Raw genomic sequence first — 133,174 nt, 5'->3', positions numbered from 1 at the left:
ATCTGTGCTGTGGAATGGAGCCACTGAGGCTGGAGCCTCTCACTGTGGTGTGTCCCCAGATGTCCCCACAGGGATGCCACCACGCTGGGGTGGCCCCGTGTCCCTTGGCACAGGAGGGGATGGGATTTGTCCAGGCAGTGGCACCTCGACTCCCAGAGCTCATGGGCTGGGGAAGTTTCGGCCAGGGCTCTGCTGGAAATGCCTGGGCTGAGCCATCCTGGAGGCTCCCCTTGGCACTGCCTGGCCCTGAGGCAGGCCTGCTGCTGTATCCCTGGAATACGGAATCACGGGCTGGGAAGGGGCCTTAAAGCCCACCCAGTCACAGGCCCTGCCACGGTCTGGGACGCCCCTGCAGCCCTCACCGCGCTGTTCCCCCAGTGCTGAGGTGTCCCCCTGTCCCCTGTGCCACCTGCAGGTACAGCAATGACGTGACATCCCTGCCCTTCCTGCTGGAGATCCTGACGGTGCTGCCCGAGGAGGTGCACAGCCGCTCGCTGCGCATCGGCGCCAACCGCCGCACCGAGATCATCGAGGACCTGGCCTACTACTCCAGCACCGTGGTGTCCCTGCTGGTGAGCACGGCCCCGCGGGGCCGGGGAAGTGTTTGGGAAAGGCCTCGGGGCCCGTGTGTCCACGTGCCATCCCCCAGCACTGCCAGGGCCACCACTGACCCTGTCCCCAAGTGCCACCTCCACACGGCTCTGAAATCCCTGCAGGGAAGGGGACTCCACCCCTGTGCCGGGGATGGACAGCCCTTAACGGGAAAGAGTTTTCCCAGTATCCGACCTGAGCCTCCCCTGGCACAACTCGAGGCTGCTTCTCCTTTACCAGGAGATGGAGCTGAGCTGAAAGTGTGAATTTGGCATTTGAATCCCACACAAAAAGTAAAATCTGGGCTACATCCTCTGCTCAGCAGCTCAGGTGTTGCAGGACAAGCCACTTCCCCCATTCCATATTTATTCTAGCAGAGTTCCTGCCAGCACCGCTGCAGCTGTCAGGGCAGCCCTGCTCCACCTGTTCCCGGGTTGTCGGGGCAAGTCCGTGCTCTCTCTGAAATTCCTTTGCCTTCCTCGAATCCCTGTCCAGTGCCACCGTGCCCAGCCAGCCCCAGCTTTTCCAGGGACACCTGGGAGATCCCAGCTGGCACATCAGGGAGTGCCCACACTGTGCTCTCCTCTGCAGCCACGTCCAGCCCCAGCTTTTCCTAGGGTCCCTGGGAGGTCCTGGCTGGCACGCTGGGGACACAGGCAGTGTCACCTCACTCTGGTGCTCGCGGCCACTCAGAGCTGGCACTGGTTCACCAAGGGCTGGCCCTGTCCCTGCACATTCCTGCTCCCTCTGCACCTGCCTGGAGCTTTCCTGGGCTTTCCCTGTTGGTGCCAGCATGGGCATTTCCACCACCTACCTGGAGAGCCAGACTTGTATTTTTTGTGTGGGGTTTAAATGGCAAATTCCCATTTTCAGTTACAAAATGGGGGGTTAAAGCAGCATTCCAGGGACTGTGACGAGGTCCAACACTCTGCCTGTAGGACTGAAGTGCCGAGTGAGGAGAGAGGATCTCTGGAAGCTCTCGTGCCGGGATTCCTGGGCCATCCATGGGGTCTGGGATCTTTCTCCATGTCCTGGCTGTCCAGCTCTTCCCCCTTTCCCTGTGCCTGTCGAGGCTGGGGCTTTGGGCAGGGCTCTGCTGGCTGCTGGGCTGCAGCTGGAGTGTTTTCCGGCATGGCTGGCCATGAGCTGCTGCTGTCCCACATCTCGGCACATCCTGGCTTGGACACTGGGATGGCGTGTTTGGAATGTCCCTGGGGACAGGCCTGGCTCTCAGCACCAGCTCCTCCCTGCCGGGGTGGTTTGTGGGGAGAAGAATTAAGCTGGGATTTGTCAGGTGTGAGCATCCCTGATGGCTGTGCTCTGCTGGATCCTGCAGGAGTGGGAAGGGGGGGGACACTCCAGCTGCTCTCCTGCTCCTGTGCCAGCAGCTGGAGCTGGCACCGAGGGTCTGGGCTCTGCCCCTCCCTCTCACTGAGCCCCGGGCTGTTGGTGACAGGGATGTGGGGGCAGCCTGCTGCTGGCCTGTTCTTGTGCGGGCTCCAGGGGTTGTTGTTGGTTATTTCCCGTGGATCCCCTGCTGGAGCCAGCTCCTGCCCGTCTCCCCCATGTCCCCGCAGGTGACGTGTGTGGAGAAGGCGGGCAATGAGGAGAAGATGCTCATCAAAATCTTCCGGTGCCTGGGCAGCTGGTTCAACCTGGGCGTCCTGGACAGCACCTTCATGGCCAACAGCAAGCTGCTGTCCCTCCTCTTCGAGGTGCTGGTGAGTGTTTCCCAGGAAGAGGGGGAGTCCCAGCGGGAATCCCGGCAGGACTGAGGCGTGGGGTGGGGGGTTCATCCCTCCTGTGTCAGGCAGGGGCTCCCTGCTTCCCTCTGGGCCAGGATCAGTTCCGCAGAGCAGGCAGTCCCTCGCTGCTGGGAGGTGCAGGCAGGGAAGTGCCCTGCCCAGGGGCAGCCAGGTGAGGTTTGTCACACCTGGGGCTGCCAGGTGAGGTTTGTCATGCCCAGGGGCTGCCAGGTGAGGTTTGTCACGCCCAGGGGCAGCCAGGTGAGGTTTGTCACACCTGGGGCTGCCAGGTGACGTTTGTCATGCCCAGGAGGTGCCAGGTTTGTCATCCTCATTGCTGGGCATCAGAAGCCTCAGTTGGGGTTTGATGGTCAAATCAGGGGGGTTGAGGTTGTTTTGGTTTCTTCCCAGATTGTCAGTAAAGCAGTATCCCTGCTCTGACACTTTCTCCTTGGAAAATCACCTCCTGGAGGTGTTGGACAAACAGCAGCGGAGTGTGGGAGAGCCCTGTGCCACTGGGCCAGGGCAGGCAGGGAGTGGAGCCGGCGGGAGGAGCTCCTGGGGGATGGAGGTTTCTGCCGCAGGGATTGTCTGTCCCTCCTCCCTCGGTCCCTCACCTCGTTTGTGTGATTCAGTCGATGCCAAATGCAGATGAGGGCTCCCGAGGAAGGATATCCATGCGGGATCCTGCGTATCCACGTGGAATCCTGCTTCAAGTGGAGCTGCTCCCAGGACAGGCTGCGGGGCTCACCAGCCTGTTTGTTGATGGCACTTCAAATGGGACATTCTTCCTTCCTCCCTTTCTCCCTCCAGTGGCACCAGGAATTGTTTCCCGGGTCCATTGGGATCTCTGTCAGTGGGACTCACAGAGTCTCTGCTCCTTTGTTTCCTCCCTGCTGGCTCTCTCCTGGTTCTCTGTATGTCCTGTGTCCTTCCCTGCCAATCCCCCTCACTCAGTCACCACCCCTGGAATTCACTGACCCCCCACAGCCATCCCTGCTCAATGTTCTGCTCGCGCTTGTGAGAAACCTCCTCTCCATCCCCACCGAGGGCTCCCCAATTCCCACCTCTCCTCCCAGTGGGAGAGATGGCTCTGTCCAGCCGGGTGATGAGCAGCGTGGTGCTTTCCTTCCTTCCTTCCAAGCTGCCCTGGATTCCAGCTGGTGTTTGTCCTCCCGTGTTTGCCAGGGAGGTTGCCAGGGTCCCTTGGGGAGGGGTCAGTTTGTCCTGGAGTGTCCAGGGAAGCAGGTTACAAGGCCGGTGGGGTGTAGCGGGGGCTGTGGCTGTGCAGGACTTCTACAAAGTGTTTCCAGAGAATTCTTTGGGTTGGAATAGATCTCCAAGACCAAATCCAACCATTGTGGGAACAGGAACAAAGCACTGGTGGTTTCATCACTGTCTGGTTGCATGATATAGTTGGGGCAGCTCCCATTTCTGCTCTGGTGACCAGTTACTGACCCAGGGAATGGCCAGAGCTGTGCCAGGGAGGGATGGGATGGAGAGCAGGAAAGGTTCTTCCCCAGAGGGTGCTGGCACTGCCCAGGCTCCCAGGGAATGGGCACGGCCCTTGGGCTGCCAGAGCTCTGCTCCCAGGGATGGACAGGCTGGGATTGCTGGGGTCTGTGCAGGGCCAGCAGCGGCATCCGTGATCCCTGTGGGGCCCTACAGCTCAGGGGATTCCGTGATTCTTTGATAATTGCTGGGCTTTTGTGCCTTGCAGCAACAGGACAAGACCTCGTCCAACCTGCACGAGGCTGCGTCGGACTGCGTGTGCTCGGCCCTCTACGCCATCGAGAACGTGGAGACCAACCTGCCCCTGGCCCTGCAGCTCTTCCAGGGCGTGCTCACCCTCGAGAGTGCCTATCACATGGCCGTGGCACGGGAGGACCTGGACAAGTGAGGGACAGGGACCTGTGCCGTGCCGGGGGGACGGGCAGGACAGCGCTGACGCAGCCGTGTCGGCCTCCAGATGGAGATAGCAGTGCCGGGAGTGTCAGCAGTGCTGGGGCCGCTGGGGCTGGGCAGTGCCCGTCCCTGTGCTGGGCACTCGTGGGGCCTCACCCAAATCCTGGGGGCAGGTCTGGGCCCCTCGCTGCGAGGGAGACGTGGAGGGGCCGGGGGCTGGGCTGAAGCTGTGCCCTCACACCTGCCTCTGGGCTTTTGGAGAAGTTTGAGATCAGTATTTCAGCAGATTTGCTTATCTGAGCCCCGTGTTCGCACCCACTTCCCCTGCCGAAGCGTCTGCCAGCTGCTGGCAAAGCAGAAGTTGGGGTTTCTCGCTCTGGCCGAGGCTCTGGGCACGTTTTGGCCCAGCCCTGCCCTGGGGTGAATCCCCTGGGGCTGATCTGAGCCTTGTCCCTCCCTCTGCAGGGTGCTCAACTACTGCCGCGTGTTCACCGAGCTGTGCGAGACCTTCCTGGACAAGATCGTGTGCACACCGGGCCAGGGCCTGGGCGACCTGCGCACGCTGGAGCTGCTGCTCATCTGCGCCGGGCACCCCCAGTACGAGGTGAGGGGACAGCTGCGTCCCCATCCTGCCCCCCCGAGCCCGGCGACAGGGCAGGAGCTCTCCCTGCTCCTGCCACGCCTTGGTCCCCGTGAGCTGCTGGCTCTGGAATTCCCGCTCTGTGCTCGTGGCTTCGCGTTTCCTTCCCGGCGTCCTGGGAGCCTGGGGTTGGCAGCACAGCCCCAAGACCCCTGTTGGCGTTTTCCCACATGTTAAAGTCGAGCTCAGTGGGGATTTGTGCTTCCCAGGAATTTTGCCCTGTGAGCGGCTGAAATGCTGGTTCACATCAAAGCTCCCGCCCACCTGGCTTAGGAGTAAAACTTGTCATTGTTTTGGTCTCCTTTTATCCTTTCTTTCATTCTTTATCCTTTGATTCTTCCCAAACCATTAATTAAGCGCCAGTAGCTGCTCCCTGCCTGTGTTCAGTGGATGGAAGCTGCTGCCTGGCTGGTTTGCCATGGGAGGTGCAGAGCTGATGTGCTCCAGCAGGCCCCACGTGCTCCCTGGGGTCCCTGAGACCCTTTTCCTCACTTCCCAAGTCTGTTAAGCTCAGTTTTCCTTGGCCATGACCTCCTCCTGTGCCATCTCCACGCCGACATGGAGCTCTGCAGCTGCTCCTGACCAAATCTGCACGCGTGGTTTTTGCACAGTAACCACACGATAAATACGAGAACCCACAGAGGGGCTGCATCCACTTACAGCCCGAGCTGCTCCCAGAGCGCCAGGCCCTGCTCTGGGGTGGTTCTGGGCCGGAGAGGCTTTGGCTGCCAAAGGCTGGGGCAGGTCCTCAGGGTCACTGGGGGGTCCCAAGCCCTTGATTAAGTGACAGGCAGAGAAATTGGTGGATCTGGGGGAAGCAGTCCCCGTGTCGCCACTGTGTGATGTAGCAGCTCCTACACAGATCTGTGGTGCCACCTCTGCTGGCCCCCAGGGAAGGTTTCTGATAGGACCACTGACAGGGCAGGGAAAAAATGTTCTGCTGGTAACAAAATGCTGGATTTTCCCCTCCAAACAGGTGGTAGAAATTTCCTTTAACTTCTGGTACAGACTGGGGGAGCACCTGTACAAGACGGACGATGCTGTGATCCACAGCATCTTCAAAGCCTACATCCAGCGCCTGCTCCACGCGCTGGCCCGGCACTGCCAGCTCGACTCCGACCACGTAAGGTCCTTGTGGAGTAGCCAGGGCAGTGGGGTGTGTGTGTCCCTGTGGGGCAGTGGGGGGTGTGTGTCCCTATGGAACTCCCAGGGCAGTGGGATGTGTGTGTCCCTATGGAACTCCCAGGGCAGTGGCGTGTGTGTGTTCCTATGGAACAGTGGGGGGTGTGTGTCCCTGTGGAACTCCCAGGGCAGTGGGGTGTGTGTGTCCCTATGGAACAGTGGGATGTGTGTGTCCCTGTGGGGCAGTGGGATGTGTGTGTCCCTGTGGGGCAGTGGGGTGTGTGTGTCCCTGTGGGGCAGTGGGGTGTGTGTGTTCCTATGGAACAGTGAGATGTGTGTGTCCCTGTGGAACTCCCAGGGCAGTGGGATGTGTGTGTCCCTATGGAACAGTGGGATGTGTGTGTCCCTGTGGAACTCCCAGGGCAGTGGGATGTGTGTGTCCCTATGGAACAGTGGGATGTGTGTGTCCCTGTGGAACTCCCAGGGCAGTGGGATGCGTGTGTCTCCATGGAGAGCTGTGTTGTCCCTGCTTGAGGCAGTTTTGTTGCTTCTTCCATGCAGTCTGGGATGGTTTATTCTCTCCTCCTCTCCTCATCCCCTTGCTTCCCATCCCTTTCTCTACTTGTTGGAGCAGGAATACCCAGTGTGTGCTCAGGCTGGTCCTGTCTTCCTTGGGCACAGCTCTGCAGTCCCTCCAGCAGCCTGGTCTGGGGCAGGCGGGCAGGAATGCTGGATCTCCCTAACACAGAATCACTGGTGTTCCCCTGGCTGTGGCTGAGTGGGAACCAGAATCCCCCTGAGCTGCCCTTGTGCTCTCCCTCCTCTCCCTCAGGAGGGTGTCCCGGAGGAGACCGATGACTTTGGGGAGTTCCGGATGCGTGTCTCGGACCTGGTGAAAGACCTGATCTTCCTGGTGGGCTCAGTGGAGTGCTTTGCTCAGGTGGGTTTGCGGGAGCGCAGGCAAATTCCGGGGGGGCACCGAGCCCTGGTGGCCTTTGGCACTGTAGGAGGTCACACACCAGGAAGCGTGTGGTGGGAAGTGCTGTGGGAGCAGCGGGAGGTTTCTGACCTTTTGGGGAAAGCCGCTGTGGTCCCGCAATGTCAGGGTGGCCTGTGGAATGTGTGGTTTCTGCAGGCCCACGGCTGGGGCGGGGGTTTGGGGGTGGCAGGGTCAGGAACAGAGCCCTGGGGGCAGGGGTGGGTGCTGCGGGGTGGCGGCCCCTCGGTGACCGTCCCCTCCTGCAGCTCTACGCGACGCTCAAAGATGGGAACCCGCCCTGGGAGGTGACAGAAGCCGTGCTCTTCATCATGGCCTCCATCGCCAAGAGCGTCGACCAGTGAGTCCTGCCCGTGTCCAGGGGGGCCAGGGCTGCCTCCATGTGACGCAGACACCACACATATCCCAAGGACATCCCCATCCCTGGCAGTGCCCAAGGCCAGGTTGGACTGGGCTTAGAGCAGCCTGGGACAGTGGAAGGTGTCCCTGCCCATGGCACGGGTGGCACTGGAGGGGCTTTAAGGTCTGTTCACACCCAAACCATTCGCTGGGGATCCTTCCACATCCAGGTGGAGTTTTCCTAGGTATCTTTGGGGGAGGTTAAGCCACTGAAAGCGTGTTTCCTCCTGTGTTAGTGACAGTGGAAGCACGGAGAGCTGACACCCTGGGTGATGAGCCCATAGCGAGTCCTGTGCACTGCCAGCAGTGGCACAACGCAGCTGACCTTCCCTGGGCTTGGAATGCTGTCCCTCCCACCCCTGGGTCACTGTGGTCCCCATCCCTCTCTTCCCTGGGAGGCTGATTGCCATCACTCCTTTTCCCAAGGAGGCTGGTAACACCATCGCTCCCTTCCTTGTAAGGCTGGGAATCCTGTCCTGCTGCTCCCTGGCACCTGGAGGAGTCACCTCACATCGCCAGCTCCTGTTATCTGTGTTGAGGCCGCTGCTGCTTGTTTTCCCAATGTCTTGTTCCCAGGCCTGGGATCACCCTGGGATCACACCCTCCCACAGTGGGGCAAGCAGTTCCCGGCCAGCGAACCCCCCTGGTTCCTGTGTGCCCCTGGTGACGGTGGGACTCTCCCTGTGGCGTTCCCTATCTGTTCCCTGCTATCTGTGAGGCTGAGCCCCCTCCTCGCAGGGTTTGTCCCGGCGTGCTGCGAGTCCCATTCCATGTTCAGAGTGTGGTGTGTGGTGTGTGGGGCTGGATCCCAGCTCCGGCAGCCCCTGCCAGCCCCGCAGTGAGGTGCTGCGGGCGCTGAGCCCGGCCTGTCCCCGTCCCCAGGGAGAACAACCCGACGCTGGTGGAGGTGCTGGAGGGCGTGGTGCGGCTGCCCGAGTCGGTGCACACGGCCGTGCGCTACACCAGCATCGAGCTGGTGGGCGAGATGAGCGAGGTGGTGGACAGGAACCCGCAATTCCTGGGTGAGTCCTGCTCCCCCCCCGGGCCCCGCCGCGGCCCCGCCGCGCCGCCTGAGCCCCCTGTCTCCGCAGATCCCGTGCTGGGCTACCTGATGAAGGGGCTGTGTGACCGGCGCCTGGCGTCGGCCGCGGCCAAGGCCATCCACAACATCTGCTCCGTGTGCCGGGACCACATGGCCCAGCACTTCTCGGGGCTGCTGGAGATCGCCCGCGCCCTCGACTCCTTCGCCCTGTCCCCCGAGGCCGCCGTGGGGCTGCTCAAGGGTGGGTGTCCCTGGGGTCTGCTGGGGTATCCCTGGGATCTGTGGGAGGGTGTCTCTGGGATCTGTGGGAGGGTGTCTCTGGGATCTGTGAGAGATTATCCCTGGGATCTGTGGGAGGGTGTCTCTGGGATCTGTGGGAGGGTGTCTCTGGGATCTGTGAGAGATTATCCCTGGGATCTGTGGGAGGATGTCTCTGGGATCTGTGGGAGGGTGTCTCTGGGATCTGTGAGAGATTATCCCTGGGATCTGTGGGAGGATGTCTCTGGGATCTGTGGGAGGGTGTCCCTGGGATCTGTGAGAGATTATCCCTGGGATCTGTGGGAGGGTGTCCATGGGATCTGCAGGGGTATCTGTGGGGATCTATGGGGAGATATCTCTGGGATCTGCAGGGGTATCCATGGGACCTTGGGGTTATCTGTGGGATGGTATCCATGGGATCTGGGGAGTTATCTATGGGGTCTGCAGGGGTATCCGTGGGATCTGCCAGGGTACCTGTGGAAACTCCTGGGGTATCTTCGGGAGCTGCTGAGGGATCCATGGGAGTTGCTCCCCAGGGTGCTGAGCCCCATCCTCACGGGGCTTGTCCTGATACGCTGCAAGTCCCATTCCACATGCACAGTGTCCTCAGGGGTTCCCTTGGGGCTGGAGGCAGAAATAAATCCTGGATTGGTAACTGTCCCCATCCCTGAGACAGAGCTCAGGGTCTGTCCTGGGCTGGAAATGTGGGCAGAACACGTGGGAAATGCTGAGAGGCAAGCTGGCAGTGGGTCACCTCTCCATCCAAATTACCTACTGGACACAGAAGGTGGAAATTTGGGAGTATTGGTCGTTTTAGAGAGTTTGGGCTCAAGAATGGAGATTTTTAACTCTGGTTTTTACACTGGGAGTGTTGGTGTCTCACTGGACTGTTGGGCACCATGAGCCTTTTCGGCCAAGGCTGGTTTTGGGGATGTGCCTAAAGGTTTCCAGTGAATTCCAGTGCTGCAGGAGCCTTTACCCCCAGACCCAGGGAGCCTTCCCTGCAGTCGTGTGCTGCCATGGGAGACAAAACTCCCCTTGTTCCACTGGATGCCCCAGCACCGGCTGAGCTGCTCCTCTCCCTGCCGAAGGGTTTTCTCCCCCTCCCTTAGAACAAGCCAGGAGTTCTGAGCCAGGGAGGTTTTTCCTTGGGGTGGTTGGCAGCACTGCCAGGGCCAGGGTTGTGCCAGAGCTGTGCCAGAGCTGTGCCGTGCCACTGCTGCCTGTGGGAGCGGGAGCAGCTCAAAGCTCCTCGTGTTCCATGGCTGGGAGCCCTGGAGCACCTGCGCTGGAGCTTCCCGGAGTCTCACGGTGCTGCTGGACTGGGACAGGGACACTGGGGACACACGGGGGGCCCAGATACACTTGTGGCATCTGTTGGCCTGTCCCTGTCCCTGATGCCAGCATCGCTCCCTGCTGGGACTGAAGCGTTTCGGTGCCTGGTTCAGCTGCAGGGAGGCTCCCCCAGGTGCCGCCCTTGTCCTGCAGCCGTTCCATCTGGGACTGCCATGGCCCCCGTGCCCTCCCGTGCTGCCTGCCTGCCCCTGAGCCGTGTGTGTCCTTGCAGGGACGGCGCTGGTGCTGGCCCGGCTGCCCCTGGAGAAGATCTCGGAGTGCCTGAGCGAGCTCTGCGCCGTGCAGGTGCTGGCGCTCAAGAAGGTGTGTCCGCATGGGGGGGACAGCAGCTGGGAGGGGACACTGGGGACAGTGGCCAGGCCCCGGCCCTGCTGCAGCAACTGTGTCCTCAGAGGTGTATCCTAGGGCATGGAGTAGTTTGGGTTGGAGAAGCCCCTGGAGCCCCTTGAGTCCAACTGTTCCCCAGCACTGCCAAGGCCACCGCTGCCCGTGTGCCCAGGTGCCACATCCACACGGCTTTGAAATCCCATCAGGGATGGGGACTGCACCCCTGCCCTGCCCAGCCATGCCAGGGCAGGAAGAATTTCCGCCATATCCAACCTGACCCTCCCCTGGCACAGCTTGAGGCCGTTCCCTCTCATCCTGGCGCTTGTTCCATGGGGGCAGAGTGCAGCACCCACACAGGACTGAGCCCTTCCCTCAGTCCCACCTGAGGAGGGGCAGAGGTGCTGCTGGTGGGGTCAGCGTCCAGGCAGTGTCCTCCCTGGGCTACCTGTGCTCCTGAAATCCTGTCCTTTTCCCTCATTTTCCAGCTGCTCTCCCAGGAGCCAAGCAATGGCCTCTCCTCAGACCCTACAGTGCCCCTGGATCGACTCGCCGTCATCTTCAGGTGAGGAAGGAGCTGGGGCACTGCTCTCCCCCAGAGCCTGGATCTGCATCCCCTCCTTCTCCCCAGCCCTTGGGGAGTGGGCTGGAAGTCTCTGCTTCCCCAAGTTCTACTTCCTGAAGTGTCCCCCAAGGCAGTCCCTGGTCCTCTTCCCACAGCTCCAACCATTTTCCTTGGCTTTAATCCCAAACCCCCTTTAACCCTTGGCTGTTCCCACAGACACACCAACCCCATTGTGGAGAACGGCCAGGTCCACCCGTGCCAAAAAGTCATTCAGGAGGTGTGTGGGAGAGGGATCTGGGGAGAGGGTTCTGCTGGGGGGTTGGGAGGTGGGGGTTTCAGGTTTGGGGGTACCTGGGGTGCTGTACAGACTCCCAGTCCCTGGCTGCCAGCAGATCCATGTATCTGCACGGGAGGGGAGCTGTGGACCACCCTCCTGTCCCCCCTGGAAGCTGGGATTGGGGTGTGCAGGGGGAAATTTGAGGGTTCAGCCCTCTGGAAGGGGCCCTGGCTCTGGGAATGTCCCGCGTGTTTGATTGCCCTGCCCGCGTCCCATTTGCCATGCTGCGCTGGAGGGGATGAACTACCCCAGGCTCCTCCAGAGAGCTTTCCTCGCTCATCTGCCATCCCACACTGGGCTCTGGGTGTCCTGGGGGCCGGGAGGGGGCCTGGGGTGTCCCCGGGTCAGGTGTGACCCTTCCCTTTCCCTGTCTGTGCCCAGATCTGGCCGGTGCTGTCGGAGACCCTGAACAAGCACAGTGCCGACAACCGGATCGTGGAGCGGTGCTGCCGCTGCCTGCGCTTCGCCGTGCGCTGCGTGGGCAAGGGCTCGGCCGCGCTGCTGCAGCCCCTCGTCACACAGGTGGGCTGGCCAGGGGACACTGCTGGCCCGGGGGGACACGCTCAGGTCACTCTGGCTGCCTCGGGTGTCGCAGGGGCGGCGGTGGGCACTGGGAAGGGCCACAGTGAATCCTGGCAGTCTCGGGAATTCTGGCATAAACCCTTGGGGAGGAGAGAGGCTTTGGGAGAGGTGGAGGATGCCGGGAGCCCCGTGTGTGTGTGGTTTGGGAGGGCTGTGTGAAGCCCTGCATGGTGCAGCTCCTTGGGGAGGATCTGTGAATCCCAGAGCTGGGTGTTCCCTGCTCCGCTCGGCTCCTGCCAGGCTTCCATGGAGAAGTGGTGCTGGCTCAGGGAGCCTCAGCACAGCGTACTCCCAGGACCTAGGCGAGTCCGTTGGGATGTCCCTGCCCACGTGGGCCAGGCTGGGCTCAGAGGGATGTGGGGTCTGGGCAGGTCCAGCAGTGCCGTGCAGCGTTCCTGTCTCCCCAGATGGTGAATGTGTACCGGGAACACCAGCACTCCTGTTTCCTCTACCTGGGCAGCATCCTGGTGGATGAGTACGGCATGGAGGAGGGCTGCCGGCAGGGCCTGCTCGACATGCTGCAGGTGGGGCCCACCTGCGCAAGCCACGGCGCCGCTCGGGCTGGGAAATCCCTCAGACCACACCGAGTCCAGCCGTCCCCAGCGCTGCCCCTGTCCCCAAGTGCCACATCCACACAGCTTTTGAATCCCTCCAGGGGTGGGGACTCCAGCCCCGTCCTGGGCGGCTGTGCCAGGGCCGGACAGCCCTTTCCAGGAGGGATTTCCCCTTATATCCCGTCTATACAGAATCTCAAACGGGTTTGGGTGACAAGGGACCCTGAAGGCCATCCACTATCCCAGGCTGTCCCAAGCCCCCTCCAGCCTGTCCTTGGACACTTCCAGGGATGGGGCGGCCCCAGCCTGTTCCATGCAGGGAAGGGCAGTTTGAGGAGTGATCCCAGGTAGCTGCTGATGGATCCCTGTTCTCCCCAGGCTCTCTGCATCCCCACCTTCCAGCTCCTTGAGCAGCCCAACGGCCTCCAGAACCACCCGGACACCGTGGATGACCTCTTCCGCCTGGCAGCCAGGTGCCACCGCGCTCCTGCCGCAGGACAGCCAGCCCCTCTCCCCTGCGGAGGGTCCCCTGGGAGCGGGGAGGAGGCAGGAGCTGCCCCTGACGTCCGTCTGTCTCCCCGGGCAGGTTTATCCAGCGCAGCCCCGTCACCCTCCTGCGCAGCCAGGTGATGATCCCCATCCTGCAGTGGGCCATCGCTGCCACCACCCTGGACCACCGGGACGCCAACTGCAGCGTCATGAAATTCCTGCGGGATCTGATCCACACCGGTGTGGCCAACGATGTGAGTGATACACGGGACTTTCCTCGGGAGACTCTTTCCCCCTGGGGATGTCACCGCGGAATCATGGAATGGTTTGGGTGGGAAGGGACCTCAAAACCCATCCAGTTCCACCCCCTGCCATGGGAAGGGGCACCTCCCACTGTCCCCTGGTGCTCCAAACCCCATCAGCCCCGTGATCCTCGTCAGCCCTGTCCTGTTGTCCCCACGAGATGCCCTGGTTTCTCCACCTCAGCCTGCAGAGCGAAGAGCTTATCCCTGTCCCCAGGACCAGTGCGTCCCTGTCCCCAGGCCCTGCACACCCCCTTCTCCTTTCTCCCGCAGCACGAGGAGGACTTTGAGGTGCGGAAGGAGCTCATCAACCAGGTGATGACCCAGCTGGGGCAGCAGCTCGTGAACCAGCTCCTGCAGACGTGCTGCTTCTGCCTCCCGCCCTACACCCTGCCCGACGTCGCCGAGGTGCTCTGGGAGATCATGCAGATCGACCGCCCGGTGAGGGACCCCCAGAGGGACGGGAGGGACCCCCAGAGCGTGGGAGGCCCCAAAGCTCTGCCGAGGCAGGGCCTGGGAGCCAAGCTGGGCTGCACATTCCGAGTTCCTCCCTTTCCCTGGCACAGACGTTCTGCCGCTGGCTGGAGAACTCGCTGAAGGGGTTGCCAAAGGAAACCACGGGCGGAGCCATCCAGGTGACACACAAACAGCTCACCGACTTCCACAAGCAGGTCACCAGGTGAGCGGCCCCGGGGCCTCCAGCAGCCCCCAGCCCCGCCTGTGCTGCTGATCCTGCCGGGCTGTGCCACCCGCCTGCGCGGGCACACGGAGCCCTGGGGCCCCGCGGCGCCTTTGCCGTCACCCGACGGGTTTTTCTGCCTGGCCCGATCCCGGCAGAGCCGCCGGCCCTTCCCGAGCCTCCTCCTCATCCCCGTGAGTCACGGGTGCCAGCTGCCAGCCCTGCCCGGGCCTGTCCCTTCCCAGGGCCACCGGCTGCTCTGGGAACATCCACTCCCTCTGCCCAGCTCCATCTCATCCCTGGACAAATCCCAGTGGCCGAGTGCCTGGGGCAGCTGCTTCCTTCCCCCCGGCCCCCACCGTGGTGGCTCACGGGTCTCCTCCAGGGACAGTGGACCTCCTTCTGCCCTGATGATTGTCCCTTCATCTCTCCCAGCACCTTGGGGCCGAGCTGCCACGCTCCCAGCCCCCATCCCTCGGCAGGACACCTTCCCTGGGTTCTGCACATCCCCTTGGGGTCCCCCGCTGATGTCTCCCCTTGTCTTGCAGTGCTGAGGAATGTAAACAAGTCTGCTGGGCTCTGAGGGACTTCACCCGCCTGTTCCGATAGCTCCGGCTCCACGTGGCACCTGTCTCCCAGGTAAGGGCCAGCCTCAGGGCTCCCCCGCCCCACAGGACCTCGGGGACAAAGGGCTGACGCTCCCTCCCTCCCTCCTCCCAGGAATGTCTTTAAGGAGAAGACAGGAAACAGCAACCCAAGAATGTGTCCCACAATCAGCCGAGGGCTCTCGCCCACTCCAGCGCGTCCCGGAGCCCGGAGCCGCGGGAGGACGGCCCGGGGACCCCGCCTGCCCGGCGGCCCCACGGCCGGAGCTCGGCCCCCGCCCCGAGCAACAGCCCAGCGGGAACAGCCTCCCACCCAACTGCAAACTGCAAACCCACCAGGCGCCGCGGCCGCGCGGGGCCACTCGGATTCGCCCGGCAGAAAAAGAAGTAGAAAAAAAAACTTTCTGTGAAACGGAGACAAAAAAAAAAAAAAAAGAAGGAAAAGAAACAAACAAAAAACAAATGATACAAATTGTTTAGGAAGATGGGGGGTCAGTCTGGGGGTCCTGGGGCGCTGCCCCCCTGAGCCCACCGTGGCCTGCCTGGTGCTGACTCCCAGAGACGACACAGGCGGGACGGACTCTGCAAATAGAGATTTATATTTTATTTTGTTTTGCTTTTTTTAGTTTGTTTTCTTGTTTGGTTTTTTTCTTCTTCTTCTTTTTTTTTTTTTTTTTTCCTTTTTTGGGGTTTTCTTTGGTTTGATTTTGGGGTAGGAGGCGGTGGCTCGAGTGCGGGCAGGGCGGGCGGGCGCATGCGGTTCCCTCCGGGGGTGTGTAGCCATCTCGAGACAATAAAAAACATCAAAAAACTGAAAAAATAAATTAAAACTTCCCAAGGTCCCTCTGGTTCCTCTCTCAGGGCTGGGGCTGCTTTGTGCCGCCCCCGCAGCGCTGGGGGCTCCAGGTCCACGGTGACCCCAGCCCCTGTTTTCTTGCTGTTTTCCCCCAAAATCCAGGGGGATTATCCTTGGGGAATGCAGGGAGGGGCGTCCGGCTGCTCCACCCCAGGGTGGGCGGTCACAGTCCCTTCCCCTGCAGAGCACCCCTGGGTGCTCTGGGGACACGGGCTTGGGGACAGCGGTAGGACAGGGACGAGGACGGTGCTGGCTGTCCCCGGCCCCGCCAGCCCCGATGGCCACGGAGTGACTGGCCCCGGCTGGCGGCGCCGCCACGGCCGTGCCCGTGTCCCTGTCAGTGGGGCAGGGGGCCGGGCGGCAGCGCCCAGGGCCCTGCGGAGGGCCCGGGCAGGGGCTGCGCCGGCGGCAGGCGCTGGTGGCTCTGCCAGAGCTGGTGCAGCTCCTTGAACTGCTCCACCATCCTGTCCTTGAGGTCGGGGTGCGAGATCTGCAGCGGGATGCTGTCGGCCGACCAGGAGAGCTCCCCGGAGAACATCTCCAGCAGCAGCCGCGCCGCCACCGGCACCACCTGCAGGAGCCCCCGGGTGTCACGGCGGGCAGGGACGGCCGCCCGTGTCCCCCGGGACAGCCGCGGCTGCCAGCCCCTCACCTGCACCGTGATCAGCTTCTTCTCCTTGGGCTTCTGGTCCGGCCACTCCTCGCCGAAGCACAGGAAGATCTCAAAGGGGGGCGGGGTGGGGGTCTGCCCCTTCTGGAACTGGATGAGGCCTGTGGGGCCCGACGCCCAGGTGAGGAACGGGACGGGGCCTGGGCCACCACCAGCCCAGCCACGACCGCTGAGGGCAACCCCAGAGGCAGCTGGTGCCCCCCATCCCAGCTCCATCCATCCCCCCATTCCCCCACGTCCCCACGTGCCACCTGGTGTCTCCCCATCCTACCAGGTGTCCCTGTGTCTGGGGTCTCCCCGCCCCAGCTGACCTCTCCATCCCAATCCGTTGGCCTCAAGGGACACAGGGCCACCCCCCCTTGCCCTCTGACCGTTGAGGAAGCCCTCGAGGCTGAAGAGCTTGGTCCTTCTCTCCCTCTGGATGGGGTTGGGGCCGGGCCGGGGAGCGGCGCAGGGCCCTGTCCAGAAGACCTTGCACTGGCAGAGCCGGAGGGCGAAGAGATCCTGGCCCTGCAGCTCCAGGATGAGCCCCCGGTCCAGCACGTCCAGCAGCTGGTGGGTGTAGAAGCGCTGCTTCTCGTTGGGAATGGCGTCGGGAGCAGGGAAGGGCACCTGCTCCAGCGTCAGGGGCCCAAAGAGCTCCTCCTGCTCCCGCGTGGGCTCCAGGCTGCTGTGGAACAGCCGGCAGCCGTGTGGGTTGCTGATGGTCAGGGCACAGACCTGGCGGCCCCGGTAGTGGAACTTCAGCTCCAGGTCAGTCACTGCCGGAGGGCCACGGGGTCAGCGGGGCCAGGGAGCACCCCAGGGCCGCTCCAGCTGGCCACCCCACACACCCCCTGGCCACCCTCATCCATCCCGCAGCCGCTCTGCACCCACGGCCACCCCACACACCCCCTGGCCACCCTCATCCATCCCGCAGCCGCTCTGCACCCACGGCCACCCCACACACCCCCTGGCCACCCTCATCCATCCCGCAGCCGCTCTGCACCCACGGCCACCCCAATCCAGCCGCCCCATTGCCATCCCATGGCCACCCTCACCCAGCGACCCTGCGGCCACTCCCATCCATCCCACGGCCACCCCACACCCGCGGCCACCTCTGTGCCACCACCCCATGGCCGCCCCAATCCTTGCAGCCACCACATGGCCTCCCACACCCACGACCGCCCCATCCACGCCCCCGTGCCCCCCCAGCCCCTGCTCACGTGGCAGCATGTGGGGGCTGACCAGCAGGTCAGGGATCAGGTGCTCTGTCGGTGCCACCGGGCAGGTGGACGAGGGCCCCGGGGGGTCCAGGGCGGGCCCCGTCTCAGCGAGGGCTCCAGGGAGCAGCTCAGGGGCCCCGTGGGCGCCCCCCGCCTCCCCCTGGAGCAGTGCCGGGGGGGGAGGCGCAAAGGGCCCCCCCGGGGGGCAGCAGCTGGCGAAGGCGGGGGGCTCCTCCTTGGGCCAGTGGTAGGGGGGCAGCAGGTCCCCCCCGTGCTGCGTGTCTGGAGCAGAGAGGGGGCATCAGGGTGGAACCCAGCCCCCCGGACACCCCGACCCCGCCGACGCCCCCCACTCACCGTCGATGCTCAGGGATGTCATCTTGTGGAGCTGCAGGGCAGAGTGGGCGTTACAGGGACCCCCCTGAGGTGTCCCCGGTTTGGGGATACCCCCACCCTGAGCCCCCCCAGATACCTGGCTGACGTCTTCCTCCCCGCTGCAGCCATAGTCATCCTCGTCCCCCCCGTCTGCAAGGGAGGGAGGGGGTGAGAAATTCAACTGGGGGTGCCGGGGCAGATACCGAGGGGTACTGGGGACTCGTGGGGCACTGAGGCTTCACAGGGGGTCAGGTCCCTTGTGGGGTGTGGGGGGCTGCTGGGGGGCCGGACCTCGTGGGGTGCTGGGGCTTTGTGGGTGTGGGGGGACCTGTGGGACGTCAGGTCCTTGTGGGGTGCTGGAACTTCGGGGCTGCTCGAAGCCCTCCCCGAGCCCCCCGTACCTGCGCCCCCGGGGGGCTCCTCGCAGAGCTCGTACACGCGGAAGGGCTGGGCCGGGGACCCGCGGGGCCCGTCCAGCAGCAGCCGGAACTCGCGGCTCTTGTTGAGGGCGCAGCGCAGGGTGGCCTTCCAGCGCGGCGGGTCCGGCGGGTCCCCGGCCCGGAACCGGCCCGTCTCCTGCGCCCACGCCTGCGGGGGGCGTCAGCGCCCGCCACCCCCAGCCTGTGTGTCCCGCCATCCCATCATCCCAGGCCCCCCCTGCCACCCCAGCCCACCCCACCGACACCACCCACCCATCCCATGTCCCCTCATCATCCCCATCCTGTGTCCCTCGTCACGCATCACCCTGTCACTCCTGTCCCTTGTCCCCCATATCCCCACTGACACCCATCCCATGTCACCATTGTCACCCCATCACCCTGTCGCCCCCACTCCATTTCCCCCACATCCCTGCTGTCCCCATGCCGTGTCCCCCTTGTCACCCCATCACACGTCACCCCCATCCCACGTCCCCCACGTCCGCACCGTCCCCATCCCACGTCCCCATTGTCGCTCCCACCCCGCGTCCCCCGGTGTCACCTTGAAGATGGTGTCGTGGTCCTGCGGCCCCGGGGGGTTCCTGGTGGCGTGTCCCCAGGGGATGACGAAGCGGCGGCGCTCGGGGTCGAGCCAGCGCAGCCCCGGGAAGCGCCGGCTGCTCACCTGGGCCACCAGCCAGGGCTTGAGGCGCACCCGCCGCGGGGGGTCCATGGCCTGGGGACACCGGCGGCCACCTCGTCACCCCGCGTGCCGCCCTCGGCCCGGAAAGAGGAACGGGCCCCCCCACCCCCGCCCCGAGGGGCCGTGCGGGCCCCGGTTCCGCTTTCAGGGCCAGGAGGGTGGGTGAGGCCGCCCCGAGCGCTGTCTCCCCCGTGGGTGTTGGGGGGCGTCACCCGCACCCCGAAAGCAGAAGCTGCGGTGGCTTCAGGGAAAGAAAAGTGGAGCTGAGAAGGGGAGGGGACAGGAGGGACAGAGGGACAGGAGGGATAGGGGGGGAGAGTGGGGCACAGGGAATGTGGGACGTGAGGGGGACAGGGGGGACGTGGGACCAGGGACATGAGGGACAAGGGGAGGAACACAGGATGGGAGACACGGGGACACGGAATGGACACAGGAGACAGGGGACACTCGAGAGCTGGGGACACATGTGGTGACATGGGGGGACACGGCGAGGACACGAGGACGTGGAGGGACATGGGAAACATACGGGAGACAGGGGACATGGAGAGGGGAGGAGGTACACGGGTGACACGAGGAGACACGGGACATGGGATGGGGAGGACACAGTCATAGGATGGGGGGGCCGGGGGACACGGAGACAGGGCAGAACACAGGGTGTGACACACAGGGGATGGGGGAACACGGAGGACACACGGGGGACATGGGGACACGTGAAGACCCGACCGTGGTCCCTGTGCAGTCACAGAAGCCGCACGAGGGGAGATCAGCCCCGCGCCCCTCGAGCCGGGTGTCCCCGCCTGTCCCCCCACGGACGGGCCCGTCCTCGGCCGCGGCCACCGCGCCCGGGCACGGCGTGTCCGGGCGTCCCGCGGGTGCCCCGGGCTGCCGCCCCCACTCACGGACGGGGCACTGTCCCCGCGTGTCCCGAGGATTTCCCGGCCACTTCAGCATCACCCCGCACTCCTGCGGCCCCCTCCCCACGGGGTCCCACCCGCGGACTCCCGGCGCCCACCGGGGAGCGGCCCCGGGTCTCACCTGCGCTGGGGCCGCGCCCGGGGCCGCGCCCGGAGCTTCCGCAGCGGGGCCGGGCGTGGGCGTGGGGCGAGACCGGCCAGGACCGCCCCGGGACTGCCGCGCCTCCGGCGTGGACCGGGGCCCCCGTGTCCCCACAGGACCCCCCACCTCGTGTCACCCCTCCCGTGTCCCTCCGTGCCCTCCCTCCCCCTGTGGCCCCCCCGGGTTTTCCCCAAACCTCACCCCTTGTTCCCCTACGTCCTCCCCGTCTCCCCACCCGCGTGTTCCCGTCCTCGGCTGTCACCCCGCACTGCTGGCAAACACTCATTAACATACGCTTTGCATATATTTGCATACACTGTGCCCATTTCCCTCTCCACGTGACGCGCGGGGATCTCCGCGGTGGGCGGGAACACCGGAGCACGCCCGCGGATCTTGATTGGCCGCACTCGCTGTCATTCATCTGTGGGCGCCCGCCCCGGGGCCCCGCCCCGCCCCGCCGCCGCTGTCCGTCAACGAAGGGGCGTGGTCTGGTGGGCGTGGCCGAGTGATGCGTCGATGGCTGAAAGGGGCGGGGGCTGTGGCGGGGCGGGGCCTGTGGCGGGGCGGGGCTTCTCCCATGGCGCCGGGCGCCCCCCGCCGCACGCCGGGACCCCCCGGTGCCCCCCGCGCCCCCCCGGTGCCCCCGGTGCCCCCGCCCCGCCCCGGGAGGAAGAACCGAAAGAGGTATCGGGACTCCCCCTGCCCTGGGACCCGCCGGTGAAGGGGACCCTGAAATGGTGCCACGCGGGGGCGGGGGTGCGGTTCTGTCCCCGGCGTGGCCGGTGTCGCGATGTCCCCGGGGGGACGGAGTGTACTCGCGGGTCCCGACGGGTTTGGGCCAGTCTCGCCCCGTTTAACTTTCAGATTCCAGGGGTTTCATGTCATTTTTCGCCCCGATGCCGGTGCGACCGCTGGGAATGGGAGCGGCGCTTTCTCGAGGGGAGCGCAGATCCCGGGGGATTGTTCGAGAGAGGAGCTCTGTATATATATCTGCATTCAGATCCTGTATCCAGATCCCGGATCCCTCTGTATTCAGGTGGTGCGGGAGTGGAGCCCAGCGGATTCCTGGGGAAGAGCAGATCAGATCCCGGTGGATTTCCAGGGAAAGAGGCTCAGATCCCTATGAATAGGGGGGTAGGAGCAGAGCCCAGTGGATCCCCGGGGGAGAGGTGCAGGTGGATTCCCAGCTGGATCGCTGACTGCTCTGCAGCTTATCCCACCACTGTGCCTGTTCTTGCCCTGTCCATGCTTTTCCCGGGATCCCAGTTGATCCCAAGGGACAGCTGCAGCCTGTGTGAGTCTGGCCGCAGGCCAGGGCCCGATCCCAGATGGGGAAAGGCACCAAAGCCACCAGTTCACCCCCAGCTGCTGAAGGGATATTTACCCAAGGTTCCCACCCTGGTGCCTGCTCAGGCCTCACCGGGGTTTCTGCAGAGTGGGATCCTGGATCGAGCATCTCGGCTGGGATTCTGGGAAAGGGGAGATTTGGTCACGGGGACAAAACGGGTGAAAACCTCAGGGTTTGGGTCATCCTGCGGTCTCTCCTTCCCCCCCGAGCCGGTGCTGCTGCCGTTGCATTCCCGGGCACGCTGGTGCTCCTGTGGGTTGGTTGGGGTTTCCTCCCAGCCTGGCACCATCCACCGTCTTCACTTTGTATTTTTCTGGGAAGAGAAGCCGGAACGAATCTCCCGGATCACGTCGTGGCGGTGGCCATGAGAGGGAGCCTCAGCACTGCCCACACCGGGGCTGCTCCCGGGTGGTGTGGGACGGGATTCCCCGGGGCTGGGCTGGTGCTTGCCGGGTCCCGGCCAGCCGCCGCTCTGGGTGCCGCCTCCATGGATTTGGGGGCTGATTCAGGCGGGTTTGGGCCGTACAGGGAAAGCCTGTGGAAACACGGCTCCAGCGCGTTCTCATCCCTGATTTGGTGCCTGTGGAGATGGGATGTGCTGCCAAGGAACTGCCTGGGATGCCGGATCCGCTCCGGGATGGAGACCCATCCCCTCGGCAGGTGGGGCCGGCTCTCTGGCTCTGACATTCCCTTTTCTCCATGGCAGCTCCGAGTGGACGATCCAGCGGAGGCTGCGGCAGCTCTTTGCCGTCCCACGGTGCCTGGTCAGCGTGTTCAGCCTCTTCCTCGTGGAGCTGATCCGCTTCCTGGGCGAGGCCGTGGTCCAGGTGAGCCGCCCTGCTCCCGCAGAGCCACGGCCGGAGCAGCTGCTGAGGGTGTCAAAGTCCTTCAGCACCGGGCGAAGGAACTTCCATTTCCCACTGTTGCACATTTCCTCCCCCATGGTAGAATTTTGGGTCTCAGCCCATTTTTGGTGACTCCTGCTGGCATGTACCCCTCAAACACAGGATTTCGTCCCAAATCCAGGCGCTGGTGGTCGGTGTCCTGACAGCCATCGGTGACCACGTCCTGAAGCCCTTCCTGGCGGCAGCGTTTCACAGCCTGCTGCAGCCGCTGCTGCTCTTCCTGCTGAAGGTGCTGGGCGGTGTGCGGGACCTGACGGAGCCCGTGCTGGACGTGGTGGCCCGGGTGTGCTCCCAGCTGGCCGTGCTGCTCCGCGCCGTCCGCCTGGTGGAGATCCGCCTGCGCCCCGACCTGCGGGCTGGCCCTGGCGACGGATGAGGACAGATAAGATAAGGGAGGTGAATTCCTGGGAATTGCGGAAGAGTGGGGCTGGCTGCAGCCCAGGAGGCTCCGGAGGGATTGTTGTCTCCACGTGTGTCCGGGGAGGCAGGGGGCAGCACGTGGTGTGCTGGGAGAGGGGTTTAGATCTTCTAGTTTTGCTAATTTCTCCTTAATTTAATTAAATTCCAATTTTATCCCTTGGACCATTGCTCCTTTGAGGTATTTTCCCTCCTCCTGCCTGGAAAACTTGGCTTCTCACTGAGAAGGACTTCCCTATGCAGTCTCTTGCAGCCAGCTGGGCTCCACTGCTGAGGTGGTGCCCAGGGCCTGTGCCTCCAGCACTGCCAGGAGGGGACAGCTTCTGCCAGCTCCCCGGCACTCTGGAATGGTCTCCAGAGCCAGTGGTGTGGGATAGACTGGGATTTGGGGGCAATTGAAAAATAGGACCACAATATAGCGGAATAACCTCTTCAGTGTTCCTACCAACTAGTTCTGGTGCGTGGCTTGGGTCACGAATTCCCATCGGGACGAGGTGGCCGAGGAGCCAAATGGCGGCAGCAAAGCCCCGGGTGTGTTTTACAGACCCTTGGAGGGGTCAGGGCCAGGACTGAGCTGTGTTTTGGGGCTCCCTCCGCCCCCCGCCTCAGCTCCCTCTGCCCTTTCGCCTTCCCAACAACGCTGCCTCCCGGGAGCGTCTCCCCCGGCTGGCGCAATCCCTGTGTTCCCGATGATTCCATGCCCAAAGCCCTTTGCTTTTTATGGGCAGGAGCAGCATGTTTGGAGCTTCCCAGGCTGTAAGATCATCCGCAGGCCAGCGCTGGGGCTGGAGAGCTCCTGCTGGGGGCCAGGCTGGCCAGGCTATTTGGGGGGTGCTGAGTTCACGGGGCCGTGACGGGATGTTCCCTCGGGCGCTGCGAGGGGCTGGGAGCTGGGAGCCAGCACAGAGGAGTTCTCCGGGCTCGGGTGACCAAGGGCAGCGTGGGAATGAGCACTGGGAGCTGCCGGGGAGCAGCCTGGCTCTCTGGGACAGGCAGGGCCACACGTGGACACAAACAGGACCCGGGCACAGGGATCGAATCCAGGATGTCCTGCAGCAAAGGCAGCGTGCCAGGACAGCCACACACACACAGCTTCACACGACTGACTGTTCCTGGGTACTTCCAGCCTTGCTGGGGTGCAGGCCCGGCCTGACCACTGCTCCCTTGACCTCTCCCTGAGGAAACAAACCCGAGGAGGGAGGGGCAGAATCGATGGGAGGTTTCTCATTGAGTTGATTTAACTGGTGAATCACTTTAATGGTTGAAGTGGTTTTAATTAAATTCGGCTGCTCCGGAACCAGGAATTCCCTGGTACAGTTTCTCCTTTTTGGCTCAAGCTCTCCCAGTCAAAGGTCCAGTAGATGGAGAGAGCTGGGAAACGCCCGGGGCTGGGAGCTGCCGCCTCCCGCGCAGCCCCATCCCGCCGCGGGATCCCGGGAGTTCCAAACGCCGCTTGGAGTTCGGGTTGTAGATCCAACGGGAGTGTGTGACCCAGAGAAACCCACGGGATTTTGGGGTGCAAAGGGCGGGGCGGGAGGTCCGGGCCGCCGGCTCAGCAGGAACAAAAACCTCTTTCCTTCCTCAAAACACACCCGAGCGTGCCCGGAGCCGCTCCGCCCGCAGCCGCCGCCCAGCTACCGCCGCGCCCGGGGCCGGTGTGCGCCGGGGGACAGCGGCGGTGTCCCGGGGCTGGCAGGACAATGGCGGGTGACCCGTGCGCTGGCAGCGCCAGGGACAGCGCCGTGCCGGGACAAGGACATTTCTGGGCTGGTGCTGCCGGGCTGGCAGCGCCCCCGCATTGCTGCTCCCTGAGATCACTCCCGGCTCTCAGCGCTCAGCCCGGCTCAGCCCGGCTCAGCCCGGCTCCGCACACGCGGGCCCGCCCGGGCAGCCGCGCTTCGCCTCCCGGGGCTCGGCTGCCGCTGCAGCGGGGCCGGGAGCGCTGCGCCCGCGGCGAGGGGGCACCGCGGTGCCCAGCCCGCCCCCGGGGCTGCTCAGCCCAGGGCTGGCCCCCAGTGGAGGGAGGAGGGGACGTGGGGCCGGGATTCAGCCAGCTGGACCGGGAGGGGAGCCAGGAGCGGAGCGCGGTCTGCTTGGTTCTTCCCTAAATAGCCGGCGGCGGGCAGGAGGATTAGCCGGGGCATTCCTCGGCCCATCCATCCTCCCACAGCTCCTGAGCTCCCCCGGCCTTGGGATTCCTCCTCCTCCTCCTCGTCCTCCCTCACGCCGCCCTTCCAAACCACCGCGGGGGCACCCGCAGCCACCCGAGCCCGCCCGGGTCTGTTCCGCCCGCGTTTGGCAGCGGCGTTTGGGCTTTTCCCGGTGGCAGCGCGGCCCCGCTGGCGGAGCTGAGGCCGTCCGGAGCCACTGCCCTTCCCGAGGGGTCAGCCCAGGGACAGGGCACAGCCAGCACCGCGTGGGACCAGGCCTGGCCCTGGTTCTGTGGGATTGGGCCGAGCCCAGCCGTGGGGCTCTGCTCTGGAGTATGGGACTGAGGCTGGGAGGGAATCCCGTGCCCACAGAGTGTCGCACCAAGGCACGGGAGCACTGGGAATGAGCCATTGGAAGAAGCTGGGAACAGCTCAGTGGTTTGGTTTCCTGACACCAGCTTCCTTCCCATGGGCTGAGGGAAACTGAAGCAGAGCACGAGTCAGCCTTTCCCTTCGGGTTACATCTCCCAAGCGGCCTCCTGATGGAGGTCTGCATCCCAGGTTCTCCATCCCTCATTCTCTGTCTCTTCCATCCAAATTCTCCCGACGCAGGTCCATGTGCTGGACCCAGCGTATCCACACCCTCCTCCTGCACCCAGACGTGCCCAGAGAGCTCTGCCTTGCTCCCACAGTGCTGAAACATTTCCACATATCCTCTTTTCCCCACATTTCAAGCACAGGTTTCCTGTCCTCTCCTCATGTAGGACAGTCCAGGACCTCTGGGGGCTGTTCTCATATCCCTTGTGTTTTGTCTCTTCCCAGCCCATCCCAGCTCTTCCTGCAGGGGTTTCTCAGGGAATTCACAGAGGTCAAGCCAGGTGGAATCTGTGTCCAGGGCCCCGTGGTGGCTGTGGTGGGTGGGAGGGGGTTGATAACACCCCGTGACCAATAAAAATCCCTCTCCTTTGCCCAGATCCGAGGCCATCCTCCCTGGAGCTTTGCTGGCTGGGCACAGCTTTGCTGCGTGACAAAGAGGCAAACATGGCTGCAGCCAAAGAGCTGGTTAATAAATAACATGCTTTCCTAAATTCTGGGATTTGGGATTGTCTGAAGGTCCCATTAATAAACATCCAGCTGGGAAGGGTGTGAAAATCAGAATTTTTACCCAGTTTGGGAGCTGCTCTCACTGACAGTTGGGAGTGGGACAAGATCACTGGGGAAGGGAAGTGTTGTCTGTCAGAGCTGTCTGAGCAGAGAAACCGCTAAATGTCCGCAGTTTGGGCAAAACCAGCAGGGTGGAGAGGCTGGGGAGGTCAAGAGAGGAAAACAGGGATTGGAAGTGGGTTTTGCCTTATGCTAAATACTGAAAGAGAAGAAGATCCAGCTGCAACAGGTCAATGGCTTTAAAAGACTGAGAAACTGGCAGAACTGAAAAAAGAAACAATGGGAATGGTCTGAGGTGTGAAAAAACCGGGGGTTTGTGAGGGAGTTGGAGCTCCGAGGTCCTTCAGCTGCTCCGAAAGGGGAGGAAAAGGGATTTCCATGAGCACTTCCGTAAGGAAATGCAATAAATCACTCCCAGAGCAGCGGAGAGCGTCCGGGCTCAGTTAACATGAGAAAAGGCAGCCGTGGAGTGAAAAGGTGGATGGATCAAATGGGATTTGATTCCCTAGGAATGGTCTGAGCAGGCTGTGGGGGAAGAGGTGAATCATCCCCTGCCTTGGGGAAAGCTGATGGAGAGCGCAGGAAGGGCCTCAAATTCCCCCCAGATCTCCTGGTTTTGTGGTCGTTGTTGGACCATGGCCAAGACTCCGGGCCGGGAGCTGCTCCGTGTCCCTGGGATTGGGTGGGAATGTCCACCCCAGAGCATCCTGATGCCCACCTCCAAACTGTATTTTATTAATAAAAACCCCCTCACATTTCGACCTCCTAAGGCATTTTTGTTTTAAAGAAACCAAAATGACCCTCAAACCATTTTCTAAATTTTAAAAACCCATCCAACCCCCCTTAACTTACATTTTAATAACAAATTAAACATTTAAACCTTCCTGAGCCACCTTTTGTTCAAAAAGCCATCTCAACTCCCGAGACGTATTTTATTAATAAGATAAATATCTCATGCTTTCAGTGCCTGTTCCCCATATCTGGGATCATTCTTCCCTCAAGACCGTGCGATTCCAGCACCAAGGGAGATTTAACGAGGGGAAAAAACACGGTGGGAGGTTTTCCAAGGAATTTTGGGCCGAGCTTTTTCAGCCTGTGACTTCACTGCGGGGCCGTGTCCGAGTGTCAGCGCTGGCAGCGCTCCCGGCCAGGCCGGGGGTGGGAATTATCTCATTGACTGTAAATATCTGCCGGGAGCCTCTGCCCCGGCACAGCTCCCTCGGAGCGGGGAGAGCCGCAGCCCCAGGGATGCTCCTGCTGCCCTAATTTAGGCATTTCTGCAGGAGGGGATGAATCACGGCGCTGGAAGCGCCGGTTTCCCCGCGGTGACTCCGCGGGGAGCGGGGCGGACCCGCCGTGTCCCCGCAGGGCTCATCCAGCGGGACGGGCGCTGACCTCAGCCCGCGGCGCCGGCCGCTGTGTCAGAGGCAGCGCGGGGTAAATAGAACCTGACGCCGCTGCTGCGAGCCCGTAAACCGGGATTTGGGTCCTGGGAGACATTCCCTGCCCATGGGGTCACACCTTGTGCAAGGGAGCCTTGCACACCAGGGCGAGGTGTATTTATAGCCGGGCCGTCACTCGGGACGCGGAGCCCTGGGGCTATTTTGGGATTGGTGTGGTCATGGCTCGGGGCACGTCTGGAGTGTGGCTGGGACCGGCATGGAGAGAGGGGCTGGGGCGTGTCCAGGGAAGGGAATGGGGCTGGGAAGGGTCTGGAGCCCCAGGAGGGGCTGAGGGAGCTGGGCAAGGGGCTGAGCCTGGAGAAAAGGAGGCTCAGGGGGGACCTGGTGGCTCTGCACAAGTCCCTGCCAGGAGGGGACAGCCGGGGGGTCGGGCTGTGCCGCCAGGGGACAGGGACAGGAGCAGAGGGAACGGCCTCAGGCTGGGCCAGGGGAGGCTCAGGGTGGCCAGCAGCAGGAATTTCCCCATGGAAAGGGGGCTCAGGCCTTGGCCACTTCAACTTTCTTGAAGTTTGAGATATTTCAATTCTGTCTCTCTCCAGATCTTTCTGGACAAACTGCCCAGCTCAGTTGGATAAACACCCCAGGACAATGGGAACGGCTGGAGCTGTGCCAGGGGAGGGTTAGGCTGTAGAGCAGGGAAAGGTTCTCCCCCAGAGGGTGCTGGCTCTGCCCCGGCTCCCCAGGCTGAGCCCTGAGGCTGCCAGAGCTCCAGGAGCATTTGGACAGCGCTGCCAGGGATGCCCAGGGTGGGATTGTTGATGATAGGAAAGATGCATGCTGATGTCTTCACAAACGATTCTAAGGGTGAGGGGATGGGTGTTAACGTCTTTGAAACGGGTCCTAATGTCTGTACCAACTTCAGGCAGCAGGTTTGTTACTGAGCCCACTCAGCTCTGAGTCCTGAAACAGACACGGGTCTGCACAAGCCAGAACTCCGAACTTCGGGGTAAAATGCCAGGTTCAAGGGCGAATATGTGGTAGGGTGACTGGGGAGGGCTCCACCTTCCCGGTACCTCAGCCAGTGGGGAAAGGAGGGAGTTGGGGATAAAAGGGGCTGTGCCCTCCGAAACACCGAGAGAGAAAAGCCTGTGGGCTGTGCTCCAGTGGCTGCTGCTCCTTTGTTTGAGTAAAGGTGCAGAACTCCCCTGCCTCCTTTGTGACAGTGCTTTTCACAGCGGGATTTTCCGTGCATCGGCGGGCCTGTGTAGGGCCAGCAGCTGGACCTGCGATCCCTGCGGGTCCAGTGCGGGGGAGTCTGGCAGTGGGCACGTGTAACTGATTCTGCAGCTCCATGGCAGCCCGGCCCCTCGGCTGGGCCACACCAACTGGCTGGGAGTGACCGGGGGTGACCGGGGGTAACCGGGGGTGACCAGGGGTGACCGGGAGTGACCGGGGGTGACCAGGGGTGACCGGGAGTGACCGGGGGTGACCAGGAGTGACCAGGGGTGACCGGGGGTAACCGGAGGTGGACCCACTGCTCCAGCCCGGCCTCGGCTTTCCCGCCTTTTCCACGCACGTGACTCTGCCCGTCCCGCAAGCGCATGCGCAGTGCGGCGCGGGGCGTCCCGGTGGGAGGGGCCGGCGGCCGGCGCGCGCCTGAGGACGTGGCGCTTTCCCGCCAATCAGCGCCCTCGTCCCCGGCGGGGTGGGCGGGGCCGGAGGGAGCGGGGCCGGGGGAGGGCGCGGGGGGCGGGGCGCGAGGCGGAGGCGGGCAGAGGGGCGGAGTGGCGGCACAAGGCACCAATCGAAGCGCGGAGTGGCGCGGAGGTGGAGGCGCGGCCGGCCCGTGATTGGCGGGCGGGGAGGGCGCGCGGGGGGCCGTGCGGCGTGGCGCGGCGCCGACTTCCGGTGCACGGAGCGGCGGCGGCGGCGGCGGTGGGGACGGTGAGGGACGGGAAGGGACCGGGATGGGCACCGGGGTCGGGGCCGGGGCTTGCGGCCCGGCGAGGCGGTGGGAGCGGCTCCGCGGGGCCGCTGAAGTGCGGCGGCAACGCGGCGGCGGCAGCGCCGGGCCCGGTCTCCATGGGAACGGGCGGGAGCGGCGGCGCCGCCGCGTCCGCGAGCCCCGCGGCCCGTCCCGCTGCGGGGCTGAGTCCCGGCGCCGCCCGTGCGCCGGGCCCAGGGCGGGTGGGCTGGGCCGGTGGGGACCGGCCCGCGGGAATCCGTCGGCTCCCCCGGGGCGTCCGCCGGGATAACGGGCTGTGGGAGCCCCGGGATAAGGGGATGTGGGACTCCCGGGATAAGGGGGTGTGAGACCCCCGGGACACCAGGATAACAGGCTGTGAGACCCCCCGGATAACGGGCTGTGGGAGCCGTGGGACCGCCGGGATAACAGGCTGTGAGACCCCCCCGGATAACGGGCCGTGGGAGCCCCGGACACCGGGATAACGGGCCGTGGGACCGCCGGGATAAGGGGATGTGAGACCCCCGGGATAACGGGCCGTGGGAGCCCCGGACACCGGGATAACGGGCCGTGGGACCGCCGGGATAAGGGGATGTGAGACCCCCGGGATAACGGGCCGTGGGAGCCCCGGTGCTGCCCCGCGCGGGGACTCCGGGCCGAGGAGGTGTCACCCCAAGCCCGTGCTCCTGTCCCGCTGCTGTCAGGGAGCCCAGAACTCTGGGGCTGGCCTGGGGCAGGACCAGCCCGTTTCTCCCCCGGGACTGGTTTCGGCTCCCGGTGTCTCCCCCGCATCCATAAATCTTTCTCAGGGCCGGGATTCCCCGGACCCGCAGCCCTCACCCTCGCTGTGCCCCTGCGGTGGCACCAGGGGGTCCCAGTTAATTGTTCCCTGGCAGCTCCGATGGGATCAATCCCATAAAACGCCGAAACAGGCTGATTCCCAAACCTGAACAAATTGTGTTGCCTGTGGGGGGGTTTATGGGATCCTGTTGGCCTCCCACATGGGAAATGTGTGTCCAGAGGGGCTCCTTCCCGTCCCTTCCCCCTAAATGTCACCGCAGTTCCAAGCCCAGTGCAGGATTCCGAGTTCCTCTGTCAGTATCTTAGCAAACCCAATGGGAATTCTGGGTTACTCCATTAATATTACAACAAAGCCACCAGGGATCCCAAGTTCCTCCATCAACAGCCCATCAAACCCACCCGTCAATCCCAGGTTTCTCCATCAGTGTCCTTGGAATCTCAGGTCCTCCATCAGTATTCCACCTAGCCCTGCTGGAATCCTGAGTCCCTCCCCAGCTGAGGGTCTGGACCCCCATTCTGACCTCCACATCTCCCCACCGCTGGTTCCTGTTCCCGACTTCCCTGCAGTTCACCCACGAGACCCCTTTATTTGGGGGATCCGCTCCCTGTGCTGGGAGCAGAGGAGCTCTGCTGCTCCCTCAGACTGGGATCTCCACAGAACATCCAGGGTCTGCAGGAGCTGCTGCTGCTGCTGCCAGGTTTTTGTGGATAAAGGTTTGTGGACGACTGTGGGTTTTGGTCTCTCTGAGCACCTTTCCCACAGCAGCTCCTGGCACCCGGCACTGCCCCGGTCCGGCTGGAGGTTGGGTTGTCCCTCTTTAATCGCTCCAAGCGCCTCCCGGGCGCTGTGTGGACACCGGCAGATAAAATCGGGGTGTTTGACCCGTTCCAGGTCACCCTGTGCTCCAGGCTGGGCTGATCCTGGGATCAGCATGAGGCTGGGCAGGCCCTGGCCACGGGGATGTGCCCAGAGGGAGCAGGAGTCAGCTCCTCAGGGCAGGGATATCCAGAGCTCCGCTTACACCTGGAACTGGCTTTCCCTCCTGGAATGGTTTTCCTCCCCAGAAACACTAAAAAAAAGTGACTTTCACTCTGTATAACCCAAAAATCCCCTCACCACGCCCCCTCCTCCCCCACTTCCAAGGAGTTGGAGTTTGAGGATTTTCTGAATGGCCCGATAAATCCTCATCCACAGAAAAAGGAAGGAAAGGGCTTTTCCACTTCCTTTCCCCCATGTGCTGCCACCGCTGCGTTGGTTTGACGTGGGGCAGCCCCAGGTCACTCGTGGTCATTCCTGGGTCACTCCCAGGGCAGAATTCCTTGGTGTAAGTTCAGGTTAAAGGGGAGCACCTGGATTTTAAACCACAGATTTAAAGAGCTAAGGAGCTGGAATACCTGGGCTTACATTTATGTTCAAGAGCTCTGGAGGGGGAAGACCTGGATGTAAATTTAAAGGGGCAAGGATGGGGAATATCTTGGGTTTAAATTTAGATTAGAGCAATAAGGGTGGGGAATATATTGAACTAAATTTGCATTGAAGAACTCTGGCCAGGGAATATCTGGATTAAATTTAGAGTGAAAGAGTTAAAAATCCTGATTAAAATTTGAGGCCAAATACATCAGGATGACGAGAACCTGGAATGAAATTTAAAGAGATCAGGATGAGGAACAGCTGGATCTGTGATGGGATCTAAGTTGGGATCTCAGTGACAAGCATGGGGAGCCCCTGAGTTTCTGTTGGGATTTAAAGGGATCAGCCTCTGGAATCCACCCAGAGCTGCCGTGGATCCCAGGCACGTTTGGGGGCTTTGGTCAGGCGGGTTCCAGTCCGGGGGGGATCGGGTCTGTGGGGCAGGATTCCGAGGGCTTGGGGAGGGAATGTGGGGAGGAGGGAGAGCGGAGGGGGCGTGTGCTGCACGTCCCTCACATTCCTCCCATCTGGATCCACTTCCTTCCTTCCCGCCAGGACCCCTCTCCCCACCCCCGGCTCCCTGCCCAGCCCCAGCTGCCGCTCCGGGGGCTCTGGGATGGTCAGGAGCAGCTCTGGGCAAACGGGACCTGTCCCATGAATACCGGGGCCAGGAATTCCCCGTGCCCCCATATCTGTGTTAATTAATCCCTTGATAATCCGTGTTAATTAATCCCTGTGCCTTGATAATCTGTGTTAACCAGTCACTGTGCCCTGATAATCCGTGTTAATTAATCCCTGTGCCTTGATAATCCACGTCAGTGAGTCACTTCTGCCCAGATAACCCGTATCAGTCCATTGCAGTGCCCTGATAATTGGGATCAATTAATCATTTTGCCCTGGGAATGTGCAGGGATTCATAATTTTCACAGATTATTTGCATTTATTAGGAATTTGTACCCATATAATCTGCCCTGCATCTCCATTTTCCCAGATAATGTGCAGTAATTCCCCATTTTTCCCAGGCAATCTGCATTAGTTCATCATCTTTGCCCAAACAGTCTGTATTTATAATTTTATCCAGATTATCTGGATTAATTAATCATTTTTGGTCCCATAATATGTGTTATTTATCTATTTTTTCCCAATAACATGCCCTAATCCCCATTTTTCCCAGATAATTTGCCCTAATCCCCATTTTTCCTAGGTAACTGGCCCATGACCCTTATTCTTCCCAAACAACCTGCGCCAATCCCCCATTTTTCCAGGACAACCTGCCCTAATCCACGTTTTTCCCAGATATGTGGCCCTAATCCCCATTTTACCTTGGCAACATTCCCTGGTCTTGTCCCTTCCTGTTCCAGCTCTGGCGCTGCCCAGTGCCCATCCTGGTGTCCCTGTGCCATCACGTTGTCCCTGTCCCATGGCGGTGTCCCTGTCCCAGTGTCCCTGTCCCACAGCAGTGTCCCCATCCCAGTGTCCCTGTCCCACAGCAGTGTCCCTGTGCAGTGTCCCTCTCCCATGGCAGTGTCCCCGTCCCCTTGTCCCTGTCCCACGGCAGTGTCCCCGTCCCCGTCCTCGTGTCCCACAGCTGTGTCCCTGTCCCTGTGTCCCTGTCCCACAGCAGTGTCTCAGTGTCCCTGTCCCTGTGTCCGTGTCCCATGGCGGTGTCCCTGTCCCCGTGTCCGTGTCCCACGGCAGTGTCCCTGTCCCCGTGTCCCTGTCCCTGTGTCCCTGTCCCACGGCAGTGTCCCCGTCCCTGTGTCCCTGTCCCTGTGTCCCTGTCCTACAGCAGTGTCCCCGTCCCTGTGTCCCTGTCCCACAGCAGTGTCCCTGTCGCACAGCAGTGTCCCTGTCCCCGTGTCCTCGTTTCCCTGTCCCCGTGTCCCTGTCCCACGGCAGTGTCCCCGTCCCCCGTGTCCCTGTCCCACGGCAGTGTCCCTGTCCCCGTGTCCCTGTCCCTGTGTCCCTGTCCTACAACAGTGTCCCTCTCCCTGTGTCCCTGTCCCACGGCAGTGTCCCTGTCCCACAGCAGTGTCCCTGTCCCCGTGTCCTCGTTTCCCTGTCCCCGTGTCCCTGTCCCACGGCAGTGTCCCCGTCCCCCGTGTCCCTGTCCCACGGCAGTGTCCCTGTCCCCGTGTCCCTGTCCCTGTGTCCCTGTCCCACGGCAGTGTCCCCGTCCCTGTGTCCCTGTCCCTGTGTCCCTGTCCTACAGCAGTGTCCCCGTCCCTGTGTCCCTGTCCCACAGCAGTGTCCCTGTCGCACAGCAGTGTCCCCGTCCCTGTGTCCCTGTCCCACGGCAGTGTCCCTGTCCCCGTGTCCCTGTGTCCCTGTCCCACAGCAGTGTCCCCGTCCCTGTGTCCCTGTCCCACGGCAGTGTCCCTGTCTCCGCAGGCCCGGCACGATGCGGTTCCCGCGGCTCCTGCTGTGCCTGGGTGTGTGGGCGCTGTGCGGCTCGGCCAAGCCCACGGAGCGCAAGGAGCGCGTGGTGCGCGAGGCCCCGCTCAGCACCCGCGAGCACGACGACGCCCAGAGCTTCGACTACGACCACGACGCCTTCCTGGGCGCCGATGAGGCCAAGAGCTTCGACCAGCTCACGCCCGAGGAGAGCAAGGAGCGCCTGGGGTAAGGACAGCGTCCCGCCCTTCCCGGAGCGGGAATGGGGCCACCACCCAGTGCGTGCTCCGCTCCCGGCCCAGGAATTCCCTGCCCAGCACCAGACGTTCCCCAGGAAGTCACCCGGAGCCAGTTCCAGTGCCACGCGTCCCCCAAAACTCCAGAGCAGGCAGTGGGGGTCTGCGCTGTGCCATGCTCTGTGTTCTTTGGATGCCACTGGAGCCCCTGGGATCACTGGTGTTTCCCAGTTGGAAGGAGCTGGCTGGGAGCTGGGAAAACAGAGCTGGTATGGAGATTCTCCCTGCAACATCTCCGCTGGGACCCCAGGATGTGCTGTGCCTCCCCTCAGATCCCGGGTGGCCGTGTGTCCCCTGGGCTGTGGCCGTGTGTCCCCTGGGCTGGGGCCGTGTCTGCCCTGGGCCATGTGTCCCCTGGGCTGTGGCTGTGTGTCCCCTGGGCCGTATGTCCCCTGGGCTGTGGCTGTGTGTCCCCTGGGCTGTGTGTCCCCTGGGCTGTGGCTGTGTGTCCCCTGGGCTGTGTGTCCCCTGGGCTGTGGCTGTGTGTCCCCTGGGCTGTGTGTCCCCTGGGCTGTGGCCGTATGTCCCCTGGGCTGTGGCCGTGTGTCCCCTGGGCTGTGTGTCCCCTGGGCTGTGGCTGTGTGTCCCCTGGGCTGTGGCTGTGTGTCCCCTGGGCTGTGTGTCCCCTGGGCTGTGGCTGTGTGTCCCCTGGGCTGTGGCTGTGTGTCCCCTGGGCCGTGTGTCCCCTGGGCTGTGGCCGTGTGTCCCCTGGGCTGTGGCCGTGTGTCCCCTGGGCTGTGGCCGTGTGTCCCCTGGGCTGTGGCTGTGTGTCCCCGGTGTGTCCCCGGTGTGTCCCTGGGATGTCCCTGGTGCAGTTTGGGCCGGGTGCCCCCGCAGCAGCTGCCGCGGTTGTTCCGGGGCTCCGGGTGGCTCCAACCTGGGAAGTGCAGCCTCCAGCAGGGGCAGGGGAGGCTGGGGGACGGAGGCTCCCTGGGGAACTGGGGACATTTCTCACGATGCTGGGCTCCAGTCACCTTGGAAATGGGTGCCTTTGGCTGCGTTTTCATGGAATGGTTTGGGTGGGAAGGGCCTCCTTCAAAGCCCCTCCAGTGCCACCCGTGCCATGGCAGGGACACCTCCCACTGTCCCAGGCTGCTCCAGCCCCAGTGTCCAGCCTGGCCTTGGCCATTGCCAGGGATCCAGGGGCAGCCACGGCTGCTCTGGGCACCCTGTGCTGGGAAGGAATTCCCAGGCAGGAATTCCTTCCCAATATCCCACCTGAATCTCTCCTTTTTTAGTCAGACTCGATTTTTTCAGCCAAGCATCCCAACCCTGCTGCTGCTGGAGCAGCACCTACCACAGCCCATGGTGAATTTTGGATTGTTTTTTTGGGAATGGTGCTCTCTGATGGGAAGGAAAAGCTCAACCACATATGGCTGCTGGGGGAACTTCCAGAGTGAGCCAGTTCCCCCAGATACAGCAGGATGTGCAGGGCAGGGGATGCCAGGTTCCATCCATCCCTGTGGATCGGCCAGGCCCCCAGAGGGAAGGAGGTGCTGGCCTCTCCCCCAGCACTTCGTGGCTGGAGGGAATTCCTCCCTCCGGGGACAATTTAAACTGGAAAACTCATGATTCCTTGGAGCCAGGCTCTGGTCGCTCCATGAGCTCCAAAATCCAGGATCCAGGAGGCTTTTTGCCTCCTGGCAGAATGATAGCGAACGCCTCGATGCCTTTGGAGCAGCGTCAGATTCCGAGGGAAGCTGGGCCTCCCCCGGCCTCTGTCCCGATCCCAGGGCTGCGATCCCAGAGCTCGGTCACGGCTCAATCCCATTGTTCTGCCGGGTTATCGCCGGAACGCCGGCAGCGCCGCCCGGGCCGCCTTTCCATCGCGGATTTAACGCCCTCCGCGCAAAGCGGCCGCGGGTTTATCCGCAGGGGCCGGTTCCTGCCGTCCCGAGCGGGCATTGCTGTGACAAACTCGGTGCTTTTACGGGGGTTGTGCTGCAGGAAGGGCCCCTTTTTCCGGCTTCCCGAGTGCCCCGCTCCGCTCGCTGTCTTCGGGGCCGGGAGCGCTGGCCGGGCGGACCCCGCCGTGTCCCGCCGCAGTGCCGATCCCCTTGGAGCCGCGAGTGGGAACAGCGAGCAGCTGCCGGCCCTTCCCAGCATCTGCTCGGGCAGGGGGGCAGAATGGGGGGTTTGGGAACGTGTAAGCGTTTGGTGGCTCCTGCCCTGGGAAAGCAGCCGGGAGCAGCTGGCCCCGGGCACGGGACCAGGGTGGGGAGGAGGTTTGGGAGCTTCCTGAGTGCCCAGAGGGTTTGACTTCCCCGGGAAGCTGTTCCCTGATTAACCCCTTAGAAACTGTCCTGGAAAAACTGCCTCGGCCACCAACCAACCCCCCTGCGGGCTCTGGTCCTCCATTCCAGGGATTTTCCCGGGTAAATCCCTTTGCCGGTGGTGTAGCTTCTTGGGAGAGGGACGCATGGAGTTTTTTCCCTGAAATAGGAAGGGTTTGACAGATTTATTTGTGGTTTATATATTTGCATGGACAAATGATTAATACTCACACGATACTTCACATAATTCTATGTAGAATTTATAGTATTGACCGACTGGTCAATATTCTGACTATTTATGTGACATTTTGCATATTTCCGTGTTTGATCAGGAATATTGAAATATTTGATCAGGAACAGCAACTTTGCACATTGATATATAAAATTCTGAAATATTCCTATTATATTTTACATATTTTTGCATAACTTTGGGCACTATCAATGAGCTTTTTAAAATATTTTCATATTTATTTTATATATTTCTCTACAAAATCATTCAGGTCTCCAAGCCCTGCCCATTGCCCCCACTCTGGCACCTCACTGTCAGAACTAAATTCCACATTTTTCCCCTTTTTCTTCCAGTCTCTCTCCAGCTTCCCATTGCCAGGAATATGCTTTGTTGCAGAGGAGTTCCTGATTTTCCTAGACCAGTGCAATTCTGAAACACAGAAACCTGGGTGTGAGCACGGGTGGCTCCGGCGTCCGGGCTTCCCTTTGCGTCAATATTTTCGGAATTAATAGTCCTAGTGGTGATCTAAAATTTAAAAATTCCGTGTTTTCCACCTGTCTTCTAAAATTCCTCAAATACCTGGGCTGGAGCTCAGGATTCCTGAACTGTTTTCTGTTAAACCTTCACGTTAAAGGAAAAAAACCCCAGGATCCTCCTTCACCAGGCAAAGGTTTTTGGGACTGTTAAATCCCCGATTTTCATCCCAGGAGCCCAGAACCTCCCCAGCACGAGGAGCAAGCAGATCAAACAGCCCCCACCCCCCGGCTCCATCTGCCCCTGGATCCTGCATTCCTGCCGGCCTTTCCTACAGCTGCTGCTAAAAATAACGGAGGCACGCGGCGCTCGGCCCGGGGCGCTCGGCCCTGGGGCCGCGGCTCCGGTTGCTGCCCCGGGCAGGGCAGCGGGTGGGACCGGGGCTGCTCTGGGGCTGCTCCGAGCTGGGCTGCTCCAGGGCTGCTCCAGGGCTGCTCCAGGGCTGCTCCAGGCTGGGCTGCTCCAGGGCTGCTCCAGGGCTGCTCCAGGGCTGCTCCGAGCTGGGCTGCTCCAGGGCTGCTCCAGGGCTGCTCCAGGCTGGGCTGCTCCAGGGCTGCTCCAGGGCTGCTCCAGGGCTGCTCCGGGGCTGCTCCAGGGCTGCTCCAGGGCTGCTCCAGGGCTGCTCCAGGGCTGCTCCAGGGCTGCTCCAGGCTGGGCTGCTCCAGGGCTGCTCCAGGGCTGCTCCGAGCTGGGCTGCTCCAGGGCTGCTCTGCAGCTCCGGCCTGGGCTGCTCTGCTGCTCCAGGGCCGCTCTGCTCCGCTGGGCTTGGGCAGCTCCAGCTCCTCCTGCAGAGCCAAACTTCCCGGGTTTAGCAGAAACGTGCGTCCGTGCTCCTCGCCCGGCGCCGTTGAGGCAGGAGGGCACACAGATGGAGCTTTCCTAAGATTTAACAGGGAAGGTTTTCCCCTAAAATACATAATTCCTGAAGGAACTGAAACCTGGGTGGTTCAAGAATGGTGATTTCCATGTCCGGGCCAGTGTTTTCTGTGTTTGAGACAGAGTTTTGGCAGCGGACCTCGCTTTTCAGCAGCTAACCCAAATGTTGGTTTTAAAGATAAATTCTTCAGATAGTTGAATCTGCACGTTCCATAACCACCTCAGCTTTCTCCTGGCATCACCAGGAGAGGCAGAGCCAATATTCCCATTTTTAATATAAATATGGGTTCGTGCTCATCACCTGGCGCCGTCTTGGTCAAAGGACACAGGGACGGGTCTTTCCCAGGTGCTTAGAGGAACTTTCTCCCCTAAAACTCATAATTTCTGAAGAAACCAAAATCTGACTGGTCCAGAAGTGATTTTCATGTCTGAGCCGAAGTTTTGGCAGCCGAACCATACGTTGTTTTTAAGGATAAACTCTCCAAATGGTTGAATTCCCGAATTCTGTAATGACCTCAACTTGCCTCCTCTGCCCCTTCCCATTCCCTCCCTTCTAACCCCTCATTTTTTTTTTAAACTTTCACTGGACTTTTCTGTGTTTCCCACAGGAAGATTGTAGGAAAAATAGATGAGGATGGAGACGGGTTCGTGACAGTGGAGGAGCTCAAGGCCTGGATCAAGTTTGCCCAAAAGCGCTGGATTTACGAGGACGTGGAGCGCCAGTGGAAGGGCCACGACCTCAATGAGGACGGGCTTGTTTCCTGGGAGGAGTATAAAAATGCCACCTATGGATATATCCTGGGTAGGTCCTGGCTCTTGGGATGAGCCTTTCCTGGAGCCAGCGGTTGGGATGTCCTGCTCTGCCTTGGGTCACCGAGGGTCAGTGGGATGGATCTGGATCTGGATCCGGATGGGGTTGTGGTGGAAGGGGAGTTTGGGGCCTGCGTGAAGGAGGAAATCCGTGGTTGAGAGTGTGGAGTGGTGGTGGGCTGGCGTTTGGCTGACCCGAGGTGGGTTTGTCCCCTGGGATAAGCACAGGAATATGATCCAGGGCATGGCCTTGGCGTACGTGGGACCAGCTGGAGCAGATGTCCCCAAGATGTTGCACTTTAGAACCTCCAGAACTCTCCAAATCGACCTCCTGGTGGCATTAACAAAGAGAAATCCAAGGAAAAGAACCAAAAGACATGGAAATCTCCCCAGGGGGATGTTTACACCCCCCACACCCCCCTTGTCTCCTCTCCAGCCACACTTGGGCGTTATTAATGTCCCTGGTGACAAATGCAGTTCTGGGCTGAATCTGGGTGATTCTGGGATTGGTGGCATGTGGGAATGGGGTTTTCTGGCCCTTAGGAATTCCTGGCTTTTGGGGGAATTTGGGACCTGCAGGTGGAACCCACTGATCTGCGGCTGTGGAACCACCGTGGTGCGTCCATTGTGTCCCTAAACCCACAAAAGCCGTTGGCAGAGATTTCAGTCGCTTTCCCTTGTCCTGGGAGCAGTGTTAGACCCCAGAACGGGGGGTTTTGGGGCATGTGCTGGGCCAGCACTGTGGCATGGCATCAGACGTCCCTGGGAGTGAGGGAAGGAACAGCTCTTCTGGGGTTAAAACCTTAAACCCTCGAGCCCTGTGCCAGCTCTGGCCTCCAGCACTGTAGACTGGCCCGGGTGGAGGAGCTGCAGCTCTGGAGTGTCAAATCCACTCTAATTTCCTAAATATTGCCAAAAATAGTCAAACTGCTCCGCGGGATGTGCAGAGGGGGAGCTGCTGCACGGGAGGCTCATCCATCTCCCTTGGGATCGGGGAGGATCTGGATTTGCCGTGCTGGTGGCTGGGGAAGTCCCTGTGACACCCCTGGGCTGGGGCAGCTCTTCCCAAACCTCCCCTTGCCGTGGGTTTCTGGGGTCTGGGCTAATCTGCCTGTGGAAATCCAGCCTGGAAGGGGGCAGAGAGGTCCTGGGAAGGGTTGGAGCACTGTTTGAGGAGTCTGGGGCGGCGTTTAGGACCTGCAGGTGTTGGATAGGGAAAAGTATGACCATTCATGAGGCAAAGCCTTAATGAGCAAGCCCTGAATTAACAGAACCCCCTTAACGAGCCGAAGGAGAAGTTCCCTCCCTCAGTCAGCAGCGTGTGGGGAGTGCCCAGCCCCCGGCACGGCCCATTCCAGAGCTGGAGGCCCAGTGAGTGCCCTTGGCAGGCCCCGGTGGAGCCTCGACTCGTGCTGCTCCCACATACTTGTGTCCTTACGGAGTGCCGGGAGGATCCTGCCTCACGCTCTGGCTCCGGCTCCTCTCAGCAGGAATTACTTTTCCACAGCTCCCTGCTGCTGAAATGTTCCCCTGTCTTCTCCTCGCTCCCCTCCCTGGCCAGAGTGGGGCTGGAATGCCTCTGGAAGTGCCTCCTGAGTGTTGACCCGTGGCCAGGGGATGCATGGGGCCAGGCATCGCCCTCAGCTGCTCTGGAGGGTCCAGAATGTGGCGTTTTGTCAGCAAAATTAGGTGCTGGGAGTGCTTTTATTAATTGATTACACACCAGGATGAGTCACCAGGTGGCCCCCAGAAGTGTCACGGAGCAGTGTGGGGTTCAGCTGGGGGGAGTCCTGGAAGGCAGGGAATATCAAGTGATAAATGTTCAAGATCTTCGTTTGAGACTGGAAATTCCTTTGAAACTCCCTTAAAAATCAAAATATCATCATCATCATCATCGCCACCACTCCTATTTTTGTTAATTCCTCAATCCCGTGGTGGGATCCAAAACCAGGAATGCTTGTCCCAGGAAACGAGATGTTGGGTTGAGTTTGTGGCTTTGCTGCCATACTCTGAGCAATACCCCGGCTCTTTCTCTTTCCCCTCCCTGTGCTCCCCCAAACCTCTCCCAGCCCAGGGACCAAGACAGGAAGTGACTTTGGGGGCTTTGGGAGGGTTTAACCCTTTTTTACCCACCTGCCCCCCTCCACCACTCCCCCATCAAACCATTAATTAGCCCAACAGCAATTAAGGAATTGTTTGTTAATGGCGCTGGTCCCAAAGGTTTCCTTGTTTGGGGCTATGCTGCTTCTCAAGGCAAAACTTGGGAACAGAATGGGCAGTTTGGGGTTCATTCTGCCCTAGAGCTGCCTTAAAGTCACAGTCTTTGGATATTTAATGGATGCTCCCCAGCGCTCCTCGATCCCAAACCCCTTAATCCAGAGCTCCCCGGTGCCTGCCCTTTGTCCCAGGTAACGGAGCAGGGACACAGGGACTTTTGGACCTTCTTATTAGATCAGGCCTGGCTCTGGTTTAGCTTAAGCAGAGCGTGGCAGTGTCCCCCAGGATCCACACTGTCCGTGGGCTGCTGGACACTGCTGGCCCCTTGTCCCGGAACTCCTGTCCCGCTGTGCCGGGCGGCCACGCGTGCCCCGCCGTCCCACCCTGGCCCTGCCACCGCCCCGGCAGCCAGCGAGATCCCCTTACACATTCCCCTCCAAAAATAGCTCAGGTTGAGCCTCTGGCCGTGCCAGCCAAAGCCCCCGAGCCCTGTCTTTTTGGGGCCTCTCCCTGGGAATGTCGTGATCCCAGGGCTTCTGCCGCTCCTCCTCCTCCTCCTGGGAGTGAGCACAGGAGGGAAGTGGCAGCTGCCGTTGAGCTTTCGTTGGCAAAGCGTTGGGAGGTTGTGCTGAGGGAGAGGAAGTTGAGTTGAGGAGTTTGAGGTTGGGTGGGGGATGTTGAGGTCGCACTGAGGAAGTTGAGGATGGGGAGGTTATGTTCAGGTGGTCGAGCGGAGGAGGTTGAGGTTGAAGTTGAGAGGAAGCTGAGGTTCAGTAGAGGAGGTGGAGTTTGAGTTGAGGTTGAATTGAGAACGTTGGGTTGGGTTGAGGTTGTGTCGGTGGTTGCCACGGCCCTTGCCCTGCCCGAGCTGACGCTGTGCTCCCTCCCAGACGACCCGGACCCTGACGATGGCTTCAACTACAAACAGATGATGGTGCGGGACGAGCGGCGCTTCAAGATGGCCGACAAGGACGGGGACCTGGCGGCCACCAAGGAGGAGTTCACGGCCTTCCTGCACCCCGAGGAGTACGACTACATGAAGGACATCGTTGTGCAGGTGGGGCCGGCGCAGAGGCGTTTTGGGAAGCTCTGGTGGCGGGTGGTCGGGTCACTGAGGGGCAGGAATTGCTCCGGGCCCAGCTCACGCCGGCATCTTCTCGCAGGAAACCATGGAGGACATTGACAAGAACGGCGATGGTTTCATCGACCTGGAGGAGTACATCGGTGAGACGCTGGGGCTGCTGCTCCGTGTCCTGTCCGTGTCCCCTCAGTGTCCCCGTCCTGTGGGAGCCACTGCCACCATGTCCTTGCCAGCCCTCCCCCTCACGGAGTGTTCTCTCTCTCTCAAACTTCCACCTGCCCCCACGCCTCCCTCGAGGATTTTAGGGTGAACTCACAACCCAGGTGGTGCTCGGGGATTTTGGGGATGGCTTTAGGGAACTCGGGGTTTTGGGTCAATCCTTGGGATGGGGATGGGGCTGATGCTGATCATGCTGTTCCCCCAGGTGACATGTACAGCCAGGACGGGGACGCTGATGAGCCCGAGTGGGTGAAGACGGAGCGGGAACAGTTCGTGGAATTCCGGGACAAGAACCGGGATGGGAAGATGGACAAGGAGGAGACCAAGGATTGGATCCTGCCCTCGGACTATGACCACGCCGAGGCTGAGGCCCGGCACCTCGTCTACGAGTCCGACCAGGACAAGGTGGGCCAGCAGCTCTGGGGGGATTTTGGGAGCGGGGTGGGAGGAGCGGGGAAATGGGACGGGGAAATAGCGGGATGTGGCGTTCCCTGCAGGACGGGAAGCTGACGCGGGAGGAGATCGTGGACAAGTCAGACCTGTTCGTGGGCAGCCAGGCCACGGACTTCGGGGAGGCGCTGGTGCGGCACGACGAGTTCTAGGCTGACACCGACACCTCTCCATGGGCTCCGTCCCTCGCCGAGGCCGTTCCTGCCGCGGGGAAACCCCATCCCGGCTCCCGGGGCTCGGGAAAGCCACACTCCCCAGGCACTTGGGGCTCGTCTCGTTGTGGGTTTTCCCCGGATTTTAATGACTTTTGGGTTATTTTTGTATGTTTTGGTTTTACCACGTGTGGAAACAGCTCCCCTGGCGCAGGGGCGGCGATGGAGCTGCCCGGGGCTGTGGGGCCTGGGGGCCCCTGGGGGGGGGAGTGGGAAATTCACAGAGAGATTTGGATTGGAATTGCAGCTGGAATTAAAATTAGGATTGGGATTGGAATTAAAGTTGAAATTAAAATTAGAATTTGAATTGGATTGAAATTGGAATTAAAAGTGGAATTGGAATTTAACGTTGAAATCAAAATTGAAAAATTGAAATTGAAATGGAATTGGAACCAAAGAAGTCATATTGAATTAAATGGAAACATTGATGTGAAATTGGAATAAAAAGTGAACGTTGAAATGAAAATTCAAACTCAAGAAAAGCCCAAAAACCATCAGAGCAGCAGCAGGGACCCAGGGGGTGACCTGGAGGTGACCCCAGGGATGTTGAACCCTCCTCCGCTGTCACTGCCCTGTGGGATCTGGGCAAGACTCTTCCCCCCAGCCCTGCTCCAAGTGCCTTGAACCCCCCAAAGCTCTGGGGGAGGGCCTCATCCCACCATCCCACCCAGCTCTGGGACAATTCCTGGGGTTTTCTCTCTTCTGTGTTGTTTGTCCCCCTGCAGCCGCCAGAGCTGCGTGGAATCGGCCTCGGCCATCTCCAGATTCCCAGGGTTTCCCTTAAATCCTTTCCCAAAGGTTTCCAAGGGCTGACTGGATCCTCCCACCTCCTCCTCCTCCTCTTTCTACTCCTCCTTTTCCTCCCCTCCCTAAATCCAGTGGCAAGTGGGTCTGGAATATGGCCCCACGCAGGGCTTGGGAATGCTGGGGATGATGTGGGAATGTCGGGGTTGGTTTGGGACACCAGAGACGATTTGGGACAGCAGAAGTGATTTTTGGAACCCTGGGAAAGCCTCTGGTGCAGCCACCCAGGCCAGCAAGTGTCCCTCTCCTAACATCCTCCCTCTCCCGTCCGTGAGGGTTTGGGGCCCTGTGACAACTCCGGACACGGATTTTTCGCCTCCTCCGGGTTTATTCCTCGGTTTTCTCCTCGGGCTGATTGAAGGGATCCGGATCGGTTGCAACTCAATAAACCTGTTCACCCCCGATGGGCCGAGGGGGACGGACCCCAATTCCCTGTTTCCCCCTGAACTGGGATCTGGGGAGCCCGCCTTGTACTGAGCCAGAAGGGTTCAGGCAGTGGGGGGCCCTGAGGAGGGGAGCTGGGGGAACTGGGTGGGGGTGTGGGGGACATGGGGCCTGTGGGAGTCCTGCCCCTGGGGCTTGGGGGGCTCAGCCCCACAGAGGGAATCCAGCCCCATGGATGGGGGGCTCAGTCTCACCCCCTCCCCATAGATGGGGGGCCCAGCCCCAGCCTCATGGATGGGGATCTCAGCCCCATGGATGGGGATCTCAGCCCCATGGATGGGGGGCCCTAGGTCCCACCCCAGCCCCACAGATGGAGATGGGTAGCAGCACCCCACCTCCCTGCCCTCCCTGTGTGTGAGGCGCGAGGGGGACAAGGGAGCGGAGTCCTGTCGTGGCATCACCGTGGAGCACGGCCGCCTCCGGGACCCCATCCTGCCCCACTGTGGGGCACAGTTCTCCCTGGGACCCACCCTCTCTCCCTGCCGGGGGGCACAGCCATTCCTGGGACTTGTCCCACCCCGCAGTGAGGCACAGCTACCGCTGGGACCCCCGTCCCACCCAACCACGGGGCACGGCCACCACCACGACCTCCATCCCGTCCCACCACCGTGCGGCACGGCCAGCCCCGGGGTCCCCCCTTCCCCCGCTGCTGGGGGGCGCAGCTGCCCCGAGGGTGCCCGTGCCGTGGGTCCCGGGTGCTCAGTGGGTCCCCATTGCGCTCAGACCGCGGCCATGGTTTATTGTCCCACCCGCGCTACATCCTAGGCTGGCCGGGGCCCCCGCGCCCCCAGGGCAGTGCCGGCCCCACGGTGGGGGCAGCTGGGGGACAGCGGGGGGGCAGCCGGGGGTCCTGGGGGCTGGGGGGGTGCCAGAGCCCCTCAGCTGGGGCCGACCTGGCTGGAGGACACAGAGGAGACCTCGGTGCGCTGGGCCGAGCTGGACACGTCGGAGTCGTCTGTCATGGGCCGCCCGCACACCGTCTCCATGATGCAGGCGCGGAACTGCGGGGACACAGACGGGTGACACGGGGTCACAGGAGAGGGGACGGCTCAGCCCGGGGGTCCCACTGGTCCTGTGTCCAGCCCTGGCACTTTCCTCACACCCTCAGATGCCACATTGCCCCCATCTCCTGTCCCTGGGGTCATGGCACCCCCGGCCATGCAAGTGTCCCCTGGCTGCCCCTTATGCCCCACATGCGCCATCCCCAGGTGTCCCCAGTGTCTCGATGTCCTCGGGCATCCCTTCATGTTCCCGTTGCCCCAATATCCCGGGGTGTCCCCATCTTCTCTGTGTCCCCCTTGCCAATGTACCCCCCTCATCGGAGTGTCCTGAGGTGTCCCCTCACACGGGTGTTCCTGGGTGTTCCCCATGCTTGGGTCTCCCTGAGTGTCCCTGGCCCTCAGATATCCTCGGGCACCCCTGGATGCCCCCATCACCAGGTGTCCCTGGGTGTCCCCCTCCCACGTGTCTCTGCGGTGTCCCGGTGTCACCTGTTTGTTCATGAAGCAGTAGATGATGGGGTTGTAGACGCAGGAGCTCTTGGAGAAGAAGGCAGGGACGGTGACGAGGCGCAGGTCGATGCCGTGCTCGCGGTTGTTCACCATGTACATGGCCAGCGCTGCGTAGGGCACGTAGCACAGGCAGAAGGACCCCACCATGACCACCACCATGCGGGACACCTCCCGCTCTGCCTTCTGCGTCGTGGCCGACTCCTGCTGCTGCGCTGCCACCTGCGCCGGGGACGGGGACACCTTGGGGCTGCCCGGGCTGCTGGCCCCTGACCCCACCAAGCCCCCACCCTGCCTCTGTCCCCCTGCCCATCCTCCTGCCTGTGCTCCAGCCCAACCTTCTGTCCCAGCAACCTCCCCTCCCTTCCTGCACCCTTCCATCCCTCCAGTCACCTCTCCCTCCCTCCTGCTCCCCATCCCACCCTCTCTCCCTCCCTGCTCCCAGCCAGTTCTCCCTCCTCCCCTCCCTCCTGCCCCCCAGCCCCTCTCCACTCTCCGTCCCTCGCTCTCAGCCACAGGTGTGCCTGACCCCAAAGCCCCTCACGTCCCCTGTGCCCCCCGTGTCCCCGGGACTCACGGCCCGCAGGGCGCTGAGCAGCTGGGAGTAGGAGAAGATGATGAGGGAGAGGGGGATGATGAAGCAGAAGACGAAGAGGAACCAGGTGTAGTACTCGCTCTTGTACTTGGTGCCCACCGTGTACCAGTCGGGGCCGCAGGAGCACTGCAGCCCCTCGGGGACGTACCTGCAGCACCCGCACTCAGCCTCTGCTCCGCACCGTGCGGCGCCCCCGGTGCCCCCGCAGCACCCCACGGCACTTCTGGGGCCTCAGGCACTCCCATGGCACCCCCGTGACAGCCCCGCGACCTCCCAGTTGCCACTCCTGGAGCTGGTGCACCCCCCGCCCCCCGTGCCCGCTGTGTCCCCACCTGCTCCAGCCGAAGAAGGGCGGGATGGCCACGCTGACGCCGATGATCCAGGTGGCCGCCACCACCAGCAGCGCGTGGCGGGAGTTGAAGCGGAAGTTGCCGAAGGGTTTGCAGATGACGATGTAACGCTCGAAGGCCAGGAAGGCCAAGGACCACCCTGTCACCATCCCTGGGGGAACAAGGCCACTGGCCTCACACAACCGCCCGTGGCCACCAGGGCTACAGTCACCTCAATCCCCACAGCCCAGTCCTATGACCCCAGCGGAATGCAGTAATCACCCCAACCTTCAGGCCTCAGGGGTCACCCGGCTCCTCCAGCCACAACAGATCACAGGGCTCAACCCAACTCATGGCCCTTGCCCGCTTTGCCACCTTCAGCCCCACCAGACCACAATGATCATCCCAACTCCCCCAGCCCCAGAAGAACATGATTGTCACTCCCACTTCCAGCTCCACCACACCCCAGTGGTCACCCCAACTCCTCTAGTCCCACCAGACTACAGGGGTTAACTCCTAAAGGTCCAGAAGGTCACCCCAGTGCCTGCACCCCAGCGGCCTGTGGTGGTCACCCCAACTCCTAAAGCCTTAGCAGAATGTGGCGGTTAACAATACCTGCAGCCCTAGCAGACCTTGGTGGTCACCCCAACTCCCACAGCCCCAGGAGGTCACTGTGGCCGCTTCTGGCCCCAGTAGCCGCCAGTGGTCACTCCATTGTCTCTGGCCCCGCAGCCTGAGTGTCCCCACGGTCCCCTCGTACCTCCGGTGGCCCCTGCAAAGCCCTCAAAGGCACACATGTGCTTCCCGAAGACGAAGTATCCCTGGGAGCTGGAGACGAAGACAGTGAAGATGCAGAAGATGCACATCATGAGGCCGCTGACGGAGATGTTCACCAGGATGTAGTTGAGCGGCTGCCTCAGCTTCTTGTACTTGACGGTGACGATGAGGACGATGGCGTTCAGGGGGGTGCCTGCCACGAACACCAAGCCCATGAAGATGGTCTGCAGGTAGAAGGTCCACATGGGCGCGATGTGGTACTGGGGCCCATCCCAGGGCCCCACTGACGACAGGTTCTTGAACAGGTAGAACTCTTCCTCGTCCATGGCGGCGATGGTGGGGGGGGGGGGCACGCGCCCCCCTGATATACCCTGCACCCCAAAGCTGCTTAGGGGGGATCAGGGCTCAGCCCGGCCAAACTTGGGGATTAGGGTGGGCTAAACCGGGCTCAGCGCCTAATCGGGCCCCTGAGCCGGGTCGAGCCGATTACCGGTGCTCTGGGGGATTTGGGGGGGGGGGGCAGAAGGGCTCCCCCCAATACCTGGGTGTGGGGAGGGTCCCCAAGGGTCTCCAAGCTTGATCCTGCTCCTCCTGGGATGTCCAGGTGTCCCTAGGTGTTCCCAAGCCCAGTGTTGATCCCACCACGACAGCCAGAGGTCCCCAGTCTTAGTCCTGCTCTCACCAGGGTCCTCAGTGTGCCCCAGGAGTCCCCAAGCTCAGTCCTGGTCCCCCAGTATGGCCAGGTCTCCCCAGGGGTCCCCAGGTGTCTCCAGCCTTGATCCTGCTCCCCCAGGATGCCCCAGCCCTGGATGCCATGGGAAGAACTTGGGAGTTTCCCTCATGGGGTCACCTGCTGCCCCCCACCCCAGGGTGGCCCCCCCAAGTGTGTCCCCCCTCAAGCAAGTGTCCCCAGTTCTGGGCTTGGGGGGATCCCTGTGCTGGGGAGATCCCAGGTAGGGTGGGGGCACTCTGGGGGTATCGCAGGGTGGGGGGGAAGACTGGGGGAGGCACTGCTGGAGGTGGGGTGTCTGAGAGGGGGTGTTCATTTTGGGGGGTCACTGATGGGGGGGCACTTTGGGGGTGCACTGCTGCGGCTCGAGTCCCAGAAGGCTCCCAGCGTTTCCTGCCCCCCCTCCCCCCTCTTCCCCTCCCCCAGGCTGGGGCACCCCCGGGGAACAGGAAGGATGTGCAGAAGCTGCTTAGGGGGGGGATTACAGGGGCTGGGCCCCCCCGGGCTGGGGGCGCCTATAAAGGCCGGTGCAGGGACCGAGCTGTGGCACCCTGGGACCCCAGGGAAGGGGGAGCTCGGGGTGGGGGACACCTCCAGGGGGAGCTGTGCCCCTGGGGACAGCATGTGGGGTGCCAACCCTGGGGGTACCCTGGGGCACCCCTGGGGTTCCGTCCAGCTCTGGGGCACAGATGGGGCCAGGGGTGGGGTAAGGGGAGGAACAGGGGGATTGGGTGGCCTGAACCCCCAGCCCACGTTTTACTGGGCTGTACTAGATCATACTGGCCTGTACTGGTTTGTACTGGGATTACTGGACTACACTGGGCTGTACTGCTCTGCATTGTGTCACGGGATTGTACCGTGTCCTGTTGGGTTGTCCTGGGTCTGGGCACACTGTACCGGGGTGGACTGGGCTGAGCAGGGCCCCAGTGGGCTGTACTGGGCTGGACTGGGCTGGGCTGGGTCAGGTCAGCTCTGCTGTACTGGGCATCCCCATGGAGGGGCACCCCCCAAACGGGCATCCCCCCAACGGTGCCATGGGGTGGTGATCCAGGGCACAGACACCCCACAGAAGGTCCCCCTTGTCGCCCCCGTGTACTCGCTGTGTCCCCTGTGGGGCTGCGGTCACTGCGGACGCTGAGGCCAAGGGGCTGGGGAGGGGGGACACAGCGCAGGGGCAGCGGGGGCTGCAGCAGAGCTGGGGCACGATGGGGAACACTCAGGCCTTGGCAGGGGCTGCCCAGGGAGGTTTGGAGTCGCCGTCCCTGGAGGTGTCCCAGGAAGGCCTGGGTGTGGCACTCAGGGCTCCGGGACAAGGTGGGGGTCAGGCACAGCCTGGACTCTAGGGCCCTGGAGGGCTTTTCCAGCCTCAGGGGTTCTGTGGTTCTGCGATTCTGGGCTGGTGGCCGTGGAGCGGGGAGGGGCTCGGGGCACAGGGCGCTGCTGCCGAGCAGCCGCTCCCGCCGGGGGCAGCAGGAGGTGCCGAGCGTGGAGCTCCGGGGCTGTGGCACCGGCACTGCCAGGACACCCAGCGTGGGCACTGCCAGCCCTGCCAGGACACCGCACACGGGCACTGCCAGGACACCCAGCGTGGGCACTGCCAGCCCTGCCAGGACACCCCGCACGGGCGCTGCCAGGACACCCAGCACCGACACTGCCAGGACACCCAGCACCGACACTGCCAGCCCTGCCAGGACACCCCGCACGGGCACTGCCAGGACACCGCACACGGACACTGCCAGGACACCCAGCACCGGCACTGCCAGGACACCCAGCACCGACACTGCCAGCCCTGCCAGGACACCCCGCACGGGCACCACCGAGCCCCCAGCACCCCCTGGCACTGGCAGCACCACCCCCACACGGGACCCATGGCCACCCAGCCCCCCCCAGCCCCCTGCCCACAGCCCCATGGCCCCCAGGGACTCCCAGGGCCTCCAAGTAGCTGCTCTTGGATGTGTCCCCACACGTGTCCCTGCTGTCCCCATGGCCACGTTACTTGTGTCCCACTGTCCACACAACCCTTGTTCCCCTGTCCCTTACGCCCTCCAGCCCCTTGTCCCCATGACCACGTCCCCAGAGTTCCCCTGTTCCCCTCTCTGTGCCCCCACACCGCCGATGGTCCCCTCCCCGTGCCACCGCACCCTGAGGACCCTGAGTGCCTCCATCCCCAGTGCCCAGAGGAAACCCAGAGCCAGGGACAGGGTGGGGGGACACTGGATTCAGGGTGTCCCCACAGGGGGCAGTGGCTCTGCCCGATGGCCCCTCCCCAGGAGGCGCTGGCAGGGTCAGGTCCTTTGTTCCTTCATCGTGGCCTCCACCATCATCTTCCTCCGCCCTGGCTGCCGCAGAGCCGAGACTCCAGAGGGCACCGGGGCCCCCTGTGAAGCACCCCGGGCTCCCCCTGACCTGCCCCAGCAGCATCCATCCTGGACCCCCATCCTGGACCACACTGAACCCCCGGAGTGCCCTGGCTGCTCAGACTCCCCTGGACCACCCTCGACGTTCTCAAACATTCTGACCCCCACCTCCCAGACCACCCTGCCCCCCCCCAAACAATCCACTCGCTCCCTTTCGCACATCTGCCCTGGGTTTGGGGGTCCTGGTGGGGGACCCTGTCGTGTTTCGCCCCCAGCCCCCTGCCCCGGAGTATTTCGGGTGATGATGTCTGGGGGTGCCCCCCCACCGCGTGCCCCCCCCGGGTATTTTGGGTGCCGGTGCGTGGCTCTGACTCGGCAGGTTATTTTTAGGCGTTGGCGCAGGCGCCACCACGTCACCCCCCCCACCACGTCACCCCCCCACGTCACCCCCTGTCACCCGTTGTCACCTCGGGGTGCACCCGCACCGCCCCCCCGTCCGTCCGTCCGTCCGTCCCCCCCGCTGGAAGCTTCCAGGGCAGGCACCGGAACAGGGGGAACACGATACTCCCCAAATCACCCCCCCCCCAGAAGGACCCAGATGTGGGTCACCCAAGTGTCCCTCCCGCCCCTCCCAAGGGTGTCGAGGAGGCCTCGGGCGTCTGGAGTGGGGGGGGACACAAGAGAGATTCGGGGGGCAGCGGGGTTCAGGGCTCACCCCCCAATATGAGCGAACCCCCTCCCCAGGCATGTGCCACTGAGATGGGGAAACTGAGGCACGACCAGGGGGACCCACGGCTGGAGTCACCGGGGGGCAGTGGGGCGCAGCCGGGGGGGGCTGAGTGGGGGTTCCACGGCAGGGGTGGTTCTGGGGGGAGTGTCCCGGTGGGTTTCCCCAGAGGGGGATCCTGAGAGGGTTTGTGGCATCTCAGCTGCGCCCCTCAGAGCTGGGGGAGAGTTTTTATGTGAGTTTTTCGGGGGTTCCCAAGTGGGAAGGGTTGAGTGAAGGGGTTCTAAGTAAGTTTGGGTGGCTTCTTTGTGGGGGTTTTGGGGTGCCTTGCACTGCTGGGGGGCTGCGGTATTTGGGTACCAAGGTACAGGTGTATCAGGATAACAGGGTGTTGGGGTGCCTGGGGTATAGGGTGCTGAGGTTTTGAGGTGTCGAGGTTGCAGGTATTTGGGATTATTGGGGGTGGATTCTGGAGTTTGGGGGAGCCTGGATTTTGGGGTGCCAGAGTTTCGGGGGTGTCTGGGTGCCAGGATTTGGGGTACCAGTGTTTCAGTGTAGGGAGGCTGGGGTACTTGGGGGATAAGGTTTGGGGGTGCTGAGGTTTGAGGGTGCCAAAGTTTAGGGGTGCCAGTGGTTCGGCGTGCAAAGGTCGGGGGTGCCAGTGTCTGGGGGCAGGGGGTTCTGAAGTGCCAGAGTTCAGGAGTTTGTGGGGCTGGACTTTAGGGAATTTGGGGAGTTTTGGGGTGTTGGGGTGCCAGTGTTTGGGAGTTTATGGGTGCGGCATTTTGGGGTGTTTGTGGCTGTCGGTGTTTGGGCGTGCCGGTGTTTGAGGTTACTGAGGTTCGAGGGATGTCGGGGATTTAGGGGTGCTGATGTCTGTACGTTTTCGGAACTGCCGGGGTTTGGGGGAGCCTTGGTCCGGGAGAGCCGACACCGCGGGGTCCGGGGTGTGCTGGGATCCGGGCTTTGAGGGTGCCGGGGTGCCGGGGTCCGGGTGTGAGGCCGGGGCTGTAAATAGCGACGGCCGCGCCCCCCACCCCCGGGCCGGTCGGGCGGTCTTTCCGTCCCTCCTGGTCGGTCCCTCCCCGGGACGGGGCGGGCCGGGCCGGGCCGGGGCAGCGCTTAAAGCCGCCGCCGTCCGCGGCCCCGCCACTTGCCGCCGCCGACCCCGGCCCAGGAACGCTTCTGGGACGCATCGCGAACACAGCGGACCCCACCGCGAGCCGCCGCTCCGGGAACTATCGGAAACCGACCCGGGAACCTACCGGACCCCCCAGCCCTCCGGGACCCGCCGCTCCGCTCCGGGAACCCACCGGGAACCGACCCCACCTCCTGGAACTCGCACCGGGACAAACCCAGGACACCAGCCCCCGACTCCGGGAATAGGGACCCCTACCCAGGACACCGGTACCGAGCAGCGAACCCCTCTCGGGACACCGGGACTGAGACGGGACTCCGTTCCCAGGCACCCGTAGTGACCCCGGGGACCGGGACCCTCCCTGAGCACCGACACTGACCGAGGACACCGTCCCCCATTGCCGGGAACTGGGATCCCATCCAGGACACAGACACCCACCCGGACCCCCACCCAGGAACCGGGACCGACCCAGGACGCCATCCCTCAGCACCGGGACCCCATAGCGGGCACCAGCACCCACCCAGGGCCCCCGCCCGGGACACCAGCTCTGAGCCAGGACACCGTCCCCAGCCCAGGACACTGTCCCCCAGCAGGAGCTTTGCCGCCGGGACCCAGAACCCCCCACCCCGGGATCCAGCGTTGACCCAGGACCCTCACAGGACACCGGCACCGATTTGGGACCTACACCCACAGTACCAGGATCCCTTCAGGACGCTGGGACTGACCCAGGACCCCCACCCGGCACCAGAAGTGACCCAGGACACCCCCCCCCACCCACTCAGGCCCCTCCACACCACCCAGCAACCCCCTGCCCATCGAGGACCCCCCCCAACCCCTCCAGGATGAACTCTACTTACGAGGCAGCGCCGGGAGAGGACCCCGAGGAGCTCCCAGCCACCGAGAAGGACCTTGCCGAGGACGCGCCCTGGAAGAAGATCCAGCAGAACACGTTCACGCGCTGGTGCAACGAGCACCTCAAGTGTGTGCAGAAGCGCATCGTGGACCTGCAGCGTGACCTGAGCGATGGGCTGCGCCTCATCGCGCTGCTCGAGGTGCTCAGCCAGAAGAAGATGGGGCGCAAGCACCACCCGCGCCCCAACTTCCGCCAGATGAAGCTGGAGAACGTCTCGGTGGCCCTCGAGTTCCTGGAGCGGGAGCACATCAAACTCGTGTCCATTGGTGGGTGTGCAAAGGAGAACAGTGTCCGTGGGGGGGAACAGTGTCCGTGGGGGGGGGGGGTGTGCATAGGGCGTGTGAGTGGGAAAGGGCGAGTGTGCCAGAGAGTGGAAGAGGAACGGGAATTGTGAGTGTTCAAGGGCAGGGGCAGTGGTGGTGGAGTGGGAATAGAGTAACTGAGTAGAGAGGAGTGAGGATGGGGCCGGCGATGAGCGTGCAAGGGCAAGGCCAATGGACAAATGAGAATGAGGAGTGAGTGTGCAAGGGTGGGCATGACGGAGGGATGGGAAATTGAGGGTGAGTGTATGAGGGCAGGGGTGGACAAGTGAGGATGTGGATGGGTGTGTAAAGGGAGGTGATGGATGAGTGTGTATGGGATGAGAGTGCAAGGGTGGGGGGATGGAGGAGTGGGAGTGAAGGATGAGTGTGCCAGGGGCATGATGGACAAATGAAGAAGGGCCCAGAGGTGAGTGTACAAGAGTAGGGTGATGGATGAATGGGAATGGAGGATGAGCGTGCAAGAGTGGGGGCCGATGGACAGATGAGAAAGGGGATGAATGTGCAAGGGGAGCGGGATGAGTGTGCAAGAGGCGGAGGAATAGGAATGAGGGTGAGTGTGCAAGGCTGGAGGCACCGTGGGGCGGCGGACGAGTGTGCAAGGGGTGAGCGTGCAGGAGCTGTGCGGTCTGCGGGCCCGACCCCGCGCAGGCCGGGGTGCGGAGCGGGGGGGTCCGGCCCCGGTGCGGGGGGGCTGAGCTCACGCTTGGCTCGGGGCCGGGGCGCTGAGGTCACGCGCGGGGGGGCGCCGGCCCTCGCACACTCACCCACCCCTCGCCGGGCCTCAGCGCCCACCCCCAGCCGACAGCTGCAGGGTGACTCCCCCGGCACGGCGGAGGGTTTGCGGCCCCCCCCGCACGCGCGTTCCTGCGCGGCCCCCCTCGCACGCCCGGCCCCGGGGGGTGCGAGACCCCCGCCCGCGGCGTCACCTCCCCCTCCCCACGCGTGTCTTTGTCCCCTCCCGGGACACCCCCCCCCCCCCCCCCCAGATGTGACCCCAAGTCTCGGGGACCTGCCAGGTGTGCCCCCCCCGGGAGGTCCCGGCGGGGAGGGGTTTGTCCCGCCCGCTCCCACTTCTCCCCCGTTTCCTCCCTGAAACGCGATCGCTCGTGGGGGGAAGTGGCGGGGGAGGGGAGCGGGGGAGGGTCCGCTCCGCAGGGCGGTGGGGGAGGGACCGGGATGCCTCGGGCCCCCCTCCCCCACAGCCGTCCCCTGCCTCAGTTTCCCCATTCTGGCACTCCAGGAATCCCTTGGGACGGTCGGGGTGTGGCGTACCAGGGTGTCCTCGCTTGGGGACCCCCCGGGTGCTGCCAGGGTTGTGCCCCCCCCGGCACTCCCTGAAGGGCTGTGGGGTCCCTCTGCAGGCTGTGGGTGCTCGGGGTGGTCAGGGGCAGTGTCGTGGGGTTCAGCCCTCACTTCCGTGCCCCGGGATGTCCCCAGGCAGGTGTTGGGGTGCAGGCTCCCGTGGCACCGCCGCGGGGTGTCGGGGTGCCCCGAGACGGGTGCTGGGGTCCGCCCCGTTGTGCCGCGGGATGTCGGGATGTCGGGTCCCTGTGGTGGTGCTGTGGGGTTTCGGGGTGCCCCAGGCGGGTTCTCCCATTACCCCCTTCCCGCAGAGAGCCGGCACGGGACACTGAAGGCGATCCCGGGGCTGTCAGGGTGCGGGGATCCCTCCGGCGGGTCCCGCGGGGTGTCGGGGTGCCCCGGGGGGAGTCCCGAGGGATCTCGGGGTTCAGCCCCCGCGTTTCTCCCTTACAGACAGCAAGGCGATCGTGGATGGGAACCTGAAGCTGATCCTGGGGCTCATCTGGACCCTCATCCTGCACTATTCCATCTCCATGCCCATGTGGGAGGAGGAGGAGGACGACGAAGGCCGCCACCAGACCCCCAAGCAGCGGCTGCTGGGCTGGATCCAGCACAAGGTGCCGCAGCTGCCCATCACCAACTTCAATCGCGACTGGCGCGACGGGAAAGCGCTGGGAGCGCTGGTGGACAACTGCGCCCCGGGTGAGCAGCGCGGCGGGGCCGAGGCCGGGAGGGCGCGGGGGGCGCGGGGGGGACAAACGGAGGGGGAAAGTGCGCCTCGGGTGAGGGGGGTGCGGGGCGGGGGGCCACAGGGGGCAGCTGGCGGGGGTGCGGGACGTGCGGGGTCCAGGCTGGCTCCGGGGGCACCGATGAAGATGCTTGGGGGACACGGGGCACAGAAGGGGGGAGGTGGCGGATGGGGGCGTCGGGGCGGGGGCCAGGCTGGCCCCTGACCCTTCTGCCCCCCCCCCCTCAGGTCTGTGCCCAGACTGGGAGAAGTGGGACCCCAACAAGCCGGTGCAGAACGCTCGGGAGGCCATGCAGCAGGCAGACGACTGGCTGGGAGTCCCCCAGGTATGGGCACGGTGGGGACACTGCGGGTCCCCCAGGTACAGGGCATGGGGGGGCACTGCAGGTGACACAGGTACAGGGCATGGGGGGACACTGCGGGTCACACAGGTACAGGGCATGGGGGGACACTGCGGGTCACACAGGTACAGGGCATGGGGGGACACTGCGGGTCACACAGGTACAGGGCATGGGGGGGCACTGCAGGTCACACAGGTACAGGGCATGGGGGGGCACTGCAGGTCACACAGGTACAGGGCATCAGGGGACACTGCGGGTCCCCCAGGTACAGGGCATGGGGGGGCACTGCAGGTGACACAGGTACAGGGCATGGGGGGGCACTGCAGGTGACACAGGTATGGGCATGGGGGGGCACTGCAGGTGACACAGGTACAGGGCATGGGGGGGCACTGCAGGTGACACAGGTATGGGCATGGGGGGACACTGCAGGTCACACAGGTACAGGGCAAGGGGGGACACTGCAGGTCACACAGGTACAGGGCATGGGGGGGCACTGCAGGTGACACAGGTATGGGCATGGGGGGGCACTGCAGGTGACACAGGTACAGGGCATGGGGGGACACTGCGGGTCACACAGGTACAGGGCATGGGGGGGCACTGCAGGTGACACAGGTATGGGCATGGGGGGACACTGCAGGTCACACAGGTACAGGGCATGGGGGGACACTGCGGGTCACACAGGTACAGGGCATGGGGGGGCACTGCAGGTGACACAGGTATGGGCATGGGGGGGCACTGCAGGTGACACAGGTACAGGGCATGGGGGGGCACTGCAGGTGACACAGGTACAGGGCATGGGGGGGCACTGCAGGTGACACAGGTATGGGCATGGGGGGGCACTGCAGGTGACACAGGTACAGGGCATGGGGGGGCACTGCAGGTGACACAGGTACAGGGCATGGGGGGGCACTGCAGGTGACACAGGTATGGGCATGGGGGGGCACTGCAGGTCACACAGGTACAGGGCAAGGGGGGACACTGCAGGTCACACAGGTATGGGCATGGGGGGGACACTGCGGGTCCCCCAGGTATAGGGCATGGGGGGGGCACTGCAGGTCACACAGGTACAGGGCATGGGGGGACACTGGCACTCGCCCAGGCACTCGGCACAGGGCAAGAATGGGGGGCACTGGGAGGGGAGGCTGAAGGTGCCAAGACGTGTCTGGGGGTGTCCCTGGGGATCCACAGGGGTCCCTGGGCATTTGGAGTACCCCTGGGCACTGTGGGTGTGGGGGCTCCCCAGCAGGGCGAGGAGGGTCTGATGGGTGTTGGGGGGTCTCAGGAGGGTCAGGCAATGCTGGGGGGGTTTCCCAGCAGGGTCCCCCTGCATGGGGGTGCCAGGAGGGTCTCACAGGTGTTGGGCTTCCCCGCCAGGTGATCGCCCCCGAGGAGATCGTGGACCCTAACGTGGATGAGCACTCGGTGATGACGTACCTGTCCCAGTTCCCCAAGGCCAAGCTCCGGCCAGGGGCCCCCCTGCGCCCCCAGCCCCCCCAGCCCGGCCGTGCCCGCGCCTACGGGCCTGGTACGGGGGGCTGAGGGGGCTGAGGGGGCTCTGGGGTGGCTGGGGTCCCAGCACAGGGGGACATGAGGGAGTGTGGATGTTTGTGGGGGCACCAGGGGGCTGGGCACCTGGCACAGGTGGGACATGGGACACATGAGGGGCACGGACGCCTCGCAGGGGGAGCTCAGGGGCACGTGGGGATTGGCACTGGGGGCACACGGGGAGGGGCGCTGGGTGGGGGACATGGGGGGCTTTGGACCCCAGCACAAGAGAGCACCTGGGGGTGTCAGGGCGTGAGAGTACTGACCCTCCAAGCTCAGGGGCTCCTTTCCCACCCTGGGGTGTCACCTGTGCCCAGGGACACCTGAGGGAAACCCCAGGGTCTCCACTCCCCACCCAGGGCTCCCCAAGAGTTCCCCTGTGCACAGGGACCCCTCAAAGTCCTATCAAGCTCACCCGCCCACACTCAGGAAACCACCAGTGACACTCTGAGCCCCCTGCTACCACCAAGGACAACCTGGAGGCCCCAAGTTCTGGGGGCTTGTGGGCTGCTGGGGTGTTGTGGGGTGCTGGGGCCCCCCTGACTCCCCCCACCCTGCAGGCATTGAGCCCCAGGGGAATGTGGTGCTGCGCCCTGCCCAGTTCACAGTGGAGACCCTCGAGGCAGGGATGGGCGAGGTCCTTGTCTATGTTGAGGACCCCGAGGGACACACTGAGGAGGTACAGGAGGCCCTGGCCCCCCATCTGGGGATCCCTCCAGTCTCCCTCTCTGGGAGACCCCCCAGGGCCCCAGCTCTGTGTCACCCCCTTTCCCCGGTTTTGGGGTTTCTTCCCACGCCAGGCCAAGGTGGTCCCCAACAATGACAAGAAGAGAACGTACAGCGTCACCTACGTCCCCAAGGTCGGGGGGCTGCACAAGGTGAGCTCCCTGGTGATCCCCTCAAGGCCTTCACCCTTCTGCGACATCCCCTTGCTGTCCTCCCTGCAACAGCCCCCTACAGTGTCCCCCAGCACACACCCCCTGTGCCCCTGGTGCCACCCCCACCCCGTGGCACCCCCCGTGTCTCAGAGTGGTGGCTGCCCCTCCCATGCCTCCCCCACGGGGAATGGGGGACACCTGGCACAGTGGGGTTTGGGGGTTCCCAGAGGGGCCCCGGGGGTGGGTCTGGTGGTGTCCTATAGAGTCCTTGGGGTGCCACACTGAAGTCTGTGGGGGGAGGTGTTGTAATGGGGGGACCCTGGAGTGTCCTGTGGGATTCCTGGGTGTCCTGTGCATTCCGGTCCCTGCAGGGGACAATAGGAACTCTCTGGGGGCGGCCATTGCAGGGAGGGATCCTCTTCAGGTTGTCACCTCGGGGGTGTGCCTGGGATGTCTCACATCTCCGTGGGGGTCCATGGGGGGTTGTCCCTGAGGCGAGGTGTGGCCGTGGGGGCCGTGGTCCCCTGACACCCTTGATGTCCCTGTCCCCTCAGGTGACAGTGCTGTTCGCGGGGCAGAACATTGACGGGAGCCCCTTTGGAGTGAATGTGGGCATGGCCCTGGGTGACGCCAGCAAGGTGACAGCACGTGGCCCCGGCCTGGAGCCCGTGGGCAACGTGGCCAACAAGGCCACCTACTTCGACATCTACACTGCAGGTGGGGGCACGGGGGGGCTGGGGGTCTCTGGGGACATGTCCTTGTGGTGGTGTTGGCTGGCACGGCCCGGTGACTGGGGACATGCCTTCCTGGTGGCATGGCCATGGCGTGACCCAGAGACCTTGAGGACACATCCTTGTGGTGGTGTGGCTGTGACATGACTTGCTGGCACTGAAGCCATGTCCTCATGATGACATGGGGTGGCCTGGTGGCTCTGGGGATGTGTCCTTGGAGCGGCAGGGCCGTGGCATGACTGTGGCACGATCTCGTGGGGGCTTGGGGACACGTCCTTCTCATTCCAGGGCCGTGGCATGGCCAGGTGGCTCTGGGGACGTGTCCTCAAGGTGGCCTCGATGTAACGTGACTTGGTGGCTCTGGGGCCACGCCTTCATGGTGACATGGCCGTGGGGTGGTCTTATGGTGGCAGGGCCATGGCACGGCAAGTGGCACCAAGACCGTGTCCTTCCTGTGCCGTGGCCATGGGATGGCCTGGTGGCTGTGGGGCCGTGCCATCAGGGTGACAGGGCCGTGGCACGGCTGGGTGACTCTGGGGACGTGTCCTCATGGGGGCCTGGCCATGGCACTGAGCCCATGTCCTGGTGACCACAGGCGCTGGCCCGGGCGATGTGGGGGTGGTGATCACGGACCCCCAGGGCCGGCGGGACACAGTGGAGGTGATGCTGGAGGACAAGGGGGACAACGTGTTCCGCTGCACCTACCGGCCCGTCCTCGAAGGGCCGCACACCATCACCGTCACCTACGCTGGCGCCCAGGTCCCCAGGAGCCCCTTCACCGTCAATGTGGCTGAAGGTGAGGCCCCCTCCCGGCTCCCCACGTGGCTCCACAGCTAATGACATCAGTGGCTCCATGTCACCCAGCTGTGACCACGGTGGCCCCAGGCCCCCAGTGGTGACTGTGATGGCCAATGACGCCTCTAAGCGACCACGAGTGAACTCCTGATCCCCTGACACTCCCCAGGGTATCCCCCTGGCACCCCTGTCCCCAGGGTATCCCCAGGGGTTAGTTCCTTGTGCCCCTGAGGATGCCATGGCACTCCCCTGTCCCCAGGGCATCCCCATGGGCCCCTCGCAGCCCTGGGACACCCCTCCCTCCCCCCCGGGGGTTCCCCAGGGCCCCCCTGGTGCCTGGTGGCTGCTGGTGGGTGCTAATGGGAGTTTGCAGCCTGCACGCCCTCGGCGGTCCGGGCCACGGGCCGGGGGCTGCAGCCACGGGGGGTCCGAGTGCAGGACGTGGCCGACTTCAAGGTGCTGACACGGGGTGCGGGCAGCGGGGACCTGCGGGTGACACTGCGGGGACCAGGTACGTGTCACTGTGTGGGAGCATGGCGGGGTTGGAAGGTTGAGGGGCACCGTGGGGTTGGCCACTGCAGGTCTGTGGGTAGGGTCCCACTGGGGGGCCCATGGGATGAGTTTATGGGTCGGGGTTCCCCATGGAGGGATGGATATAGATGGGGGACCCATGGGGGCTCGAGGGTTGGGGGACACCGTGGGGGTGGCCATGGGGAGGTGGGTGCATGGGTGGGGGGTCCCGTGAGGTTGTCCGTGGAGGTTGGATGGCTGGGCGGCATCCTGGGGTTGACCGTGGGTTGGGGGGCACCGTGGGAGGTGCATGGCTGGGGGGTGCCCTGGGGTGGGTGGCCCATCTGAGCCCCTCCCACAGGGGGCACGGAGGAACCAGTGAAGGTGCGGGATGCCGGCGACGGCGTCTACGAGTGCGAGTATGTGCCCCGGGTGCCGGGGACCTACCAGGTGTCCATCACCTGGGGTGGCTACGCCATCCCCCGCAGGTCAGTGGCGCCGCAGGGGTCCCGGCAGGGGGAGGGGAGGGGGTGGGTTTGGGCGGGGGGGGGCGGGGGGATGATGTCCAAGCCCCGCCCCTCACTGCCCCTCCAACCTCCCCAGCCCATCTGGGATGCAGATGTCCCCCTGGGGGTGGGGGGTTTTGGGGAATGTGGGAGGTGTCTGTGGGGTACAAGCCCTCCCTCACCCCCCCCCAGCCAATCTGAGGTGCAGGTTTCCCCCCAGGGGTGGGAGATGTTTGGGGGGACTGGGGGTTGCTGGTGTGTGCAGGTGTAGTGCAGCGCCCTGCCCCCCCATTCCCCCCAGCTCGTTCGAGGTGAGGATGTGTGAGGGGGTGGGGGTGCACAGGTGTGTTACAGCCCTCCTCACACCTGCCTGTCCCCCCCAGCCCGTTTGAGGTGCAGGTGTGCATGTGGGGGGGTGCACAGGTGTGTTACAGCCCTCCTCACACCTGCCTGTCCCCCCCAGCCCGTTTGAGGTGCAGGTGTCCCCCCAGCCGGGGGCACAGAAGGTCCGGGCCTGGGGGCCAGGGCTCGAGGGCGGGGTCGTGGGGCGCCCTGCAGACTTCGTGGTTGAGGCCGTCGGCACTGAAGTGGGGACCCTTGGTGAGCTGGGGGGGAACGTGGAGGTGTGGGGGTCTGTGGTGGGGACCCTGGGTGAGCCCTGAAGAGGGAGACATAGGGACAGGGTCAGGGGCTCTGTAGTGGGGACATGGGGACAGGGTTGGGGGTCGTGTGGTGGGAACACGGTGGGGAGCTATGTGGTGGGGACAAGGGCATGAGTGGGTGACACCCTCTTGGGGACATGGGGGTGGAATGGGGGGCATCGTGGGGCAAGGTGGCACTGTAAGGGGTGTCAGTGCAGTGGGGACTAGGGCATGGAGCCTGTGAAACCCCACTGGGGACATGGGGACAGGCTGGGGGATAGGCACCAAGGTGGGATCCCCCACTGCTGTGGTGACAACAAGCATGCAGAGGTGGGGACTTGGGGCAGGTTGGGGGTAACCCCAGTAGGGCTGGGGGGACATGGGTGGTGCCACCTTGGGGACATGGGCACAGTGGGGGGACAATGGTCTGGGGGTCCCCACTGGGGGGGTATAGAGACATGTTAGGTGCCACCCTGCTGGGGGCATGGGCACAGAGAGGGGACGAGGTCTGGGGGTCCTGACACGGGCACAGGGTAATGGTGGCCGTGGTGCCCCCAGGGTTCTCCATCGAGGGCCCATCCCAGGCGCGTATTGAGTGTGACGACAAGGGCGACGGCTCATGCGACGTGCGGTACTGGCCCACGGAGCCGGGGCTCTACGCTGTGCACGTGGTCTGTGACGATGAGGACATCCGGGACAGCCCTTTCATGGCTGACATCCGCCCCGCTCCCCCCGACTCCTGGCCCGACAAGGTGCTGCTGCCCACGGCAACCCACAGATCCTGTTGTGCCCTTGTGCTCCACAGTGCCCTGCCGTGCCCCATGGTGCCCCGTTACACCTCACATGTGGGTGCTGGGGGTGTCCTTCTAACCCCCCCTCTCCACAGGTGAAGGCCTTTGGGCCAGGGCTGGAGCCCACTGGCTGCATCGTGGATCGCCCAGCCGAGTTCACCATTGACGCCCGTGGTGCTGGCAAGGGGCCTCTCAAGCTCTATGCACAGGTGGGAGCCCTGGGGGCCTGTTGGGTGGTGCTGGGTGCTGTTGAGTGACACTGGGTGGTGCAGGGCACCTTTGAGTACTGTTGAACACTGCTGGGTTCCTTTTAGTGTTGTTGGGCACCACTGGGTGCCCTTGAGCACTAGTGGGTGCCGTCTAGTACCGTTGGTCACCATTGGGTGCCACTGGGCAACACTGAGTGCTCTTGGGTGCCATTGGCCAACACTGAGAGCTTTTGGGCACCATTGGGTGCCACTGGCCGGCGCTGAGTGCCATTGGTCACCATTGGGTGCCATTGGCCAGCACTGAGTGCTCTTGGGTGCCATTGGGTGCCATTGGCCAGTGCTGAGTGCCATTGGTCACCATTGGGTGCCATTGGCCAGCACTGAGAGCTTTTGGTCACCGTTGGGTGCCATTGGCCAGCACTGAGTGCCATTGACCAGCCACTGGGTGCCATTGGGCTCCCTCACCTCCCCCTTGCTGCCCACAGGACGCCGAGGGCTTCCCCATTGACATCAAGGTGAAAGACAATGGTGACGGCACCTTCCACTGTGTCTACGTCCCCACCAAGGCCATCAAGCACACGGTCATCGTCGCCTGGGGAGGCGTCAACACCCCCAACAGCCCCTTCCGTGTGGGTGTCATAGGGGGCCATGGGGGGCTGGGGTGGCTGTGGGGGTCTTGGGAGGTGTGGGGAGGGTGTGAAGGTGTCGGCTGTGGGGCGTGGGAGTCCTGTGGGGATGGGGGCCCAAGGGGTGATGTGGATGGTGATGGGGGTCCCCTGGGGGGCTGGATGTGGGGATGGAGGTCCCAGACCTATGGGGTGCTGGGGTAGGGTTGAGGGTCCCAGGAAGTGCTGGGGATGGGAGTCTATGGGTGCCAGTGGCAGGGTTGGAGGTCCCAGTCTCATGGGGTGCCAGGGAAAGAGGGGTCTGTGCCCCTGCCCCACATGACACTGTGGGCCCACAGGTGAGCGTGGGTGAGGGCAGCCACCCCAGCAGGGTGAAGGTGCACGGGCCAGGTGTGGAGAAGACGGGGCTGAAGGCCAACGAGCCCACCTACTTCACCGTGGACTGCAGCGAGGCTGGACAGGGTGGGTGCCATGGTGGGGGGCACCCTGGGAACTGCTCTGTGGGCATGAGGCCTGTGTCCCTGGTCCTGGGTCATTACCACCAGTCCTGCTCCATCATCCCTGGATCAAGGGTCCTTCATTCTGGGCCCATCAGTTCTGGTCCTGGTCCTGCATCCCTGGTCCAACATCCCTGGTCCTGCATCCCTGCTCCTGTTCCATTTTCCCTGCTCCTGGTCCAGGATTCTTGGGCCTGCATCCCTATTCCTGCACTGGCACTCCTGGTCCATTATATCTGATCCTGGTCCATCAACCCTGATCCTGTCCATTGTCTCCTGCCCTGATCCAGCCCCCTGCCCCACGTGCCCGGTTCCACTCCTCAGTGTCCCCCTGAGATCTGGGGGCCCCTGACCTGGCCACCCCCACAGGTGACGTCAGCATTGGCATCAAGTGTGCCCCAGGAGTGGTGGGGCCTCTCGAGGCTGACATCGACTTTGACATCATTAAGAACGACAATGACACCTTCACGGTCAAGTACACGGCGCCGGGCCCGGGGCTCTACACCATCATGGTGCTCTTTGCCAACCAGGTCAGGGTTCTGGGACTGCCCTGCGTCCCCGAGGGTCCATCCCCCATTCTGTGGGGTGTCCCCAGCCCGCAGGGGCCAGGTGAGGCTGGGACTTTGATCCCATGGTGCCCCCGTGTCACGGTGCCCTGCTCTCGGTCCCCAGGAGATCCCTTCCAGCCCCTTCCGCATCAAGGTGGACCCGTCCCACGACGCCTCCAAGGTCAAAGCCGAGGGACCGGGGCTCAGCCGGACGGGTGAGGGGCCGCTGGGGTGGGCGTGGGGGACATGGGGTGGGGTGATGGGTGCTGTGGGGCAGGTACTGTGAGTGCCGTGGGTCCCACAGTGGCGGGCACTGGGGAGCAGGGGTGGAGGTGGGGACCCCCACCCACCTCGGGGTGCTGTGGGGCAGGGGCTGTGGGTCCCGTGGGTGCCGTGGGCCCTGCAGTGACTTGACGATGTGGTGCAGGGGTGGAGGTGGGGACCCCCACCCACTTCCGCGTGCAGACGCGGGGGGCGGGGAAGGCCCCCCTGGACGTGCGGTTCGTGGGATCGGGGCCCGGCCCAGCGGTCGCCGACTTCGAGGTCATCGACAACCACGACTATTCCTACACTGTCAAGTACACCCCGCTGCAGCAGGTGCGTGCTGGGGACACCCTGACCCATGGGAACATCCCATGGAGGCACCTCAACCAGCCAGGGTACCCCAGCCTGTGGGGTCACCCCGTGGGGGGATCCCCTACATACAGGGGCTCCCCAGCCCATGGGGTACCCAAGAGGGGCCCCCTCATTGACTCCCCATTCCCTGGGCTCCCCCAAGGACGTCCACCCATACAGCCCAGTGTACAGGGGCACCCCCACGAGCACCCCTTCCCCATAGGCACCCCCAGCTCCTGGGCAACCCACCCCTATGGATATCCCCCATCGTCATGGACATCCCACCTCTGTGGGCACCCCCTTGGGGCAGCTGCAACCCCACATGTGTACCTGTCAACCTAGGGCACCCCCAGATCCACGGTTCCCCTCGTCCCTGTGACTTTACCCTCCCCAGCAGCCATGGGTGCCCCCCAGCCCCACCAGCCTTATGGCTGTGTGTTCCCAGGATATCCCCTTGGCATCCCCCTGCACCATCCCGTGCGTGTTTGCCCTCTGCCCCATGACTGGTGCTGTGGGGGGGTCCCCTGGCAGCACCCTGAAGTGGAGTTGTTCCTGCAGGGCCCCCTGTCTGTGGTGGTCACCTATGGGGGGGACCCCATCCCCAAGAGCCCCTTCCCAGTCACTGTGGCCCCCCCCCTGCAGCTGGGCAAGGTCAAGGTGCAGGGACTCAACAGCAGTGAGTGGCCGCGCTGGGGGAATGGCGGGGGGACACCGAGGGAGGGGAGCACACTGCATGAGGTGTAGGGTGGGGGCGGGCCTGGCAGGGACACTTGAGCAGTGGGAGCACCCTGGGGGAAGAGACCTTGGAGGGGACGCCTGGGTGAGGGGATCAGCCTGGGGGGCACTCTGAATGTGGGGGCGTGCTGGGGGAGGGCACTCTTGGGTGTGGGGTTCAGGTGGGGTGAGGGCACATGAGGACACGGACACTGTGTGTGGGGGTACCTGCGTGAGGGATACACACCCTGGTCACGGAGTGCAGCCTGGGGGCCCCAAAGGTGGGTGGGGGGCACTCTAGTAGGAGAGGTTTGGGACCATCTGTGCGTGGGAGCAACCAAGATATGGGGGACAGACGTGTGGGGGTGTGGGGGGACACATGCTCTGTGAGGAGAGCCTGGATATGGGGGACACCCCTGGGGGGAAGTGACACACCCTGGGATAGACACCCCCCACCCTGTGATCTGGGGGACACATCTGGGTGTAGGGTCCTCCGTTGGTCAGGGGGCACCCCAGGTGTGGGGTGCCCCTCTGACCCCCCACTCCCCCTGCAGAGGCGGAGGTGGGGCAGGTGCAGGAGTTCCAGGTGGAGGCACAGGGTGCAGGAGGCCAGGGGCAACTGGAGGTGAAGGTGACGGGCCCCTCGCGGCGCCCCGTGCCCTGCACAGTGGGGCCTGCGCCCCCCGGGGGTCCCCACCCCGTCAGCTTCACGCCCTCCGAGGAGGGGCCACACCGTGTCGAGGTCACCTACGATGGGCACCCGGTTCCAGGCAGCCCCTTCCCTGTGGAGGCTCTGCTGCCCCCTGATCCCTCCAAGGTGAGCGTGGCACACGTGCGTGCAACAGGGATGTGTGTGTCCCAAGCCCTGTGTGTCCCTCTGCCCTCCTGACCCCCACGTGCCGCTCACAAGCCCCACGTGTGCCCGTGTCCCCATAACCCCTGCACGTCCCCCCAACCCCGACGTGTTCCTGTGCGAGCAGGTGGTGGCCTCGGGGCTGGGGCTGCAGGGCAGTCACATGGGGACCGCTGACCCCCACCTGTCCTCCTGACCCCTATCTGTCCCCGTGTCCCTTTTGACCTCCATCTGTCCCTGTGTTCCCCCTGACCCCCACGTGTCCTTGTGCCTGCAGGTGGTGGCCTCGGGGCCAGGGCTGAAGGGCGGCCGTGTTGGGGTCCCAGCACCCTTCTCCATTGCCACGCAGGGCGCGGGCAGTGGGGGGCTGGGGCTGACAGTGGAGGGGCCCTGCGAGGCCAAGATCGAGTGCCAGGACAACGGGGACGGCTCCTGCGCCGTGTCCTACCTGCCCACGGCGCCCGGAGAGTACCACATCAACATCCTCTTTGCTGGGCGCCACATCCCGGGCAGCCCCTTCACGGCCGCGGTCACGGCGCCCTTTGACCCGGCCAAGGTGACGGCGTCGGGGCCGGGGCTGGAGCGCGGCCGCGCCGGGGAGGCGGCCGTCTTCTCCGTGGACTGCTCGCAGGCCGGCGAGGCCGAGCTCACCATCGAGATCCGCTCCGAGGCCGGCGTCAAGGCCGAGGTGCTGGTGCAGAACAACCGCGACGGCACCTACGCCATCACCTACACCCCGGCCTGCGCCGGCGCCTACACCATCACCATCAACTACGGCGGCCTCCCGGTGCCCAACTGCCCCGTGCGCGTCACCGTGGACCCGGCCATCGACACCAGCAGCGTCAAGGTCTACGGCAAAGGCGTGGAGCCGCGAGGTGAGGGAGGGGCCACGCAGGGGCTGCTCACCATGGCGCCTCTTTCCCTTGGGTGGGATCTCCTTCTCCCCATGGGCATCCCAGACCTGTGGGCATCTTTTCCTCCTGGGTACCCCTGAGGACACCAGCACAGGCTTCTCTGCTCCATGGGCATCCCCATGGGCACCTTGTCCCTGTGGGTACCCCTCTCGGTGGACATCCCCACTCACAGGCATTCCAATCCCATGGGCATCCCCTCCCCATGGGCACCCCATGGACTGCCCTTCTCATGTGGGGGATCACTGGGTACCCCGTGGACATCCCTCCATGGGCAACTCGCCCTTGCATCGACAGCCCCGTGGCCATGGACACTCCCATGGTCACCAACATCTCCTCCCCATGGACATCCTCTCAAAAGGGAGCTCTCCTGGGCACTCCACAGGCATCTCTCCTCCCCTTGTCCCCCTTGCCCCCACCACTGCCCAGGGGTCCCTGTGGTTTTCCTCTCATTCCTGGGGGGAAGTTCTGGGGGTGCAGGGGGTGTGGGGTGGGACCCCAAGGGTGTGCCAGCTCCCCCCTGAAGCCCCTGTGTGTGCTGAGGGGGCTGTGGGCTCTCAGAGGGAGCTGTAAGGGACCCCCAGGTGAGCTCTGGGCCCCCCTGACCCCCCTGTACCCCTCAGGGGTGCTGCGGGAGGTGGGCACTGAGTTCACGGTGGATGCGCGGGCACTGGCCCCTGCCGGGGGACCCCACGTCCGGGCACGGGTGCTGAACCCCTCAGGGACCCCCATCGACACCTTCGTCACCGACCTTGGCGATGGCACCTACCGCGTGGAGTACACACCCTTCGAGGAGGGTGAGGGATCCCCACAACCCCCCTGGGAACCCCAACACCCCCGGGCACCCCCAGGCCCTCTTGGAGAGCACAGACATCCCCAGGGGACCCCCAAACCCCTAGGGACGCCCAACCCCCAGGGAACACCAACACACCCCGGGAACCTCCAGGGACCGTGAGCTCCCCCAGGGACTCTGCTCCCACACCGAACTCCAACACCCCACTGGGACCCCAACTCCTGGCCAGGCATCCTCCATTCCTCATGAGGAACCCTAAGAGAGGGACCTTCCCATACCACATCCAAGTGGGGAACCCCTTCAATTCCCCCTGGATCCCCAGAACCAGGAACCCCCAAGCCCCCTGAGACATTCCCAAATCCCAACCACAGACTCCCAGCCTCCCCCCAAAACCTCATCCAGGGATCCCAAAAGCCCGCAAGACCTTCCAAACCCCACCCAGGGATCCCCAAAATTCCCTGAGAATCCCCACCCCAGAGACCCCTTGTTCCCCCTCCCTGGGCAGTGTGTGATGGTGTCCCTGTCGCAGGACTGCACCTGGTGGAGGTGACATACGATGACGTGGCGGTCCCCAAGAGCCCGTTCCGTGTGGGGGTGGCCGAGGGCTGTGACCCCACACGTGTTCGGGCGCATGGCCCCGGTCTGGAGGGCGGCCTGGTGGGCACAGCCAACCACTTCACTGTGGAGACCAGGTGGGTGCTGACCCCCAGCCCCAATCCAACCCTGCTCCCCAAAGCCCCCCAACCCCTGCCTTCCAAATCCCCTGCCCTCGCCCTATTCCTCACCCACCGACCCCTCATGCTGTCCGTGTTGGGGGGTTTGGGGTGGGCATGGCCCCCTGCTTCAGTGTGGAGACCAGGTGGGCACCAATCCCGAGTCCCTTCATTCCCACACCTGTGGATTCCCCCCTCCAGAGATATCACCTCCATCCCAAGCCACCAGCCCCCCATCTCCACCCCCTGTCATGGAAGTACCACCACCATCCTCTTGCACCTGTGCCCTTCATGTGCATGTCCCACCTCTATTCCATGTCACTAACTCGCCACCTCCATCCTGTCCCACCACTCTGGCATCTCCATGTTCTGCCACAGAGATCCCACATCCAACTTCTTGCATCCTCTACCACCTGTGTCCTTTCCCATGGATGTACCACCTCCATCCCACATCACCAAACAGGCATCTCCACCCCCTGCCATGAAAGTGCCATCTCCATCCCATGTCACCAGGACGGCATCTCTGTCCCCTTGGCAGGGAGGTGGCACCTCCCTCCCCCTGCCATGGAGGTGGCACCTCCATCTCCCCACCATGGCTGTTGTTCCCCCTGCCCCCACCATGCTTGTGTCACCTCTCTGAGTGGTGGCATGTCCCCAGGGGCGCGGGCACCGGGGGGCTGGGCCTGGCCATCGAGGGTCCCTCAGAGGCGAAGATGTCCTGCAAGGACAACAAGGACGGGAGCTGTGCAGTGGAGTATGTCCCCTTCACACCTGGTGACTACGACGTCAACATCACCTTCGGCGGCCACCCCATACCCGGTGCGGGGGGACACAGGGACAGGGGGTGGGGGGAGTGGTCCTGATTGTCATCTTTTGGTCACAGGGCTTCACTGTGGTGACACCACCCACGGTGGCCCCACAGCCAAGCTGTCCCCTGCCTGTGCTGTCCCCGTGGCCATGGCTTTGGTACCCCCATGGCCACACTGACCCCAAAGTCACACTGACCCATGGCCACATTGACTCCATGTGGAGCCTCTGCCCAAACTATTTCCATGACCATGCTCTCCTTGTTCCCATGCTGACTTTATGGACGTGTTGACCCCGTGACAACGGTGACCCCACACTGTGCTCATGCCCACATTGAGCCCTTCCCCACACTGACACTGACCAACGGTCATGTTGTTCTCGGCTCACATTGACCCCATGGCCATGTTGACCTCATGGTCATGTTGTCCCCATGCCCATTTTGAACCCATAACCATGTTGACCCTATGGATATGTTGACCCCATGGATATGTTGACCCCATGGCCACTGACCTTATGAGCACGCTGGCCCCACAAAGTGCCCATGCACATGATGGACGCACCAACTCTATGGCTGTGCTGTCCCTGTGCCCCTGTTGATGTCATGGCCATGTTGACCTTGTCCTCATGCTGACCTCACGCTGACACTGGCAGTGGCCACGCTGCACCCATCCCCACCCTACCCTGCCCCATGCTGCCTCCCTCATGCACTGACCCCCTTCTCCACACAGGGAGCCCATTCCGGGTGCGAGTGCGGGACGCTGTGGACGCCTCCAAGGTGACGTGCTCAGGGCCAGGGCTGGGCCCCAGTGTCCGGGCACGGCTGCCCCAGAGCTTCACCGTGGACGTCAGTGCCGCGGGACACGCAGCCCTTGAGGTGACGCTGCTGGGGCCCACTGGTACGTGGGGACATGGGAGGCAGGGGGGCCTGTGTCTTGTGGGGTGTCCTGACCTCTGGGGAGTCCTGCCTCATAAATGTCCTAATCCATAGGATGTCCTGCTCCTTGGATCCCATAGAGAGTCTATGGAGGGTCTGTGGGGAGTCTATAGAGAGTCCTGCCCCCTAGGGTGTCCTGCCTCACGGATAGTCCAGCACCATGGATGCCCTGTTCCATACAGTGTCCTGCCTCATGGTGTCCCCTGTTATATAGGGTGTCCTACCTATGGATGTCCTGCTCCATGGGGTGTCCTACCCCATAGGACATCCAGCCCCATGGATGCCCTTCTTCATAGGGTGTCCAAGTCCATGGGGTGCCCTCCTCATGGATACTCAGATCCAGAGTGTCCTGCTCCATGGAGTTCCCTGCCCAGGGAGGTTGTGCCCTTAATGCTGCTCTGTACCCTCCATGTTCTCCAGTCCCACACATGCCCCTGCCTCCCGTGTCCCCACCCCACATATCCCACTGCCCCACAGGACTGCCGGAGCCAGTGGAGATCCGAGACAATGGTGATGGCACCCACAAGGTCACCTATACCCCAGCCACTGACGGGCCCTACACCGTGTCTGTCAAGTACGGGGGACAGGAGGTGCCACGCAGGTGAGACCCCACCTCGGGTGGGCAGAGGGGGATCCCCACGCAACCTGGAGATCCCGGCACCCTCCTGACTCCCTGCTTCCCCCAGCCCCTTCAAGGTGACGGCGCTGCCCACCCACGATGCCAGCAAGGTGCGGGCGAGTGGCCCCGGGCTGAGTGCGGGAGGGATCCCTGCCAGCCTCCCCGTGGAATTCACCATCGATGCCCGTGACGCTGGCGAGGGACTGCTCACGGTGCAGATTCTGGTCAGTGTATGAGGGGGAGATGTGGGGGAGTGTGGGGGTTGCAGGGGGACACACTGAGGAGGGGTGAAGGGCTGCTCACAGTCCAGATCCTGGTCAGTGCATGGGGGAGTCATGGGGTGCTGAGCCCCACAGGGTGCCCCCAGCACAGGGCACTGATGGGGGTTGCCTGCAGGACCCCGAGGGGCAGCCCAAGAAGGCATCAATCCGGGACAATGGGGACGGCACCTACACAGTGTCCTACGTGCCCGATGTGCCGGGGCGCTACACCAGCACTGTCAAGTACGGGGGCGATGAGATCCCCGCATCGCCCTTCCGTGTCCTCGCCGTGCCCTCTGGTGACGCCAGCAAGTGCCTCGTCACAGGTGGGGCTGCCCCCCAGTGTCCTTATGCTGACCTATGTCATCCCCTTGCTGGCCCATGGCATCCCCTCGCTGACCCACAGCATCCCCTCACTGCCCCACAATGTCCCCTCGCTGCCCCACCGCACCCCTCCCTCCCTGCCCCACAGCATCCCTCCTGCCCCATGGCATCCCCTCCTGCCCCACGGCATCCCCTCCTGCCCCACAACATCCAAATACTGACCCACAGTTTCCCCTTGCTGTCCCACAGCACCCACCCCGGACACCCCTGCCTTACCCCCCACCACCCTATGGCTGCCCCCCAGCACACCCGCTGCCCCACTGCTGCCCCCCAGCACCCCTCCCACCGCCCCCAGACCTGCCCCACGGCGCAGTGGGGATGAGCGGGTGCCCCCAGGACAGGATGTGCTGGCCCCCCCGGAGCCCCCCGGCCCCCTCGGCACCCCCGGTCCCCCAACCAGCCCCCCAACCCCTTCTCACCGCTCTCCCTGGTCTTTCTTGCAGTATCCATTGGGGGCCATGGACTGGGTAAGTGGTGCCAGGGGGGCAGTTGGGGGGCTGGGAGGAGGCAGCTGGGGGATAGGTTTGGAGTCCCCCCGTGGCCCTGACCCCACCATCCCCCGCAGGTGCCTGCCTGGGCCCCACGATCCAGATCGGGGAGGAGACGGTGATCACGGTGGATGCAAAGGCGGCAGGACAGGGCAAGGTCACCTGCAAGGTGTCAACACCTGATGGTGCTGAGCTGGATGTGGACGTGGTGGAAAACCACGACGGCACTTTTGACATCTTCTACACCGCACCTGAGCCCGGCAAATACGTCATCACCATCCGCTTTGGCGGGGAGCACGTCCCTAACAGCCCCTTCCATGTCATGGTGGGTGGGGCGCTGGGGGGCGCTGGGGATCTGGGAGGGTTGTGATGAGCACCACGGGTCAGACTTTGGGGGACTATGGTGTGGGCAGCATGGAACTGGGAGACCATGGTGGGTGCCATGGGGCAGAGAGTTGGGACTGTGATGGGAACCGTGGGGTCGGATAACCATGGTGGGTGCTGCGAGGCAGAGAGGTGGGGCCGTGGCGTTGGGAAACTGTGGTGGATCCAAGGGGCAAGGAGTTGGGTGACCATGACGGGAGTTATGGAACTGGGGGACCATGGTGGAGCAGTGTCAGGATGATGGTGGCCATTATGGAGCTGAGAGAGCTGGGAGACCATGGTGGGCACTGTGGGGCTGGATGGACCATGCTGGGCACTATGGGGCCAGGGTCGTGGTGCTGGGGGTTGGGAATATGGGGGTTGATGAACACCATGGAATTTGGAGGTCATGAGGATCATGACCAGGGCTGGGAGCCCACCGTGGGGATTCTCATCCTCCCTCTCTGCCCCATGATCAGGCCACAGAGGAGCCCCCAGCCACCACCGAGAACCTCCGGCCCTTTAACCTCGTCATCCCCTTCACGGTGCAGAAGGGTGAGATCACAGGTACAGTGCAGGGTTGTGGGGACAGGGACCACCCCTTCAGGCACCAGCCCCCCCTCTTGGTGCCCCCACTGACAGAATACCCTCAGGTGAGGTGCGGATGCCCTCGGGGAAGACGGCGCGGCCCAGCATCACCGACAACAAGGACGGGACAGTGACAGTGCACTATGCCCCCTCCGAGAAGGGGCTGCACGAGATGGACATTCGCTACGATGGCAACCACATCCCCGGTGAGCCACTGGGGGCACTGGGGACACTGGGGGGCACTGGGGACCACTGGGAGGTGGCTGAGGAAGGTTGATACAGCTATGCCCTGATTGGACTCCTGTGGGTCGGGCTCTCACCGTGGCGTGGAATGTCCCTGTAGAGTATCTCTGTGCGGTCCATGGTTGGTCACCTGTAGGTTGGGGTGTCCCCATGGGTCTCTGACCATTGTTCCTTGTGTCCCCAGGGAGTCCCCTCCAGTTCTACGTGGATGCCATCAACCCACGCCATGTCAGTGCCTATGGGCCTGGGCTGAGCCACGGGATGGTCAACAAGCCATGCACATTCACCATTGTCACCAAGGATGCTGGCGAGGGTGAGTGATGGCCAAGGTCATGGGGACCCCCCAGTGCCACCAGGAGGGGCTGGAGACCCCTGGTGCCTCCTGACACCCCTTGTCTGGTGCCTCCTGACCACCCCTGTGCCTCCAGGTGGGCTGTCGCTAGCAGTTGAAGGTCCCTCCAAGGCAGAGATCACCTGCCAGGACAACAAGGACGGGACATGCACCGTGTCCTACCTGCCCACAGCCCCTGGCGACTACAGCATCATTGTGCGCTTTGATGACAAACACATCCCAGGCAGCCCCTTCACTGCCAAGATCACTGGTGAGACAGGCTGGGGGGCACGGTGGGGGCTAGGGGAGTTCTGGGGGCCCTTGTGGCCTCCACATGGCCATGGGGGTGCCTGCTTGGCCATGGAGACATCTATGGAGTCATGACCATGAGGGCACCTGTGGGGGCATTTGAATCACCATGAGGGCACCTGTGGGTCATGGAGACCATGGCATGGTCATGGGGACACCTGTGGGATAATGGGCACACTTGCCCCAGGGCCGTTGGGACAGCTGTGGTGTCTCTTGTCCATCCCTGGCCACCAGGATCCCCCCTCCCATGGCCTTGGGGACACTGTGAAGTCTTGGACACCCCAACCTATGGCCGTGGGGATGTCATGGAGCTTTGAGGACCCCATCAGAAGGCCATGTATACCTTATGGGGATTCTATCCATGGCCTGTTCTCACATCTTTGAGCGACCCCTGATTCTGGGCACCCTCTCCATATGTCCACTGGGGCCTTGTGGGGGTTTGGGAGTATCATTCCATGGCCATTGGGGTCCTATCCATCTTGTCGTCCACCTTGGGCCGACGTCCCTGCCAATGGCATCTCTGCAGGGGACGACTCCATGCGCACGTCGCAGCTCAATGTGGGCACCTCCACTGATGTGTCCCTGAAGATCGCAGAGACAGACCTGAGCCTGCTGGCAGCTACCATCCGTGCACCCTCGGGCAACGAGGAGCCCTGCCTGCTCAAGAGGCTACCCAACCGCCACATCGGTGTGCAGGGACACGGGGACACCAGAGGGACACAGGGACATGCAGATGTGGGCACAGGAGATCTGGCACATGAGAGGAGGATGTGGGACCTGGGGACTTGTTGAGACAGGGAACAGTGGGACTATGGGGTCTCAGGAATGGGTGACCTTATGGCATTGGATCAGCAGGGGGTTGGTGGCCATGACCAGGAGACTTGGGTGGTGACCAGGGGCTGATGGTGGTGGCCAGGGGCTGGTGGTGGTGGCTAGGGGCCGGGGATGGTACATGGGTGGTGGCCAAGTCTGATGGTGGTGTGTGACCTCTGTGTCCTCTCCAGGCATCTCATTCACACCTAAGGAGGTGGGCGAGCACGTGGTGAGTGTGCGGAAGAGCGGGCAGCACGTCACCAACAGCCCCTTCAAGATCCTGGTGGGACAGTCAGAGATTGGTGATGCCGGCCGGGTCAAGGTGTGGGGCCAGGGGCTTCTGGAGGGCCACACCTTCGAGGTGGCCGAGTTCATCGTGGACACACGCAGTGCTGGTGAGGGCATGGCGGGGGATGGCCGTGGGGGAGGTGGTAGCCATGGCTAAGGGCAGGATGGGGTGATGGCCATGACCATGTGCTGGTTGTGGCCACCCAAGGATGAGGTGGTGGCTGTGGTTGTTGCTGTGGTGTTCTATGGCCACATGGGATGGTGGCCAAGGCTGTATGTGGCCAGGAAGGGATGGATGGTGGTGGTGGTCGTGGCCAGGGCAGGATGTCCCTGTGGCTGGGGTTGGGTGGTGGCTGTGGTGGTGCTGTGGCCATAGCCAGGATGGTTTAAGGACCATGGCCATGCTACAGCTGCGGCCAGCACAGGATGAGGTGGTGACTGTGGTGTGACCTTCATCTGAGTGGGATGGTGACCATGGTGGTGGCATGGCCAATGCCCAGGTGAAAGGTGGCTAAGGCCATGCCATGGCTGTGGCCAGCACAGGATGGGTTGGTGGCCATGATTATGGGCATGGCATGGCCATGGACAGGATCGGGGTGATGACTGGGATTGGGTGGTGACCACGGACAGTTTGGGCTTGTGGCCTTGATGTGACCATGACCAGGACAGGGACAGCATCCATGGGACAGCTCTGATCATGTCCCCATGGCCACCCAGGTTACGGTGGGCTGGGCCTGTCCATTGAGGGTCCCAGCAAGGTGGACATTAACTGCGAGGACATGGAGGATGGCACCTGCAAAGTCACCTACTGCCCCACCGAGCCCGGCAACTACATCATCAATATCAAATTTGCTGACAAACATGTCCCAGGTGGGGCTGGGGGAAACATGGGCGGACAGAGGGTTGTGGTGGGGAGGGGATGCTAGGATCCCCAGGGGTGACGGGTCCCTGTGTCCCACAGGGAGCCCCTTCACGGTGAAGGTGACGGGTGAGGGGCGGATTAAGGAGAGCATCACACGCCGGCGGCAGGCGCCCTCCATCGCCACTGTTGGCAGCACCTGCGACCTCAACCTTAAGATCCCAGGTAGGGTTGGCCTTCCTTCTCATTCTCCTCCTCCTGCCCCCTCCTCCTCCTCCCACCCTCCCTTCTCCTCCTTCTTCTCCTCCTCTTCCTCTTCCTTCTACTCCATCTTTCATCCTCCTCTCTTCCTTCTCTTCATGCTCCTCTCTTCCTCCCCTTCTTCCCTCTTCTCCATCCTAATCCTCTTCCTCCTCCTGCTCTGTGGGCCATGGGGATGGAGATGCATCTCAGCCATTCCAGCTCTGATTTCTCCTTCCTTCTTTCTCTCCCTTCTGTGTGTCTGTGTCCATGTCTGTCCCTCTGTGTGTCTGTGCCTGTGTCCATGCATCCCTCTGTGTGCCACCACCCACTGATACCTCCATCCATGTCTGTCTGTGTGTCCATTCACACGTCTATCCATGTGTCCATTTCTGTCTTCATCCACCCTTGGCTCCATCCATCCCTGCAACCATCCCTACATCCATCCCTGCGTCCACCCCTCCCTGCGCCATCCTCTACTTCCAACCGTGTGACCACCCATGTCTCCACCCATCATGATTCCATCATTCCTGTGTCCATCCTTGTCTCCATCCCTCCATGTCTCCACCCATCCACACCTCCGCCCATCACTACATCCATCCCTGTGTCCATTCATCCCCTTGACTATCCATATCCTCCTGTGTCCCCATCTGTGCATCCTGCTGTTCCCCCACCCGTGCCCACATCCGGTCGTCCCCACGTGTCCCCATGTGTCCGCACCGTCCCTCTGTGTCCCCGCGGGGCGTTCCCCAGGGAACTGGTTCCAGATGGTGTCGGCGCAGGAGCGGCTGACGCGCACGTTCACGCGCAGCAGCCACACGTACACGCGCACGGAGCGCACGGAGATCAGCAAGACGCGCGGCGGGGAGACCACGCGCGAGGTGCACGTGGAGGAATCGACCCGCGTGGGCGGCGCCTTCCCCCGGGCCCCCCCGGAGCCCTTCGGGGCCTTCGGGGCCTTCGGGACCCGCGAGGGCATCGGCGCCTTCGCAGCCCCCGCGCGCGCACACGAGGGTGCGTCCTGCACCGGGGGTTGTACCGGGGTGTGCACGGGGGCGTGCAGCAAAGTGGGATTGCACGAGAGCTGGGTGTGCGTGAGGGCCGGGTGCGCAGGGCACTGGGCTTGCATGAGGGGCGGGTGTGCATGAGCAGAGCGTCAGCGCAGGGAAGTGTGTCTGCTCAAGGGCTGGGTGCACTGGAGCCCCAGTGTCCGTCTGTACAGAGCTGTGCTTGCCCGAGGGCTGGGTGTGCACGAGGCCTGGGGGTGCGTGGGCTGGGCACTGTGCTGGGACAGTGGCTGGCTTGCAGGGAAGTGGGCTTGCATGACAACTGGGCACACTTGCCACAGGAGTGCCCTTGGACAGGGCTGCGTGTGCTCACACAAGGGCCGCCTGCGTGTGCCCAGGACACACCTGGGACAGACTCCCTGGCACACGTGTGGGGAGTGCTGTGCTGACGGGGGGGTGCCCTTCACACGGGTTTGCGTGCAGAGGTGGGGGGCAATGCTGGCTCTTTGCACAGGCAGGTGCACACCTGCTTATGGGGTGTGTGCTCAGCCCAGAGGGCTGTGGGTGCCCTCGGCATGAGTGTGCAGTGTCACAAGGGTGTGTGCGTGTGTGTGAATGTCTGCGTGTGCATGCTGACAAGTGCTTGTGTCCTGTGCATGAGGGGCACACTCGCGGGGTGGGGTGCACCCAGCCAGTGGGGTACGTGGGCTCTGGTGAGTGTTGGGGCATCAGGGCACACTGGCGGCAGGGTGGTGGGGTGACAGTGACAAGGGTGCCCTGGTGGTGGGGTAGCAGGGTGCTAGCGTGCCAGGGAGCCTTTGGGACAGTGGTGAGAAGGTGACGGGGCAATGGGGTGTCCCAGTGCCCTGGTACCAGAGTGACAGGATGCTGGGGTGACAGGATGACACAGTGCCCTGGTGACAGGATGCATGGGTGCTGTGGTGCCAGGGTGATGGCTTGATGGGGTGACAGGGTGCCATGGTGAGAGCATGACAGGGTGCCCCCAGTGACAGGTGCTGGGGTACCATAGTGACGCGGTGATAAGGAAATGGGGTGCAGAGGGGCCAGAGTGCAGGGGTGCAGGATGATGCTGTGATGTGGTGACAAGGTGCCCTGGGGACAGGATGACAAGTGGGCCATATAGTGATGGGGTGCTGGGATGCCATAGCGGCGCAGTGGTGGGGTGACAATGGGGTGATATTGGGGTGCCCAGGTGCCTGCAGGGTGACATGGTGGTGCAGGAGCTGCGATGCCATAGCGATACGGTGTTGGGGTGACACTGGGGTGCCTGTGGGGTGTTGGGGCGCCCAAGGTGACGTGGGCTGTACCTGCAGGCGAGGCATCAGCGCAGGAGCTGTCGGCGCAGGTGCTGAGCCCATCGGGGCAGCGGCGCGAGGCCGAGGTGGTGCCAGGGGGCGCGGGGGTGTACAGCGTGCGCTTCGTGCCCCAGGAGACGGGCGCCCACACGGTCAGCGTCAAGTTCCGGGGGCAGCACGTGCCCGGGAGCCCCTTCCAGTTCACCGTGGGGCCCCTGGGCGAGGGTGGCGCCCACAAGGTGCGTGCGGGGGGCACGGGCCTGCAGCGCGCTGTGGCCGGCACGCCAGGTACGGGGGGGTCTGCCAGGTACGGGGGGTGATGGGGGCGACTGGGGGGATATGGGGTGTGGGAGTGATGGGGATGTGGGGGCAATGAGGGGTGGGTGCTATTGGGGGGATGTGTGGGCGGGTCTGGGTGCTATTGGGGTGTGGGCGGCAGTGGGGGGGTAGGTGCTGTGTGTTGATGAAATCCAGGGTGCTGTGATGGGGGATTTGGGTACAGCTGGGTGTGGGGGCAATGGGGGGGTTACGGGTGGTCTGTGTGGTGCCATGGGTGGGTCATGGGTGCTGTTGGGGGGGTCTGGGTGCCATGGGGAGGCGGGTGCAGGTTGTGCTCGGTGTCACCGTCCTGGGGTGCCACTGAGGGCCAGGGTGACCCCGGTGACCCCGCCTCCCCCCCAGCTGAGTTCAGCATCTGGACGCGTGAGGCGGGTGCGGGGGGACTCTCCATTGCTGTCGAGGGGCCCAGCAAGGCTGAGATCTCCTTTGAGGACCGCAAGGATGGCTCCTGTGGCGTCTCCTACCTGGTGCAGGAGCCAGGTGAGGGGGGGCTGTAGTCCAACATCCCCAACCACCCCTAACGTCCCCCACGGCGCTCAGCCTGGGGCTGGGGCCGCAGGACCCTCACGTGAGGAGGGACCCGCATGCAAAGGTATCCCCAGTTAAGGGTGGCCCCAAGGGAGGGTGTCCCCAAGGGAGGGTGTCCCTATGAGTGGTGTCTCTGTGCATAGGTGTTCCCAAGGGAAGGTGTCCCCATGTGGGGGCTACCTGCCTGATTGTCCCCTGTCCCCCAGGTGACTACGAGGTGTCCATCAAGTTCAACGAGGAGCACATCCCTGACAGCCCCTTTATTGTCCCTGTCGCCTCCCACTCTGATGATGCCCGACGCCTCACTGTCACCAGCCTGCAGGTACTGGGGACACCCCCTGTGAAACCCTGGGGCACCCCTGGGCTCACAGATGTCCCCAGGTCCCCAGGTCACTTCTGGGCTGCTCTAAGCCCCTGTTGCACTCTTGGGAAGCCCACTGTGTGCCACCTTTGGGTCTCCTGTGGCACCCTTGGACTCTCTAGGGCCACTTCTCCCTCCCTCCTGTCATTCTTGGGGCCATCTCTCTCTCCCTCATGTCACCCCTAGACCACCTTTATGCCACTCCATGCCAGCCTTGGGACCCTCTCTGGTGCCAGCCTCACATCCCTTGTGTCACATTGCACCCCTCTGTCACCTTTGGGACCACTGTGTCGCCCCTTTGTCTCCCTTGGGGTTCCCTGGAGCCACCTCTCTCTCCCACATGTCACCATTGGCACCCTCCCTGGTGCCACCCCCGTGTCCCTTGCATTAATCCTGGGCCACCTTGCACCCCTGTGTCACCCTTGGGCCTCATGTTGCTCCCCCTGCCCCACTGCCCCCCATTGTGTCCTCCACCCCCCTCATGTCTCCCCATTCCCTGGGGTGACCCAACTGGCATCATTCATGGTTCCCCTCTGTCTCCCCCGTCCCTGATGCCACCGTGGTGTCCCCACAGGAGACAGTGGCAGTGAACCAGCCGGCGTCCTTTGCGGTGCAGCTGAACGGGGCCCGTGGGGTCATCGACGCCAAAGTGCACACGCCTGCAGGGGTGGTGGAGGAGTGCTACGTGTCCGAGCTGGACAGCGGTGAGGGGACATGGGGACACCGCAGGGACACTGCGGGGACACCACGGGAACACTGCGGGGACACCACGGGGACATTGGGTCTGTGGATGTGGGGTTGTGGGCACAGGACATAGGGACATGATGTGGGCACATGGGGCTTGAGAACATGGGGACACGGGGTATGGCAACAGAGTGACACAGGGACATGGGGACACAGGCCACGGTGACGTGATGGCATCCCGCAGACCAGGACACACTGGGGTTCTTGCATGGGATGTGGGGACACAGGGATCAGGGGGCATGGGATGTGAGGACACAGGAATATGGGGACATAGCTGTGTCCCCCTGATACGCACTGGGGTTCCTGCTGCACAAGAGCAGGGGTGTGGGGACATGGGAGTGTGGGGACACAGGGACACGAGCACCCGGTGACATGTCTGTGTCCCCCAGACCGGTACGCCCTGGGGTTCCTGCCACGAGAGAATGGTGTCCACTCCATCGACCTGCGCTTCAACGGACGCCACGTGCCCGGGAGCCCCTTCAACATCCGCGTGGGCGAGCAGAGCCAGGCTGGGGACCCCGGGCTCGTCACTGCCTTTGGGCCGGGCCTCGAGGGTGGCCGCACAGGTGACACTGCTGTGGAGACAGGGACAGGGACATGGCTGTGGGAGGGGAGTGGGGGCAGGGACACAACTGTGGTGGCGGCAGGAGAGACACGGCCGTGAAATGGTGGTGGGGACAGAGCCACGATGGAGATGTGGCCGTGGTGGTGGCAGTGGGGATGTGGCCATGGGAGCTGCCATGATGGGAACGTGGCCAGGGGTGGTGACCACAGCGGCGTCCTGGCGTCCCCCTCATGATGCCATCCCCATGTCCGTGTCCCAGGGGTGCCTTCAGAGTTCCTGGTGCAGACAGCCAATGCAGGGGCAGGAGCACTGGCTGTCACCATTGACGGCCCCTCCAAAGTGGAGCTGGACTGTACTGAGGTCCCTGAGGGCCACCGCGTCACCTACACCCCGATGGCCCCTGGCAACTACCTCATCTCCATCAAGTACGGGGGCCCCCACCACATCGTGGGGAGCCCCTTCAAGGCCAAGGTCACGGGTATGAACGGAGGAGACTTGGGGATGGGGAGGGATATGGGAACTAGCGGGGACACGGGAACCGAAGGGAACATGCGGATACTGGAGGAGTCCCCACCACATCATGGGCAGCCCCTTCAAGGCCAAGGTCACTGGTACAGATGGGGTGGGGGTTGACACAGGGATGGGGGGCATGGATAAGGGAGATTGGGGGAGGAGAATATGGGGGTCCCCAGTGTGGGGTGACAACGGGTCAATGATGGGCATGATGGAGGGTTGCAGGAGGGCCACCCTGGAGGACCCCAAGGGTGACATGAGTTGGGGGGTTCCTAGGGTGGTGTCAAGGGATCCTGGGGGTGACATGGGGTAGGAGTCCCAGGATGACATGGTGGGGGTCCCAGGGGGAGGGGGGGTAGTCCCCAAAAGATGTCCTCATGTTCCCCCACTATGGTGTGATGGGGGCTGTCCCCATGGTGGGGGCTGACCGTGTCCCCCCTGTACTCCCCAGGCCCACGGCTGTCGGGCGGGCACAGTCTGCACGAGACCTCGACAGTGCTGGTGGAGCCGGTGGTGAGGGCGGGGTCGCGGGGCCCCCCTGCCTTTGGGGGGGTCACCAAGGCCCCGTCGGACGCCGGGCAGGTGGTGGCCCGGGGGCCAGGGCTGGCAGCCGCCCGCCTGGGCCACAAGAACCACTTCACCGTGGACTGCAGCAAGGCCGGTGAGGGGCACTGGGGGTCCTGGGGGGCTTGGGGTGGCTGGGAGGGGCACGGGGTTGGAAGGGCAGATGGGGGCTCAGCAGAGCAGGCCAGGGGCTCCCAGGGGAGTCCTGTGAGGGCCTGGAGGAGAGGTGGTGGGTCTGTGGGGTGTTCAGGGAATTCTAGGGAGTCTTGAGAAGGAATGGGGTAGGTTAAAGGGGGGCCTGGGGGTCCTGGGAGGCGATGGGGTGGGTAAGGGGGGAGTCTGGTGGAGGGTCTGGGATGCAGGGGGGGGAAGTTCGGGGTGACCCTGGGGTCTCAAGCTCAGGGTTCACCCGCCCTGTGTCCCCCCCAGGCACAAACATGCTGCTGGTGGGGGTGCACGGCCCCAAGGCGCCGTGCGAGGAGGTGCACGTGAAGCACGAGGGGAACCGCATCTACACGGTGACCTACAGCGTGCGGGAGCGCGGCGAGTACGTGCTGCTGCTGCGCTGGGGTGACCGCGACGTCCCGGGGAGCCCCTTCCGTGTCACTGCGGCCTGAGACCCCCCTGGGGAAACCAGAGGGTCCCGGGCCTGTCAATAAAGCACTGGGAGAGGAAGAGTGGTCTGAGTGATGACGGGGACACAACACGGAGCGGGGCTCGGAGGGTGCCGGGGTCCTGGGGGACTCTGGGGAAGGACACCAGAGCCGGGGTGTCCTGAGCAGGACACCAGAATCCTGGGGTGTCCAGAACAGCACAGAAGGGTTTGGGGGTGGTCCTGGAGGTCCGGGGCAGGATGATGGGCCCGAGGGGGTCCAGAGCAGGACGTCCTGGTGCTGGGGGGCGTGGGGGGGGCGGATTCTGCGGGGCTGCAGAGTGGGATTATGAGATCCTGGTGTGCGATGGTGAGTTCTGGAACAGGACACTGGAGGCGGCCTGGGAGGGTCTGGGGCAGAATGCCGGAGTCCTGAGGGGGTCACAGGGGCATTCCATGGCAGAAGAGCCGTGGCCTGGGGGGTCCGGGGGGGTTCTGGGGGTCTCGAACAGCGCGGTCCGAACTGCCCTGCGGGGCCCGCGCCGTCCGGTAGGGGGCGCTGTGCAGGGGAGCGCCCCGCGTCCCCTCAAGGGCACGGCGCACTGCGCATGCGCGCGGCCACGGGGCGGGGCCAGCGGGAGGGGGTGTGGCGAGGACGCGGGAGGGGCGCGGCCGGCGCGGGGCGGGGCTCCTCCCACGGCGGTGGGCGGGGCTCGGGTGCGTTGCCGGGGCAGCGGTGGGCGGGGCGATCGGGGGCGCGGAGGCGGCGGGACCCGGAAGCGGCGGAGCCCGAAGCGGCGGCGGGTTCCGGTCGTTCCGGATCGCTCCCGGTCCCGACGGCCGCTGCCGGCGGCGCAGCCCGATCCCGCCGGCTCCCGGCAGCGGCTCTCCTCCCAGGGTCCCGATCCCTGCATCGGGATTCCGTACCGAGCGGGCCCCGGGCATGGCGGGCCGCGGGAAGCTGATCGCCGTGATGGGCGACGAGGACACGGTGACCGGGTTTCTGCTGGGCGGCATCGGGGAGCTGGACAAACACCGGCGGCCCAACTTCCTGGTGGTGGAGAAGGAAACAAGCCTGGCCGAGATCGAGGAGACGTTCCGGTGTGTTGTGGGGGGAAGGCGGCCCGGAGGGCACGGGGCGGTCTGAGGAGGGGCCTGGGCTGTCTCAGGAGGGTCAGGAGGGTCGGGAAGGTTTGGGAGGTGTCTGAGGGGTCTCTGTGGTGGTCTTGTGAGTCCCTAGTGGGGTCTCGGAGGAGGTTCCAGGCAGGTTTTGGGGGTTGGGGGGGTCACAGAGTTCCTGGAAAAGAGGGAGAGGGCTCGCAGGAGTCTCGGGTCAGGGTGCCAGGAGTGTTTAGGGGATCCGGGGGTCCAAGGGGAAACGTGTCCCCCCTCCCTGGGGCGCCCACGGTGGGCCCTCTGTGCCCCTCACTCTCCCATTTTCCCCTCTTGGCAGGGGTTTCCTGGCGCGGGAGGACGTGGGCATGATCCTCATCTCGCAGGCGCTGGCGGAGCAGATCCGGCCGGCGGTCGCAGCCCACGCCCGGGCGCTGCCCGCGGTGCTCGAGATCCCCTCCAAGGACCATCCCTACGACCCGGCCCGGGACTCGGTGCTGCGCCGCGCCCGGGGGCTCTTCGCACCTGATGAACTGCGATAGAGCCCCTCAGGACCCCCCGACCCCTCCCGACACTGCCCCGGATCCCCCTCTAAGCTCCCCCAGACAGTTTCCCCGATACCCCCGGTATGTGCAAACCCCCGCGGCTCCCCCAGACTGTCCCCTCCGCCCGGTGCCCGTGGCCCTTGCACCCAGCCACGGGTGACAGCGCCCCCCAGGCGCTCCCAGACAGTCCCCGGTACCTTCCCACCGCTCCCGCAACTTATTCCCACTCGACAACTTGTGACAGCCCTCCCTCGTACCCCAGAACAGCCCCCGGCACCCCCCGGGGTTACAAACTGGGCCCTGGGGGTCTCTACCCCAGGGAAACCCACCCAGGGGCCCCCGGCCCACCTCGTGCCTGGGGATCCCCACCCCAAGAAGTCCCCAGCCCGTCCCAGGGTGCTGCTGGGGGGTCCCTGGGGTTCCCGGGGTGTCCTTCGGGTGCTGGGGGGGCTGTGGTTTCCCCCTGGGTCTGAGGGTGACACGGGGAACCTGGGGTGTCTCTGAGGGAGCCACGGGGGCCTTGTGGGTGACCCGTGACTGTGTCTCAGCCGTGTCCCGTGATGGGGAAGTGCCACCACTGTATCCTGCTGAATCCTGCCAGATCCTGCCTGTAGGCAGGGAGGGACACCCGGGGGGGGGCAAAGGAACACCACAAGGACACTGGGAGTTGTCACTGTGACCTTGTCACCATTCCCCCAGCTCCTCCCCAGCCTCCTCAGCCCCAGCAGAACCTGGGGGGAAGGTTATTTATTGTCCTTCCCTGGTTCCTAAGCGTCATTTGTGTCCCCCGTGCGTCTCCCTGACAGTGTCCCCAACATGCGCTGACACCACTCATTGTCTGCTCTGCTCTGTGGGGTGCTGTGGGGGATGGGGGCAGGGGGTGGACAGAAATGGGGGGGACTTGAGGATGTGGCACAGGGACATGGAATGGGGCACGGGGGGACAGAGACATGGAGGGCTCAGGGCACAGGAGCACCCTGAGACTTCTCCATAACCCCCGCCCTCGAGGGGACAGCAGGGATGAGCCCCTGCACCCCACAGGGATCCCCAGGGCCTGAGGGGTATTGGTCTGAGGGCCCCGTCCACCCAGCCCTGCCCCCATGTTTCTGTTCCCATCCTCCATGTCCCCATGGGCCCTACGCCCCCTCAGCAGCCCCTGCTGTGCCCCTGCGGACTGAGGTGACACATGGAGGGGTCCCCGAGGCTTGGGGGGGCTTGAGGGGGAACCCACATCTCTGGGGGACCTGGGTGGTGGCCATGCTGGGGCATGCAGTGGGTGGGTGGGCAAGGGTGGGCACAGGTGGACACGGACACAGTTGTCACAGATGCCACACACACAGAAGTGTCTCACACAGGCCACACAGGTGTCTCACACAGGCCACACAGGTGTCACACACACACACAGAATCCCAGAACAGTATGAGTGAGAAGGGCCCTCTGGTGATGATCCAGCCCAACCCCTGCCCAGATCACCTGGAGCAGGTGACACTTGTCCAGGTGGGTTGGGATGTCTCCGTGGAGGGAAACTCTGCACCCTCCCTGGGCAGCTGTCCCAGGGCTTGGCCATTCCAGGATGGAGGGAAGTTCTGCCTCATGCTGAGCTGTGAGTATTGGAGCTCGGCGCCTGGCTCCTTGTCCTGTTGCTGTGTCTGGCACCATCCTCACACCCTGGGGAGATCGTGGGGATTGGTGGGATCCCCCCTCAGATATTTGTATGAACTGGGGCAATCCCCTCAGGTGAGAGATTTGTGTGGACTCAGGAGCTCTGGCAGCCAGTCAGGCACAGAGGGGGCACTGCCAGGGGCAGCACAGGGGATGGAAATGGCTCCGGGAGTGCAGGTGACCCAGAGCGTGGTTACTGGGGCAGGCAAACGGGACGTGGAGCAGCAGCAGGACATGGTGTGGCAGTTAAAGCAGCCCGGTGTGTAGGAGGGCACAGGCACCCTCCTGACTCTTAGCGGTGAGCTCACCTCAGGTGTGCATTGCTTTTTCCACTTACCCGACTTGATTAGACCCAGTGGTAGTTTACACCCTGACAAAAGCCATTGCTGGCAGGAGTGTGGAGACCCAAACAGAGCTCCCCAAGAAACAACCAGCTGCCCAGGTCTCTGGCTGCAGGGCGTGTCTGAGCCTGCTGCTGCTGCTGGAGGATAGTGGAAACAACATTGCATGTGGTGCGAACAGGTGCAGGACCTTAAAGAGGAGGTAGAGAGGCTGAGGATTATCAGGGAGTGCGAAGGAGAAATAGACCGGTGGAGTTGCACGCTTCCATCCAGGAGAGAAATGCAGTGCATGAAAGCTCAGCAAGAGTCAGAGTAGCCCTGACCCTCTTGCCATCAGGCAGGAGGAGACCTAAAAGCTGGGGAATGGAAACATGTCCCTGATTGGGGAGGTAGAAGAATTCCCTCCTGGCTTCCCTCACCTTCCCAGGTGCTCTTGCAGAACAGATACGAGGTGCTGAATTTTGAGGGTCAGGCAGATGAGAGTGGAGAGGAAGGTTGGAAGGTTGACCTAGTGGGTCTCCCAGATCACAGCTGCAGTTACTAAGAAAAAAAGAAGGGTGGTTGTCGTGGGTGATTCACTTCTGAAGGGAACTGAGGACCCTGTATGCCAACCAGACCCATCCCACAGGGAAATCTGCCGCCTCCCTGAGGCCCAGGCTCAGGATATTGCTGAGAGACTCCCTGGGCTCCTTCAGCCCAGCGATTGCTGCCCACTGCTCGTTCTGGTCGGCAGGGATGAGGTTGATGAGAAAAGTATCAGGGTAACAAAAGAGGACTTCAAGGCACTGGGATGCCTGGTTGAAAGGACAAGAGCACAAGGGACAAGAGGTGGTGGTGTCGATTCCTTCAATAGTAAAGATGAATGCCAAAATGAACAGAAAAACCCATGGATCAAAAAGTAGCTTAAAGACTGGTGCCACTGGTGGAACTTTGGGTTTTTTGAACATGAGGTGGCTTGTACAACACCAGGCTGGAGACAGATGGGGTTCACCTCTCTAGAAGAGGCAAAAGGGTTCCAACCTTTGAATTTGCAGGGCTGATTGAGAGGGCTTTAAACTAGGTTAGAAGGGAGAAGGGGATGAGACCACGCTCACTAGAGATGAAGCTGGGGACAGCAGGCCAGTGTTGGGGAGAGATCAAAAGCCTCACTGAAGGGCGTCTATGCCAATGCAGCAGTGTGGGCAACACACAGGAGGGGCTGGAGGCCGTCATGCAGCAGCAAAGCTCTGATGTAGTTGCTGTCATGGAACTGTGATGGGATGACTCCATGGCTGGAATGCTGCAATGGATGGCTCCAAGCTCTTCTGAAGGGACAGGTGAGGAAGGAGAGGTGGTGTGACGGCTCTGCATATTAGGGAGTGTTTTGACTGTCTTGAACTTAGTGGCAGTGATGATAAGGTCGAGTGGTCATGGGTGAGAATCAAGGGGAAGGCTGGCAAGGCAGATATCCTGGTGGGAGTCTGCTCTAGACCACCCAACCACGATGAAGAGGCAGATGAATTATTCTATAAAGCGGTGGCTGATGTTTCGTGGTTGCCAGCACTTGTTCTTGTGGGAATCTTTAACCTGCCGGATGTCTGCTGGAAACAACACAGTGCAGAGGAGACAGTCTTGAGAGGTTCCTGGAATGAGTGGAAGAGAACTGACTCAGGTGAGCAGCTGAGCAAGGGTGGGGCCCTGCTGGACCTGCTGTTTGCAGACTGAGAAGGGCTGCTGGAAGATGTGGTGGTTGGAACCATCCCAGGGACAGTGACAATGAAACGGAGGAGTTTTCAATCCTTGGTGAAGTAACAAGGTGTGTCAGCAAAACCTCTACACTGGACTGTCAGCGGGTGAACTTCAGCCAGTTTGGGACACTGATTTGGAAAGTCCCTTGGGAAGCAGCCCTTAAAAACAAAGGGTCCCAGGAAGGCTGGGCATACATTAAGAAGGAAATCTTTAAGGTGCAGGAGCGGCCTGTCCATATGTGCCGAAAAATGAGCTAGTGAGGAAGAAGTGAATGTCCCCCTGAATTTGGCATTGGTGGGGCCACACCTCAAGTCCTGTGTCCAGGGCTCATCCCATAGAATGGGCAGCAGGTGATTCTCTTGGACTGTGTTGTGTGAGGGAGATCAGGTGTGCTGACTGCCTTCCATCCAGAGAGCAGCAACCGTATTTTCCCCTATAATTTCATACTGTTATCTTTCTACCCTCACCCGTCCTCCCACAAAATACTTCAAGAAATTACAGAGGAAAAAATAGAAACTTCCATTTCTTGAGGTATTTAATCAGTCAGATACCTTTATGAAATGGATTTAAATAAACATAAATAAAAGGCTAATGTGTGTGAACTGGCAGAGAACTGCTGTTTTACAGTGAGGATCACCACATTTAAAATGTTCATTCAGGGTGGGAAGAAGGGCACGACAGGCAGTTATGGCTGGTCAGCCTGGAGAACAGAAGGTTCCAGGAGACTTTGGTGCCCCTTCCAGTACTTAAGGGGGCTTAGAAAAAGGTTGGAGGGGTACTTAGGACTAGGGCATGTAGTGATAGGACACAAGAAAAATGGCCTTAAGCGGAAGGTGGGCAGATTTAGATGAGGTGTTAGGAAGGAATTTCTGACTGTGAGGGTGGGCAGGCCCTGGCACAGGGTGCCCAGAGCAGCTGTGGCTGCCCCTGGATCCCTGGCAGTGGCCAAGGCCAGGCTGGACACTGGGGCTGGGAGCAACCTGGAATAGTGGAATGTCCCTGCCTGTGAGAGGGATGGCACTGGGTGGTCATTCAAGTTCCTTCCAGCCAGGCCATTCCACGTCTCTATGACTCTGTGCCGCCCCTCCCTGCCATGCCCCTCTGTGACAGCAGCCCTGGGCCGGGGGCACTGTGAGCACCACAAAGGCTGTGGGTGCTGTGCTGGTGGCTGCACTGGAGGTGACACCTCGGTTCTGGCTGCTGCCACCTGCACTGGCACCGATGGTTTTTCTGTGGGCGCTCGTCCTGCTGGCCCTGGCCTGGCCCGTGGGGGGCACCTGGGACAGCTGCAGGTGAGTGGTCCGAGGGGCTGGGAGGGAGCTGGAGGAACACTTGGGGACTTCCCTGGCAGAACCAGGAGGACAGATGCCCCTTGGGGGTCTTTGGCCCTGCTGCCACTCAGCACCAGGTGGAACCTTCAGCCTGAGCAGCAGCAAAGCAGCAGCAGCCACCAAGCAGGGCAGTGATGGCTTTGTGCTTCCAGGGGCACCTGCGGCCTCCGGCCCATGGCTTCTGACCACAGCTCTGCACTTGACTACAACTCCATGGCTTCTCCTGCTGACACATCTCCTGCCATGGGTGGCACCGGTGTCCAGGCAGGGGCCTGGCCTGGCATTGTCAGCATCCAGGCCACCTGGCAGAACGGCACGTGGCACATGTGTGCAGGTGTCCTCCTCAGCTCCCGGTGGGTCCTCACGGTCGCACACTGCTTCGCCAGGGCCGGGTAAGACACAGCAGGGACAGAGACGTGCCCAGAGCACGGGCAGGCGCCCAGGTCACAGCACCACGTGCCACTTCCCTCTCCGCCTTGGGAAGCAGAAGGCCGGGAGAGGTTGGAGCCCGTGGCTCCGCTCCTGTCACCCCTCTCTCCACCAGGCGCCTCCTCAAGGGCATGTCCGCCTGGGAGGTGGTGATGGGGGCCGCAGATCTGAGCCAGCCGGGCCCCGAGGCCGCGGTGAGACACATCCAGAGGCTCCTGGTGCACCAGCACTACGTGCCCGCCACGGCGAGGAACGACATCGCCCTGCTGGAGCTGGACCAGCCCGTGGAGTGCAGCGACTACATCCAGCTGGGCTGCGTGCCCGACGCCTCGCTCAGGGTCTCGGAGCTGAAATCCTGCTACATCGCCGGCTGGAACTTTGCCAAAGGTGAGCTCCCCAACAGGACGTGCGCTCCGAGGGCGAGCTGCGCACCCCGGGGACACGGAGCGGCCGCAGGCAGAGTCCGCCCGCGGGACGGCAGCGGGGCCGGGGCTCGGAGCAGCCCGGGCTGCGGGAAGGAGTCCCCGGCGAGACGGGGCGGGGAACGGGCTGAGCTGGGAGGTCCCTTCCCAGCCGAACGATTCCTGCTGGGCCTGAGAAGCCTCTGCAGAGATGGGCCCGGCTCCTCCTCCAGGCCAACAGCAGGGACACAGCGGGACAATATCGCTCCGTGGGCAAGGGGCAGAGCCGGGCCCGGGGAAGGGGAGGGGATGAGCACCGCGGCGATGGGGGCTCATTCCCACGGTTCTGGGATCAGGCATGGTGCTGCAGGAGGCCAAGGTCCAGCTCATGGACACGGAGCTCTGCAACAGCAGCCCGTGGTACGCGGGGTCCGTCCATGCTGACAACCTCTGTGCTGGCTACCCACACGGTGGTATCGACACCTGCCAGGTAGGAGCCCCCACACACAGCCCGGCCTGTCCCCTGTCCTCCCCTCCCTTCCCACCTGCAGGTCACTGCCCTGTGACCCCTTGTCCCCAAGGAAGGCCTGGTCCTGCCCATCCAGTGCCCCCAGCAGACTCAAAGTGTGGATGTGACCCCGGAACATCTGTCCTCTGCACATCTGGGACCCGTGTGCAGAGATGGGAGAGCTCCCGACCTGCTCCCAGCCGAGGGCCTGGAGGCTCCAGCCCCTGAGCAGAGCGTTCCTGAGCTGGGAATGCGGAGCTGGGCCTGGGAGAGAGGAGCCAGAGCCGGGCTGGGAGAGAGGAGCCAGAGCCGGGCTGGGAGAGGGGAGCCAGAGCCGGGCCGGGAGAGAGGAGCCAGAGCCGGGCTGGGAGAGAGGAGCCAGAGCCGGGCTGGGAGAGAGGAGCCAGAGCCGGGCCGGGAGAGAGGAGCCAGAGGTGGGCTGGGAGAGAGGAGCCAGAGCCGGGCTGGGAGAGAGGAGCCAGAGCCGGGCTGGGAGATGGGAGCCAGAGCCGGGCTGGGAGAGAGGAGCCAGAGGTGGGCTGGGAGAGAGGAGCCAGAGCCGGGCTGGGAGAGGGGAGCCAGCCCTGGGGTTGGCAGCAGCCCCCCACATTCCCTGAGCCCTCTCTCCTGGCACAGGGGGACAGCGGGGGTCCCCTCGTCTGCAAGGACAATGGAGCCGACTACTACTGGCTGGTGGGAATGAACAGCTGGGGAAGAGGCTGTGACAGAGCCAGGCACCCCGGGATCTACACCTCCACTCAGCACTTCTACAACTGGATCCTGCTCCAGACGGGCCTGAGCCCAGCAGAAAGAGCTGGTCCAGCCCCAGAGCCAGTCGTCACCTCGGCCTCTGAGCAGCATGTGAAACCAGAGGAACCAGAGGAAGAAGAGGAACCAGAGGAACAAATCAACTTGACCCCTCAGTACAGCCAGAGACCAGAGGTGACATCCTCGGGCACATCACTGCCCATGCCATTCCCACACCAGATCCTGGTGCAATTCTGGAATCTGCTGCAGGACTTCCTGCAGTTTATGAAGGACAAAAAAGCTTGAGCAGCAGCAGGATGAGCAGCATCCAGGGCTACAGTGGACCATGGGGCAAAGGTAGCCTTGGGGCCAGAGGCTTCTCTGTCCTGCCCCTGCTGCGGCCACACCGATGCTGATGTGACTGAGGTGCTGAAGTAAAGTTTCTGTGTTCACTATTAATTGTGTTTGCAGCCCTGCTCAGTGCACCCGCAGGCTCGGAGAGTCCCTGCTCTGTCTGTCCATCTGCTGTGCTGTTCACATTCATTCTTCAGCCTGGAGAGCGCTCCAGGGAAACCTCGGTGCCCCTTCCAGTGCCTGAAGCAGGTTATAATAATGGGGGAGAGCAGCTTTTTGCATTGACAGGTTGTGATAGGACACGGAGGAATGGTTTAAATCTAGAGGAGGGGAGATTTGGATGAGGTGTTGGGAAGTTGTTGTTACTCAGGGCGTGGTGAGGCCCTGGCATAGCATGCCCAGGGAAGGTGTCGCTGCCCCTGGATCCCTGGAAGTGTCCAAGGTGAGGTTGGACAGTGCTTGGAGCAACCTGAGATAGTGGAAGGTATCCCTGCCCATGGCAGGGGCTGGAATGAGATGATCTTTAAGGTCCCTTTCAAACCAAACCATTCCATGATTCCATGACTAGGTGTGTGTGTGTCCAGCTCTCTGGAATTCACCACCTTGAGCACACACACACACACACACACACACACACACACACACACACACAGAGACAAGAGCAATGGCCACAATCCAACAAGCCGGGACAGAAGCAGCCCACGGGTGTGAGCCCACCTGTGTCAGTTATACAGACCTGGCAGGAGAAACCTCCTGTGCTCAGCAGCCCATAGGACCTGGCTGTTCTGGGGCACAACAGGGATGGGAGCCCGGGGCTGTTGCAGCAGAGGTCCCGGGTGGACTGAGGCCAGCACTGGCTCAGCTGGCAGCAGGCTGGGCTGGCCCATGGCCTTACACCACCTGGGACCTGCCTCCTTACAGCAGCAGCGCAGGGAGGATGCCATCTCATAGCTTTGTAAAAAATATCCTTTAGTGTTTGCTTTCTGCAGCAGGTACCACTACAGCATCTGAGCAGGATCCTTCCTGCAGGTCCAAGATGGCTCATTTCTAGCCAACTCTGTCCTAAAGGAGCAGTAGGAATGAGTGACCATCCATGTGGGATCACGTGGATTCTCCCATCCCTCCCCTGAGCGAAATGTGCAGCAGTGAGGGCCAAGCCAATGAAGATCCTGCCCCGGTAGGCTCCCACAAGAAGGGAAGAGGCCCAGCTGCCCATCACCACAGCTCTGGGACATGAGAAACATCACTGTCCTCTGTGCAGGCCCCAGAAGTCCAGAGCTAAAGGAAAACCAGGCTCGGGGTCTAGGCAGATGAGGGCTCCTCTTCAGTGCAGCTCTTTCCTATATCTGACAAATCCTCGTTTGTCTTCTGCAAGTCAAAGCTCTGGAAAGGAGCAGGACAAGGAACTGCTGAGAAATGACAGAGACTGCAACAACTGTATCTGTTGTGGCTCCTTTAGACTCCGCCTAGGGCAGAGAGAGCTCTTGTGATGTTCCCACTTTCCCCTTCTCAGCCCAGACGTGAGCAGCACACAAAGCCCACAGGATCACCAGCAAAGGGCAAAGCTTCCCGCGCTGTAGACTTCCCCCCTTTGCCACAGGAGAAAAAGGGCAGAACTGCTCATCTGACAGGACTCGGGATGGGGCAGAGCCCTCCCTACCTCCAGCTCCCGCAGGACCTCGTCCATGAAGTCTCCCGAGTGCTGCTTGTAAGCCACGGCCAGTCTGATGGCGTCGTTGAAGAGCTGGGGGAAGGACAGGATGGGGCACGTGGGCATTGGGTTTCTATAGCAGATGAAGACTGTTCCCATATCCCAAGGAGAAAAAAACCTCTCTGCAGCTCTCCATAGCTACCAGCCTCTCACATGGAGCTGAAATGATGAACCGTTTCCTGCTCTCTGTGCCCACAGCAGCCCCTGTGTCCCTGTGGCCCTGCTGGACCAAGCCCAGCAGTCAAACACCAATCTCACCTTCACCACGTTGGTGCCATCGGCAGCAGACACGAAGTAAAAGGGCAAACTGAACTTCCGGGCAAAATTGAAGCTTTTCTGGGTCACCTTCATATCCGCTGAGGCAGACAAAGAGACGTGGTCAGTCAGACATGGCAGGAGGTCCAGCAGGTGGGTGTCTTCTGTGTGACACGTCAGTCCCTGCTGCCCCAGACAAGCCACAGCCCAGTGACAGCAATCACAAAGGGCTGGCTGGCATTCCCCATGAGAGGGAACCCCCCAGACCCCTGCAGAGCCAGGTGAACAGTTTTGTCAGCTGGTGCATTGAGACACTCCAGCACAGAGGAGTCTGCAGGCTGAAGGAGCAGCACCAAGGCCATCCCTGACTGGTCCAGGGAAGCCACAGAACAGCTTTTGCCCCCTTTTGCTGCCATTTTTGACTAGGTGCTACTCCAATCACTTTTGGGTTCTTGATGGCTAGAATGAGCAGTGTGGTAAGGACAGAATTGGAAGAACAAAACTTGAATAAAACTAAAATGGATCAAATTTGCACTTTTAACTGCTGATGACACAGGACAAGTACCTGTAAGACAGCAGCTGAGGCCAGCACAGTACCCAGCCCTGGCAGACTGAGGAAATCCCCTGGAGCCAACAGACAAGGGACATTTGCTCTCAGTCAGGACAGGAGCAAATCCCACCATGACCCTGGCAAGCTGGGAGCAGAAGGAACACTCACCATCGATCTTGTTGGCCACTACAATGCATGGAATCTCTGGGCGGAATTCCCTCAGCTCCTTGTACCAGCTGTTTAGGTTCTTGTAGGTGACCTTCCGCTGCACATCAAACACCTTCCAAGAGAGAACCACCTATCCCAGGGCCAGCCCCGCACAGCTCTGACTGACCCAGGACAGCTCCCACCAACACAAGGACAGGACCCAGAATGATCCCAGGAAGACAAGACAAAGGGAACTGGGTGTTATTAGAAAGGGTTGAAAGAGGAAGGGTCAGTATCCCCAAGCCCTTCCAGCAGGAAACAGCCCCTTGATGTCCTTTACACTGTCATGGTGTCCTGTGCAAGTCCCTGCCACCCACACAGGGAGCTGGCACCGGGAGCAGTTTGTGCCAAGCAGGATCAGATATGGCCTCCTCTGTTCTGACAACTAAACCATCAATGAAAATTACTGGGGCTCCCAGGTGGTGAGGAGCAGTGGAAAGTGAGAGCGACAGGAGACAAACCAGGAGATGTGAATAGGTGAGGAGCCAATGAAACAGGGAACAGGGGCAAACATGAGGACACTGAGAAGACAGCTGAGGCAGGGGATAGAGGAAAGTGTTACCAGGAGAGACAGACCAGAGCTAACCAGGTCCATCTACAGGGGGTTTATCTGGTGAGAGAAGAAAGAACAATCTAGGAAAGTTTTTTAAACCACTGGAAGAGACAAGGAACACACGGCAGGGCAACCATAAAAGTAACACAAAGGCCAAGTGTCACTGAGACAATTCTGAGCCCAAATCCCACGGGTCCCAGCTGAGACCCCTCACCATGATGCAGGCGTGGGCCTGGTGGTAGTAGGAGGCGTGCATGCTCCGGAACCGCTCCTGGCCCGCCGTGTCCCAGAAGTCTGTAATGCAAAACCAGCTCAGAATGGCACAACTCACCGAGCTCGGCTTTTCTCACAACTTACACCCAGGAGGCAAAGCCCAGCCCATCTGCTCCAGGACACAAACTGTGTTTCACCTCACCAATCCGAAACACTCCAGGGTTAATTGTACCAAACTGGGACCTTTCCTTATGGGCTCAGCTGTGGGCTGTGCTGGCACTGGCCATCAACAAAGGAGAAGCCACTGGTGACACGAGTTGTATGGGACAGCAGCACCAAGACAGGTAGAAGTGCAAAGAGCAGCAGCAATGTCTGGCACTCTGTCACTAGGGATCACAACAGGAAATTACCTAAAGCTCCAGAAACTGCTGGACACTGCTGATTTCTGACCTAGTGATGGTCAGCCAGGGCCCTGCAGTGGGAAATGCTCTAGCTCCTCTCACAGACACCTGACTCCGCTCTCCCAGGGGTAGAGAAGTGCTGAAGGTAAGTCAGTCAGAGGCAAACAGGCTCCATGGACATCAGACATCCTGGGGCAAACCTGGACACCACCAGGATGCCTTTTGCTATTGGTGCAGCTCAGGTGGAGATCCCCCACCTCTCACGGGGTTTGTAGGCTCACATCTGAGTCTGGTTTGCTGTATAAATTGGCACAGCCCCTTCAGTTAAGCACCTCAATGTAGTCACACCTCTTGTCAGCTGGACCCAAGTGTGGCGCTGTACCCAAAGGCAAATGAGCCAGTTTCCTTAGGGATTCCTTTGCACTGATACTGTGCCTGACTGGACTCGGCCAGACCTGCTGGACAGTGACTTTCTTAAACTGCCCAAATACAAACAGGTCCCTCTCAGACCACATTTGCATTCACTGTCCGTGTCACAACAAAGATCTTGAACAGTGTCAGCCCCAACCCCAACGAGCCATGACCAGTAACTCTATGTGGTCATCCAAACCATTCTTTATCCTCCAGTTATCCATCCATCCATCCATCCATCCATCCATCCATCCATCCATCCATCCATCCATCCATCCATCCATCCAGTCTCTCCAGCTCAGAGCCCAAGGCATCGTGGGGACACTGTCCTACACTTTGCCAGGCCCAGGGGGATGATGGAAGGCACTTTGCCCCATCCATCAATGCTGCAGCCCGGTCACAGAAGGGCACCAGTCTTGTCACGATGTTGTTGTCTATCAAAACACATAACCAAGACCCAGACTGAGCACATCTCCAGCTGTTCCCTCTGCCACGGCACGGCCTGTCCCCGGGAGCACTCCACTCACCCACGCGGACCTCCTGGCCGCCCACGCGGGCGCGGTGCTGGTACAGCGTCAGGGCGAACGTGGAGAGCTGCTGGGGGCGGCTGCGGCGCGTTAAGGAGCCGACGGAGAGGCGCAGACCCCGCTCCCACCGGGCCGGGCCGGGCCGACACCGCCTCCCGCCGTGCCCGCCCCGCTCCCCGCAGCCAAGGATACAAGCCATCGAGCAGGAACCGCTCCAGGAGCCTGCGGAGAGAGCACGTGCCGCCGTGAGCCCGGGGGACCCGCCGCTGACCCCCGCCCGTCCCCTCGGGACCCCCGCCCGTCCCCTCGGGACCCCCGCTCCCCACGCACTTGGACTTGCCCACGGCGCTGTCGCCCAGGCAGATGATCTTCACCGTCTCCTCAGCGCCGGCCGCGGCCTCATCCCGGGCCCCATCCGGGGCTTCCTCCCGCGCCCCGTCCCGGCCCTGCTCCTCCGTCGCCGTCGCCATGGCAGCGCCTGCGCGCCCCGGCTGCCGCGCGACGCCTCCCGGCCCCGCCCATCCCATCCCGGCCCCGCCCATCCCATCCCGGGCCCGCCCATCCCATCCCATCCCGGTCCCGCCCATCCCACCTCAGCCCCGCCCATCCCACCCCCGGCCCCGCCCATCCCATCCCGGCCCCGCCCATCCCATCCCATCCCATCCCATCCCACCCCGGCCCCGCCCATCCCATCCCGGCCCCGGTCCCCGCCGTCCCAGCCCGGCCATGGCCGCTCCCCGCCGCCTGCAGCTGACGCTGGCGCTGCTCAAGCCGGACGCGGTGGCCCATCCGCTCGTGCGCGAGGTGAGGGCCCGGCAGGGCGGGGCCGGGCCGGGCCGGGCCGGGCCGGGCCGGGCCGGGCCGGGCTCTGCACAGCAGGCCTCGCCGCGGCCCGCCGCCCCAGCGCCGCCTCTCCCCGCAGGCCGTGCACGCCGCCATCCTCCGTCACCGGTTCCTCATTGTCCGCGCCAAGGAGCTGCGGTGCGGCCCGGAGCAGAGCCGCCGCTTCTACCGGGAGCACGCAGGTACGAGCGGGGCGCAGGGGCAGCCGGAGCGGGATGCTGGCTCGGGCCGGTGCCCCTGGGCCGGTGCCGACTCGGTCCGTGTCTCTCCGCAGGGCGTTTCTTCTACCAGCGGCTGGTGGAGTTCATGGCCAGGTACGTGCCGCGGGTGTGCGGGGCAGCGCCGCGCTGCAGGGGACCCGTGTGTGGAGGGGCTCCCGGCGTGTGCGGAGGTGGGAGGCTCTGGCGCGGGGAGGATCGTAGCCTACGGTGACAGCAGTGGTACCTGGCGGGTGGCACCCCCGAAGGCGGGTGGAGTAGGTCACCAGTGCCAACGCCGTGGCCTCGGTGCCGTGGTAGGACCGTGGCCCTCCCCATGGCCTGGCAGGGCAGGCCAGGGCCCAGCGCGGCAGCCCGTGGCTGTGTTGTACCGGTGTGTAAGGATGAATAACCTGTTCGTAACAAGCTCTCCATGATCTTTTCTCCTGCTGTTTCTGGGCCCTTGCTGCAGTGGCCCCATGTGGGCTTACATCCTGGCCCACGAGAACGCTGTCCCTCTCTGGAGATCCCTGATGGGACCCACTAAAGTGTTCCGAGCCCGACACAGTGACCCAGACTCCATCCGAGGTGCCTACGGCCTCACAGACACCAGGAACACGACCCATGGCTCAGGTAGGCCTGGCATTCTCGGCTGGTTCTGAGGGAGGCAGGAATGATGGTGCTTTGTCTACCTTTGCTTTACTTCTGGGGCTCCGAGTGAGCAATTTGTTCCCTTCTGCAGACCCCACGCACACCTGGCCAGGTGCAGCCAAGCCAGGTGCCTTTGGAGTCCAGCACGTGTTTGTGGTGGCAGACCGGGATCTCTCACTGCCTTTCCCTCTCTTTTGACAGACTCACCTGCCTCAGCCAGCAGAGAAATTGCCTTTTTCTTCCCCGAGTTCGACGAGCAGCGCTGGTACGAGCAGGAGGAGCCCCAGCTCCGCCGCGGGCAGCTGTTCTACAGCGCCGAGGAGCGCGTGCACCGCGTGCTCCGGGCACAGCAGGCAGAGGGGACCTGAGCTACCCCTGGTAGGGTTTGGTTGGCAGCACCTGTGGGCACTCCGTTGGGGCACCAGACACAGAGCTGTGCCATGTGTCAGGGAGCGTGGCAGAGGGAAAGCCTCGTGCTCACTGTGCTGCCTGAGATGAGGATGTGCCGCCTGGGGTCCAATTATTGGTGTGACAGGCAGATGCTGGGGTGCTGTAGGAAGAATCCCCCCAGCAGTGCTCATGCTGACAGAGTCTGGCCATGCAGCTCCCTGGCCCCCTGAGTCTGTTTGTGTGTGAACAGGGCAGGTGAGTTGGTCAAGGGCCAGGTGAAGGATGGGTTGCTTGTTCCAGATGGGATTGGCCTGGGCTTGCTGATGGGAAGCCTCAGGTTCTCTCTGCTGGCTGTTCCCATGGTGCCTTAGGGAGAAAAGAAGGAAAAAGAGCATGAAGAAAGGCATCAGCAGGGCAACATGAACTGTCCTGTCCTTGCTCACCTGCAACTGGGCTGGGAAATGAGGAGCTTTGCCAATAGTTCTTCATGTGAGACCGCTTGGAGCCCTCAGTGTCCAGGGCCTGACTGGGCGCCAGGTCAGGTCCGTGTCCTTGGGAAATGGGATGGACAAGGCCATGGAATCACCCAGATACGTGATGGAATGATGACAGGGCAGTGCAGGAGGGCTTAGCTGGGAGGTAAAGAGCCAGGTCCTGGCCGGCTGATTTGTGTGTCTCTCTGTGATGCCACGTGAGGTGTGTTCCTGGACAGGATTTCAGTCCATTTATGCTGTCTCCCCACGGGCTCCCTACAGTGCTGCCATTTTAGTTACAGTGCCTTGTGTACTGAGGGAATTCCCTTTGGGCAGTCCCAAATGCTCAGGCTGGGGAAGGTGTGCTGTGCTGTGCCTGGGGCAGGAAAGCTGAGCCGAGATTCACCAGTGCCCTGGCCCATCGCAGAGCCAAGGCAGGGACTCCCCAGGTGCTTCCAGAGCTCTGTGAGGTGTTGGGTAGTGACTGACAGTGCTCTGTGGTGGAAAGCGCTGCCCAGAGCTGCCATGGTGAAACTCATCCGTGTTTGTGTTCCCTCCTCCTCCTGTCTGGGATCAAATGGTCGTTGTTCTGTTCCAGGTACAGATCCAGGGATCTGCAGGACGTCACTGCTGTCCCTGTCCTCAGCAGTGTCCAGAGTGGATCTGCTCAGGATCCCGTGTGCCTTCGCACAGGTCTGAGAGCTGCTGTCCCCAGGGCTGTTGATACTTTATTGATATTTTGTCAGTTGTTTTATTGGTTCCCAGAGGTTTTGCTCAGATCTGTGTGTTTTTCTTGTGACGATTAAACTTGACTATTTTTCACCTTTCTTCTTTTATGTTGCACTTTTCTTTCTGGATATTCCTTGGGAATGTCATTAACTGATAGTTCCTGTCTCACACTTGCCATTTTTGCAGTTCTGGTGTTTTTTCCTGCTGGCTTGCAATGGTTACATTTGGGAAAAGGGCCCCTTTGAACATTGCCAGGCCAGAGAACGCAGACAGCAGGATTGTCACAGAGTGGCACCACCTCACAGCCACGGTGATTCTGGTACCTGCTGCGTGTCACCTTGACATTGCCCTGGCCCTGAGGCTGTACCTGAGCACAGGTGCTCAGGCTGGGCAGCCTATTGCCCCAGACAGAGAATTGTGTGAATCTAAAGCTGCCCAGCAAACATTATCAGAGACCTGAGGTTGAAACACCTGGTGTTTGATGCAGGAGGCAGTGTCAACACTGATTTTTGGTCTCCAAGGAAGTCTTATGGAACATCACAGGTAACTCTGCTTTGAGGGCTCTTATCAAAGTTCAAAGTGGGTTTTGTTTTGGTCAGGTTTGTTTTTTTTTTTCCGTTTTCTTTTCCCCTTCCTTGTAAATACCCAGTAAGTGATTTTTTGCTTTTCCAATGATGTTTGCCCCATCTCTGGCAGCTTCTTGGGCTGAGCTGGGTGGGCCTGGAGCAGCCTGGTGTAGTGGGTGACATCCTCGTTCACGGCAGGGGCGTGGAGCGGGATGAGCTTTATGGTCCCTCCCAGCCCAAGCCATTCCATGCTGATAGGTGTTTGTTACAGCAAGAAATCGGTCTCCCAGTTTGTCTCAAACCAAGACAATGTGGCACCTCAGTACAGGTGTGAAGGGCAGTTTGAGATCCCTGGTTTGTCCTGGAAGCTGCAGGTCCCTGGCCCACCCGTGGGGTGGGTGCACAGGCGAACGGGGGTCTGTGCACAAGGCTGGTCACAGCTGTGTGCCTGCAGCAGGTTCTGCCCCAGGTGCTGCTGCAAAAGCACTGCCTGGGGCACCAGCCACAGCCCGGGCACCTGCAGAGACACCTCAGGTGTGGAGCTGGGCCAGGGCGTGTCACAGGGACTGTGGGTTTTGGGAGCAAACTTGATCTGCTCTTGGAAGAACTGAGCAGGTTTGTGTCAGCACTGGAGGGGATGACACGGCTTGGCCTGGGAAGAAGGGAAGGGAAGGGAAGGAAAGGAAAGGAAAGGCTTCAGAGGGAAATCAGTGCTCAGCCCAGCCCAGGCCTGGCCTCAGTCCCTGCCAGCACAGGCAGAACCCTCTCAGCTTGAGGAATTTCACTTGATTTATTGCTGTAACAAAAACTTCTAGTTACTGATTCAGATACTGAGGAAGCCCCAAGATAATGATTAAGGAAACGTGGGGAAACACCTTTCCTCTACTTTCCCAAGTTCAGTCCAGCATCTTCTGTCCCTTCTTTCCCTGCAGGTTCTGCCCAGTCTGTCCCAGTCCCTGAGGGAGGTGACACAGCACAAGGGGCTGGGTTGGGCTTTGCTTTTCTGCTTGTTGTTTCTTCCTCTTTCCTTCGTGTTTACTCACTCATGGCACACCCATAGGCTTCAGTCCCTCAGGTGTGAACCTGCTCTGCCATGGTCCCTCCCTGGGCTGGCCCTTCAGGGACAAATGGGCCAATGGGAATTTCAGGAAGTTTGTAGAGGAAAACGCCACGTCCTGCACCTGGGCAGGGATGCTTCCTTTTGCCAACGCTCACGTGAGGGGGCAGAGAAGTACCTGGAGGTCCTGATGGGCCATGGGTCACCCCTGAGTCAGCGATGCTCCTCCCTGGTCTGAGAGCATCCTCAGGGCTGGGAGCCAGAGCACTTGCCCACAGGTGAGGGAGACCCATCCCCTCCCTGGGGCACAGGTAAGGCCACCTGTGCAGCACTGGCAGCAGTTCCAGGCTCCCCAGTGCAGGACAACCTGGTCAGTGTTGGAGAAGATGAAAATTTAACAGGAAGGTCTTACAGATATAAATGCTTAGCAGAAGGTTCATTAGAAATGAAAGCAAGTTTAGATACAGAAGGATAAAAACTATTTAAGTTAGGGATTGCTGAGTTAGTTGTTACTGAACAAAAGATGAGTTGGAAGAAAACTTTTATGGTTGAGAGCAAAGGATAAGTTGTCTACAAACAAAAACATGCTTTTACCAAGTAAAGAGAAAAACTTAGGCAGAGAAAAACTTAGGCAAAGAAAAACATGTTTTTACCAAGTAGTAAAAAGGTCTAAGAATTTTCCACTGCAAGAAAACTGAAAAACAACTTTAAACGGTAACAAACTAACTCAATGTGTTGGGATAGTGCTAACCATAATACGGTAATCAGAGTAGTTGTGATAGGCTGTAGGTAAAAATGTAAAGGTATTGTGAATGATGCTGACTGGTTTTTATGTATTCAGATACTCAGTAAAGGAAACGATATAATGCATTGTAAGCAGAGCTAAAGTGGCTTCAGGCCGGCCTACAAGCTGGAGCTGGCAGCTTTAGGCGTGGCTCTGTCACCCCATGACCCAGGGCTGCTGTAGCACCTTTGATACAATAAACAGCATTTTGAAGAACCGCCTGTTGTCCCAACACCCTTCTTTGATGCATTCTTCTACAGGTCAGAGCTGGAGTCCAGCATGGACTGATTAGGACATCTGAGAACCTGACAGGTAAGGGGAGGCTGAGGGCTGGGGCTGCTCAGACTTGCAGCTCAGTGAGGTTTATCAATGGGTAGAAATCCCAGGTGTGAGCAGGGAAGGGAACCTCAGGTGTCCCAGGAATGGACACAAGGCAATGGAAACAACCTGAAACACTGGCAATTTCACTGAGACATAAAAACCCCTCTTTTATTATTTTTATACTCCAAGGGTGATAAAATAAGGTCAGGAACCCCTTTGCCAAGGCAGGCCTTTGGGCTCAGTACCCTCCAGAGATCCTTTCTGGGCTCCTGGGCCACAGGTGTGGACCCTGGGGTGTTGCTGCAGTGGCTGCACAGGGGCCACGTGGGCACCTGGGCAGCAGGTCAGGGCTCTCCTCCCTCCTGTAATTTGTACCTGCCCCACCTGGGGGGCTCTGCTGCTGTTTAGTATTTCTCTCTTTGAAGCTGATCTGCCCTTTTCCCAACAGCTGTGTCCTGCTTTGCCCAGGTCTGGGGATGAGGAAAAATGGATACAATGGAAACAAAGACGAATTTGCCTCTTCAGTGCCGACAGCACTTATTTCTGCTAAAGCTGCATCTCACTGTACAGACCTAGAGACAAGGGTGTTGTAGGTGGCCAGAGATTTTGTGGATTTGATCCTGTATCAGGCTGTGGATTTTCACACGGAAAAGACAAGGAGCCTGGGAAAGCAGCCACAGAATCAAATCCCAGGCAAACAGAAGTGTTGGTGTTCAGGGAAGGCTGAGCCAGAGAGATCCAGTCCATCCCCACACTGAAAGTACCAAGGAATGAGCAAACAGTCATCTCAGATTTGGGGGTCACAACCCTTGTTGTCCAGTTTTCCCACAGCTGCTGTACAAAGCAGGAGGAGCAAGGAGTGAGAGAAACACCAAACTGCGAAAAAAATCCTCGGAGGTAGGGACTGTTTTCTCCCTAGCACAGAAAATAAACACTCCCCACCTCATGCCCCAGACAAGCCAAGCATGGGATGGATCTAGACACGGACCAGATGTAACTTTGAGACCAGGAAAACCCCATGACATTCCATACTCCTGTCTACACAGACAAGCCATCCATCTGCGGGATGCACTGTCCAAAGCCTGGCAGACTCCAGGAAGAACCAGTTTTCATCTCTCTGTCAGATCCCAATGCCAGTTATCAACATGTCCAGAGCTTGATTGGCCCCTCCATTCACACATGACTACTGAGTTACTATTAGCCAGATTTCCTCATTAATGCTCCCCTACCTTCCAAAATGTTCCAGATAAGCAAAACGCAATTCTGTACCTCCCACAGCACCCAGGGAAAATGAAAAGCCTTAAGTTGTGCAAAGTTGCTGCTGCTGGAGCTGAATATTTATATTTTACACAGGGCTGTGTTGATCCTTTCCAGAGAGCAGATGTTCTGTGGAAACTCTTTAGAAATCCATCCCTTCCCTGAGTGCAAGGAGAGTTCTGGAAGCAATGGGAGGGATGAGTTAGGGTAACAGCACTGTTGGAGTGTCTGTACAATCCTGGAGCAGGTCCTGCGTGAAGCAGCAGCCGTGGTTCAGTGTTTCCCAGTCCGACCCCTGGGTACCAGCCCCCTGCACAGGCACAACAGGCAGGAGAAGTTTAAGTGTTGGACAGAAGGGGAACAACAGGAGAACGACAGATGTGAGATTGTGGCAGCATCATCCATCACAAAACTAAGCAGAACCAGCATTCAGATAATGGACTTGGTTATTTTGCAATACGAAGTTTGGAGGTCAAATGAAGCAACCAAAAATCTTCGTGGCAGAGAAGAATAAGCCAGAGGCAAGGCCCAGGCCTCTGGTTTCAGCTTGATTTGTATCCACAGATCACGGATGGGAAAGGGGCAGCAAGGAGAGAAAAATGAGATCAATTGTGTTAAATTAAACCCTTTGGAAGTTACAAATCAGAGGTGACTCAGCAGAGAACCAAGAGGCACCTGAACGACACAAGTCATGTATGAGGGATGCAGTGGTGTAGTAACTACTCCTACCTACTGTGGGATGTAGCTGGTGTGGCTGGAGCAGAGCAGGAATTTGTGCAGGAGGTACAACCTGGATTGCAAATAGCCCTGGAATCTCAACACTACATTTTCTGTTGCAAAACCAGATGCTTTCAAAATGCTTCCTGTTACCCAAATATTTCCCAGAGCCTGTCAAAGCGCTGGCCAATTACTTACTGTTTTCTCTTTTTGTTTTGCTTCAACAGTTGCAGGTGTGTGTCCTGTCCACAGACATTTCAAAGGTGGTAGGTCTGTGCAGACTTGGCCCTTCTCGCTCCAGGTGCCTCTAGGATGCAACTGATCCCAGCAGAGGTGAATAAAGCGGCTGCCTTGAACTTTTACCAGCCCAGAACTTTTAACAGCCCCCTGTGGGCCTTGTTTACACGTTCATAAACAAGCCAGGTGAGCAGGTGAAGTGCTCTGGGCTTTTGTAATTGGCACGGGAGCTCCTGCGGCCTGCTCCCCGCAGATAGGAGTCTGTGGGGAACGGGACCAAGTGGGCAAACTGGGAACGCAGGAACTTCTCTCCCCAGCTTCAGCCTCCTGGTGGAAGTGCACTAATTGGCCTCAGGGGCAGAGTTGGTGCCCACAGCTGAACGAGGAACCTCGGGGCTGGCTTTGTGCAGCCGGGGACAGAGCTGTGGGGAGAAGGAGACAGGCAGCAGGAGACAACTGCCCAGGAAGGACCATGAGCAACCACGAGGCAAAAGCACTGCTCAGTGGTGACAGGAGAGACTTTCCTTGGTGCTCTCTGAGCACAAGCTGCCCAGGAAGAGCCAGTGACCCCAGGGCTGGTGCTGGGACCACGCTTTCCTTCTCCAGGCCATTGCAGGTGTCAGCCCTCCTCTGACCATGCGATGCAAGGGTGTCCTAGGGTGACTTTATGATGCTTCTGTCCCCTCTCATCTGTTCTGTTTATGGTGGATGTACGTTGGGGTGGTGCCCCAGGGTAGGAGGCCACTCACTTCATGTTTTGTGAGTGCAGTGCTTGGGCATCTGCAAACATCAGCACACCACAAACAGATGTAAATTCAGTCGGCTTTGGCCAGTTTATGGTTAGGCCATAAAACTGCAACCCTTCTTGCCCAGTCTTCTTAAACACAAGTGTGAATTACCCTGGACAAAAGCTTGAAACAGTACAATTTTCTTCAGACAAAAATCTCCTTCTCAGGTGCTGGGAGGGGAGTCTGGCAGGAATCTCCAACCTGTCCCACAAGATGTAGGGTGAGGCTGTTGTCCTGTCTTGGATAGGCCAAAGTGGAAATTCCAAATTTAGCTTACTGCTTGCCTGGTTCTGGTAACAGGTGGCCCTGACAATTTAGCTAAAAATAATTTGAAAAATCCTGAAGGACTTTTCCTGAGGAAATCATTGGGAGAACCCCCTGAAATACTATTCTTGGGAAACCTGATGAGAGTTTCATTCCAGCATCAGACTTGTGCTGTTGGGCAGGGGCTGCTGGTCCTAGCCATGCTTTGAGCAGGCCCTGGTAGCAGAGGTGGCTCAGGCTGTGAGTGAGCTCATCTGTGGCCAGGTGAGTGCTGAGAATCTCCACGGCCAGAGTCCAGGGCCTCTCAGGGCCTTCATCCAGTGCCCAAGGGGTTTTTCCCTGAGATCCAGTGAGGATGTCTCTTGTTCCAGCTTGTCCAAGTTGCCCCTCCTGTCACCATGCAGTTGTGAGGAGAGTCTGGACCTATCACCTCTCCCCCACAACATGAGGAAACTGCAGACCATGGTCAGGGCCCCCTTTTCCTTGCTCCAACAACAGTGGGACTTGTGAGAAAATCCTGCAGAAGAGTGCCTGTGGAGGGTTTTAAAAACTGGTGCTACAATCACAGACTCTCAGATTGATTTGGGTTGGAAGGGACCTTAAAGCTCACCCAGTTCCACCCCCTGCCACGGGCAGGGACACCATCCACTAGCCCAGGTCACCTTAAGCCCCATCCAGCCTGGTCTTGGACACTGCCAGGGATGGGGAAGCCCAACCTGAGAAGAAAAGGAAAACACAAAAGCACAAGCTCTAGGTTGTATGAAATCTGTTGGAACTGCTGTCTGGTCAACATTTGCAGGACAGGACAGTTTTAGTGGCCTCAGAACTGCATCTGAGGCAGCCAAAACCACTGAGGGAAAAACCTGAGCACGAAACTGTTGCAGGCTCAGGGAGAATCATGGTCATTATCAACCCACAGAGCTCCCGAGCCAGGTGTGGCTGCAGGGATCCTGGGCCCAGAGGCTGCCTGGGCAGCAGCAGGGAGAGCAGGGATGAGGGCAAGGAGGGCACTCAGTGGGCACACGTCAGACCAGCGGCAATGTCGGGGAAAGCAGCAGCTGATGCTTTTCCTGGCAGGGCAAGCCCCTGCCCGGGCCGCCAGGTTCAGAGGGAGGTGTGAACAGGTCACGCTCTGCCTAGAGGGCAGGGACAAGTGGAGTGCCACCAGTATCTGTCTTGACACATGTGCTGTGGAACATCCTCATCAGTTGTAGGAGAAAGCTAACAGAGTGTTCTCCTGTCAGGGTTGCGGGTGACACAAGTCAAGGGGACCAGTTCTCCAGCACAGGGCCAGAACGACACGGGCAGAGCGGGAAATGGAGCCAGAAGGAACTGGTAAAATTCAACAAAGACAAATGCCAGGTCTTGCATCCAGTGCTCCCTGAAAAAAAACACGCCGACAATCTCAGGAGAGGTCAGTGAAGACCCCCCAAGAAGGATAGGGCTGGGGCCCCATGCTGAGAGCAGGGGCTGGAGTGCTGGGTGGATTCTGCCCACAGGAGGAATGGCTTTGGGGACACCAAGTAGCTGTTTGTCTTCAGTCCCTGTAGGGAAGTTATCCCCAAACCAGTGCCAAGCTCATCACAGTGGGACATGGAGGGAGGAGGAGGGACAGCAGGCAAAATCCAGACAGAATCCACCATTTTCTTGTCCCCATCCTCAAAGGAGGCATTTGTGCCCATGTGGAGGCCAGGACCAGCTGGCACTGCTGCTGCAGGGAGCTGTGATAGATACAAGTGATGGTGGTCTCTGCTGGAGAAAGAATCCTTGGGTAGGAAGGTGCATCCCTCAAAACAACCAGGAAAACAGGACTGGGAGAAGTTCCTGGTGTTACAACTGTGCACTTGGTTTTGGGATGTACAGCACATGCTTGGAGAAGGTAAGTTAAGAGTCTGATTTTCAGAAGTGACAAGTATTTCTAGGATCTGGGCCCAATCCTGAAGGCTGCACCCCCAATTTGAGGTATTTGGTTTAAAAAAACAACTCCCTTAACATTCCACAAGTTCATGGAGATTTGATTTTACTGCTGGACACCAGTGGCCAGGTTTGATATCCATCAGGAGACCAGAGGGGGACACAAACTGTGATATTTCTTATCCTAAAGGCTGTTCTGAAGACCTGGGCTACCAGAAGTGAAGTTTCTGACATCCAGGGAGATTTCAGTATATTTTAATATTTGTGCCAAGTATTGGGGAATCTCAGAAAAGTCCCTTTTCAGATATCAAAGTGGGAGGTGGTTTCTCCAAGTGCTGCCAGAATGTGCCTTCCCTAAAACTTTGGGAGAGCGGCCAGGTTTTATTGGAATGTCATGGCATCAGTTTTCTGTGTGAAACAAGGAAATGCTCATCATTGCCACAAGAAAAAGGTGTAATTTTGTAAACTCAAAGCAAAAGAGTGAAAGATTCCCATTATCACGGCCCCTCTGCCCCGCCAGCTCAGCTGCCCTGCCTGAGAGCTGCTCAAAAAAGGCAGAGCCCAGAGTCACTGTTCCACGCACACACAGGACACAGATTTACAGCTACACACACACACACAGGGCCACAGTCACAGCTGCTCTTTTTTTGCAACTCGCTGGTTTTCTTTTTCAGCCCCAGACGCTCTCTGACCCGCATTTCCCCTCAAGGAAGCTGCCACTCCCCGGTATCTGTGCTGGATTTCACACAGGGTGCTCATCCCCATCTAGGGTTGTAGCCTACACTTCCCCTACTTCCCAGAAGGTGTAACTGTTCAGCCTCTCATCTCTTGACATTCCAGATCCAGAGTTTATGCTGGGACCATCTCCCGCTTTCCTGTCATCAAGAACTGAAGCTGCAAGGACACCACAGTGAAGAAGCAATACTGCTTCCCTGCTGCAGAAACATCACGGTGCTGTCTCGACCTCCAAATTCCCTCCCCGTGGCAGTCCTTGTTTCCTGGGGTTCTCTCTTTAAATTTCCATGGCACTACATGGTGAACTCCAGCTAAACTTACTCCTTCTATCAGGAATAGCTCCAGGCTCTGAGCAGGCCATGTTGACCCAGCTTGAGCCAGAGCCATTCCACTGCTGAGCCCTTTAAACACGCTGCGCACTGCTCGGTGCCTTCTGTGTCCAGTCAGTGCCACTGCCAGGGCTCAGTCCCACCTGCACAAGTCCTCTCCCAGGCCTCTGGACCACATCCTCTCCTCCAGAGAGCTGTGCATTGGGCTGAGTGGGCATGGTCAGCATAGGTGATGAGAGCACAGGAGTGTAGGTGCCATGCAGCCAGTGCCCCTACGGCTGTGGTGCAGCCAGTTTGGCCAAAGGCCAGCCCCCCTCACTGCTCCTCCCTGCTGACAGTGGCAGGTGCAGGCGCCTCACAGCCCTGCAATAGGAAAATGGGGCTGTAGGAGGGACTTGGGGCCCAGGAGCCGCAGCTCCCAGCCCCTCCAGCAGTCTCCTCCCATGCCCAGGTGCTGCAGCCAAGGTGCCTAAGAGCTGCAAGGCTGGAGCGGAGTCCAGCACCGGTCTGCATCTGGCACAGCCCAGGGCAAGGCAGGAGGTCAACGTGGGTCCTGTGTCAGAAGGGCTTGGTCCCATGCGCTCAGATCCCACTGGTGCAGGCTGCTGGGTGCTGCTCCTCGCTCCTGTCACTGAACAGGAGCCACCTCTGAAAGCCTCTCCCCAGGGCCCCTGCAGGATTAAAAGCTTCTGCTGCGCTTGCAGCATCGAGGACACACGGGCTTCTCGTCATGCAGGTAAGACAAGCCAGACAGCAGCTGGGGACAGCTTACTAAGGACTAGGTGCCATCCAGTCTGTGCTCGTGGCTGTGGAGGTGAGGAGGGGTGAGGGGGCAGAGCTTCACCACGTCCTGTCGTGCGCTGCTGGGGGGGAAACCTGCTGCTGGCCCCCAGGGCTCCTGGGGGGTCTGGGCAGGCTGTGGCTGCTGCTCCTGCCTCCAATAGAGGCACCCAGCCCTTTCCAAGAGAAATGAATCCCGTGTTGTTGTCTGCTCCCTCAGTTCAGCCATCCCCTCACACTGGCCTTTGGCTGTGCCCTCCCAGGGCTGAATGCTCCAGGCTACCTGCTCTGCTCACCTGAGTGAGTACAGATGCAGTGGCTTGGTGAGGAGAACCACATCCTCCTGCAGGAGCAGCTTCCCTGGGTGGGTACAGAGCACATAGGTGTTCCTGCACGAGCAGAGTTGGGTCTCTGGCTGGCTCATATGTCACAAGGGTCCCTGCCACCTCCCGAGGGAAGGACAGGAACCTGACTGGCACTGGTGGCATCTGTGCTCCCTCTCTGCTCCCCACCCAGCCTTTCTGGCCTTGTCTGCCTGGGCAGAGGTGTGTGTACCTGCTCCGTTACCTGCACAGGGTAACACCTGCTCAGTCTGTATGTACCAGGAGAAATCACTTTCAGTGCAAGTGAGAGAGGGAGGAAAAGGGTCGAGCAAGGTGGAAGCTCTTTCCAGGCTCATTGCTGTGCTGTCCAAGGGGGACAGGGAGATTCTCCTCCCCTATCTTCCTATTCCTTGGCGCACAGGATGTCTGAAGACAAATGGAATAAATCTGGCATCTCTGAAGTGTGGGTGTGCTTGCTGACTGCCGCATCTCTCCAGACCAGGGTGAAAGTCAGCGTCATTCCTCTGCACATTCCTGTGGCTGGTCCACAGCCCTGGAGTTCCATGTCCAATCCAACCGGAATTTGTCAGCGTGGGGAGGGCACCAGCTGAGCCCTCCAGCCGTTGTTGTCCCTCCTGCAGTGACGTTACCGTTCCCTGCATTCTGTGACACACAGGGTCACTGCTGTGCCCCCATGGTCCCTGCAGGGCTCCAGGGTCTTTTCCCGCTGTGATGGGCTCACATCCTTCTTGCTCACCTGCTCTTTTCCCAGGTGTTGAGCCCCCGCTTGGAGCATGAACAGGTGACTAACCCTTATACGCCCAACCTCCTACTATTGAATTTATTATTATTTTTATCACTCTGGACCCTGAAGTCCCTTATCCCTCCCGTGCAACAGGCAGTCCCCACGTTTGGCAGTGCCAGGTCCACCTGTCAGCAGCCTCCTGCCTGATGAACAGTAGGAGTAGCATCCAGGCAGGTCCTGGGCAGAGCCTTCCCCCCTCACCCCACACAAGCGGGTACCCATGCCCTCACAAACCAGCTGCAGAGCGCTGTGACAGCTCACACAGCCTGGATTTCCAGTGAGCACGGATCCACGTGCATGCTGTGTGGCACAGCAGCAGGGAGGCAGGAGGAAATTCCCGGAGAGTCGCACCACGGGCTCCCCCAGCTCACCCCAGGACCCTCTCCCAGCAGCACTGGGACAGGCAGGCTGGGCTATTCCTTCATCGGAATGTTCTTGGCTCAGGCTGGAGCTGGAAGAGCAACGGTCTGAGATTTCCAGACCACTGGGCGACACAGTCCTTGTGTCCCTGTCCAATATGTGCAGAATTAGTAATTTAAGAAACCCCAAAATGTGCAGAATAAGTAGTTAAAGAATATGTTGATCTGTGCAACTACTTGAGAACTTGCCCACGCAGAGGTTTCCCAACCTGGCACATCCTGGATGGAGTGACAAGTTAGAATGTCACTGTGCCAGGCAAGGAAAATCTCATCTTCTGACTGAACATTTTCCTCTCAGAGTTGTTTTTTTTTGTTGTTGTTGTTTTTTTTTGGTTTGTTTGTTTGTTTGTTTTTTAATGTTGAAAAACTAGCAAGTGAAAGAGAAATTAATCAGAACTTAATTCTGCTTCTACTAAGCAAACCCTGGTATTGCTCCCAGTGCACAGGGAGAAAATACCCTCAGAAAAAGGATAGTCTTCAGCTGGAGGACCTGAAAGTTATGAATGAAGCAGAACAGACACTTGGAGCCATTCCAACAGGAAAAAGGGCACAATTTTAACAGTGTTTTGACAGTTTCCTGTGGTAAGCAGCTATAAGAAAACTCCCACCAGACAACAGTGAATTCTCCAGCACTTAATGTTATAAATGCATGACTGATGCACAGATACAGGCTTTGGGCAGGGAAATCAAAACCAGATCAATGGGTCTAAAGCAAGGGAACCAACCTGAAATTAAATCAGATTGTTTAATCTCCTGAGTAGACATGACAATTGACTTCTGTTGCTAAAAGTACTTTTATAAAGAGGAAGGGGATGCTTTATTTTTTTCTTTCTTTCTTCTTTTTTGGGTCTTTGCCCACTGTATTTGCCCACTGAAGCACCTTGGCCCCACCCATGGAGTCCATGGCATGGGCAGGGTGGGCAGCAGCAGCCCCGGCAGTAAATGCCCAGCACACTCCACCTCCATCAGCCCTTGGCTGAAGTTCTGAACTGTAAATGCTTCCTCGTGCCTCCTCCATCTCTTGGACATGGTGATCACAGCTCCATGTGACATGGAGCAAACCCCTTGTGTCAGGGTGAAAATTGAAATAGGATGATGGAAAAAAGGTTGGGAGTTCCAGGCCAGGAGATCCCTGATGGTTTAAAATTTCCTGTGGCTCAACAAACCCTGCGTGATGAGCTGCTCTTTGTTGGAACCTGTACTTTTGTAACTGGAATCTCTGCTTTGTGAGAGATGGTTATTACAGAGCAGGAAACAGGATAAAGAAAAAAATATTTTTTTTAACTGGTGCAGGGTGATGCCATATCCCCAGCCCAGGGCTGGGGAAGAGCAAGCTTAGGGGCTGTGGCATCTAGGGAATGCTGTGACCTGTCCAGGGCCAGGGAAATATTTACTCACCATAAATACATCCAGGAGGGGGAGAGACACACACCTGGAATAGTCATCAGGGCTAGGGGCTGGGCAGGCAAAGAACTCCAGGAGGCGTGGGTGGATGCCCCCTGCTCCTGGGTTTTTCCGTGTGCTTCTTGTGCACTCAGGTACCCAGCACTGGATGGCAGATCTTTGGACTCCACAACCCCAGTGTCTGTGAAATCTGAACTTGGGAAACTTTCAACCACGACGCGGATGGGATCGGAGCCACACCACTAGTGACCCCCTTGCCTCATGTGGGGCTGCGCTCTGGTCCCCTGGCTCAAAGCCCTCCCCTCATCCTCAGTGCTTACTTCTGCCCAAAGCCTGACCCCGTTTGCCCCGTGGCAGGTATGAACCAGACACAGGTGACAGAGTTTGGGCTCCTGGGCTTTTCCCACGGCCAGCCCTTCCTCTTTGCTCTTTTCCTGGCCGTTTACCTGGCCACGCTGCTGGGGAACTCCGCAATATTCTGCCTCGTGTCCCTGGATCCCCACCTCCACAGCCCCATGTACTTCTTCCTTAGCCACCTGTCCTGCCTAGACCTTTGTTACTCCTCGGTGACGGTGCCCAAGATCCTGGCAAACGCCCTGCGCCCACAGGCCACCATCTCCTACGGCGGGTGCCTGGCTCAGATGTTCTTCCTGATGTGGTGTGCGGGGTCCGAGTGTGCCCTGCTGGCCCTCATGGCCTACGACCGCTACGCTGCCGTGTGCCAGCCCCTGCGCTACGCCCAGACCCTGAGCCCCAGCACCTGCGCCCTGGCTGCTGCCGGCTGCTGGCTCTGGGGGCTGCTGGACTCAGCTGTGCACACCCTCCTGGCGGCCCGGCTCTCCTTCTGCGGGGCCGCCCGGCTCCAGCACATCTTCTGCGACGTGCCTCCGCTGCTGGCGGTCACCTGCAGCGACACCCGCCCCAACGAGCTGGCCCTCCACGTCTCTAGCATCTTTGTGGGACTCAGCCCCTTCCTGCTTGTCGTCATCTCCTACCTTCGCATCCTGGCCACCGTCCTCGGGATGCCGCTGGCCACCAGCCGGCGCAAGGCCTTCTCCACCTGCTCTGCACACCTGCTCGTGGTCACGCTGTACTTCGTGACAGCCAACCTGAACTACAACCGGCCCAGCTCGGGCTACTCGCCGGCAGCCGACATCCTGGTCTCCGTGTTGTACTGCGTCGTCACCCCCATGCTCAACCCCCTCATCTACAGCCTTCGCAACCAGGAGGTTTGGGGGGCCCTGCGGAGGGTTGCGCGGGTGGGCTGCACATCAGGCTCCCCAGGCAACCATGCCTGAGCAGTGCCAGGGCTGCCACGGGCTGCCAGCGCAGCGCGGGCACTGCAGTGTCCCTCCATGGGACATTTGTGACAGCAGAGCAAGCCCGGGGCTCCAAGCACACGGCACACTGGCCTCACTTGTCTCACCCTCAGCACATCACTGATAGCAAAAGGGGAAAATAAAGTCAGGAACAAGGCTACAGGTCCAGGGTTCTGTCTTTATTTTCCAGCTGCCATATGCTGAGCTTGGCACAGGACCTGCTGCAGCTGTGCTACTGCCAGGGAGCCCTGCAAAAGGCAAATTCATGTGGTGCCAGATGTGTGCTGGCCCTGAGTGCGGCCACGAGCTCTGTCTCAGGCTGACCAAGGTGTCGAGTCAGGTCCTCTGCAGAACAAGGGCAGCACCTTAGACTGCAAAACCTGGCCTGGACAAGAGGGGCTGTCCCATCATCCACCGTTCCCACATGCCTTGGCTTTAAATCTGATATCTGCTGAGTTTCCCCAGGCTGCCAGGGAGGCTCTGCAGCACTTTGTACACGAGCACAACAGCTTGCACGGGCCACCCACAGCCTCAGTGATGCAGTCAGACGCGGAGGTCTCAGCACCGAGAGCTGGTGGCACTGAACTCACCAGAAATGCTTTGCTTCATGGCCAGAAAAACTTCCCTGTGCAGCTGTTGTGAGTGGTGTGGCTCTGGGTGATGGTGGCTGAGGACTGGCTGGGGGAGTGGGGCTGCCTCAGCCTCCTCTTCCAGCTGGGGTCCAAGCTCAAATGATTCTCTGGGTGTGGGGGCAGTGGCCAAACCTGCAGGTGTGCACATGAGGCGGAGCAGTGCCCAGCACTGTGGCAGAACCAGGAGCAGGGGCTCACTGGGGCAAGGCAGATGACACAGGCAGGTCACACCTGCAGTCACACAACCTTCGTCAGCTGGACCCAAACATGCTCATCTGTAGCTCAGTTACCAAAAAATACCCAACACTAATCTGCTTCCAAAGAAACCCACTGGAGAGTCAGAACTGGGGCTAGGAGGCACGCAGCCTTGCTGGGAGCAGTTTGCCATTTCTTAGTGCACAACACATGCTGATCTTACTCTTCAGGGAAAGAAATGTTTCTGTAATCACCTGCTGGGTTGGGCTGTTGATCCTATCCAAACAGGCTGTGAGCCCCTCAGCCCTCCTTGCTATTTGCCCCTCTGGATTCTAAAAAGTCCTTGAAACACCCTCAGTCCAGTGCCACTGCCACATCAGAGTGTGACCAATGAACCCCTTTCTGAAGAGCCCCTGGAAAGGGACAGCAGGAAATGCAGCAGAAACTGCTCAAGGAAAAAGACTGGGGAAGTTACCTCAGAGAAACAAAAATCCCAAAGAACTCCAAACAGAAACCCCAAAGCCAGCCAACCAGAAACCCAGACAAGAAACCTCTGGAAGACTTTCATTAAAATTGATAATTTTTAACCTGAATCCAAGTGCATCTTTCCTGCGACAGACAGACACAGCCTTTGGGTTTTCCCAGGATCAAACACTGAGCAGGAATGCCACACTCCTGCCCAGGGAGTACAGGCTTGGTCAACTGCTGGGTGGTCCAGACCTCACCTGCCAACCACACTGAGCTCTAAAGCTTTAATGTCACGGTGGGACCCCCTGCACACACTCCTGGCAGTGGCAGTGACTGGGCTCTGCTCCCACAGCTCCTCAGGTGCTGTTCTACTCAGCTGTCCCTGGTTTATTGCTGCTGTGATGGTACCTGCATCCCACAGATGAACAATTTCGAGCTGAGCATCCACCTAAGAGGCACCGGCTTGAGGGAGGGCTTTGCTTTGCATTTCTGAAAACGGTTTTAAACATTAGCAATAAAATGTTTTCTTCTTGCCCTGCTTCCCACCTGCCCAGCCTTTTCCCCACATCTGTGATGAAGAGTCAGGGGGCCTTTTCAGGAGCCTCCAGCAGACACAGGGGACATGAGCTGTCACAGAATCACCGGGACACAGTCTGAGCCAGGCCAGAGCAGAAGCTGTGAGGGAGGGCACAGCCCCCGGGACAGACACAACTGCACCCAAAAGGGACACACAGACCATGTTCATGTTTCTCTGGTCCATGCTGCAAACATGGCTCATCCTAAAAATGGAAAGCCTTCCTTGGAATAAACACAAATTTGGCTTTCCCAGTGCTCTTTTCCCTGACCCCTGACTAGGATGCGATCCAGGGCCACAGCAACTGACAAAGGTCCCACAGCTCACATCCCTTCTGCCTTGCCTGGACTAGATTTGGCGTCTCTGCTCCAGGAATTGGCCCACTGGGAACAGGACACACTCCTGCAGGCTTGCTGGCTGACAGGTGGGGCAGCCTAGATAGAAGAGACTTTGTATTGCACTCATATGCCCTTAAACCATCCCACCTTTCCCACCTGGAAGTGGATGGGAATCAAAATCCTCATGGGCATAGGACAAAACATTCTCTCTGGCACTGCCAGTTTGCTCCTTGATATTTCTCTGGATTGGATACACCAAGCTGAGCCAAATGAAGCTGATAACATGGGAAAGGCAGAAGCAGAGACAGGCTGCTGTGATTTGAGATTTGACACTGGCCAAACGCCAGCCACCCACAAAAGTGTGAAGTCTTTCCTGCCAACCCTTATGTCAAGTCATGAACCCTTCATTAAAATTTTCTCTCCTCTGCCCAGCTGTGGCAGGGGAGGGTGAGTGAGTGACTTTTGTGGGTGCCTGGCGTTTGGCCAGTGTCAAACCACAACAGAGGCAAAAGTTTGGAAGGAAGTAGCTTGCACTGTGCACATTTCATTGCAGAAGCTTCACATAATTTGCTGGGAAGAGGCCAAATCTGCCATGGCACTGTCCCCGCCACCAGCCTTCATCCACCATCTCAATGTGCGTGATTGTGTCCTCAGGATCAAAAGAAATCTCATCATCTCCATCTGCAAAAATTGTCAAGAAAAGACAGTCACAATGCGAAGAGAACCCCAGAGAGAGCTGGGTCACATCCTTCCCCTCACCTTCCCCCAGGCAGAAGACAGAACCTCCAAGAGTTTACCTCACCCAACCCCCATCCAACAGCATAGACAAAGCAGAGAAAGAGCAAAACCCCACAGATGAAACACAAAGCTTCTTTGTTCCTATCCTGCTTTGAGCCAGGACAAGACTAATTTTTTGCAGTAGCTGGGAGGGGCCATGACCAGGATACAGAGGTTATTCTGTACCACCCCATGTCATTGCCAGGGGTGGGGGAAAGGGACTCTCGATTCCAAGGAAGATGGGGTTTCTTCTGGCTGAGAAAATGTAGTGGAGGGAGACGTCCAATGCTGTCTATTGGTGGGTGTTTTTCTGTGCGAATAATTAATTTTTTTATACCTTTTCTTATTAATGTTGTTGTTACTGTTTGCTTTCTTATTGCTGTTTCCAGTAAATTATTCTTATCTCAGCCTGTGAACTTTGCCTTTTTGTGCCTCCAGTTGGAGAGGAGAAGTGATGCATGTTTTTTTACTGGGAGTACTAAACTGGAGAATACTATTCCTACACCATGACAGTTCCCAAGCCAGGTCTCATTCTGCTTTCCAGGTGGAAGAAATTTAAACCACCAGGTCACAGTATTTTCCCCACTGCTGATGCGGTGAAGCCCCATGTCCCCACTGCACTGCCCTGCCGGGGCACAGCGCCTTCCCCTAAGCCCTGAGGGCAGACCCACCTCCTTGGTAATCGTAGAGGGCCACTGCACAGATCCCGAGGCTCTGCCCCTCGTAAGCACTGTCCGTGTTCCCTGCAGAACACAGGACAGACAGATGAGACAGAGGCTGATGCAGACGCACAGTCCTGGTCAGCGCCACCCTCCAGCCCAGCTCTGGGGAAGCACATCCAAACCCTGTCAGCAAGGAGAGCTGCACCACAGCCCAAAGCAAGGTGTGAGCTCCCTCCCCTTCTTCAAGGAGACAGTTGGGTCCTGATCTTTCATTCTCCTCTCCTAAGAAAAAGGCTGGGAATAACTCCAACCTCTTCACTTGCCATCTCCAGTACCAGCAAAGCTGCAATGGAAGCACTGACAGCAGCCCATGCAGTTTGCTCTTGTGCTTGAATAAAGGCTACCTGCACTCCTCACACCAGGAGACCCCACCCGAGCAGGCCTCAGGAACACCTGCCATGTGGGGAATGGGCTGAACCGGAGGCACCCACAGGGCACAGGGCAGCCGCTTGCCAGGAAACTGCAGCAAGAGCTTTGCTCCACATCCAGCTTCTCCTGGGCCTGTGGCTGCCTCCTGCCCAGACCCCAGTCCAGCAGATTCCTGCTGTCCATCCAGCACCCATGCAGCTCATCTCACCTTAGAGCTGGGCAGGGGAGTGGGACACAACCAAGTCTCCATCATCGGAGGCTGCTATCCTGACCACAGTAGACTTCAGGATAAAAATTCCCTCTGGAGTTCGTCCCATACACCCAGTGAGGTTAGTGGACAGGTACAAGCTCCCCAAGACATGGGCTCTTCCATCAGTACTCACCCCGGTGGGGCTGGCTCTGTCTGGGCTCCTGAGGAAGGATCACCTCATAGTCTTCACCTCCATCTCCTCCCAAGCCATAGGTGGCATCCATCTTTCCCAGCGGGGCTGGCAGCTCCTCATACTCAGCACCTCCACTGGTAATGTCACAGTAGTCAGAGGGCTCTGGCAGCTCCTCATAGTCTCCACCAACATCCAAACTTACACTGCAGGTGGGCTGGCCCTGGCTGGGGACCTTGCACAGCTCTGCATCCAGATCTGCTGGCCTTGGTGGCAGAGTGGGTGGTACTTCTTCATCCTCCCTTTCGGCCTCCTGCCATGTGGTGGGAAAGTGACAGGAAAGTCACCTGGAAAGCATCCACCACAGGCAGCTCCTCCCTGACTCCCAGCACCTGACACAAGGCAGCCCCTCTCCTGCTGCCAGGGCACAACTGGAGCATCGTCCCCTGCACACCAGGGGAACAGTTGAGCTACTCGGGCCGTGCTGAACCACAGCTGGGATTGCTCTGGAGACCCCCAGGACTGAACCCTGTTCATACTCCACTACAGCCCACGGTCGTGCCATTGCACTGACCCACTCCCAAAGCTTGGCCCACGGGGTCAGGTGCTGTGCAGCCATGTCCCATCCCCATCCCAATGCTCCCCGTTATCCTTCCAAAGCCTCTCACACCCCATGGCTGTGCTCCACAGCCTCCTGCAGGGCTGCACATAAAGCACAGCCCCTCCCAGGTGCAATCCCCTCTGCCTGCTCCCCTCCCCAGCTCTCCCAGTTTGCCTTGGCACCTGCTCTCCTGGTGACACGGGCTGGTCCTCAGCAGTGCTCCTGGGCAGCCGTGCTGGCATGGCTGGAGGGGCTGCCCCGGTGTGCTCCTTCTCTCTCAGAGGGATTTCCTGCTGGGGAAAAGCCGTCAGACCCTTCAGTCCCTTTGAACAATGGCTGTTCACATTCCCAGCAGAGCAACTCAGAACATTTCTCTCCATCTACAAACCTGCTCTGGGCCTGGGCACTCACAGGCTGGTGAAAACAGTGGGGCAGCCCCGAAGAGGAGCATTTTGAGGGGGGGACAGCTTCACTGTTATCACCCCTGTGTCCTCTGAGTGTAGGAACAGCACCAGGTGGGAAGGCAGGTAAACACATGGGCTGGGTGCCATCTCCAGTTTGCTGGGATGCATCCCACACACAGACTGCTGCGATGGCAGTGCTGGGGAGCGGTTACCACACCGTTCGCCAGGCAGCAGAGGCAAAGGAAGCTGAGGTCAGAGCACAGGCACCGCGGTTGGGTGCAGATATGTCCTTATATGTGTGTTTGGTGTGCTGAAAAGGAAAGTCCAGTGACAGCTGTGAAGCTCAGTGGCCATTCTTGGCAGCTGCAGGGAAGCAGTTTGGACAGATGGTTACCCTCAAGAGGCCAGATAGGAGGACACGGAGCTGCAAGGCTCTGAGGAAAAGTCTGTGTCACGAGTCTTGGAGGACACAGCAAGACAGCCCTGGCTCACCTGCTGCCGAGCCAGCCGGTGCTCCTGGGGCTGCCTGACGCGCTCCTCCTCTGCCTTCCTCCTGCTCTCCTCCTCTGCCGACCTGGCCATGTGCTCAAAGCGTGACCGCAGGCTGCTGGTGCCACCGGCAGCTCCTGTGAGGGGACAGCTGATTGACACAGCCCTACGTCTTCCCTCCACCACCCCAAGCATCCACGAGAAACCCAGACGTCTGCCTTTTCCTTACAGTTCAGCCACCTCCTCCTGCTCTCAGCACAGGTTATGCCCCCATCCCATCCCACCACAGCACACACCTGCCAGCCTGCTGCCACAGAGGGCCGGTGCGGCCCGCAGCTTCCTAAGCCCAGAGCTGGAACTCAGGTCTCACCTGCCTCCAGGGGTCTTGTTTTCTCATAGGAGGAGGTAGGAGCTGCCATCTCATCAAAGCCAGCAGCACTCTGCGAGAGGAAGGAAAGAATTTTTCAGCTTGTTGGGCAATGCCAGTGCTGGTTTGGGTACTGGTGATGGCAAGCTTTGTTCTCAGGAGTGTTTGTCCTCACCTGCACACCTGCCCTGGCCCAGGGGAGGCTGTTTGTTGGTTGCAGCCCCTGCTTCTGACACCTCCCTGTCCTGGGAACGTGCCTGTTGCCCCCAGCCAAGGGCACAGGTGTCCCTGCCCAAGAGGTGGCACTGAGAGCTGGAAAGGCGCTGTGGAGCCCAGCGGGGGAGGCTGAGCCGTGGCACAGGACAGCAGGGCTGGGGCCACTCCCTGTACCGTGGCAAGGAGCTGGGAGGATGCCTGGGAGGATGCCTGGCCATCTGCCTCTTCCCCAGGCCCAGGGACACTGTGCATCCATCCCTGCACTCCCCGTGGCATGAGGCCTGAGGGCACTTCCCTGCTGGATGCACAGCTGCCTCACCTGCCCTGTGTGTGCAGGGGCACAGGTGGAAACCAGCACCTGTGTGTGAACACCTGCGGCATCCCTGGCTTCAGGAGGTATGGAGAGAGGCTGGACTGGGAATAGTATTGGTGGGGAGGGTGAGGGAAAACCAAAGCGAGATAGAGAAGGCCGAAGGGTTTATCTGCTGTCATGAGTAAACTACCTCAGGCAAAAAGGAACGAGCAGGTAGGACGCACATTTCAGCTTGGCACTTTACACCAGGTGTCACCATAGGCTGGGGCTGACTGTAGCCATGGAGCCCCGTCAGCAGCTCTGCCCTCCCCGCAGAAAACACACCTGAGCAGGCAAAGCAGCCTGCAGGCTCAGAACCAGGTGTCCACAGGTCACAGCAGAGGTCTGGACATGCTGTGTATGAGACAGCATTCGTATTTTGTGTGAGCCTTAATCTGATACCGAGTGTCCAGAACTTTACCAAAGTGGAGTTCAGGCTGCCTGAGGGTCTGTTATGCTCTGCTCTGGTGCAGTGAACTCAGCATTTCTCCATTCCTGAGGACCAGGCAATCTGAAACTTAGTCACTTGCTCAAATAATCCTTATTTTTACCATGTTAGTTTATGCTTCAGTATTCTCAAAATGCACAAATTCTTCTCCTTCAGCTGGGCAAAAAGCAGTGATTAGGAGGAAGCAATTACAGGCTGCAGCAGTCTCACCTTATCCACTCTATCCTTCTGGACCCCATAACGGCCTCCAAACCCCTTGGCATAGTCTGTACGGGAAAAAAAAAGTTATTTTATAGTATTTTGTATGCACCTCTGACTTCGGTATGCTGTGACCGGTGATATGAGTTTGCATGTGTTATCTCTAGTTAGCTCCACACGTGATGACATACAGAAAAAGCCAAGTGCCCTGGACAGTAGCTTTTAGGACTAATCCCACCCTCCTTTCAGCTGAGGGCACAGGTGTGCAGGGCTGTAGCTGCCAAACCCGAGCCAAGGCACCAGGGTGAGGCCAGTCACCCCACCTGAGAGGAGGGTGGTCCTGCTCAGTGAGGTCAAACATGCTGTACACGAGGCATTTCTGGGATCTGCTCTGCCTCGTTCTTGAGAGCTCCTGACTTCAGTGTGTGACTCGTGTGTGCAAAGAGCAAATCTGGACAGAACCGGGGCAGGGAGGTCACAGTGAGCTTATGGTCAGGAATGCTCCTCACAGAGAAAGCGCGGCACAGTCTGGGAGTCCCGACTGAGGGACTCACATTCCATGTCCCCCACTGGTCCAAGCTCCCACCCACTCTGCCCTTGTGCTTTGGGGTTCACTGTGTCTCAGCTGCCCTGCAGCATGCTGGACACATTCTGTTTTCAGCAGCTGGATCTCTTACTACGAACCACAAGCTCCAGACACAGGTCTCTGTGTGCTCTAAGGAAACTGCTACCTCCTCTGGAAACATTGCCCAACCTTTTTGGGATGCGTGGGGTTGCACTTCTTCCTGATGGTCCCAGCCAAGGGCATTCTTGTCCTGACGATCCCTCTGGACCCCAAACTTCCCACCAAAGCCCACAGAATAGTCTTCAGCCACAGAGATCCGGATCAGGGCATGGAAGAGAACACACAAGGGAGGGAAGGAGACAAGTGGCAGCAGTGTGAGTTCAGGCTGCTCTCACACGTTTTCCATGCCTGGGGCTTAGAGAAAGACATGGAACAAAGCCAAATTTCCTCACCGGTGCTGCAGCAACAGCCCTCCCTCCTCCCTGGGATATGTCACCTGCTATTAGCACCTGCCTGGGCTTCCCCTTCACCCTTCCTTTGGTGACATGCTCCAAGAGATCCCTATGCCCATGGAACTCTTCTGCTCCTCTTACTTCAGCCTGAACTCTTTTCAGCAGCTGCGCACTGTGCAACGGCTTTCCTCACCTGGCCCATTCCCAACAGCTCCCTGTAGCTCTTCCACCACTCTTGCAGCAGGTTGCAAACGCCCTGCACAGTGCCCCATAGTCCCACTGAGCACAGTCCTCAGCTCCAGCCCTGACACTGTCTGCTCCCCACCCTCAGCTGGCTCCCCCAGCTCCCTCACCTCCTCCAGCACCCCCAGCTCACCTGGCTGCCGTGGCTCACCTTTCTGAGAGTCATGCTTCTCCGCCTGGCTCTTGTAGTCAAATCCCACAGCTGCTTTGTCCACCTTATCCCTTTCCACTCCGTAACGGCCACCAAAGCCCTTGGAGTAATCTGGGGTGGTGTATGGAGTCAAATGCTGCCCCCAGCACGGGGCTGGTGAGGAGAGGACGGGGAGCAGCACTGGGAAGGGCCCCCAGGGAGAAGGGGCAGCAGCAGACATTGTGGAAACCACCACAGGAAGTGAAGGGTTGGAGGGGGCAGAGTGGATGGCAAGGAGCCCCGCGGATGAGAGCCCACAGGAACGGGGGCACGAGGCAAATGGGGGTCGGGGGACCAGGAGACACCACGGGCCAGGAGGAAAGGGAGGAAACAGATGTGCCAAGGACAGTGGGAGCTCTGTCATCCGTGAAGGCAAAGCCAAGCAGGGCTTGGGCACTGGCAGCCCATCTCCCATCCTACGGACATCAGTCCCTCACCCACCTCCAGAGCCAGGATTTCAGCCTGTGGTCTGCCAGCCTCGGGAAAGGGCTCTAAGTAAGACGCTGAGCCTTGGGAGTACAGGAATGGCAAAAGGGCTTACACTTGCTGTAGTGGGATCTCAGCTTCCACAAGGACGCACCTGGCCCTGGGGACTGCCACCAAGGCTGAACCCCATTCTCTGCAGACCTGCTCCCACTCTTCTCCCTGGCACTCTGGCCATGGTGTGAGAGCACAGCACAGTTGCCTTGTGCCTCTCCTCTTTCCGTCTCCAAACCAGTGATCCATCAATGACTTCAACCATGTTCAGCTGTCTTTGAAGGACCACCTGGTTATTGCTGGCTGATTCCTGAGACATTTCAGCCTCCATCCGGACTCCTGGCTGTACAGACTCCTCCTTTCAGACACCTGCCTGCTCAGGCTCTAAATCCTGCCCTTCAGGAGTGAAACAGAGACACCTCTCCCCGTTCCCTGATGCCACAGGGATCTCACAGGTCTGCATTTCCCGGGTCTGAGTTGAGGCTTCTCCAACTTCAGCCGTACCAATCCATGGAGGCTGTGATCTAGCGAAATAGGCGTAAGAACATTTTGTATTCCAGAATGGATCTCTGTTTCATAGAAGCTCGGTCATCTGTAAGTCCTAAAAATTCTTAAACTTATCGTGACTGAACTATTATCTACCTATGGGGCTGTTATGAAATGGATCTTCAAGAGAGCTGTTTTCAGTCAACACAGATTTTATGACTGTTACCTTGCTGCTGGAGCTTCCAGTATGGACAGATCTTTATGAAAAGCAATCCAAACATTTTATTTCTGTCATTTCCATTTCCTGAGCAATTTCTGTGGTTTCACACAGCCTGATGAATTCTTAAGTCTACAAGAATATGTTAATGGAGCACAACTGCATGTCATTCATTATTTTAAGATGAACCAAGAATGCCTCAAACCATTTTCCTTCTCTTACAGTTTCCTTTCAAATGAACCTGATTCAGTTATTTCCTTGGTAATGCAGTATTCCTCACATTTACCTGAAACAGCAACAGGCCATGCTCTCTCATCTTCTCTTGGGTACAGAATATTTAAAATACCCCGAGTTTCAATTCTTGCACTGTTTGTTGAATTATCTGCAGAATTCCGCAGAAGTTTGGATGCTTTGAAGGGTTTTGCTTTCATATCTGTTGCTGTGCCTTTTTCTGACAGGGCTGCTTTTCCAGCAATCACTTCTCGAGTGCTACAGTGGTCAAGCTTCCTCCGAAGCAGTTCTGCAGAGGGCTTTGAGAGGAGAGGAGGCACAAGCCATTCATCACAGCGTGGGGGTGTCTCCTCTGCTCAGCCAGGACAGGGCTGCCACCAAAGCAAAGCACAGAGACAAGCAGGATGACCAGCATGAGGATGGTGACAGGACAGCAGCAAACGGAGCCACAAGGGTGATGGACTGGGAACAGGAATCCAAATCAAGAGACAGGAGACTGCCACAGCCAACAGCATGGGACACTGGGAGCAGAAGAGAAGCTGGGAAAAGGGTCAAGGGCCACATGTGCCCGTGGACTTGCCTTTCTGGGACGAGTGCTTCTCCACCTCCCCCTTGTATTCAAAGCCCACTGCTGACTGGAACAAGAAGGGGAGAACTGTCAATCCTGAAGGCCAAGATGGGTCTCAGCCTCCCTCTCCTGGGGCCCGGCTGCTACTGGCTCCCTGCCGAGTGCTGCAGCACGCAGGGGCAAACACCACGGCCCCTGGACAAGCAGTGTTCTGCCTGGATGGGACAGCCCCACCACAGCAATGCACACCAGGTGCCCCCACGGGTGCCCCACCCTGTGTCACTGCCCTGTGTTACTGATATGTTTGTTCATTAAATCCAGGATATGGGTGACAAGTTAAGTGATAAAGGTAGTCTCGCATAATTTGCGGTTGTAAGCAATATTTTCCAGGAAGTCAGCGATTCTGAGTCTTGAAACGCGGCAGGGGAAGAGCAGACCCCAGCAACAGAGACGCACATGCGCAGAGTACTATTCAAGGAAGTCACGCACGCCGGAAACCGGACTGTATAAGAGGAAGAACTAAAACCCTGACTGACGCGGCAGTGGCGGGATAATGGTCCCCCTGTCGCCCAGCGCTGCATTACCTTATTGTTACGCTTGCTGTAATTAATAAAATCCTTGATTGGGACAAGCAACGGTGTCAGACTATTCCGTGCAAAATTTCCTCTATAACACCCTGCACACAGGTAAGCTGTGCTTCAGTGTGACCACGGCACACCCTGCGTGCCGCGAGCTTTGAAAACCGAGCCACCACCTGGTGTGCAGCCGTGCTCTAGGGACAGCACGGGCCACAGGTACCAGTTTCAGCTGCACTGTCCAACGCACCTTGTCTGCTCGGTCCCGCTGCACTCCGAACTTGCCGCCGAAGCCCTGGGCTGCGTCTGTCTGGGAGGAGTGCTTCCCAACATCGGCAACGTATTCGTGTCCTACTGCGCACTGAGAGGAGAGACAGTGTGACATGAGCGTCCACGGTGCACAGGCAGAGGCACCACAGCTGCTTCCACGTGCTGCGGACACGCTCACAGCCACAGGATAACGGGTCCAAGCCGACTGTGCGATGGTGCCCGCGCTCTCCACGTGGCCTTCGCCAGCAGCAGCTCTGCTCTGAGGCCTGGGAGGAGCCTCGAGGGCTGTCATCTCACAAACCATCCCCACTGCCAGCTCATTAAGCAAAGTGCAGGGTGCCGAATGCCAGCTGCTCTCAAGTGCTGGTGGAGTTGCTTCGTGGATAATCACAGGGGAGACAAAGAGAAAGGTGCAGATAGGCACACACAGCCGGGAACTCCAGGCAGAGGTCTGGCACCCATTCCCCATTTCTGTGTCTGATAGCGAGGGCAAGCAAACCTCCAGGCCAGGCCAGGATCCTGCTCTCCCTGCTGGAGGTGCTGTGGCCAGGAACCACAGACCCTCTATGCCAAAATGGAACACCTGTGCTCAGACTGCTGGACCACAGTGGGGGTGTTTTTGTTGAGCAACTTCTTGGCCTTTGTCTAGTTCCACCAGGATGCTGCAAGGGTTCAGCTTCTGCCCCTTCTCCTGAGGAGTGTGTGCAGTTCCTGACTACAACAGCTCTGGCAGGGAGAGCAGGGAATTTTTGAGGACAGTCTTTCTCACCCTGCCGTCCTGGTTCAGTCCCACAGTGACCACACCTGTGGAACTCTACTGCAATCTAATAATCTCACTTCTGAGAAAGAAGCATTCAGAATTGCTGAAAGGTGCAGGAAGAAGTGTGATAATGATTCTCAAAAAACACAGACCAGATCTGATGTCTAGGGCTTTATCTTTGGGAGATCTGAGGTCTGTAATGCAGAATACGAGGATGGAACAATATACATTGGTTCTCCAAGCACAAGTAGGGAGGCACCAGATTTAATTGTTAAGTAAGCTTGAACAGCCACAGGAAGTCCTTCACCGCTAAAGGAGCATTGCAAGGAAGTTGTAGAGACGAGTTATACAAACAAATTCAAACAGATCCTGGAGGCAGATTATGGGCTAGCTGAACATGTGTGAATCTGTGCAGCCATGCAAACTCTCCATTGTCTCCCCTCAGGGTCAGGCCAGAAAACAGGGATGCCACTTCCTTGATGAGAAAAACACTTTTCCACTGAGGCCCAAGGAAGCCTTCCACAGCTGTTACCTTATCCATTCGGTCTTGCTCTGTTCCAAATTTGCCCCCATAGCCATAGGATGCCTTGGGGCCAGTCTCCAGCTCCTTCTTCTTGATGACCTCATGTTCCTCTGATACCTTGCTCCTCAGCTGATGGATGCTGGAGGCAGAGACAGGGCAGGTCAGTGTGGGATTCTGCAGAGCCATGCAGCTCTCTGGAGCATCCCTGTGCCCCTGCACCAGCCAAAGCTCAGCAGGACACACGCAGGACCAGCTGCCCGCGCTGGGCTCCCCTGGGCGCCAGCCACACACGCAGCCACTGTGCCTGCCAGGGCACCCCGGGGACTGGCAAGGGAGCAACGGGCTCAGGGGGACATCCAGCCCCTCTCCTGCAGCTCTGTTCAGGGCTACACGCCGACCTTTCGGGACCCCGCACCTTCCTTTTCCCGGGAGCCGCACTGGACACCCCGCAGGGCTGCGCGGGGCTGGCCCGGGCAGGGAAGGCGCGGGCAGCCTTTGCACCGGGGCAGCCCCACGGGCAGGTGCTCGCCCCGCGATGCCCCGGAGCTGCGGGGCGGGACCCAGCGAGGAGCCAGCCCGGCTGCGCCCCGCTGCCCTCCGCAGGGCGGCTCCCCACCCCGGCGGGCTGGCTCTGTCCCCGCGGGGCCGGTCCCCCACGCCCCCCGGTCCCGGTCCCGGTCCGCCCCGCCGCACTCACTCGATGTGCCCGGCGCGGCCCGAGCCCTCGATGGTTTTGGCTCCCCAGCGCTGCTCCCGCTCGGAGATGTCGTTCTGCGGGACGAACCGCGGCCGTCAGCCCCGGCCCGCACGGGGCTCGGTGCGCTCCTTCGGACCAGACACCCCATCCCCGCCGGGCCGGGCCGGGCCGGGCCGGGGTCTCCGACCCGCTCCGCGGAGCCGAGGTGACACCCGGCACGTGCGGAATTCGCTGCTAGGGACAATATTTGAGAAACCGCAGTGACCTCAGCCCCCCAGCCTGGCTGTCACGGCCTTGTGTTGTGGCTTTGTGGAAGGTCTACATATAACATGTATTCTATAAAGTGAAGCATCGACAAAGTCTTTCCTAGTATAAAATAAAGCTGAAAATATGTATACATAAAATAGAATGAAAAAAAAATAATATGAAGTCTTATTCTGTTCAGGCCCAGTTTGAATGCTTCCACAAATAGAAGAAACTAAGTAAGCAAAAAACCAGACAGTGTAGATTTTATCTAAGACACTAATAGCTTGAAACGATGAGAAAGGAATTTGATTTTCTGCACCAGACGAGAATTTCTTACTGGAAATAATTAGGCAAGACTGAACCTTGAAAACACAGGACTCTTGTCCAACGGGAGAGGCTTATTAGGAAAGTAATAGAGAACCAAACGGAAAATGAAAATCATGACCCTGTATGAATGCAGAGGGTTCCCCTTCCACTCTCTAACCAGCTCACTCAGAGTCAAACTAGATAGAAAACAAGAGTGTAAGAGGCACAGAGCTGTACCTGCACAAGTTGACTGTAAACAGAGTAGGATTTTTCATCTGGAAAAAAAGATAAATGAGGGAAATCCTGGATCCTGTACAGTTACAAAGAGCGTGGGACAGAGAAAATGTGTTTGCTGTGTGTTGTAACAGATGTTGTGGAGAGGACAAGGGAAGATACCAGAGAGCAGGTTTAAGAAACTCTGCATACTCTGCACTCCTCAAGTGCCATTACTTGTGGTCAGACATGGGGCGTGCAATGATGCAGGAAGTTCTGGAGACTAAACCTGGAGATGTGTCAGAGGTGGCTCAGGCAGGTGACCAGGCAGTACCTGCGAGGGGCTGATGGCACTTGGCTGATCCTGCCCTGCCAGGGCTGCTGCAGCCGTGCCGAGCCCTGAGCCCCAGCCCAGCTGAGCAGCAAGTGCCCAGGGCCAGGAGCTCTTCACACCACCAGGATAACTGTTGCCACACAAGACACTCACCACAAAATCGGGGTCCGTGTCCCAGTCGTCCCCCTGAGCCTCCACTTTCACTGACACGTTGTGTCCCACAACTGCTTTCCACATCTGCACAACAAGGACACGGTGTCACCCAGGGTGGCCACGCATGGCCACAGCTGGCTGATACCCAGCCCCAGCAGAACTTGGGCTGGAGGGAGCCCTTACAGGCCACCTGTCCTCACACATCTGTCCCTCATGACAGCACAGGGCACTCCAAAATAGCTGCTCCCGAGCCCCAGCACGTCTTACAGCAAAACACACAGGGAGCTGTAGGTGTAAACCACAGCCTTCGTGCACCCTGTCTCTGCAGTAGGAACACACACCTCATGGCAATGTAAATGAACGCTGGCATCCAGTTACCAGATTCTGCTTTTCCAGCACATGTTCATTTTCTGTGCTGTGGGAGGCTGCTCCCTGTGTTACCCCCCTGCTGGCATGGTTGCACTCACTGCTATGGTGTGCTCCAGCACTGACGCTGTGCTGCTGGAACTGAGGTGGACTCCTCAAGCCTCTTGTCTGTTTTCAACCTTTGAATCCCTGCTCAGCAGCCCAGAAGGGTCAGAGCAAGGCTGGGCAGTGGTGTGACAGAGCTGGTGCTGTGTGGTGTTCACGTCTGTCACGCTGAGAAAATGGGAAATGGGGCTAAAAGCACTGTAGGGCTAAACTGCCTGAGGCTGTGGTGGAACCACTACTGCAGGCCTGGAGGAAGTGATGGGCCCAGGAAGTGGAAGTTAAAAGTAATGCAAAATCTAAACCCCCTGTGTTTCATTTTCAAGGTGACTGTGAAAAAAAAAACCACGATGAAAAAGCCCTCCCCAAAAAACGGAGTTTTACGAAATGAGAGAGGGAAGAGGAGTTGGCTGCCCCTTACACCCCAGAGCAATCACTCTCATCAGAGCCCCATCCCTTCATATCCCACCCCTTTTACTGCCTGCAGTGTTGAGGAACCACAAGTTCTCTGTGTTGCCCAAAGCAGCTTTTTCATGGGGCAGAGAGAAAGATTGAAGAGAATGTGGAGGAAAGACTGAGCTGAGCCCTGTTCTCCATCACCCCGAACTGTGGCCAAATCAACAGGAAGGAAGAGACCTCCTGTGTGCTGGATCTTCAGTTAAGAGCAGCTTTTGCCATGTGCTGCGCTACCCCCTCACTCCCACGGCTGCATGGAAGCCTCAGACAGCCCGGAGCACCTGGGGCAGCTGCCCTCTGTGAAAGCAAAATGTTTATGCTGAGTAATTAAGTAATTCTCTGTTGATGCTAAGTAATTAACTGCCCCACATCAGAAGCTGCTTTAGTGAATAACCTTCCAGTTTAGTACAGTGCACTGCTCAGTTTCAAGCTGTCCTTTCCAAGGAACCAGCACTGTAAGACCAGGGAGCGAAGAGAACAGAAACCAAATGAGCACAGCAGCGATGATTCTTTTGTTAAACAAAGGCCAGGTAGTCAGCTAAGGGAGAAGTTGAAGGGCTTAGGCACACCTGGTTTTAGGCCTTCTCCAGGGGCCTTGGGACCACAGCTGGTCTGTGACATTCCCCACTGACAGCAATCCGGTGCCAAATGGAATAGAGCTAATTGCAATTAGAGGCAGGGGAAGCAGAAAGGCTCATGTGGACAACACAGCCCCATCGAACACCACCTTTATTCTTCTTTTCCCCTCCCTCATTTATTTGCATTTCTCACGCCAAAGATTTTTAAAGTTCGTTGCTCATTTTTGTAAAGCATAAACCAGCAGTAATAACTACCTAGCACAGGGCTGCTCGTGATCGGGGCAGCTGATTTGAGCTCAAATAAGATGGCTCAAGGTTTCAAATGCTGCTGTAAATGGCTCTTGAGCACCCATTCTCCAAAGCCACCTGCCATGCATGGTGGAAACCATGACAAACCACAGGTTGTAATCGTATCACGAGGTTCTGGACTCTGTCTATATGAGAAATATCAGCCAGGGTAGCATTTCAACCCTTTTTTTTGTCCCATTTTCCCCTGGGAAAACATCCGCTATAGCACAAATATAGGGCTGCCACAGCACATTCATGCTGGTAGATTTGGAAGTGTGGTTCTTCAGAGCCTCAAACACAAGAACCACAATGATGACAGAACAGCCTGAGAAGCAAATTCCGAGCACAGCCCACTTAAACATGCCTGCTCAGGAAGGAGTTATCTTTGCCCACCAAACGTTACACTTTTTTTGTAGTAATTTCTCACTTTCCACTCCCAAACCCCACTCAAGTTTTCTTACCTTTAAAGGCTCACCAGTTCCTGCTGACAAACTCGCTGCTTTTTGCTCAGGGCCCTGCTGCCAAAGACCGCTTTGGGCCTGTGTCTGCTCAGAGTTCCTGTTTTAACTTCAGCTCTTTTCACTTCCTGCATCCCAGCCCCCAGCTCTGCTCAAGTCGTGAGTCCCAGGGCTGGCCCCAGTGCTGCAGTTCCCCTGAAGGCTGCCTCTGCCCCGAGACACTGGTGCAGTGCAGACCCAGAGTTCTCCCATCAGCACACTGGAGCCATCCCATCAGGTGCCAGCACACTTTGTTTTAAAGAAGACTCTGACATGGGTATAAAAAACAAAGTTCTGGTGGAGGTGCAAATCCTGGAGCCAGGTCTTGAGCATGCCTTTGACTTTCAGTATCTCTCCCCATTACTTGGAGGATTGAGGAGGACACTAACTGTGCTCCTGAACCTTTTCCCATTCTGCCAGGGCCCTGAAAACTCCTTTGATCAAACTTGGACTTCTTGTTGCAGTATCACCAGTACCCACATGAAAAAAAACCAGAATGGGCACAGTCCAAAGGCTGCACTGAACTTAAGGCAGCTGTCTGGTGACACCCCTGCCTCAGGCCTCTGGGGGACAGCAAACACTCCTGAGAAGACTCTAGCACATGGATCCTTTCATTGTGCTCAGGAGTGACTCCCCTGCGACTCTATCCCTCTGCTGTTTCTCCTCAGCACTGGCCTTAATGCTCATCATGAGAGGTGGGTTATTCTGCCCTCAGTGAGGGCACCTGCACAGGTTCCTTGCACCTCATGTGCTTTGCCATTCCCAGAGCCTCACACCAGTCCTGTAACAGGAGCTGAGATGATCAGGAGGGTTCCCCTCGGAGGTCCATGCAGTAACCTGCATCCACTCCTCCCTACCCCTGATGTTGCCCTCCTCCTGGCACAAAACCAGACCCTGTCCCAGCCTCAGTGGTGGTGCTGAATTGGCCTGAGTGTCCCAGGGATGACAGAGCACAGCTGCTTCGGCTGACCTCCTTCTCAGGGTCAATTGAAAGTAGATCAAAAGTCGAGGCAGGACAGGTCCATTGGAGAGGAAACACAATGTTGAAATGTTTGAGACAGGAAACATCAGCTAAAAGGCCCATCTTTCATCAGGTCAAACCACAAAGCTGTTCAGTCAGACTACGCTTAGCAAACCAGGAGTTCCTTTTGAGGTTTTATTTCTATATTTAATCTAAGCTATAACTGTTCCATCTGCAGGTATAAAACATTTATTTGAGGCATCAGATTTGTGCCTTTCTTCAGTACAGGAAAAAAAAATGCAGGGGCTTTAAGGAGACATACTTTGTTTATAATCCTTGCTCCTGGTAGTGGAAACATTATCTACAGCCTTACAACACCCCAACGCTGGCGTTTGTTCTGATGGTGGTGGGGGACTAGAACAGTGACTATGAACAAGGGTACCTGGTTTTGACTACAAGAAGTTGGGACAGTTTAACTGTAACATCTGAATTATCACAGTCCAGCTCACTGTTGCCAACCTCTGTAGCTGTCCCGGGGCTGCACAACTCTAACAGAGTGCAGTGTTCAGGCAAATGTGGAAAAGTCAACCCAAGAAGATATTGTTTTACTGGAATTGCTTTCATGCTGCATGCAAGTGGTCTGGGGTGGAAGGGACCTTAAAATTCACACACCCCTGCCATGAGCCATTGTCTATTCAAGTGCTATTT

At 60.4% G+C, this 133,174-nt stretch overlaps 10 protein-coding genes and 1 pseudogene across 16 annotated transcripts in view; 7 read left to right on the top strand and 4 right to left on the bottom strand.

Moving 5' to 3' along the window:
* The window catches only part of TNPO3 (transportin 3), a 21,045-nt gene extending 6,109 nt beyond the window's left edge, over positions 1–14,936 (top strand). Inside the window, exons 4-23 of the mRNA XM_066182550.1 lie at positions 416–572; positions 2,169–2,312; positions 4,057–4,232; positions 4,707–4,845; positions 5,858–6,004; positions 6,836–6,943; positions 7,249–7,340; positions 8,282–8,421; positions 8,491–8,682; positions 10,267–10,358; positions 10,868–10,944; positions 11,161–11,221; positions 11,663–11,803; positions 12,271–12,387; positions 12,796–12,890; positions 13,004–13,160; positions 13,482–13,649; positions 13,775–13,887; positions 14,436–14,526; positions 14,608–14,936. Coding sequence (XP_066038647.1) covers positions 416–572; positions 2,169–2,312; positions 4,057–4,232; positions 4,707–4,845; positions 5,858–6,004; positions 6,836–6,943; positions 7,249–7,340; positions 8,282–8,421; positions 8,491–8,682; positions 10,267–10,358; positions 10,868–10,944; positions 11,161–11,221; positions 11,663–11,803; positions 12,271–12,387; positions 12,796–12,890; positions 13,004–13,160; positions 13,482–13,649; positions 13,775–13,887; positions 14,436–14,496 — 2,377 coding nt within the window. The 3' untranslated portion in view covers positions 14,497–14,526; positions 14,608–14,936. The remainder of the gene's footprint in view (positions 1–415; positions 573–2,168; positions 2,313–4,056; positions 4,233–4,706; positions 4,846–5,857; positions 6,005–6,835; positions 6,944–7,248; positions 7,341–8,281; positions 8,422–8,490; positions 8,683–10,266; positions 10,359–10,867; positions 10,945–11,160; positions 11,222–11,662; positions 11,804–12,270; positions 12,388–12,795; positions 12,891–13,003; positions 13,161–13,481; positions 13,650–13,774; positions 13,888–14,435; positions 14,527–14,607) is intronic.
* A 145-nt stretch (positions 14,937–15,081) lies between these two features.
* IRF5 (interferon regulatory factor 5) lies at positions 15,082–20,290 on the bottom strand. 4 transcript variants are annotated; one of them, XM_066182551.1, is made up of 9 exons: positions 20,068–20,290; positions 18,577–18,750; positions 18,000–18,186; positions 17,696–17,748; positions 17,581–17,611; positions 17,224–17,505; positions 16,390–16,779; positions 16,001–16,119; positions 15,082–15,919 (listed from the first exon to the last, which is right to left on the bottom strand). In XM_066182551.1, exons 1-9 carry the CDS (start codon positions 20,188–20,190, stop codon positions 15,686–15,688), a joined length of 1,593 nt encoding a protein of 530 aa, XP_066038648.1. In that variant the 5' UTR covers positions 20,191–20,290; the 3' UTR covers positions 15,082–15,685. The 4 variants fall into 4 exon arrangements, with proteins under 4 accessions (XP_066038648.1, XP_066038649.1, XP_066038650.1 ...); XM_066182552.1 differs by having other exon boundaries at positions 20,089–20,290; XM_066182553.1 differs by lacking the exon at positions 20,068–20,290 and adding an exon at positions 19,975–20,015.
* An 8,749-nt stretch (positions 20,291–29,039) lies between these two features.
* Positions 29,040–44,158, top strand: CALU (calumenin). The gene is made up of 7 exons (XM_066182559.1): positions 29,040–29,104; positions 33,727–33,957; positions 38,546–38,739; positions 41,855–42,021; positions 42,128–42,188; positions 42,470–42,669; positions 42,762–44,158. The coding sequence occupies exons 2-7, from the start codon at positions 33,737–33,739 to the stop codon at positions 42,864–42,866; spliced, it is 948 nt and encodes a 315-aa protein (XP_066038656.1). The 5' UTR covers positions 29,040–29,104; positions 33,727–33,736; the 3' UTR covers positions 42,867–44,158.
* An 812-nt stretch (positions 44,159–44,970) lies between these two features.
* Positions 44,971–47,709, bottom strand: OPN1SW (opsin 1, short wave sensitive). The gene is made up of 5 exons (XM_066182558.1): positions 47,367–47,709; positions 46,610–46,778; positions 46,260–46,425; positions 45,665–45,904; positions 44,971–45,175 (listed from the first exon to the last, which is right to left on the bottom strand). Exons 1-5 carry the CDS (start codon positions 47,707–47,709, stop codon positions 45,053–45,055), a joined length of 1,041 nt encoding a protein of 346 aa, XP_066038655.1. The 3' UTR covers positions 44,971–45,052.
* Positions 47,710–52,363: 4,654 nt separating this feature from the next.
* Positions 52,364–82,968, top strand: FLNC (filamin C). 2 transcript variants are annotated; one of them, XM_066182548.1, is made up of 47 exons: positions 52,364–53,514; positions 55,327–55,575; positions 55,850–55,947; positions 57,337–57,487; positions 58,068–58,186; positions 58,308–58,385; positions 58,940–59,102; positions 59,712–59,912; positions 60,285–60,422; positions 60,783–60,909; positions 61,391–61,527; positions 62,127–62,320; positions 62,455–62,568; positions 63,054–63,197; positions 63,533–63,656; positions 64,061–64,221; positions 64,364–64,454; positions 64,667–64,836; positions 65,413–65,530; positions 66,123–66,385; positions 66,699–67,296; positions 67,956–68,129; positions 68,655–68,817; positions 69,497–69,657; positions 70,374–70,541; positions 71,057–71,180; positions 71,266–71,422; positions 71,595–71,784; positions 72,286–72,309; positions 72,408–72,655; positions 73,173–73,260; positions 73,347–73,487; positions 73,709–73,837; positions 73,953–74,126; positions 74,691–74,852; positions 75,169–75,372; positions 75,983–76,135; positions 76,227–76,349; positions 77,118–77,378; positions 78,706–78,975; positions 79,369–79,506; positions 79,761–79,876; positions 80,490–80,619; positions 81,049–81,225; positions 81,484–81,702; positions 82,189–82,398; positions 82,731–82,968. In XM_066182548.1, the coding sequence occupies exons 1-47, from the start codon at positions 53,178–53,180 to the stop codon at positions 82,916–82,918; spliced, it is 8,067 nt and encodes a 2,688-aa protein (XP_066038645.1). In that variant the 5' UTR covers positions 52,364–53,177; the 3' UTR covers positions 82,919–82,968. The 2 variants fall into 2 exon arrangements, with proteins under 2 accessions (XP_066038645.1, XP_066038646.1); XM_066182549.1 differs by lacking the exon at positions 72,286–72,309.
* A 680-nt stretch (positions 82,969–83,648) lies between these two features.
* On the top strand, positions 83,649–85,053 carry ATP6V1F (ATPase H+ transporting V1 subunit F). The gene is made up of 2 exons (XM_066182568.1): positions 83,649–83,994; positions 84,347–85,053. Exons 1-2 carry the CDS (start codon positions 83,837–83,839, stop codon positions 84,546–84,548), a joined length of 360 nt encoding a protein of 119 aa, XP_066038665.1. The 5' UTR covers positions 83,649–83,836; the 3' UTR covers positions 84,549–85,053.
* An 803-nt stretch (positions 85,054–85,856) lies between these two features.
* LOC136289104 (acrosin-like) lies at positions 85,857–92,145 on the top strand (annotated as a pseudogene).
* An 859-nt stretch (positions 92,146–93,004) lies between these two features.
* On the bottom strand, positions 93,005–97,363 carry LOC136289099 (rab-like protein 2A). Its single transcript, XM_066182561.1, has 8 exons — positions 97,211–97,363; positions 97,073–97,102; positions 96,881–96,960; positions 95,543–95,622; positions 94,737–94,848; positions 94,022–94,119; positions 93,713–93,796; positions 93,005–93,435 (listed from the first exon to the last, which is right to left on the bottom strand). The coding sequence occupies exons 1-8, from the start codon at positions 97,348–97,350 to the stop codon at positions 93,355–93,357; spliced, it is 705 nt and encodes a 234-aa protein (XP_066038658.1). The 5' UTR covers positions 97,351–97,363; the 3' UTR covers positions 93,005–93,354.
* A 204-nt stretch (positions 97,364–97,567) lies between these two features.
* NME6 (NME/NM23 nucleoside diphosphate kinase 6) lies at positions 97,568–100,261 on the top strand. 2 transcript variants are annotated; one of them, XM_066182562.1, is made up of 6 exons: positions 97,568–97,684; positions 97,803–97,905; positions 97,998–98,037; positions 98,393–98,553; positions 98,773–98,836; positions 100,033–100,261. In XM_066182562.1, the coding sequence occupies exons 1-6, from the start codon at positions 97,607–97,609 to the stop codon at positions 100,238–100,240; spliced, it is 654 nt and encodes a 217-aa protein (XP_066038659.1). In that variant the 5' UTR covers positions 97,568–97,606; the 3' UTR covers positions 100,241–100,261. The 2 variants fall into 2 exon arrangements, with proteins under 2 accessions (XP_066038659.1, XP_066038660.1); XM_066182563.1 differs by having other exon boundaries at positions 98,773–98,949; positions 100,033–100,122.
* Positions 100,262–113,219: 12,958 nt separating this feature from the next.
* On the top strand, positions 113,220–114,161 carry LOC136289103 (olfactory receptor 5V1-like). The gene has a single exon (XM_066182569.1). It carries the CDS (start codon positions 113,223–113,225, stop codon positions 114,159–114,161), a length of 939 nt encoding a protein of 312 aa, XP_066038666.1. The 5' UTR covers positions 113,220–113,222.
* Positions 114,162–114,340: 179 nt separating this feature from the next.
* Positions 114,341–131,576, bottom strand: LOC136289095 (hematopoietic lineage cell-specific protein-like). 2 transcript variants are annotated; one of them, XM_066182555.1, is made up of 15 exons: positions 131,470–131,576; positions 129,219–129,302; positions 127,967–128,040; positions 127,279–127,408; positions 125,967–126,077; positions 125,154–125,208; positions 123,124–123,234; positions 122,467–122,577; positions 121,725–121,780; positions 120,502–120,571; positions 120,135–120,268; positions 119,421–119,531; positions 118,641–118,950; positions 117,838–117,909; positions 114,341–117,070 (listed from the first exon to the last, which is right to left on the bottom strand). In XM_066182555.1, exons 2-15 carry the CDS (start codon positions 129,300–129,302, stop codon positions 116,934–116,936), a joined length of 1,566 nt encoding a protein of 521 aa, XP_066038652.1. In that variant the 5' UTR covers positions 131,470–131,576; the 3' UTR covers positions 114,341–116,933. The 2 variants fall into 2 exon arrangements, with proteins under 2 accessions (XP_066038652.1, XP_066038653.1); XM_066182556.1 differs by having other exon boundaries at positions 119,421–119,528.
* Positions 131,577–133,174: the final 1,598 nt, after the last annotated feature.

This window comes from Chamaea fasciata, unplaced genomic scaffold, assembly GCF_029207755.1.
Source record: "Chamaea fasciata isolate MVZ Bird 193981 ecotype frontalis unplaced genomic scaffold, bChaFas1.0.hap1 SCAF_5, whole genome shotgun sequence".
NCBI classification, from domain to species: domain Eukaryota; kingdom Metazoa; phylum Chordata; class Aves; order Passeriformes; family Sylviidae; genus Chamaea; species Chamaea fasciata.
Note: the sequence above shows the minus strand (reverse complement) of the source record. Positions and strands in the feature narration are given on the sequence as shown.

What these genes read in the sequence shown, in the direction of transcription:
- NME6 (XM_066182562.1), top strand. Translation starts at nt 97,607, where the DNA reads ATGGCCGCTCCCCGCCGCCTGCAGCTGACGCTGGCGCTGCTCAAGCCG. An exon ending in CCCATCCGCTCGTGCGCGAG is followed by an intron (nt 97,685 to 97,802) that starts GTGAGGGCCCGG and finishes CTCTCCCCGCAG; the next exon opens with GCCGTGCACGCCGCCATCCT. An exon ending in GAACACGACCCATGGCTCAG is followed by an intron (nt 98,554 to 98,772) that starts GTAGGCCTGGCA and finishes CTCTTTTGACAG; the next exon opens with ACTCACCTGCCTCAGCCAGC.
- CALU (XM_066182559.1), top strand. Translation starts at nt 33,737, where the DNA reads ATGCGGTTCCCGCGGCTCCTGCTGTGCCTGGGTGTGTGGGCGCTGTGC. An exon ending in CACCTATGGATATATCCTGG is followed by an intron (nt 38,740 to 41,854) that starts GTAGGTCCTGGC and finishes GCTCCCTCCCAG; the next exon opens with ACGACCCGGACCCTGACGAT. An exon ending in ACGAGTCCGACCAGGACAAG is followed by an intron (nt 42,670 to 42,761) that starts GTGGGCCAGCAG and finishes CGTTCCCTGCAG; the next exon opens with GACGGGAAGCTGACGCGGGA.
- ATP6V1F (XM_066182568.1), top strand. Translation starts at nt 83,837, where the DNA reads ATGGCGGGCCGCGGGAAGCTGATCGCCGTGATGGGCGACGAGGACACG. An exon ending in GAGATCGAGGAGACGTTCCG is followed by an intron (nt 83,995 to 84,346) that starts GTGTGTTGTGGG and finishes CCCTCTTGGCAG; the next exon opens with GGGTTTCCTGGCGCGGGAGG.
- LOC136289103 (XM_066182569.1), top strand. Translation starts at nt 113,223, where the DNA reads ATGAACCAGACACAGGTGACAGAGTTTGGGCTCCTGGGCTTTTCCCAC.
- OPN1SW (XM_066182558.1), bottom strand. Translation starts at nt 47,709, where the DNA reads ATGGACGAGGAAGAGTTCTACCTGTTCAAGAACCTGTCGTCAGTGGGG. An exon ending in CCCTTCTTCGGCTGGAGCAG is followed by an intron (nt 46,426 to 46,609) that starts GTGGGGACACAG and finishes CGGGTGCTGCAG; the next exon opens with GTACGTCCCCGAGGGGCTGC. An exon ending in TGCTCAGCGCCCTGCGGGCC is followed by an intron (nt 45,905 to 46,259) that starts GTGAGTCCCGGG and finishes TCCCCGGCGCAG; the next exon opens with GTGGCAGCGCAGCAGCAGGA.
- LOC136289095 (XM_066182555.1), bottom strand. Translation starts at nt 129,302, where the DNA reads ATGTGGAAAGCAGTTGTGGGACACAACGTGTCAGTGAAAGTGGAGGCT. An exon ending in AGCAAGACCGAATGGATAAG is followed by an intron (nt 126,078 to 127,278) that starts GTAACAGCTGTG and finishes CTCTCCTCTCAG; the next exon opens with TGCGCAGTAGGACACGAATA. An exon ending in CCTCTACGATTACCAAGGAG is followed by an intron (nt 117,071 to 117,837) that starts GTGGGTCTGCCC and finishes CAATTTTTGCAG; the next exon opens with ATGGAGATGATGAGATTTCT.
- LOC136289099 (XM_066182561.1), bottom strand. Translation starts at nt 97,350, where the DNA reads ATGGCGACGGCGACGGAGGAGCAGGGCCGGGACGGGGCGCGGGAGGAA. An exon ending in AGTGGCCAACAAGATCGATG is followed by an intron (nt 94,120 to 94,736) that starts GTGAGTGTTCCT and finishes TGTCTGCCTCAG; the next exon opens with CGGATATGAAGGTGACCCAG. An exon ending in AGGTCCTGCGGGAGCTGGAG is followed by an intron (nt 93,436 to 93,712) that starts GTAGGGAGGGCT and finishes GCTCCTTTCCAG; the next exon opens with AGCTTTGACTTGCAGAAGAC.
- IRF5 (XM_066182551.1), bottom strand. Translation starts at nt 20,190, where the DNA reads ATGACAGCGAGTGCGGCCAATCAAGATCCGCGGGCGTGCTCCGGTGTT. An exon ending in GGGAGGAAGACGTCAGCCAG is followed by an intron (nt 17,612 to 17,695) that starts GTATCTGGGGGG and finishes TCTGCCCTGCAG; the next exon opens with CTCCACAAGATGACATCCCT. An exon ending in CCTCGAGGGCTTCCTCAACG is followed by an intron (nt 16,120 to 16,389) that starts GTCAGAGGGCAA and finishes CGGGCCCCACAG; the next exon opens with GCCTCATCCAGTTCCAGAAG.
- FLNC (XM_066182548.1), top strand. Translation starts at nt 53,178, where the DNA reads ATGAACTCTACTTACGAGGCAGCGCCGGGAGAGGACCCCGAGGAGCTC. An exon ending in GGTGACACTGCGGGGACCAG is followed by an intron (nt 60,423 to 60,782) that starts GTACGTGTCACT and finishes CCCCTCCCACAG; the next exon opens with GGGGCACGGAGGAACCAGTG. An exon ending in CGGCGGCCACCCCATACCCG is followed by an intron (nt 69,658 to 70,373) that starts GTGCGGGGGGAC and finishes TTCTCCACACAG; the next exon opens with GGAGCCCATTCCGGGTGCGA.